Consider the following 144,179-nt stretch of genomic DNA (forward strand, 5'->3'; position numbering starts at 1 on the left):
ATTTACCATTCTCATTTGAACCCCCATAGGGATCAATGGGAATGGGGAAGGCACTAATAACGGGCCTGCAAATTGCGGGCCCGTTATTAGCTCCAAGGTCCCTTAACGGGACCCGCAGAGAACGGTTGGTCAGACCAGCCGTTCCTGCTGGGACCCGCTAAGGGACCTCGGAATAGGGCGGTAAGGGTTTACCGGCACCGGCATCATTACCGGTGACTGTTAGCCCTTACTGCCCAACTCGTAATGACCCCCTTAGTCTTGATCGCCTGCCATAGCTACCTTGATTGGTCTGGCTTGTACAGAGGTTACCCTGTTCCAAGAAACTAGGCTGGCCTTCTGAACCTCTGCCCACCAGGTCAGAGTTCAGAAATCCATCTTAACACATTGGTGTACAGCGGTGGGATAGGACTGAAGATATCCAGTGTTGCACACTAGTAAAGGCATTTCAAGTTATTTCTACCCAGGACACATAGTGAATTGTTGTAACATAACTGAAAAAAGGCCATAGACCTATCTAACAGTTTGGAAACAATTACCTTGTTAACCTTAAATGCTTCTAAATCTGAAACATTAAGAAAGATGTGTGCTGAGAGGGGTTTACCTGCTCAAGGCACAAAAATGGAAATGAGTCAAAGAATCATGGAATGGCAAGAGTCACAACTCAGTGCCATAGCCCCTGAGGAAAGAGTAGAAGGTGGTGGGGCTGCTCTCACTGGCAGAACTGACACGTCTGTTGCTGCACTTATCAATGGGACCCATGAGGATTTAGATGATATGATGTCCAATGTTTCCTCTGCCAGTGCTGATGCCGAGGCCATGCTTGAATTCAAGAAGCAAGAACTGCTGTTTAGGCAGAAGGAGCTTGAATTTAACATGGCCAAGCCGAAGATAGAGAAGGCAGAAAAACAGAAGGACAGGGATCACCCGTTGGAACTGGCCAAGCTTCAAGTTTCCAGTGTATCTAAGGGTCCTGGACATGGGTCTGGGTCCTTCTCTCATCCTCGGTTTCCTAAAGATCTGTTCAGTATGTATGATGAAAAGAATGATATTATGGACTGGCTGAATACTTTTGAGTATACATGTGAAGTTCAACAGGTTGACAATGCTGATAAAATTGCCTGGTTACTTAGCAGACTGCCCCTTTCTGGCTGCAGTACCATTATGGAAATGTCAAAAGCTGAGAGAGCAGATTTTTCAATGTTGAAGCAAATTCTCATCTTAAAGTTCGAAAAGACTCCTGCCCAATACCTAAAGAGATTCAGAGAGTACAAAAAGAAAGAAGGTGGTACTTGGGTGTCTTATGTAACTGAATCCTTAAAAACTTTACTGGCTGGGTTGAAGGTTATAAGGTCTCCACTTTTGAAGGTATGATATGTCTTGTCATGCTTGAACATATTTTTGCATCTTGTTCCCCTGAGCTTAAGCAGCATTTGGCAGATTCAAAGGAGATAGATCCTAAGAAGCTTGCCATAGCAGCATATTTGTGGATGTCACATAGAGTGTCCCATAAGGACAAGACTCATCCTGGTAAGCAGGAGGAGGGGAAAAAGTCCAAAGATAAGGAGGGCAGGGAATCTGATCAATCTTCCTCCCAGAAGGGCCACAAAAAGAAAAATAAGTGTCCGTCACAAGAGAACTCACAGGGTAGTGGAGGTCAACCTCCAAAACAGAACGTTGGTTATAGTAAGCCTCCCTATGTAAACTGACCCAGTGGATCTTGTTTTGCTTGTGGAGCAACTGACCATGTGAAGGCGGACCCCAGATGTAAGGGGTCACTCACTTTTTTGGGGGGAACCTGACATGCCCTTAAGACAGTCAGTACTGGGAGCCTTTGTTTCCCTTAGTCCTTTTCCCATGTTGCAACTTTTCTGCAACGTGTAACAAGTACATAATGTACCTTCCAGTACAGTGTACTTGGGTCTGTAGTCATTTTCCAAAGGCCCTAGATACTCCTGATGGACTTTTTGTGAGATGTGCAGATGTGTCATGGCACAAATAGGTGGCCTGGCTCCAAAATGGCCATTTTAGAAACACAGGGACACAGGCTATCCCACCTGTCTACCACTTGCCGGTAGTGGATACAACACACGTTTAACAAATCACAGCATATGATCTATACATAAGAGAGCACCCAATTTGCATGTAACACATTAACACATTTTATTTTTCATGTGATTTAAAAATGGCCTAACAGGGCCATTGTCATTACCTTTTTCATGCCCATAGTTGCCGGGAATATACACTACTTAAAGCATATTCCAAAAACTTATACAATCACTATTTGCATTTCGTTTTAGCACAGTGTGGGTTAGTACAATTAGTGACTTAGAATGTGGTTTTGATAACCAAACGTCTGTCTAGTCGACACTAAATGGTGTTTCTGGCACGTAGTGGGTTGTTGGTATTCTAGTGCCGTCTTCAGGACTGTTGAAGTGGACTGAGTAGTGTCAATGATGTATCCCCAGAATGGAACATCTAAAGGTAAAAAAGTTAAAATCAGAACTTGGATATCTCTCTACAGGAACAGTGGTGCCTGAAGTGTGTGCCGTAAACAAGCCTACCTGAGCCATTGCTTTCCAGTGTCACAGGTATGGAGAAGATCTCTCGGGTACTTCGCCTATGGGGGCCTTCTGTGCGCCTTGAATTATTGGATCCTGTATGACTGGGATCTGGTCTTCAGCTAGTTAGCTGTAGGGAAAGATAATGATTATCTAGTTATGATGTGAATTACTTCTATACACATCACTTAGACTTATTGATTTGTGAAAGGCCATTTCTGGCGGTGGTTGTGAGATTTTATTTTTAAATGTGATGCAACTCACTTATATGTACATCAAATAGACTTTTTTCCATGAAAACGCCATTTCTGGCGGTGGTGGTGAAAATTACTTTGAATCAGTGACTGGGATCAGGTTAACACCCTGCTTGTGCAATGCTAGATTGCTGCTTAACTATATTGTTGTGAAGTCCTCGGTTCACATCATGATCCCTATTATCGCGGCTTGGCGCCTATGTCATGCACCGAGGAGAACCGCTCTAGTGCGGTGCTGCAGACTTACCTGCGTCTGCTCGCTGCTGCTAATGGCCGTGTCTGAGATGGTGACTGGAGCTGCGCGCATGCGTATAGACTGCTTATGGGCGCGTTGTTCGTATCTATGCGACCGTGGATATTTCACGCATGCGCGAGAGATAAGTGTTGCTATCAGGAATGGTATTGTCTCAATCTACGCTCATCCTATGTTTTAGGATGTGGGCGCGAAACGTGTCTCATCCTCTCAAGTTGAGGGGGCTGGCTATACTGGCAAAAACTGACTGGTTACTTAATGCAGTTTTATGTACATGTGTACGGCACCAGTGTCTTGGTTGCAAAGGGGGAGACAGCATGTCATTACGATCAATTTAGTAATCACATCCAATTATAATGCATGCATGACTGGCAGTTAACATTCTTTAGCTATTGTATTCATTGTTACATTATATTTGACAAATTATAGACCCATCTTTCTCTGATTCTTATCATATTAGGGTCTTATTTCAGAAAAACAGGTTCCGCTCAATGGCAACATTTAAACCGTTTTTTACTGTATCTAAAAGGTGTATCCATTTTTGCTCTAATTTTCTCAGTTCTAAATCTCTGTCTCCCCCTCTGGCTTTGGCATTAATGGTTTGGATCACGCACCATCTCAATTCTGTGTGTTTGTGTTTCTTTTGGACGAAGTGAGCCACCATTGGTTTGTCTTCTATTGTGTTTTTGAGGCATGATCTGTGTTTGCAGATTCTTTGCCTAACTTCACGTTTACTTTTACCTATGTATAATAGGTTGCACGGGCATTTAATCATGTAAATGCTCCACTTGGTCAGGCAATTTGAGAATGTTCTGTACTTCCAAATGATGCAGTTGAGGGAAACTTCCTTCTGATCTTGTGTGAGGTGGCATACTGAACACTTACCACAGCGGTAATGTCCAACTACGGGTGGGAGATGCCAGAGTGTGGGTTGGAGTGTTGTTTTGGGTTTCTCTGTTGGGTACGTATGTACCAGGTGGTCTTTCAGATTTCTACTTCTTTTGAATGCAAACTGTGGTGTTTCTGGTGAAAAGGTGCCTGTAGCAAATGCCAGTTCGTCAGGATAGTCTTTCTGATCGCGTTGCTGACCGGTGAGAAAGTGGTGACGCATGTCATCTTTTCTTTGGTTCTACTCTAGCCCGTTTAGTTAGGCAGTATGTTCTGTTTGTGCTTCTCGCCGTTTTTCGTGCTTTTCTGATGATTGCTGCTGGGTATCCCCTAGTTTTCAGGCAGTTTTCTCGGTCTTTCCCGTGCCGGTCGTACTCCGGTAAAGTGGTGCAGTTCCTTCTTATTCTGAGGAACTGCCCGAATGGTAAATTTTCCTTCAGGGCTTGCGGGTGAAAGCTGGAGAAATTCAGTAATGTGTTTTTGATTGTGGGTTTTCGATATAGAGTTGTTGTAATCGTCCCATCACCTGTTCTGAGAATGTTAAGGTCCAGGAATGCTAGGTTGTTGGTGTCATAGTGCATCGTAAAATGAATGCATGTGTCCACACTGTTGAGCCATGTGTGAAAATCATGCAGTTCCGCGATGCTTCCTCTCCAGATGGTTAAAATGTCATCAATGTATCTCACCCATCCTGCCAAATGGTTCCTGTATTTGTTGTTGTCATTGTATATGAAAAGGTTTTCCAGGTTGTCCAAGTAGAGATTCACGATATCTGGTGCGAATGTCGATCCCATGCTGGTATCTCTAATTTGCTGATAGAATTGCCCCTGGTATATGAAGTAGTACTCTGTTAGAGCCAGGCAGATGCATTCTTGGATGAATGAGTTAGGTGTAGATCCATCTGACCGTTTATCCAGATATTTTTTCAGTATGTTTATGCATTTAGTTTGCGGTATACTTGTGTACAGCGCTTCGACATCAAACGTGACAAGTATGTTCTGTTGTGATGTCTGGATGTTAAGATGGTGAATCATGACTGTCCTGTCCTGGATGAAGGATTTCATTTTCCTGACGCATGGTCGGACGAAGACATCTGTATATATGGACAAAGGCTCCAGCATTGACCCTATGGCGGAAACTATTGGTCTTCCCAGTGGTTTTACTGAATTCTTGTGGATTTTGGGGATGCAGTAAAATGCTGGTATGACTGGGTGTTCTCTGGTGAGGAATGCTTTGTCGTCCTCATCGATCCATCCTTGTGTGTTGGCGTAGAGCATAAGGCTTTTGATTTCTTCTGCCAGGCGCATTGTGGGGTTATTGTCCAGTTTTTTTGTAGAAGCGCGTATCACTTAGTTGTTTAAGGGTTTCTTCATCATATAACTCTCTGCCCCAGAGGACTATACCGCCTCCCTTATCGGCTGGTTTTACTAGGAAGAGATCATTGGTTTCAAGGTTCTTCAAGGCTTTCCTTTCTGTCTAAGATTGTCTGTGTAATGGTTTTTGGTTTTGAAGACGCTTTCCGCTTCTCTCAAGATTCTATTCTCAAAGGTAAGCATCTCCGGGAAAACCATAGTTGCGATAGGCGTGACGTTTTGGTTTCAATCCTGTCGTGGTACGGTCTTTGTCTTTATCCCCTGTAGAGTTACGGAAGAAGTACCGTAACCGTATCAATCGAAAAAACTTTCTCATTTCGACCTCGGTGTTTAAGCGGTCTGCTTTGCTTTTGGGAACGAAACTCAGTCCTTTATTGAGAACTTCTGTGTCTTCTGGAGTCAGGCAGTAATTGCTTAAATTGAAAATTGGGATCAGCAAGTTTGCTGGGGTTGTGCCGTCCACAGCCGAGCCTGCATCCCGTGGTAGCCTTGTTGTCTCGGTCTGCCTCTTTTGCCTCGCCCCTGAAAAAACTGTTGTTGTCCTCTTGATTTTGTCGATGTGGAGGGGCCTCTTGGTGGGTACCCCGACCCGCTACTGTTGGACGAGTTTGAGAATGATACAAACTTCCTTGATGGTCTTTGTGGATTATTTTCGCCTGTCCTGTTGATGTTGCTGCTATTCTGTTGTTGGTAAAAGCCTGGGACTAGGTAGGGATATGTCCGCTCCTCTTTGTAGTTTTGGATATCCTTTTTGAGTTTCCATTTTTTTAAATCTAATGTGAACTCCTTAAATTTCTTGATTTCTTCCTCTATTTGTTCCAACTGTTTCTTGATGTCTGGGATGATAGAATCTGTTTTGATCTTGTCTTCCAATTGTTTGAGCTCTTCGGTCTGTTTCTTGCCTTCTTCTTCCACTGTTTCTATAATTAGGAGGACCCAGTCTCTAGAGCATTTATTGCTGACTCTGCTGAATTTGACTTGGAATTTGGGGTTATCAATGAACACATGCGGTATGTTTTTCACCTGAAGACCTTCTGGGATTACTCCTGCCTTCAGGTATTCCAACATGAGTAGCCCATGTGACTCTGTGCGTACTAATTTCTTCTTTTTTTGCAACAAGTGTCTCTAGTTCTAGTTATCTAAAAATAGACGATACTGATCGTCTGAAAATGACACTAAGTTGACATTCTCCATTGGTTGCTTGTGTAAGTTAGTGGAACCCACCAACCGTACGGTTGTCCTAAAACGTTTACAATATATAGGGGGTGTGAGCCCTCTTTTTTGATAAGGGGGGCCTATGTCACGAGGGAATATAACAGTTTAGAAACACAGGGACACGGGCTACCCCACCGGTCTACCACTTGTCGGTAGTGGATACAACACACGTTTAACAAATCACAGCATATGATCTGTACATAAGAGAGCACCCAATTTGCATGTAACACATTAACACGTTTTATTTTTCATGTGATTCAGGACTGTTAAAGTGGACTGAGTAGTGTCACTGATGTATCACCAGAATTCACATCATAACTAGATAATCATTATCTTTCCCTAAAGCTAACTAGCTGAAGACCAGATCTGTATATCGTGTACAGCGTGGCCGTACCAAAGAGCAGAAAAGCTGGCCAATCTCCTCTGTAATGCCAATAACTGAAATGTAAAACAAAAGGCTAACATTTTTTTTATTGGAGATCATAAGTTAAAAATATAAAATAACAATAATATATATATATATATTTATAATGCCCTCCTTAATAAATAATAAATAAACTGAAAAGGTTGGGGCCTTTAAAACTGCTTGGCCCACATAAATACTCCTTGAACACCTACCTACCACCTGTACAGTGTACAGAACAAACAGACAAATGGAGCCGTGTAACCGACACCGAAATGCCCAGTGAGCTAATTCACCTCGCACACGTATGTCCCCTTTAAGGGGATAGCACCGCCACCTACGGCCCCAACCTAGGCACCACAGTACTCCACTGGGCACCGTCCTCTGGTTTCATGCCGCGTTAACTACGCGCTCGGCCACAACATCCCTCACAGAAAAACTGCTTGGAAACCCGGAGCGGGCAGTGAAACCAGCACTCGCGGGCTGAAACCCGCTCGAGCAGCTGCACTCCCTACACCCACGCCCCCCCCCTCGCTAGCCCACGCAGCTAAAACCGCACCCCAATGGTAAGAGGAGGTGCCTTATGTACGGCACCTCCGACTAATTTTCCCTTTTTTTAAAAAAAAAAACTAAACTGTGATAAACCTATCCGCCCTCCTAATAAACTATCCTAACCTTGCCTCACCTACAACTCTTCAACTACGCGGCCCACAGCAGATAAGGCACGGGAGCAGGCGACTGGGTCACACTTGCGTCCCAACCGTCACCTGCCCCAGAACCTTCCCTGACCCCTTAAATACCCTGGAGGGCTCTCTATGCGCAGGCCAGCTCGCTGGCCTGTGCCGCGCCAAAAATCACCCCTGGGGAAACGCTTTGCGTTCCCCCCAGGGTCGCCCTTTAGACTCACACCTAAGAAAATACCTAGCAACAGAATGCGACAGGTCTGTTCGGTTGTTTAAACCATGATGCATGATAGTACCCAGTGTTGCAGGAAGTGCCCTTTGGCGCATCTTGCAACATCTCCTTCCAGTAAAGTGTCAGGCCGCCTAGAGATTAGATAGCCAGCGTTGACTTCCTTCTGTTTGATGTAACCTGGCCGTCAAAAAAAGAAAAGCAAATCGGTTTATTGGCCTTTTATGAGTTTATCATATTTACAACCCTTTTACAAGCCAACTCCTGCTGGACAGGCGGCCAATTCCTGAATGCAACTTTTCTTTTTCTGACTTCTGACATTCCATTAATACTGACAATATCTTTAATAAAGGGAGACAATCTGATTTCCATGCGCGTTGTAACAGAGGTTTGCACAGTTTGAAGGCGATAAGTGTCAGTTTCACGGTTTAAATCATTCCATGAAATATTATGATGCAAATTTTCAAGACCTATTCTCTCCTCCTTTCTCTCTCCATTTTCTAAGATTTAGGGACGTGAGAAACGACGTGAGAGTTGAAAAGCTTGAAAGAAAAGCGGTTATTTGTGGAAAGCAGCACACAGTGCAGCAAGCGGCGGGAATGCTAAAAATGTATGGACATTTCACACAAGGAAATTAGTTGTGTTCGAACTCCTCAAGAGTTTCCATTTTCACTGTAATAATGACATCGTTCTTCCTTATGACTGCTTCACGGAAGTGAACTCAGCTCTGACGCTTCATAAAAAGTAATTGACCAATGTCTATGTAGAGGCTTTGGAACCAAGAGACTTGGGTTTCAAATCTCGTTTCCCCACTTGACCACAAAGTGGGATCCCTGGCAAATCACTTTGGCTCTCATTCGTCAATTTTCACCAGTGATGAAAAATATACTGCTCCACCAACATTTATTCTGTCTCGGCATTCCAGTCCACATCTGGTGATACGAGTAAGATGTCTACACGCTGCAGGAAGTAAAGTGCCATTGTGGTGTGGCAAGGCGGCAGCCAAAATTCCACTGCGATTCCCTGTGGAATATTTCCTGAAAAAGGTAATACATAATTAAAGAGTGACTGGTAAAGTTGCAGCAGGCGTACATGAAAAACAAATTATTGGATGTGTAGATGTTAGAGAACACATACCTAAGAGAACAACCTTTACTTTGAATGACCAAGGAGAACCAGGAGAAATGTAGCAACAAGGTGTTGTGGGGACTGGGGGTGCCATGCTCCCTTCTGAGGGGGTCTGCACGGCAGGACCTCAGCCACAGGTCTGTAACAAAACACAAAGGCAGGAGTTCTATGGGAATAACTGCCGCGTGGGAAGCCGCTCGGCCCTTTATTGGGTGAGTCACATGGTGGCGTACCATGTGACATTGCACGAACCTTAGCAAAGGGCCTTGGTTACAACATCCCATGCCAGGGGTATAAAATCAAGCAATTACCTAATGCGAAGTGAATACATTGTCGAGATGTGCAACACAATTATTCTATTACTGACATACACTTATATACACGTTCTGGTCGGGCCTCTGTGTGAGGGCGTCCCACAGAAGGGGAACCTTTAATATACAGGGGAGAGGGAAACTCCAAAAAGGAACACTGTGCCCAGCCACTGGGTCCACTTTAAGCACATTCCCAACATGCGGGCTCCAAGCATCAAATGCACATTATTACTGAGTCCCCTTTAAGCAGTCAGGGCAATGCAGGACCACAATATAGAAATTGCACACACCACTGTCTGTGTGGATCAGGGGTTTGCGTGGCTGCAAGGATTGACACAGTCATGAGATTGAGGCCCACTGAATTGGGCTATTGCATGGTAGTAGTTCAATAAACCATTGACCTGCTGGCAAAGCTACACCCGGGAACATCAGGGGCCACATCGGCTGGAAGTGAAGCCAGCAGCAGGAGATACTGGTAGGAGGGTGACCGTTTAAACATACATCGTTGCTCACAGACACAAAGGATCATACATACATTGGGAATGGGTCACCTTGGGCCAGATGCGCCTAACGGCAATCTTTAGTAGTCCATAATTGGGGAGGCATGGTCAGCAGCAGGTTCGCTGAATTTTTGGTAGACCTAACCCACGTCTACAATTTACAGTGCCTCAGTCCATTGTTATCACGAAGTGAAGGGCGCAAACGTCCACGTACAGGCAAAGCAGCACCTGCGTACACCGGGAGCACATCTGATTTGTGGGGTGCTGACAGTGAGTGTTCATCGTGGGGCAGCTTGACTATGTCCTCCATCTGGTGGAGGATGGTGGTGGGAGCGTTCTGGGCCACGCCTCCCTGGCAGCTATACGAACCCTGTGGCAGCGGCGGAGTCGGCTGCTTCTTGTCTCCCCCAGTCGGGAGTTCATCATTGTGGGGCCAGGAGCAAGCGCGGGCAGGGTTTCTTACTGAAATACTGCAGCAGAGGCCACACTGCCAACTCACACAGCAAACTCACACCACCCAGGTGGGAGACTTCCCCCAGCAATGTGGCATTGGTGGCATGCCGATTCCTCTCACCCAGGTCGTAGGTTCTCTTCACTCATTGTGCCAGCGGCAGAGGCAGCTCTGCTTCCTCTCTCTCCTAGGATTGAGATCTAAACAGGGTGTGGGGGTGGAGGTATTACAATGTATTGAGTCCAAGCCTGCGGACTGGTCATTTCAAAGATCACCGCTCATTCCTACTTTTAACCTATCCCCTATTACGGAAAAGGAATTAGAAATCATCATTGATCAACTTAAGCCCACGAAATGTAAGAATGCTATCTACACCACCATGTTGATTAAAACCTGTGCCCCCTCTTTAATCACCTCTATCTGTAAATTTGTTAATGCCTCCATAATCTCTAGTACGGTTCCACAGCATCTTATGAAGGCCTGGTTTATGCCCATTTTGAAAAACCTGGCCTTTCAGTTGATGTCCCAAACAACTGTCGGCCTATTACTAATACAGCATTTCTTCTTAAAATTCTTGATCGCGTGGCCTATATACAAATTGCAGACCACCTAAAGAAATATCCGTTTAAAATGACCATCAGTCTGGTTTCCGGGTTGGCTTTGGAACTGAGACTGCGCTCTTAGAACTCAAGTCCAAGTTAATGTCCTGCATGGTTCATAATGAAGCCTCATTACTTATGCTACTTGATCTTTCGGCGGCCTTCGACCTGGTGGACCATGATATCATGGCCACCAGGTTGTACGAAGTCGCACATTTTTCCCTCCTTGCATGTAAATGGATCTCATCATTTCTTAACCGTGATAGCAGGGTCTTTTTCGGCACGGCAGAATCCAAATGCATCACGATCACCTGCAGCGTACCTCAGGGAGCCTGCACCTCCCCCTGTTTCTACAATATTTTTACAACTTCATTAGTCGCAATGCTCGACCATGAGAACATAATATTTACCAACTACGCGGATGACACTCAATGTGTCATCCCGCTCTCTGGCTCACATAGCGTAGATGAAACTGCCATCAATAGAGTCTTTGCCTTAATTGAAACTTGGATGGTCCATAACAAATTGGCCCTGAATAAATCAAAAACTGAGCTGCTTGTTATAGGATCCTCACACACACTAAACAAACTTGGACCACAGTATGATAGCTTTCATATAGGAGAAGAAACTATCATGCCACTGAAAAAGGTGCAAACATTGGGGGTGACCTTTCACCAACATCTGACTATGAAGCAACATGTGAGCAGTTTGGTTTCATCATGTGCTTATTACATCAAACCTTTAGCGCATTTAAGGCCCCTTATATCTCAAGACAATGCAGAGACCATCGCAAGAGCGCTAATAGGATCAAAAATAGACTATTGGTGAATTCTCCTAATGGTCAAGTCTCCTAATGGGAATTAATAAGTCTGATTGCAACAGATTGCAGGTATGCCAAAATGGGGCAATCAGAACTGTTATGAAACTTAAATATAGAGATCACATCACAATTGCAAGACGTGATTTCCATTGGCTGCCGGTAGAGTCCAGAATCCTATTCAGGTCTCTGACCTTAGTACAAAAATGTAGACTTGGCAACATGCCTGAGCACCTACAACAGCTCCTTATTACGAGAAACAATACCAGAACATTAAGATCTAATAATCAGCATCTACTATTTGTACCGAAATGTCGAACTATTAAAGTGGCCAACTCAGCTTTCTTCTCTATTGGACTGAAGGTCTGGAATGCTCTCCCTCTGGATATAAAATGCATTGAGTCATTGAAGACTTTCAAGAAAAGGCTGAAGACTCACCCTTTTAACTAACTTACGTATAGTTCTTATCTGATGAGTATAACTCCTTTTTTTAGCATTCACACATGTATTTTTTATGATATTTGTTGTCTGTGTTTTGTAGTGCCCTCAGGCCTTAGAGTCTATGGATGCGCTATATAAATGTAATAAGGTAAAAAGTAAAGTAAAGGTGGAGAATCAGTTTTGGCCACGCCATTAGCAGGCTCCACCAGGTAAAAGCTCCATTTCATGCGTCATGGCTGGGGGCCACTCCTCCTCTCTCCCAGGAGGCCTCTACTTAAAATCACAGCACAGCGGCCCATGCCGTAAGCTAGGGTGAGATGGGCTGTCAGGGCAGCAGTCCATAGGCTCCCATGGGAGGTTTAATGAAATACAGAGCTGCACCGCCACCGCATATGGCAGATATCTTCATCCATTTTGGCAACACAATGTGCCGCTGCTCTTGGTTTGGCAGTGGGTTGCTTATACCCACTTCCCAGGCAGGGGCTATTCCCCACTGCAGCGGCAGAGGCCGCATGACCACAGGGTTGCTAGCCACACCTTATTGCCTGCTCTGACAGCAGTGGTGGAAATCCGCTGCTCTCTCCCCCACCCGGCGGTGTGGGATGTTTTTACCCATGCATCCAAGCCCTACCACAAAACTGTGCATTACTGGCATTGAAAACATCATGATGGCCAGAACTCCCCAGAAAGTGCACAGGGAAACATGAAGAATAGGCTGCCACCCATTTTTGCCTATGTTTGTGAGCACAGGTGGGCACTGCCTAAAACCACCATTGGGCTACACACACAGTAGCCTGAAACCATTGGGAATGGCAATGCGGATTTCCAAAAGCACCCCAGAGCTGTTGGGAATTCATTTTCTTGATGTCAAAAATGTGCTAAAATCATGGCTCACAAGACCACTCTAAAGATTCAACCTTCTTGTGGGGTGTTCCACATCACCACTCTACTGTAAGGATTCCCATCAAAACAATGTTAAGCAAGGATCATATACTATCAAGTAAAATCCCCTTTTTGAAATGGAATTAATTCAAGACAACTCCTAAAAAAAATAGGTGCAGTACCGGCATTAGACACTAACCAGCGCTAGCGGTCTAAACTCTGACGGGAGAGCTGTCTTGCAGAACTGTGCATTGATCAGAAGGAGTCTTTATTTAATTAAAAGTTCAAAGGCGTGCTTTTCCTGGGAAGCCTAACACCCCAGAAACCCACACCAGGAGGCAGGATATCACATGCTGCGAACTCTCAAGTGGTTAATAACCACTGAACAGGTTATCATGTCTGTTCTTGCGAGAGAGGGGCGCCCGCTACCTTTGTAAAAGGATATCACATGGCCCTTTTGATTGAGAGGTAGGGGATGTCCCTGCAGCCTGCTGGACCCCACACAATAGACCCTTTCAATTGAATGGAGCATGCTGATTTGGGTGTGGACTGTAAACATAGCTCTGCCTGAAAGGAGAGACATGTGACCATCTGATTCCCCAAGCTTCTGGGGGCAGACCCAGACACTTTGTGAATTGAATTGAAGGCAAATATATGTTTTATAAAAATACTGATAACTAATTGTAACCAGATGACAGAAATGTACAACTTTGAGATTCTTAAAATGACAATTTTACTCACGGTTCAAGGCTCAGCTGGTCGCTCTGTGATGTTCTGGGGCAAAACCCTGCTAATTATTAATACTACAGACACTGTGTTTATGCTAGAGACACAGTAAATTACTGGAATATGTGTACATAGATGGTGTACATCTGTGTAATTTTTGGTAAAAATCCAATATTGGAAAACCAACCAAAAAGCGCAAAATGTTGTCATTTCTTGCGCCGAGCTCTTAGAAACATCAGAGTTGGAACAGAGACTACCTTATGTGATATGAGGTGTGTATGTAATTTCAACAAATTGTGTAACTGGGAAATATGTATTTGGATCAGAAATAGATTTGTGTGCAAATTGACAAGGGGAGTGTTCTTTCTGTAAGCCGTAAAGATGACACCTGATGACTCACTCTGACAAACAACTCAGTTCCCCAATCAAGGGGGAGAGGAAAACTTGGCCAATGATAAGTTGTGAGGGGTAGGCTTAGTTATGCCCACGCACACACCCATTTTCAAAACACATAAAAAGGACCACTGAAATCCAGGTAGGGACATTCATTTTCCAACCTTCAACTGAATTCCTGCGCAGCACGCTGACGGAGAACTCCAGACTCCAGAACTCCAGACTAACTCCAGAACAAAAGCTCCAAAGAGCTGAACTCTTCAGCAGTCCTCAAAATCTTTTGCAAACTATTCAACCTCCGGGCTGTGCGGTTTGCTGCTTGCTAAGAGTCCTGTGTATCCAGAACAGAACCAGTACCCAGAAAGCAGTGCGGTATCCAGAATCCACTTGATCCAGACCAGCAGAACCAGAGACCCAGACCAGACCGCTGTGAACAGAACCGGTGCCTGATTGACCCGCTGAGCAGAGAGAACCGCAGCTAAACTTGTTGACCAGATCCGCGACAAGGCCATTCCTTTCAAATTTATAGTGTGAGTACCCAGCTAGAACTGTGCAGAACCCATCTCTTAGCTTAAAGTAATCTGATTCAAAACATTTGAACCTGTTTAGAACTGCATCATAAGAAATTGTGTGTTCCTCCTGTTGATTCAAACCTTTCAAAGCGCATCTGTCATTCCGAAACTGTAATTTCATTTCTGAAAAACTACCTTTACAAAATCGTCTGTATCTTTGGAACCGTGCATCCTAGGCTACTCCTTATAGTGCCTCCGTAATTGTGCTCGACGCACTCAAAAAAAAGTGCAGCGATTTGACATTTTGCTTCATTTCAACCACGTGTAGAAAGATCTGTCCTTTGCTTCCATTACTGAAATATGTTTTAAACCTGATAATCCCTCATTAATCATTGTTAGTGTTGACCTGAACTGATTTAAAGTATCTCTCACTCACACTGAACCCCTAGAGGGAATTAAAATCAATTTTAGCATATTTCACTCCCTTGCAAATCACCTGAAAGTCTTTTGCCTGTGTTTCAAAATTATCCCTGGTGCTATAAGCTTGCTAGGGGGGAACTGAATTCGTATTGTATTGTGACTGTATTCCTGAAGACTGTGTGTGTTACTTCCATCTCCTTACATTGCATAGGGGGGGAGTGAATTGTCAGAGAAAAAGTGATCATATTATCTTTTGCTGAAATCATATCAAGTTTATTTCTGTACTGCCTTTTATTCATCTTTGCATCTCCTTGAAACCATAAAGCATTCTCAGCTACCTTATCCTCTATACTACTCCTAAGTAATTAAACCAGTGTGCTAGTATAACATCATCCATTGTTGATCACTGTCATATGTCTAACTGTGATATCAAATATTAATTTATTATAAAAGTGTGACATATATCTATTGTTTAATTTTTCAAATAAACATTTTTAATATGCAAAACAAACTTACTTCTTGGCTCAGTGGGGTCACGGGGATTCTAAGAGAGGGGCGTTATACAAGGGTTCATCATCCAGATTATAACTTGTCATAAAAATATATAAATAAGGGCTTCCCTTGAGGAATCCCAGACAAGGCACTGACTTAGTGGGAATGCTTGATTGGAGTCATTAACAGAGGGAAGTATTCCCATTGATGTCGTGGGGTGGCCGAGGCCGCACCTGCTCTCCCTCAGGTGGGAGGTGATCACTGTGATGTGGTGTCCTTTTGGAAATCAAAGGGGTTGGGGTAACCTGCTGGCAGCATGTCCGGGCCGTGCCATGTGGGTCCCCCCAAGTGGGAAATTCATCCCACGGAGCCCATCGACGCCAGAGGGTGTCCCATGGTGGTGGGCTGATGGCGGCCCTACGCCAGAGAGGCCGGCTGTGGGATCCATGCCGGGAAGGCCAGCAAATTCTTTTCGTGCTAGGGAGGCCAGCGGATCCTTGAAGGGCATCGGGGAAGCTGACGTCCTGGAGGGATCGATAGCCCTGAGTGCCGCACTGGCACCATGACGAACAGGAGCGAGCTTTGCTATGTGCCAGGGAGGCCAGCACCATGTCAGGGGGCAAAGCTGGGTCACCTTTTGGCCGAGTGTAAACACACGGGTCATGTGGTAGAACTGTTCGAGCCCCTTATGTTCAGGATTGGTGGGGTGCTGCATCCCTCTTTCAACGCCAGATGTTGTGGGGCCTGTGGATCTCAGGCCCCACCCAAAAAGGGCTCTGTAGAGCATGCCCTCTGCATCCCAGTGTGGTGCTGGCGCAGCTCTGTAACCGGTGGACCCAAATGAGGGCCATTGGAAACCAGACCTCCCCCCCATGTACCACACAAAACATTGGTTGAGTGTTGGCAATAAAAAGGCTGTGAATATTTTATTGAATATCATTATGTGAGTAATAAACAAAGCAATCGTAATCATAATAACCAAAACATACTGTGTACTTTTGGGCACAAGGTCCTGAGGTTAGCCCCAGAGGGCCCGTGCTGCCTTCTTGGTCCCACAACGGTGTTGGCACCGTACAGTGCCCTTCTCTCTCTCTCTCCTCCTTCTTCTCTCTCTCTTTTCTTTGGGTGAGGGGGTTTCGGGAAAAGAAAAAGTATGCTGTGTATGCAGGGTACTTTTTTGGTGCTTCGTGCGGAGTATCAAACAGATTTGTGATTTTTTTTGCTACCCTGCCACTCCTTATAGTGTCCCTGAGGCAAGCCCAGGGATTTGTCTGCCTGCGTGGGGGATGTGCCCAGCCCCCAGCCGGCTGGCACCAACAGCAATTCACACCCTGAGGTGCTTCCTTTGTTGTCACCTGATGTTCCTGCCTGCCTAAGGTACTTCGCACTTCCTCCCTGGCATAGCCAAAGTGTTTCTACCACCTTGCCCCTCATCCTTCCGGGCTTCAGGAGTCTGAGGGGAGATGGGAGGAGAAATGAGGGGGTGTGCTTTTGTTTCCTGACCTTGGCTGTGCAGCACAGGATACTGGCCCCACGCTTTTGAGCTGCGGGGTTCCCCCTCCGCAGCGCTGTCTATAACCAGTGGACCCAAATGAGGGCCATTGGAACCCACACCTCCCCATGTACCACACAAAACATTGGTTGATTGTTGGCAATAAAAAGGTTGTGGGTTTTGTATTATACATCATTATGTGAGTAATGAACAAAACAATTGTAATCCTAATAACCAAAAGATAATGTACTTTTGGGCATGAGGTCCTGAGAATAGCCCCTCAGGCCCGTGCCTCCACACCTGGATGGGCTGCCAGCCTTCCAGGTTCCCCCCAAAGGTTGCTGCTTACATCCCTTTGCTGCTCGGTTGTCAATTACTTCCCTCTATAAGTGTTCCATTCCTTTTTCTGACAGATGAGTTCAGTCGTTGTGAAAAAGGTCAGGGTTTGCTTATGAAATTGTGGTGTGCTTGATAAAGCAAAACCCCCTGATTGCGCATAATTTTTCTATCCCTTTGTTCAATTTCATCATGGTGATGTCCATGGCTTTGAAATAATTTGCCTCTACTCAGGTTTTCCTGGGAAGGATGGCTGAATAAAAAAATTCCATGTTTTTCCAATTGTAGGCTATGCCTGCTAGAGAAGCACACGTGTCTTCCAATAAATTCCTTCTCCCCATTGTGACTAGGTCATTCCCTCCCAGATGTATAACCAGGAAATCGGGCGGATCCCTATAGGCTACCAGGTCTGTCAATTTTTGATGAATGGCTGGCCATTGTAGCCCCCTGTAAGCCCACCATGATGCAATGGTGCCTTTGAATGCTGTTCTCTCCTTTGTCTCCTCAGCCCATCTCCGTGTTCAGAACACAAAAGAGTGCCCTACTATCCAGGCTGATATGAGGGGGGCGTCATCACCTGGTTGTGAGAAAATGTTTTAGATTAGTTCTGGTCTTATGTACCGCTTGAAACATTCAGACTCGCATCCCCCTATGTTTTCTACTTGTTGGGCCCCCAGACCTCCTTGCCATGCAGATGTCACCACGCCTATTCTAAAGGTTTGGGTCCCAAATTCTTTGGGTTCAACCCTGCTATAAAAATAGCTTTCATCAGTATTCCTTTGAACTGAAACTGACTCAAAGCAGATGTGTCCATGTGGATCAGAAACCAGCCTCCTACCAGCGGGCGCTGCATGTTCTATTTGTTGGTTGTGCATACTGGGCAGTTGTTGCAAACATCAATACAGTAGATATTTATTTCCCTCTTGCAGGCTGTCTTGGATTTCTGGACATCGGCGCCACAGGGTCCTTTTCTTTTCTTTATTTTTTAACGGAAGGCACAGCCCCCACTCACTATACTGCAAAGTATAGTGAGCGGTGCAATGCGGGGGACACCTCCGCAGGCCCCGTTTCTTTTTTTTAAAAACTTCTTTTTTAAACGGAAGGCTGCGGGGGTGTCCCCCGCAACCCCCGCTCACTATACCATGATGTGTAGTGAGCGGGGCAATGCAGCAGACACCCCCGCAGCCCCTGTTTCTTTTTTTTTTTCTTTTTTTTTAAACAGAAGGTGAGTACGGTTTGTTCAGAGAAATTACTTAAACCGTTTTGTTCTATGCTCCAGTTGGCAGGAAACAACACGGTGCTGCCCCGCTTGCTCCGTTTGGCTTCTATCATAGCAAGTACCTGTTTCTCTTCTTTTCCGAACCTTCTGCCAGTGCTTAGTTCAGTTCCGGATGAGTCCTTCTGCCCACGCTGTGTGCACAGCCCGGGTAATCCTCCCAACGAAGCTAGCGAAAACTCATGTTCCAACCTGCAGTTTAAGCGGGGAGGAGAAATAAAATGAGGAAAACTTCTGTTATTCATCTGTTGTTCACGTGTACACGTGGAGCAACATACTTAAAAACGGAGCCAGTTGAAGCTCAACGCTCCCACCCGCAGTTAAGCGAGGGGTAAGAACAGGACAATGTTCAAAAGAAAAAAAGTATGCTGCGTAAGCAGGGCACTTGTTTGGTGCTCCGTGTGCAGTACCAAACAGATGTGATTTTTTTGCTGCTCTCCAGCTCCTTATATTGTCCCAGGGGCAAGTCCTGGCCTTTGTCTGCCTGTGTGGGGGCTGGTGCCGACAGCAATTCACACCCTGAGGTGCTTCCTTTGTTGTCACCTGATGTTCCTGCCTGCCCTGTCCTAAGATACTTTGCACTTCCTCCCTGGCATAGCCAAGGTGTTGCTCCCACCTTGCCCCTCATCCTTCCTGGCTCCAGAAATCTGAGGGGAGGTGGGAGGAGAAATGAGACGGGGTGGGGGGTGCTTTGTTTTCCTGACCTTGACTGTGGTGCTGCCAGCCATTTTCCCCCACCCCTCTACTTGTCATGCCCTCCTTGGAGCACACGCTTTTGAGCTGCGGGGTCGCAATATGCAGCACTGTCTATAACAACACACAGAGGCAGGAGTCTGATGGGAATGACTGCTGAGCGGGAAGTCACTCAGCCCTTTCCCGGATGAGTCACATGGTGGTGTACCAGTTGACATGGCACAAGCCCTAGAACAGGGACATTGTTACAACACAAGGAGTCTCAGAGAAGAAGCAACAAGAACCGTTGACCCAGGCCATTGCCGCTCACCAAATCTGCATTTAGAAGACACAGACTACTTCCTATGGCTATTGTGCAAACCTGTCTACAGCTGCTGCACTCGGAAGCACTCCACAGACTCGGCTAAACCACAAAACTAGGGCTGACTTGCAGGATGAAAGCGAAAACAGCAGTTACCCTGCACACACGGTCAAGCAGAGCAACACACGTTCACCTATGAGCAACCGAGATCCATGGCTTCTGTAGTGGAAGCACATTCATGCAACCTGTATGGACCCAATGCTGTTAAGGTGTCATGTAGGCGAAGGGACATGATATTGGCCGATATCACCTTAAAGAGGAAAGTAGCAGCAATTGACATTCGGTTCAGGTGAGGTTCGGCAAGCAATAGGATGATGTATGGCGAGATGCCAAGAAGAAAGAGGCAAGCCATTAATTTTTATTATTATGATGAATATTAGGTTGTTTCATACTGCCCCAAGTCTACATTGCAGTAGTCTCAAAGCGTATAAACCTCAGTCTGCTGAGGATGCATTGACCAGACAATGGTGTAATACCAGAAGAGAAAGCTGCTGTGAAGCATCATGGTCACTGGTAGTCATGCTCTTTCTGCTGATGAGCTGGCTGAAAAGGGGTGGGTTGCGGATTCCAACGCACATTAGAGCAAATGGCTGGAATGGGGATGGTGGAAACAGTGTTTACAGTAAGGGATTCACAAATCACACACTACAGGGCAGCCATGCCAGCAAGAACTCCACATCATGAACTTGACCCTGGAGGAGGGTCGGAATGAGGACAAACCAACGCCAGTGACCCTCAAGGCCAGCGTTGTCTACCAGCTTACTTCTTGCTACCATTGCTAAGCCCTTCCCCAAATGCTGGTGAGTTTCTTTTCCACCAGCGTCATCAGAGACAAGCCTCTTCCTTTAAGGTCTGCCGGAACCCCAATGTTCTTCTCCCACTGCCCCTCCCAGTGGTAGAAGTGTGCCAAAAAAGGGGAGCAAAGTGCAACACGTTTTTCAAGGGTTGCAGCCATGCTGGTTGACAGCCAATTGAGTTCAAACAGATTTCAGTTTAACTGTAACTGCTATTAGGTGATAAAGTGGAGACTTGTGCTTTAACTTCATAAAGAACAGTTCTGAAATGGTTGAAATGGGTGCAAAAAGTAGTCTATCTGTTAACAGTACAAAATAAAAGTAGTGGACTGCTGCTCCCGACCGTTCCTGCTCACATCGACCACTGGCCCCTCCTCTTGAACATATGTCGGCATCTTTCCCTTACTGACGTCTGTTGTGTACGCCTTACATCCCGCTACGCGGTGACGCAAGGCGCGATCAAAAAATGCCCCGCCCCCGCTATGCGTGAGCAGTTCCAGGCGCACTGCCGCACCAGAGTGTCAGCGTCTCTCTTTGCTCCCGCTGGAGCTGCGCAGCGAGGCCCTGGCGCCCAGGGCCATAGAACTCGTACTGCCCACTGACGCATCGGCCGGGAAGTAGGATCCAACACTGGCGACGAGGAAACGGGATCAAACATTGCACGCGACGCCCAGTCAATTAAGCCCTTAGCACGGGCACAATTTTGGAAACACGGTGGGGGGCCCATCCCCCACCCAACAAAAGAAAAAAGGTTAAACAATGTGAGAAGAAGCTTCTAATCCTTTTCTACATGGACACCTCACCATCGCATGACACCAGGGTGCCCAACACAATCTCGCCAATATCCGGATAAACCAACAGCCTGCAACAGGATCTCTCACAGGAGTTTCGGCACCTCACGTATAACAAAAGAAAGCTTGGACATCCACTGGCCACAAAGGTGAGGGGGTTTCAGTGCACGTGGGCAGGAAGAGCCACCAGGTCCACGGCAAAATGTCAACAGGCCTCTCTACTCCTAGGCCCAGCACACCATTGAGAATGGCAGCCAACCTTTCGCCATCCACGCCACACACGTGCTCACAAGAAGGGACGTCATTGGCGCTCAGCCCATTCGACCCATACACTGGCCCCTCCTCAGTTGTTCCTCGATGGCAGCTGTGGATCCAAAAATTCGAGATGGCCATGGATTGCAAAGACGTCACCACATCTCGCAAAATGAGATCACACCTTCTACTTAATGTCGGGGATGAGGTTCTATGCATATTCAACTCGCTGGCAATAGCAGACAGCTCTGACGTCTACCAACAAACCAAAGATGCTCTCACAGCCCACTTTTTGCCCCAGCTAAATCCGGACTATGAAACATTCGTTTTCTGTACCACCATCCAGTTAGAGGACGAGACACTTGACGCCTATCATACCATGCTCCGGAAGCTTGCGATCTCCTGCGAATTTGCCGACGTTGAAAAAGAAATGCGACGCCAGATTATCAATGGGATACTCTTGGAGAAGCTACAGAGAATGGTGTTAAGTGAAAAAGGCATATCTCTGACCAGAATCTTAGAACTCAGGCGCCAGAGGGAGTTGTTGCAGGCCAGAGCAGCGCACATGGGCACGACCCTGCAGAAACTCCAACCAGCACTAACGATGGCGACGGTGGCCCAGATCACAAACCGCCAATACACGAGGGATGAGGCCAGCAGCAACAACACCCCCCCGGTGGCAACCAAGAACCCTGGGACCCACTGAATGTGGGTGGTGTGGAGTATCTCGCCATGGAAGATGAAATTGCCCGCCCCAAGGCACCACGTGCGGAGCATGTGACAGAAAAGATCACTATGGAAAAGTATGCAGATCGTCTGGGCCATCCCAACACCCCCAAACATCTCAAGACAAAAACACGCTGAAGGAGAAGAAACAAGCCAGTGCCCGCCGAGTTGAGACTGCCAACTTGTCAACCCATGAGGAAGGGGACAACGATGAACAATCTCAAAAAGATGCAGCAAACGAGCAATGGAGAAAAGGGAAAAAGGTGTACCTAGTCTCAGCACTGGACTACGGAGGCACAATGCCCACGAAAAGACTGAGAAGACGGAAATGCCAAGTGGCCATTCATGGCCAAGAAACGCAGATGACAATAGACACTGGTGTGACCGTTAACATCATGACAATGACCTCATTCAGAAAACTACGACCCCCACCTGTCCTGAAAACGACTGACATGCTGTTATTTGCCTATGGGTGCGAAATTCCACTGCCCATAATAGGACGATTTCGGACTACACTCAGCAGAGGTGACAAGACATTGCAATGTAAAATATATGTTGTAAATGTAGGAAATGAGTGTCTACTGAGTGGAGACGTGGTAGAGGACCTATGACTCATAATCTTCATCTGTGACGTGACGGATACACCGGACATCGACGGCATCCTCGGAAAATACACAAAACTCCTCAAGGGTATTGGATGCCTGAAAGGAAAGTCCATCAAACTTCATATTGATGAGTCCGTTCAACCGTGAGCAGTACGCCATCGAAGGACTCCGTTCCACATATGAAATCAGGTTGAGAAAGAACTCCATGCACTCGAGAAGGCGGGCATCATTGAAGAAGTGACCGGACCAACACTGTGGGTGTCGCCCATGGTCGTAATCAAGAAACCCAAACAACCTGGCAAAGTGAGATTATGCATTGACATGTGCCTCCCCAATGCAGTGATAAAGCGGGAGCGACACATCACCCCCACAAAATTATAGCAGACCTCACAGGATCGAAAATCTTCTCCAAAGTCGACCTCAATGCTGGATACCACCAACTGAAACTCCACCGAGACTCCAGGTACATCACAATATTCTCCACCCACCTAGGCTTACGCAGATACAAACGACTCAGCTTCGGAATCTCCTCTGCGGTCGAAGTGTTTCAGCAGACTATCCAGGTGGTGATACGTGGCATCCCGGGGGTACTAAATGTCAGCCATGACATTCTCATCCACGCAGGTGACAAGGAAGAGCACTTATGACAACTCAACATGCTACTCAGCAGGCTAGAGAGTGCAGGCCTAATAATCCACAAGGACAAGTGCAAATTCTTAAAGGAGGAGATCTCATTTTTTGAATATACATTCAACAGCGCAGGCATCTCTGCGGACCCTCAAAAAGTAGCGGATATCCGTGCTGCCTCGCCCCCAACCACACCCACAGAGGTACGCAGTTTTCTGGGGATGGCAACATACTGTGGAAGATTCATCCCCAACTTGGCGACATTGTCTGAACCTCTGAGGGAACTCACCAAATCCAGCAGAAAATGGGTCTGGAGTCCCACCGGCCAGGAAGCGTTCGAACAAATCAAGGCGTTACTCTCGGACGATACCACCATGGCATACTACGATTCCACATTGTTCACCAAACTATATGTCGATGCCAGCCCGGTGGGTCTAGGGGCAATTTTAATCCAAGTAACTTATACAGGAGAGTCGATGCCGATCGCCTACGCCTCCTGCACTTTGACACCGACGGAGCAACGGTACTCCCATATAGAAAAGGAAGCAATCGCGGTACTGTGGGGCTGTCGCCATTTTCATCTGTACCTGTATGGCCAAAAATTCAAGAAATACACAGACCACAAACCACCCCTCCCCATATTCACATGCTCGTCGGCCCACCCCGCAGCTAGAATAGGGAAGTGGCTACTACACCTACAACAGTATGACTTTGAGTTGGCATACCAACCTGGCAGTGGGAACCCAGCAGATTTCCTGTCCAGGCACCCAAGAGAGGCCATGCCAGGGGAGATACAAGTGGCTGAGGAAATGGAGGAACACATCTGCCAAGTTATTCACACGATGAAACCAAGAGCAATCGGCATTGAAGACATCGTGGAGGCCACGCAAGCCGACCCATGCTGTAATCTGGTAAAAGACACGGTCATCTCTGGTGAATGGAAATCCTTCCTACGGAATGTACATAATCGCACTGCCGAAGCCAAAGAGTTCCTCTCCGGCATGTTCGCAGTAAGGCAAGACCTGTCAATCACAGAAGAAGGGCTCATACTAAGAGGGACCCATATAGTCATTCCTGCAAGCCTGCAAGACAGAGTCGTAGTGCTAGCGCACAAAGGACACCAGGAAATGGTAAGGACCAAGGTCCGGATCAGACACTGCTTATGGTTCCCACACATCGACGAAAAAAGGTGGAGCAACTCATCACAACTGTCATGTATCGACGATATCGAACCTTCTGGTCTGCCTGGTCCCTCAGTCAATAAGGATTTGTTCCGTTCCCCTCAACATGGCTGACGCTATGTTCATGCACGGTCCAGTCTTTCTGTAGACTTCATGCTTCCTTGAAAAGGGACACACCCCGCGCCTCCACGCGTTTCAACGCTTGCTTGCCTGCGACTCGTCCGGCAAGTTGTGAGCTATCGTCTCCCTTTTTCCTCGCATCCTGGTATCCTTCTCCCATCCTCCTGGTTACCCCTTTTTTTTACCTTCCTAGGCCTTATTGTGACTTCTACTATCGTCTATTTTCCTGGCCCCTTCCTGGACCCCTCCTGGAACGACTGAACGTACCCGATTTGTGGCACTCCCGCGAACAGAAGCAGCAGATCAGCGCGTCTCACCCGAGCTGTGAAACCACCGCAAACGGGAATCACGGACCAGCGCTGTCTCCGAAGTTAAGCAGACTGGATTGTGAAGACTCCAGAGCCTACCTCTATAAGGCGCGTTCATCCAGGAGAAGGAAACCTGAGAACCCAAGGAAGAAAACCACCAGAAGCAAACAGGTGAGTCCAGAATCTGAGGATTCGGATTCTGACAGATTGAGACGCCAACAGACTACCACTGATTGCGCCATGGAGGCAGTTGTCCAAGACCTGATGAGAGGCATGCAGGAACTTACCACGGAAGTACAAAATCTGAAGGCAGAGAACGCTGCCCTGAAACAGCTTGTCTTATCCAGGGATTCAGAGCATTAGGAAAGTGCATCAGTAGGAGGAATTGTGGACAAATATGATGGGAATCCAAAAACGTTACGCTCCTTCCTGGACTCATGTTTGGTTCATTTTACCTTCAAACCATATTATTTCTCAACTCCCAGAGCGAAGGTGGTGTTTATGATCTCACATTTGTCTGGTAACGCGCTGGCCTGGGCTACTCCCTTGGTCTCTGCAGGGGATTCAGTAGTAGACAATTATGGTGACTTCGTTACTGCTCTTAAGACCATGTTTGACCGCCCTGATCAGGTGTATTCGGCCCAGGAAAGACTGTTAGAGTTCCGACAAGGAAACCAGGATATGCTGACTTATGTTACTCGCTTTAAACAATTGGCCAAGGATGCTAATTGGACCCCTGAAGCCTGTTTTACAATGTTCAGGCGCTTGTTAAGTGAAGAAGTCAAGAATGAATTGGCCAGAGTAGCCAGCCTGCTATCAGGCCCTCCTAAATGTGTCCTTACAGATTGATTTCAGAATACAGGAAAGAAAAGCTGAGAAGAAGAAAACACGGAACCTGCCACCCAAGCCTCAGCCTGATTTCAATACTCCTGGAGAACAAGAAGCCTCTTTTAAGGCTCAACCTGAACCAGAACCCATGCAGCTTCGGTTCTTGAGAGGTCCCATCTTTAACCAGGAAAGAACACGAAGGATCAACAGCGGCCTTTGTATGTACTGTGCATCGGATAAACACCTAGTCCGTAACTGCCCGATTGCCCCTCCTTGCCACTCGGGAAACGCCAGCTCCCGATCCTGAACGGAGCCCAGCTTTGGGAAAAAGAATCATGCTCCAACTCTTCACCCTCACAAGACCTACCTTCACACAATACCCTGGTGCTACTCCAGGTGAACCTGGCAACACATAACAAAGAAATACATTCTATACTAGCCCTGGTGGACTGTGGGGCCATGAGCCTTTTTCTGGATGATGAATGGGCACAGAAACCTCATATTCCTTGTGAGACCAAGGAGGTTTTCCAAGCAGTAGAAGGAATCGACGGGAAACCTTTATCCTCCGGTCCCATAACTCAACAAATGTCTGAACTCATGCTCTCTATCCACAATCATCAATAGATGCTGCGTTTTGATATCATTAAAGCAGCTCACTATCCTATAGTGCTTGGCATGCCATGGTTGCGGAAACATAATCCATATATTAATTGGGCAGCCGGATCCTTGCTTCTGGGTTCTGAATTTTGTCTCTCCCACTGTCTATCTGGAGAACCCAAACAGCCCACCAAAATGGACTCACCACAACACCTCATGGTCTCTGCCATTTCCCAGGTTCCCGAGGCGTACCGTCAGTTTTCAGACGTATTTTCTTCCGCCATAGTCCAATCACTCCATCCTCATCGTCCTGAAGATTGTGCAATTGACACGGAAGAGAATGCAGTCATACCATTCGGAAGGATGTTTATTCTACCAGAACCCGAGAAGGCAGCCTTACGAGAATATCTAGACACCAATCTCGCCAATGGTACTATTCGTCCATCCAAGTCCCCAGCCGGAGCGTCTCTGTTCTTCGTGCCAAAGAAGGACACTAAGGAGCTCCATCCATGCCTGGACTACCGGGGTTTGAATAAATGTACCTTGAAAGACAGATACCCTTTGCCACTCATTTCGGATATCTTGGAGGCCCTAAGGGGAGCTGTGATTTCACTAAGCTGGATTTAAGAGGGGCTTACCATATGATAAGCATAAAAGAAGGCGACGAATGGAAGACGGCCTTTCGGACCCCCTTTGGTCACTATGAATACCTGGTGATGCCATTCGGCCTAGCAAATGCTCCTGCCGTATTCCAGTGCTTCATGGACCGGGTCTTTTCAGAAATGTTGTTCCTTTTCATGATTGTCTACCTGGATGACATTTTGATTTATTCTTGAGAATTGAACCTGCACCAAAAACACGTTACCATGGTCCTAAAAAGACTGCACCATCACAATTTGTTGGCCAAACCTGAGAAGCGTATTTTCCATGTCTCCACAGTCAAATACTTAGGGTTTGTTTTGAGTCCCCAAGGAGTAGCCATGGAGCCATCTAAGGTGGAAGCAATCCTTTTGTGGCCTGCCCCAACCACAGTGAAACAGGTACAATCATTCCTAGGACTTGCTAAATTCTACCGGAAATTCATTCCTTCTTTTTCAGCTATCGTTCAACACATCGTCCGCCTGCTTCGGAAAGATACTCACTTCCAAAGGACTGCCTGCCAAGAGACGGCTTTTCAGCAACTTAAACATCTGTTTACAAGTGAACCCATCCTGGCCCAACCAGACACTACCAAACCCTTCCAGGTGGAAACTGATGCCTCTGAACATGCCATAGGGGCAGTCCTAAAACATGCAAAAGAAGACGGAATGGAACACCCAGTCGCTTATCTGTCACGAACATTACAGCCTTGCGAAACTCATTATTCAGTCCTAGAGAAAGAGCTACTCGCCATCAGACAGGCCTTCACGGATTGGCGCCACCTACTTTTTGGCACTAGACATCCGGTCGTGGTCAGGACCGACCATCGAAACCTCCAGGTTTTGCAGGCCATGGAATGTCGAAACAGTCACCAGGCACGATTGGCTTACTTTTTATGAAGGAGGATGTACCACACCTGCCCAAGATGTTTCCCAAAAAGGTATTCATAGCACAGGCTAATTCACTCTTAGAAATGATCCATGAAGAGACTGCAACATCAGACCTTTGGAAAGGATATCTTGCAGGTAATCCCTGGGCTCTTTCAGTCACGAATGGATACCTCTTTAAGGACAAGAGTTTAGTTGTTCCTACCCCGAGAATTCAATCCAAGATTATGAGTCTCTGCCATGACACATTCCATTCCAGGCATCGTGGGGTTGCAGCCACTTACCAGACAATCAGGAGAAACTTCTGGTGGCCTCAGATGCGCTCCAACGTACATGCCTATATTCAAGCATGTTCAATCTGCAACCAGAACAAGATTCATAACAGAAAACCAGTTGGTCTGCTTCAACAACCGGAAATGCCATCTCGACCCTGGGAGCACATCACCACGGATTTCATCGTAGATCTCCCTCCTTCTAGAGGATTTACCACCATCATGGTCACTATTGATCTCTTCTCCCACATGGCCCATTTTACCTCCTTAACCAAACATCCTTCAGCACCCGAGATGGCAGAAATCTTTGTCACCCATATATTCCGGTTGCATGGGCTACCCTCCAAAATCATTTCAGATCGTGGACCTCAATATGCTTCCAAGTTCTGGAAACAACTTTGTAGACAATTGGGTATCCAACGAGCATTGTCTTCCGGTTACCACCCACAAACAAATGGGATTACTGAAACAGTTTTTACGTTGTTTCTCATCTAAGGTACAAGATGACTGGTCACTCCTCATTCCTGTAGCTGAATTTGCCTATAACAATTCTGATAATACTACCACAAGGATTATTCAATTTTTGTGTAACAAGGGTTTCACCCATCGGTGTTGCCCACACTCCTGCCACCACCCACGTTGACTCCTTCTGTAAAACGCATGGATTGCTCAACTAACCTCCATTCACAAACAAGTAATGGAACATCTAGAAAAGGCCAGGAAGGACATAAAGAGATTTGCTGATACTAAAAGGCGTCCCGGGCCCTCTTACTCTGTTGGAGATAAAGTTTGGCTCTCATCACATATCTTCCTAGACACCTCAGACCCAACAAGTTGGCTCCTCGCTTTTATGAACCCTTCACCGTGATGGAAATAATCAACCCAGTTGCCTTCCGACTTCAATTATCGACCACATGGAAAAAGATCCACCCTGTTTTCTATACATCACTACTGAAACCCTTCCACCAGTCAACCAAACCAATTCTTTGACCTCCTCCACTCCTTGTTGACAATCAAGCCGAGTTCAAAGTGTCACGGACCTGTGATTCCAGGTACAGGCAAGGTCATCTTCAATATTTGGTGGAATGGAAAGGCTACCCACCTAGTGAATGCACTTGGGAACTTGTCTCCGATATGAATGCACCAGGCCTATTGCGACTTTTTCATCGGGCTCATCCGCACAAGCCGGGTGGACTAGAGTTTAGGAGGAGGCATGCTGTCATGCATCGATGATATCAACCCCTCTGGTCTGCCTGGTCCCTCAGTCAATAAGGATTTGTTCCGCTCCCTTCAACATGGCCGGCGCTATGTTCATGCACGGTCCAGTCTTTCTGTAGACTTCATGCTTCCTTGAAAAGGGACACACCCCGTGCCTCCACGCGTTTCAACGCTTGCTTGCATGCGACTCGTCCGGCAAGTTGTGAGTGTCATGATCTCTGCTTCCAAAAGGTCAGGGTTTTCCCAACTCCCTTGGAAGCAGATCCATAACCCAGGTTCCGAGTGCCAACCAGTCCCAATTGGGACCTTTTGGACCCAGTCCTGGCGCCAGTGGCACCAGGCTCATAAATATGCCCAGTCCCAGCGCTGGAAGCGCCGGGCTCATAATGCTTGGGTGGACTTACCTGCAGCAGACCATGCTGCTTACTTGCCTGCCAGTTGAGCCTCTGATCCTCTTCTGTTTGGAACTACTTTTCCTGTTGGGTGGGGCAGGAGCCACTCCCTAGATTCAGAACACTGGAACTCTTCTGGAAAGCAGGAACTCTTTTCTTACCTAGGCGTGGCTGTGGAAGGAGACACCTAAGCACTACAGGAGGCTATTTAAACCACACCCGATGGATGAATCTTGCTTTGCGTTATTCTGCATCCTCTGCAGCAGAACGCTCATCGTGTCTTCTGCATCTGATCCTGGGCCTAAGGAAAAAGGCTTACCATCCTGAATCCAGTCTTCAGCAACACCTATAAAGACAAGAAAGAACAGGTTAGCATTACGGTCTTCAGTGACAGCTCTTCACTTACCTGGTCCATCGGCTGTCACCAACGCCTCGCGCTGCATTCCGGCATCTGAAAGACAAAGGCTTACCTACCCTTCGTGCGCTCCGGAGGTCTTCACACTGCATTCCGGCATCTGAAAGACAAAAGCTTACCAACTCTTCGCACGCTCCGGAGGCCTTCGGCGCTGCATCCCGCATCTGAAAGACAAAACAAGGTGCGTTTAAAGACATTGGGGAACTTTAATACTCACGTGCCATTACTCCTTTCCACATCTAACCCAGTGGGTATTCCGGCACCCTGCAGCCGCTCCGAACTTGTGCCTGCAAAATAAAAAGACAGTTAGAGCGCATCGTGAAGCAGGCAACAAGCGCTTACTTACGTGCTTCCAGGCGCTTCTATTCATCACACAGGCTCCATCTTCAACTCACTTCAGCCCATCATCCGCCATCGCCGGAACCCTGCAAAACAAGAAACATCATTACTAAAGACTTTAAAGACATTAGAATTACTCGAAACTTACCGTTCGTGCAGTAAACGACGGACAGCAGTCCTCTGAAGTCAAGAGGCCTGCTCCCCTTATCCAGTGAAGAAACTGGTTACAGCACCCTGCCCCGAGGCAGATGGAGAGCACGGCGTTCACTTACCTAAGGTGAGAGCGTTAACCTTTGGGGTTCTACAGGAGAAGAGAAAGGGAAGAAGAGAGAGACATTCAATAATCCAGTTCCTTAATCCCATATTTTCTATCTGCAGACATCTTACCCTTCAAGTCAGACATACAGTGCACAGCGGTCCAGCCCAAAGAGCCAGCCGTGTGTTACACATCACCTTTGAAGATACGGTATACGCCCAGTCAAGACCGGCGCCTCTACGGGAATCAGGTGAGCGTTACAGTGAGCTATCGTCTCCCTTTTTCCTTGCATCCCGGTATCCTTCTTCCATCCTCCTGGTTACCCCCTTTTTTTTTTTACCTTCCTAGGCCTTATTGTGACTTCTACTATTGTCTATTTTCCTGGCCCCTTCCTGGACCCCTCCTGGAACGACTGAACATACCCGATTTGCGGCACTCCCGCGAATGGAAGCAGCAGACCAGCGCGTCTTGCCGAGCCGCGAAACCACTGCGAACGGGAATCGCGGACCAGCGCTGTCTATGAAGTTAAGCAGACTGGATTGTGAAGACTCCAGAGCCTACCTCCTATAAGGCGCGTTCATCCAGGAGAAGGAAACCTGAGAACCCAAGGAAGAAAACCACCAGAAGCAAACGGAGTTCAGAATCCGAGGTGACAACATGCCTCCCATGTCAAATCACGGGCGCCCTGCCGTATCCTGAGCCAATAATAACGGCAAGCGAGGGTCCTCCAGATGGGACGCCATCAGCGTCAATTTCTGCAAGATACAGGAGGGCACATACCTGTTAATGGCAATCGATGACTACTCTAGGTACCCAGAGGTCAAAATCGTATCATCCAGAGCAGCAGAGACGGTCATACTGGCTATGGAAAAAATGTTTGCCACTCATGGCCTCCCACGACAGATCCGGAGCGACAATGGACCACCGTTCCAAGGCGATGAATTCAAGAAATACCTGGCCGACCTCAACATTCACTACCATCACATAATGCCGAGATGGCCACAGGCCACGGGGACATGGAAAGGTTCATGCAAACCCTCAATAAAGTACTGCGCCTATCTCTTGTCAACTCAAGCCCCTGGAGGGTGTTCCTAAGGCATTACAGAGTGACACCCCACAGCACCACAGGGATACCACCGGCGGACATCATGTATGGGACCATCATCAACTCATCCATTCCACACCACCCGAGCAGGGGTACGGACACGTACAACAGGGCGCGAATTCACCATAGATGGACTATGGCAAACGAACGAATAAGCACCAAGAGATTATGCCAAGAGGTCCAATCACCGAGTCGGTGATTAGGTGGTAATGATGAGGAACCCATCCAAGTCAAAGCTTGACACCCAATACGACTCCGCCCCATGGACCATAACCCAAAAGTGGGTGACCATGATAACGGCCACAAGGGGACAAAGACAGGTCACAAGAAATGCATAATGGTTCAAGACGGTACCGAGAGACCTGTGGACGGATGGAGAGCAACAACCAGTGGAAGAGGAAGATCCGCAAATTGAGGAGGAGCACCACCATCAGGACGGGGAAGCGACCCTGGACGGTGGAATGGAAGAGCTGCCGAGCGAACCAGAGGAGGCAGAGCTCGTCAGTCCAGCTAAACCAAACACCCCTTGAGGGGTCTGGAAATGAATATTGGTTGGCCGAAGACCAACCGCCTCATTTACAGTGTAAGAATATATATTCATTAGTCATTAGTTATTACGTAGCTATTAGTTCAACTAGAGTGAAGCCATTTTAAGATGACCAGAATCGCCATTTTGTTTTCTCTCTCTGCTCTCTCTAACGTTTCCACTTTGCCTCATGTAAAACTGCTTTGCTGTAGATATTATTTCGCTTCAATGGTCCAAGGCTAAGAAACATGTTGAAACATTACACTGAAGAGCCAGACAGAAATGCCCAATTCCCTCCCTCACATATCCTTGAAGGCAGGGAGCAAGGCATTTAATCAGTACACGAATGCCAGCGAGTCTCCTGAAAGAATAGCAATGTACGAAACTAGCATTTAAGGAGTTGAATTATGATCTTCTTTATGGCCCCCCTTTCTGAGCCCAGTGAGGTCCCGGAGAGCGGGCTGACTTCTAGAGCGAGAATCGAAACTTAGAGATAGTGAGGCCTGGTATGTGCCAGTTCCTACGCGCAGCTTGCCCATGAAAAACAGAAATGCTGTGTTCTCGCAAACAAAGAATGGTGCCTGTAAAACTGGAGATTGCAAACTGTTACTAAATATGGTGGTCTAAGGTGTCATGTTTGTCACACTGGTCAATCATCGCCTCTAATTCAAAGGGAAATGAATTGGGGGTGGCATCAAATGTGTCATTGGTGATTGTAAGATGCTTTGTTTGTATATATGTAACTGATGTATGTTTCACGCTCTCTTGCATCCCCCGAGGTCTGTTAGACACACTTCGCGGGGCGTGGGACCACTTGGCCAACTGGGACTATTTTGTATTGCAATAAACCCTAGATTTTGGGAACAGAATCTCGTGTTTGGCGTATCTATTTGTGTGTGGTGACTGTGCCTTGTTTCCACATCCGAGGGTCCCTCAGGGGCCCCTTCAAGATGGCGCCCGAATAGGGACCCTCCCCCACTTGTTCCATCGTGTACATTGCAAAATAAGGAAGGCGGTAAGAACGGCGAGTACGGGAGCGATCGAGCCGGGATCGAAAGGTGTTCGGGACGCCCCTGCCTCAGTGATGAGATTCCTTGCTGCAGATCTGCACACCGCTGATCCCTGATCGATGACCCTGGCCAGTGAACAAGGAGGCGAGCGTCCCGAAACGGGGCAGAGCCGAGATACGCAGACACAACGTCATTGGTTGTGTCAGTATACGGATGAATTGTGTCTTGAAAAGATAAATTGATTGATCAGGTGTGTCGTGCCCTGATTCATAAGTAATCCTGATATTGGTTGAGAGTTGATTTTGCAAAATCAAACACCCAGAGTAAGTTTGATCAGCCAAGGGTAAGGTTAAAACATGCCTGGGGTATTGTCCACCTTAGCAGGATTTTCCCGCTGTGGTGAACAATCTTTGGAAACTGGACAGGGAGCACCTCCGGGAGGACGCAGACTTATGATATGTACATAAAGTATGGTATGGGAGTGATAATGTTTTGTGAAACTTGGCATAAGCAAACCAGAAAACAGGAAAATCTTCAGTGGCCGAGGGATGGGAGTTTTGAGATGGAACGTATAGATAACCTGGAAAAGGTGTTGATAAGTAAAAGAGCACGCCCTGTGGCACTTGATATCCTTAGGGACTGGAGGAGGGAATCAATGCTCCGATTTAGAAGTAGAGAGAAACATGCGCGCAGGCATAAGTCAAAGACGGAGAAAGCTGAGGAGTAGGAGGAGGAGGAGTGGAGTAATAGCTTGCGAAAGGCGAGACGGCGCGATGAATTAAACATAGAAAAAATATATCCACAAAAAGAGCTACACTCATTGGACAAATTAATAAACATAATCTTAACTGAAACAAAACAGGGCCTGAGGAGTGTAACTAAAAAGACTATGGCAGTAGCTGCCGCTCAACCCCCTCCCGTTGCTCAGCCCCTCCCAACACCAGCACAACTACAGACTGCATCAGACACTGCACTGCCCACTAGCCAGCCAGCCCCGAGTGTTTCGCAATTACCACAGCCCCAGCAGACTGATCCCACTCTCACTGCCCCCTCTTCACCTCCTGATCAAGAGGGTGCCACTGTCCTGACTGCCCTTCCCATGAGTGGAATTGAACAGAATGAATGTACGAGAGTAACTCGCAGCGCGATCAGTAAGGAGAGCGTGAGCTGCAAGAACAGGCGGAAATGTATGTAGACGATAATGATGAGGTATCCACGCTAGCGTCCCTATATGACTTCAGAAGAAACAACGAAAGACAGGTATTGTTGGAATGCATGGGGGAATATGTGTCAGGACAATGGAAAAAGTTAATTGGGAAGTTACCACCGCAACAGTTGTTGGATTTGAATGCATTAGCCCGTTGTAGAGGGAGAGATGAAGAAATAGAAGAGCATGTGAAGCGACTGTTTGAAATAAAGAATGAATTGGATGGAGAGTATTCTGAAGTACTTGCCACACCGGGGAATAGGAGAAGGAATATAGGGAGGGGCAGAAAGAGAGCGTCAAGACTGTATATGCAGAAATCCTTGCCGCCACCCGGACAGATAGGTTATGTGATATGATTGGTTATTTGTAACGCGCTTAATACCGTGAGGTTTCTAAGCGCGGACCGAGGGATCGAAACATGTGTTGCTCCATGTTGTCTTGCTTCCAAGGCGTGCACGTTGCCGCTGAGCTATCCCCCCGATAGACAAAGATTGCAGGGGTGTGTGCCGGAAACGATGAGATGGATGTCAAGCCCTAGGACTTCGGTAGGGGAGATAAATAAGATATGTAATGAGTATCCTTTGCAAATAAGAATAGAAGCTTTGCGGACGATAGTGGGGGTGTTACTCCAGCAGATAGCAGGACACCACAGGGGAAGGGGAAATGCACAGAGTAGGGGAAATTCGAATATGCATGGAGGGCCTTTGGGATTAAATCAATGTGCATACTGCAGAGAGGAAGGACACTGGCGGGCACAATGTCCGCATTTGCAAAATAGAGGCAGATATAGTCAGAGAAGGCCTCACAGAGGGCACATTGGAACAAATGGTCACAACAGAAATCATATGCAGCATCATCAGAATGATCAAGGGAATGGTGCACAGAATCAAGGCCAGGCTTCGATTCAAATTACGCAAAGTCAAAATCAGCAGGTTGTACAAACGGGAAACAGAGGGAGAGGGGGGAACATTTTTGATAACCAGACAGGTGCATATTATAATAACAATGGTGACTACACATCGGATGACGTGTTGTTACCCCAATAGGACAGCCCAGGACAGGGGTCGGAACCAGTGTCTATTCCCTTGAATCAGAAAGGACCCTCCGTAGAGATGAAGATCGGGAATGAAGAGCATAGATTCCTCGTAGATACGGGGGCACAAAAGTGCTCGATAGATCGTCACTTGGTTCCAGACATACCTCTGTTAGGGCAACAAAATATCTCAGTAGGGTTCGCAGGTACCCGAGTAATAAACCCCCAGTCCGAATAAGTGGCAGTGACAATAGGGCCTTTTACTGAACATTGTCCATTTCTTTTAACAGAGCATTGTGGAGAAAATCTTTTAAACCTATTGAAAAAGCTGAGTGCAGTTATCCATTGTACACCAGATGGGGTATTTTTGACTATTACTCCCCAGAGTATGCCGACTTCTGAAGTTATGGCGGAACCCTTAACAGGGGAATTGAGTACAGTGACAACTTGCACTTGGGCAGTGAATGACAATGATGTGGGATGTTTGAAAATAGAGGCAGTAAAAATTACATTGAAAGAAGGAATAACGCTACCGCGTATTACGCAGTATAAAATTTCAGCCGAAGGAGAAAAAGGATTGAAAAGTATTGTTTCTGATTTGGTGAAATTGGGAGTGGTTGAAGAGATTACAGGTAGTGTATATAACAGCCCCATTCTTCCCCCATACAAGAAAGGGGGTAACGAGGTACCTTACTGTCGGGGGGAAATTCTGCCGGGGTCGGCCGGGCCGTCCGCAGACCTCCAGGCAGGGAGGCCCCAACTCCTCCCGTGTATATCCCAGATGAGATGAGATAGAGTATGAGACGCACACAAGGAGCAAGGTGACTCTGCTGTTTATTAGACAAAACGGCAGGGATGGGTCAAGGAGCGTACGCGTTCGTCCTGACACACACACAATCGTGGGGCTCGCAGGCCCCTTTTACTGTATTATGACGCGCTACTTGCGTCACTTCAGAAAGTTAACAAAAAACCTATCGCCACTCTTAATTGGGTGTTCGAGTGGTAGGGTTAGTATAGCACACATATAGAGAAAGATATTAGTGGACAAGGTGTAATCAGGTGGTATATCTGGGTTGTCCCTACAATTAGATACATGAGAATTGTTACATGAAGACTCCTGAGGATTGGCTAAATTTGCTGGCGTCAGTGATAAGAGCCCCATGTTCTGATTGGTGCGCCCGTGAGCTTCCCAGCCTGGGACCACCGTCGTTCCCAGCTCTCGGTGTACCTGTAAGTTGCAACAATGTTTCACTATGGGTACATGCAGACAATGTGAGGACTTATTCATAGCTGGACGGGGTACCGCTCCCACTGTTGCAGATGTCCATTGAGCCTTTCAAGTGTATCTGCCAGTGTCTCGTAGCGAGGGATCCAGACGCCTCTGTTCTCCTGGGTTTGGCATCTCGTCAGGTTCGGCTTGGTCACGTGGGGAGGGACCGTGAAAGAGGCAGAATTCTGCACAATTAATATTGTTTTTCCACTGCGCGTCTGGTTTAATTTGTCGGTGTGACTTTAACGTTGGTGCGCGGAGTACGAGGTTGCAACATCGTGCCTTTGATGATTTGCTCTTGGAACGTGGGTTTGCAACATTGCGACCTTGGCTGGTTGCTTCGCCGAGCTCATTCTGCAGGATCAGCAACTGACTCTTGCCTTGTTGATGTCCACGGGAGCTCTTGTTTGAGGCCTACTTGGGCCTGGTGCATAAGTTGTCCGTTTGGTGCGCAGGTGCTTTAGGTTATAGGAGCATATAATTTCATGACCAGTATTGTCTTCATTATACTTCTCATGGCGGTAACTGGTTTCAAGAGAAGCGTGAGCAAGCTAGTAAAAGAGTTCATGACGCGTCTTGCGTTTCTGCATTCTGAAAGCCTATGTAAAAATAATAAAGATGCACGTCCGTGAATATGCCTGTCGCCTACGTCATAGCACTGAGTATATTCTTCGTGTAGGTTGGTGTGGGAATGTCCAGTGTGTAAATTTGTCCAGATGTGCTTCCCGTTGTCTAGGTCGTCATGGCATCTCTAACGACGTGTAGATTTTAGTCTAGTTGATCCGTGCCGCAGGTGTCGGCATGGCCAGTGCGGGCTGCTGGGCAAGCAGATGGACACATCTGTATGTTCCTGTACCAGGGTATCTGGTCGTCTGGTAAATGGACAAACTCTTCTCGTGGCGGGTGTTTGGGTCGTGACCCTCTAGGCCAAGCGCGAGAGGCGAAGGACGGGAGCCTGGTCTTCCATTCTCCCACTTCATTACCGTTTCATAATTGATCTCTGTGCACGGAACAAAGTGGTAGATCCCCAATTCCCGTTAGTGCTAGACGTCACTACGATCTTGACAATGATCCCTTCTTCGGCAGAATGCTTTAGTGTTATTGATTTGAAAAAACGCTTCCTTCAGCATTGCAGTACACAGAGAAAGCAGGTATTTATTTGCCTTCACTTTAGGAGGACGATCATTCACATTCACAGGCATTCCACAAGGCTATACTGAAAGTCTGAGCATATACAGTAGAGCGTTGAAAGAGCAGTTGGACGTGTTAGAATTACCAGCAGACTGTGTATTGTTAAAATACATTGACGATTTACTAATCGCTGCTGACACGGAGGAGATCTGTAAAAAAGGTACTGTTCTATTATTGACTCATCTAGCCATGCATGGCCATAAAGCAAACCTAAAGAAATTCCAATACTGTCAGAAAGAAGTAGCTTATTTGGCTTACCTACTCTCAAAGGAAGGGAGAAGATTAACACCATAGAGAATAAAGAGTATTTCTGGTATGCCTATTCCAACAACACAGAAAGGTGTGAGAGCGATAATAGGGATGGCTTCTTATTGCCGTCAATGGGTTATGAACTTTGCTTTAATTGTGAAACCAATGGTGGAATTAACAAAAAAGGATGCTGTGATGCCTTTGCAGTGGAATGAAGAATGTCAGAAAGCATTTGATTTGCTAAAAACCATTTTGAGTTCTGCTCCAGTTTTGGGCACACCAAACTATGAAAAGGTTTTTAGGCTATTTGTGCATGAGAACGAAGGATGCGCGTTGTATGTCAGGAACAAGGTGGAAGAAATAGGCTGTGCGGCTATTTTTCTTCTGCGCTGGAACCTGTAGCGCGCACACTACCACAATGTTTGCGAGCTGTTGCAGTGGCTGCTGCGTCACTGAAACAAACAGAAGGGATGGTTTTGGGGCACACCTTAATTTTGATGGTTCCACATGCCATAGATGTTTTACTCAATAGAACACAGACGCAACACCTCACCTCTGCTAGATTGACTAAATATGAAATTGTATTGTTCGCGCCCAATATCCAAATTATGAGGTGTAGCGCTTTGAATCCAGCAGAATTAATGCCAATGCCCGGGGAAAACAGTGGTGGGTCTGAATTGCCTCCCCATGATTGCCTAATGGTTACTGAGGAAGAAACAAAAGGGAGAATTGATTTGAGTGACACACCACTAAAAGAACCAGATGGGGAACTGTTTTGTGACGGCTCCTGTTTTAAACTACCTGACGGCACATCAACTGCCGCATATGCTGTTATGACATTAAAAAGTGTTGAGTAAAAGAATTCCTTATAACTCTGCCCAAGCAGCAGAGATCATTGCTTTAACAAGAGCTTGTGAAATTTCGGAGAACTTGTGCATAAATATCTATACTAATAGCCAGTACGCCTTTGGCGTAGTTCATAATTTTGGTCGATTATGGGCCGAGAGAGGTTTCTTAACATCCTATGGGGCTAGAATTCAACATGGCCCTCTGATTGTGCTATTACTGTCTGCACTTACGTGTCCAAAACACCTGGCAATAGTGAAATGCGAGGTGCATAAAAAAGTAACATGTAAAGTGGGAGAAGGAAACGCATTTGCAGACAAGATTGCGAAGCAGACTGCCACTGATTTGAGTACAAAAATGTTGACAGTACAATCGGAGGAAGTGCCCTGTATGATAGAAAATGGAATTGTGACTGTTAAAGAAATGCAGGCGGAAGCTACCGCAGATGAAATACAGGGATGGGCCAAGGGCTCTGCAGAACTGGGCTCTCCCCCTATGAGATCATAAGGGGGAGACCGGTGAATGTGTGGTGCGCACCTCAGCCTAAAAGAATGAGAGAGGTAGAATACCCTGTACTCAGCATTTACTGTAATTTGTTAATAAAAAAACTGCGTTTGATTCATCAGCAGGTGCAGGAGGCATTACCGGTGTGGTATACTGGCCCAGGACATGCATTAGAGCCCGGAACCTGGGTGCTCATCAGAAATTATGAGCGGAAAACATCGCTGGCACCGAGGTGGCGTGGGTCCTACCAGGTACTTTTAACCACGCAGACAGCATTACGCGTGGATGGACGCAAGGCGTGGATTCATGCCACGCACGCCAAGAAAGTCCCATCGCCATTCGACACGTCAATTGATCGGGACAAAGACCAGAAAGAGATAGCAGCGGTTCCAGAAACGGAAAATGCCATCGCCAGTCCCTTGCCACAGAAACTGCCTGATCCAGAAACAAAGCCTGATGAGATTGCCATAAAAACGGAAGAGCAAAGAGTGCCTCAACGTTGTCCAGCAGAATCTGCATCTCTGCTGGCCGACATCGAGCACATACCTCTGTGGCGCCCACCATCTTCTGTTGCGCCACAGTCTGCATTGTCGCCTGGGCACCCATCATCATCATCTGCCATTGAGCCCCAGGCTGACTCCAAGCTCGAGACCGGAAGTGCACCCGCACTATTTGTTGATCACACGGTACCAGGAGCAAATCGGTACAACCTGCGGAGCAGAAAGAAGGAGTGATCACATTTTTTTTTCTCTTGGTGAATTTCTTGCCTCTGTTTCCTATTTTCGGATGAAGTGGGAACTGGAGGCCTAGAGGAGCGTGGCTTAAGAGTTGTGCAAGTTAGACAGCTCAGGAAACGCAACTCCTCAGTGCTAAATCCATGTGTCAGGAACCCGAGTGAACAAGCAGGGCGCACGTGGTACAAAGGCAGCTGCTCTGAAATTCTAGAGCAATGTGCAAAATGCACGGAGGCCTTGCCAGATGAATAGGCAATCCAGGCAGACAGGCATAAAAAGATTGTAGACATTGATTGAACTTTTTCAACATCCTAAGCAGCGCATGAACAAGAGATATTCACGACGAGCACAGCAGAAGAAGGACGAGAGAAGAAATGTCGGAACCAGCAAATGCCCCCTCTTGCACCAATGCTGATGGAGAGTTAAACGTAGTACATAATAAGATGAAAAAAGGACATGGTAAAAAGAATTGTGTGCTGGGTCTAACCATAGTAATGTGCATAATGAGTATATTAGCCCCAGTGTTGACATATCAGTGTTATGGTACCTAGAGGAAATGCACCCTCTTGAAGTACTTTTGCCTATGATGAACATTTCCACAACGGAAATCCCAGTCCATGTGATTTCCTATACCTTGTCCCCAATGGAAGAGAGACATAGGGAAGGATATGGGAACAACACATTGCTGTTAATAATGAATATGACACATTCAATTCTAAAGAAAAAATAATTGTTGGGTTTGTGCCCACCTGCCGCAGCATGGTGGTCAGGACATAGGATGGTATGTACAGCCCCTGCCCTTAACTTCTGCATGTTATGCTTCTCTGAGTGGCCTATATTATGGGAAATGGAACGAAAGTGAAACTGGTCAACTAGATAAAACAAATATGAATGAATTCGAGGAAGTGATTATGAAAATGGTGGGTTGCTCCATGTTCCACAAAAGACGATTAATTACACCAGCAATAATGCCACAGGCTAGATTGTCTGTACCTTATAAAACTTCTGTGATCACCTTCCACATGAACCCACAGGGGAATAAGGATACGGAACCCCCTTCATATACAGTGAATTATAACCCTCATTCTGTCACATTCTTTTTAAAGAAAAAGGGTTCTTTCCAGGTAGGAACATTTACCAGATGCAGGAATATAGCATTCCTTGATAAAGAAGTGGAACCAATATATGTGGGAGATCCTGTGTATTTCATATGTGGAGAAAAAACATATCCTTGGTTACATAGGAACTGGGGAGGTATGTGTTATTTGGGATTTCTGTTTCCTGGGGTGTTTCTTTTAAAAACATCAGACATAACCAAATTGACCAGGCCACGACCTTGCCGTAATATTGACGACGGGTTGATTGTAGGGGAAATAGCAAAATTATTCATACCATTTTGGGGCCAGGCGATAAACTCTTATAACATAAGACGACTGTCTAGGATATTAGAAGAAACAATAAATGGAACCACTGATATATTATATAATATGACTCTTGAAGAAAAAGGAATTAGATTAATGTCACTACAAAATAGAATGGCCCCTGATATAATCTTAGTTGATCACGGCGGTGTTTGCAAAATCGTGGGATCAGCGTGTTGCGTATTTGTAAGTGACTCCTCCCCCACGATTTTTAAGGCGATAAGAAAATTGCATGTGTTAAGTTGTGATCTTCACCCCCCTGAAGGTGGTTGGGAATTGAACATAAGCTCCTGGTTCTGGGAAGTGTTGCGATCCTGGGGATGGAAACTATTTGCAATCCTAGTAGCAATCCTAGGAATATTCGTGACATGTTGTTGCTGCATACATTGTCTCCCCATAATATGTACTGAAAGTAGTGAAGAGTGTGTGCAAATGATGAAACAAAAAAACATTACTAAATAAAGCACTCGCCATAGTAACAAATCTGAAACCATTAAAGAATTCATGGCAATTGATATTGATAATAATAACGAGGAGACAGCAAGTGTACATGAGTCCGAATTTGAATCAGATTCCGAATCTAATCCAAATACTTGGTCGGAGGAGGATGCAATGTATGGATGAGACGTTTGGTTTACGGCCAAGAGGAGGGTTTGTCAGTCCAGAAAAACCAAACACCCCTTGAGGGTCTGGAAATGAATGATAATTGGTTGGCCAAAGACCAACCGCCTCATTTACAGTGTAAGAATATATATTCATTAGTCATTAGTTATTACGTAGCTATTAGTTCAACTAGAGTGAAGCCATTTTAAGATGACCAGAATCGCCATTTTGTTTTCTCTCTCTGCTCTCTCTAACGTTGCCACTTTGCCTCATGTAAAACTGCTTTGCTGTAGATATTATTTCGCTTCAATGGTCCAAGGCTAAGAAACATGTTGAAACATTACACTGAAGAGCCAGACAGAAATGCCTGATTCCCTCCCTCACGTATCCTTGAAGGCAGGAAGCAAGGCATTTAATCAGTATACAAATGCCAGCGAGTCTCCTGAAAGAATAGCAATGTACGAAACTAGCATTTAAAGAGTTGAATTATGATCTTCTTTATGGCCCCCCTTTCTGAGCCCAGTGAGGCCCCGGAGAGCGGGCTGACTTCTAGAGCGAGAATCGAAACTTGGAGATAGTGAGGCCTGGTATGTGCCAGTCTCCTACGCGCAGCTTGCCCATGAAAAACAGAAATGCTGTGTTCTCGCAAACAAAGAATGGTGTCTGTAAAACTGGAGATTGCAAACTGTTACTAAATATGGTGGTCTAAGGTGTCATATTTGTCACACTGGTCAATCATCACCTCTAATTCAAAGGGAAATGAATTGGGGGCGGCATCAAATGTGTCATTACTGATTGATGCTCCATTTGTATATGTGTAACTGATGTACGTTTCACGCTCTCTTGTGTCCCCCGAGGTCTGTTAGACACACGTCGCGGTGCGTGGGACCACTTGGCCAACTGGGACTATTTTGTATTGCAATAAACCCTAGGTTTTGGGAACAGAACCTCGTGTTTGGCGTATCTATTCGTGTGTGGTGACTGTGCCTTGTTTCCACATCCGAGGGTCCCTCAGGGCCCACTTCAAGCTGAACAATGAAAGTCAGCAACCCAATGGGAGTCAAGAGATAGCCCCCAGGAGTGGACATTATGCTCTAAGAACTGCTCCCAGACCCCCTGAAAGACTCAAAGACTATGAGTGGTAAAAGCCCAGCCTGCGAGGCATAAGAACTTACAGTTTGGAACATTTGTTTGAAATATACTGTTTGTTAATGTTCTTGTTGGAAAAAAGGAGGAATGTTGTGTACGCCTTACATCCTGTTATGTGTTGACATAAGGCGCGATCAATAAATGCGCCGCCTCTGCTATGCGTGGGCAGTTCCGGGCACACTGCAGCACCAGTGTGTCCGCGTCTCTTTTTGCTCCCGCCGGAGCTGCGCAGTGAGGCCCTGGCCCTGGCCCTAGGGCCATAGAACTCCTACTGCCCGCCGACGCATCGGCCGGGGAGTAGGATCCAACAACGTCCACCACCTGCTCTCTTTCACCTTACCACAACTTATCTGCATGGACTGGGAAATGCTTCCCCATGTGCAGCTCCTACTCCCTGGGTCTGGGTCACAGCGTGCTTCTATGCCAGCGGCAGGCTGTGCACCGGCATACCTCCACCGGTATTCTGGGTACGTGAGTTCTTCTGTCGGCATTCTGACCGGCAATGCATGACATTTCCCTGAAAATGCGTTGTTTGAAAAAAGATCACATCATAAGCTAATGGTATGTGACATACCCGCACTGGTTCTATCCTAAAAAAACAAAAAAATACAAAGTAAAAAATGTAGAGGTCAAAATAACACATTTTATATTCAAAATAATGTACACAGTAATAATGACAAACACATTAAAATAGTTTGAAACAATGAAATGATCTTGAGTGTTTGATATTAAAAATGGATATGCAATGCTTTGAAACGAGAGATGTTAAAATGGGGGGGAGACCCTCTAACTAACTGTACCCTAAAAATCTGCGTTAACTACTCATTATTAAATTGTGTAATTTAACTAGGAAAACGTGGGGAACACACTGCGCACAATACAAACTGGACATTTCCTCTGGTTTATCACTTATCAGAATTTGCAATCAGATGGCACAGTTATCGTAGCCTATAAGCTGTAACTATTAGCATGAAAATGGGAAATGGCTGGGATATGAGGCTGAACACAAAGCCTCTGTGTTTGCATTCTTATCAGCCAATTGATTGCCCATGGCAAAAGTAGTCCAAATCAACGTCTACTGGGATCTCTGTGAGCTAGCTCTATGGTTTCAAGGAGATGCCATTGCTATTCCTAAGCATTCTTATCAGTGGCGTAACACAAAAGTTGGGGGCCCTCCTGAGAGCCATGCTGAGGGCCCCCACCCCAAATCAGCAACAAATCATGGGTTGCACCACACTCTGGGCCAGCCTAGATTACCATGATATGATAGGTTATGTATAACACGCTTAATACCCAGAGGTTTCTAAGCACGGACCGAACCTATGTTGCTTCGTGTCATCTTGCTTCTAAAGCGAGCACATTGCGCCCCCGTGCTGCTGAAGGGGTATGCCACGCACTGCATTAGGAGAAAGATATAAATATGTGTTTTGATGCAATATACAGCACACTTTCTGAGAAAAGTTGGATAAAAAGCCACAGTGTTTGCAATTGTTTTGCAGGGGAACACCAATTCAATACATGCAGGTTACCAACAGTGCACAGGAACATTAATGCTTTGCTATTAGAAATGCCATGCCACAATGAAAAAATGTCCAACTGGCTGCACAATATAGACCAGTGTAGACACGTAACAACATTACAGTAAAGAAAGCCAGGCCACATTTAGACATACCTAGACTGGTTGCATCAAAATGCCAGTGGAAGCAATAACACTCATCAAGAAGAGAGCACACATTCAAGCCCACATCTCTGTGGCCTCTAACATGTCCGAACTTTTTAAAATCTGCAAGGAACTGGCCAATCCTGTAGCGGTCTCTACCTCTCCTGTTTACTGAACAGGCGCTCTGTATGGCTTTGGCCTCTCACTTCTCCACTAAAATTTAGGACATCCTGTCCTCTATCTCTTCATCCTTTATCTCTTCTTCCTCTCCCTCTTCTTCTCTCAGCCCCCCTTTGGCCATCTCGCCCTCTCCTCCTCCTTTCTCCTCTTTCTCTCTGATAACACCTGACGAGGTTCCTAGACAAGTCCCATCTATGAAAGTATCATCCGGACTGGTGCTCCCCTGCTCCTCCAGAAACATCAAAGACCATATTGACACCCTCGCTCCAGCCTTGGTCGATTTCTGTATTCTCTCTTTCGCCACTGGAACTTTCCTCTCTTCCCTTAAGCACACCCTTCTGCACACACTCCTCAAGAATCCGTCTTCCAATCTACCTGCCTGGCAAACTATCGACAAATCTCCATCACCCCTTTCCCAGGACATCTCCCAGCTTACTCTCCTCACTGAATCTGTTGGTTGTCTCCATGACCATCAGTCTGGCTTCAGAGCTGCCAGAGGCACGGAAACTGCTCCCCTGAACACCTGTGAAGATCTGATCTCTAACCTTGATTCCAGCATTCCTTTTGTCCTCATCCTCCTTGATCTTTCCTCTGCTTTTGAAACAGTCAACCACGCCATCCTGATCAATCGACTCTTTGAGAACCTGGGCATCACGGATCAGGCCCTGGAGTGACTGACCTCCTTCCTCCTGGACTGTCCGTCCAGGTCCAACTCGGACCCTTTCTCTCCACCCCCTCTCCCTCTACCTGTGGAGTTCCACAGGGACCTATCCTGTCACATTGGTATTTCAACCTCTACTTTGCCCCTTTGGCCCACCTGATCTCTACCTTCTCCTCTAAGTTTCAGTGCTATGCGGATGACACCCAACTTTCCTTCAGGCTCTCCTTAGCCTCCTCTCCTCTCTTGGTCATTTCGGACTGTCTATCCCTGATTCAGGATTGGTGCGCCTCCAACGATCTCTGCCTTAATGCCAGTAAGACGGAGATCCTTTCCTTTGGAACCCCTGCCCCTGCTTTCCCTCTCTCACTCCGGCCACCTGCCTTTGGCCCTCTTCCTTTGCTTTCCTGCCAGGCAAATCTTTGACCTTTCTCTCTCGCTCTCTCTCTCTCTCTCTCTCTCTCTCCTCGGACATCGCCAAGAAATCTCACTACTTGCTGCACCTTCCTTCTCGAGCCCTTCACTGGGCTACATCCAACTCTCTATGGATTAGATGCTTCTCCAGGCAGAGAGTGGGGAGTAGATCTCTCTCCTCTGCAGGTGCTTCCCTCTGGAATGGCCTCCCTGGCCCTCTCAAACTTGAGGCCGACCACCTGAAGTTCCAGAAGCAGCTCAAAACTTTCCTCTTCTCCTCTGCCTTCTCTCTCTCTCTCCCCTGCTGACCTTCCTGTCTGCTGTACTGACTGGTTGGTTGGCTACCCTCAGAGTCTCACTGAGTCGAGGCTCTTTCTTGATCATTCACCCTTGCACTGCCTCCAGGCCTACCATGCACTGAGGGGCTGTGACTGTAACCCTAAACTCCCTTGTTCTTCTTGCACTACCCAAAGCCGCCCTTCCCTGGCTGCACTTACTCAGAGCATTTCTACCCTGTTTTCCCCTCTCCCTTGCACTTCCCCCTCCCTTTCCCCTTGTACTCCTCGTTCTTGCGCTATCTGAGCGACACAAGGCCTAGTAAGATCGTTTGTCTTGTCCTCCCTTGCCTTGCCTAGAAACACTTGTGTACAGGTGCGTTATAAATGACTTATCATAGATCATATAATGTTATCATAGATGCCCATAAAAATATACAGTGCCGCATTAAGAAATGGCTAGATTGGCAGCACCCAAATGCCAGTCCAGCTACGTAATTACACTTAACAGGACTGCTTTATCAGAAATGCCCAGTTAAAAAAAGTCGTACCAAACTGAGGAATGACTAGACTGGCTGCACCAAAATGCCTCTCTAGCCACTAATACCACATATTATGCCTGCTTAGCCTGGACATGGATAACCATTATGACCATTATGATTTATCACACAATCCTGTTGCCTCACACATCCCCTCTCCCCATCCCCAACCACCAAAAATCAACTCCCTGGCCCAGAATTACCTCCACATCCCTCTTCCTTGTCCCAGTGCTTACGTATGAGGCTCCTTGCCTCATAGCTAAGTGCTAGGATGAGGAAGAGTGGAACTAGGAGTCATGAAGATTACAGGTAGGTAACTTAGGCATTACCTCCATTTACCTCTAATTACTGCCTCATACACAAGTACTGGGATGAGGAAGAATGGGACTAGGAGTAATGAAGATTACCACTATGTAATCAAGGCATTAAACACAAGTAGTGGCACAACACCATTGAGCTGACTGGGCTTCAGCACTCCCTTCCCCCACCCTGAAATGTTGGGCTATGTTGAATCAACCTGGCTGACCTACAGAGCCGTTGCTGGACAGAAAAGGACACAGATGTTAAACAACACCTGAGTTTCACTGTTAACAAGGGCCTGGCCCAGCAATTACTATCGTACAGCATTTCATTGTTAGTACCTGCATTCAAATGCCAAATGTTTTAGGCAATTGAAATTGTGATGTGGGTTTACTACTTGCATGCCAGCGGAGTGATTGGAAGCGTAGAGAGGGCACAGGAGACCGCTCATTCTCACAGCAGTTCATAAGTGGGTGTTTTCAGACTTAACGAAGAAAGTTAAATGCTTGTAACATTGAAGTTGCACTAGAAGAGTCTCATTAAAATGCATAAAGAAGTTAGATGCCCCCACACAAATAAGTTTGCCCCTCCCCCACTACCTGTGAAGTTAGCCCCTCTCCCAACATTTGAAGGGTTAGCCCCCGAAAATGTAGGTTTTGTTGTGCCCCTGAACACAAACACACACACCATTCACCATATAGGTAAAAGGCTGGGCAAGGGTAAACTGTGACCTCTTGTGCTGGGGTAATAAAATGTGTTGTGGCAGCTGTGTGGTGATGGGTGTGTGGTAAACACTTATGCCACTAAATATACAAGTTAAGTGAGATACCCCTCACACTTCATGCTTGGCTAATACAGTTATGCAGTATCTTTTGTAAAGATTGTCCATAAAATTGTGTCCCAGACTCTTGGGTCAAATATTAATCCAGTTTATTTCCTGGTAATAACTTGTGCTGAAAACAGCCAACACGTGTTTCGACAGATGTCTTTCTCAGGGCTGTGCACTCATATCAAAACAACAGATTAAATAATAAAAGGTGCCATATGATATTTATTACACATAGAGTATTTGGCATAATCAAAATACAAGATATACATGAACATAAATTAGAATTGACCATGTAACGAGATATGGCATAAAAACAAATATATTGGAATTATATATAAGGTTTTAGAATTTTTTAGAATTGTTTGGGTACTTAACCACAGGAAGCAGGATTCCAGATAGAGGAAAGAAAAGAAAAAAATGTGCGTATGCAAGCAGTTATTGGGCATATTTGTTGTGTACCAAATTAGGTGTGTGCACTGTATAGAGAATGGGGTGAGAGTTGCGGCTACACTCAAACCATTGAAAACCCATGCACTATGAATGACTATTGCCATTTCTCTTCGAGACTAACCATGTCTATGTATTGCTACTATTATAGCAAAAGTGAGCTGTGATGACACCACTCTCTTATAGGTATTATTTGGTTAACATCTGGTGATACTCACCCAAGGTACACTCCTCTATCAGAGGTGATGCCATACAAATGTCCAATAAATAAATAAATAGGTGGGGGGCACAGGTTCAGTCATCAGTGTTCCAACATACCCTCCTTGCAGAACTATTTTTCGTCTTGAGGAAAGCAGATGGCGGGAAAGATTATTCACTGCCTCACAAAGGGTATGATATGGCATTTATAACGCTCCTATACACAAGTGTTTCAAGGCGCGACGAGGCAAGGGAGGGGAAACAGGGGGAAGACAGACAACGATCTTACTAGGCCAGGTGTCATTCAGATCGCGCAAGTGCATGGGAAGGGGGAAATGGAGATGTTCATGGGGGAAGGGAGGGTGGAAAGTGCAGTACATGGGATAGTAGAATAATAAGATAATAAAACGGCCAGGTGGTGACAAGTGCAAGGTAAGAGCAGACATAAGTGCTGGTAGGGGGACTGTAGGGATACAGAATAACAGTCCCCAGGTGCAGGGGTTGCCTGGGATGCAGTGCAGGTGTGCACAGCAAAGAGGAAGGTTTTGAGGTGCCTCCGGAACCGGAGATGGTTCTCCTCAAGTTTCTGGGAGGCAGGAAGGCTGTTCCAGAGGGAGGCCCCTGCCGAAGAGAGAGATCTACCACCAACTTGTTGCTTGGAGAAGTGACTTGGGAAGATATTTGGGAAGAGAGAGTTGAAGGTATTGCGGCCCGAGGCCCCAGAAGGCCTTGTGGACAATGCAGAGGGTTTTGATCCTCACAACTACTGGGAGCCAGTGCAGAGATTTCAGTCCTGGAGAGATACGATCCCTGGGATTGAGGCCAAGGACAAGTCTCGCAGTCCTGTTCTGGATAAGTTGAAGAGGGCAGGGCGTAGAGGCAGGTAGATTTAGATAGAGGGTGTTACAATAGTCCAGCCTAGAGGGAACCAGGGCTCTGGAGACAGTGAGCTTCTGAGGGAAGGAGAGGAAAGGAAGAATACCTCTGAGGAGGTGTAGCTGGTAGTGTGACTTCTTAGACACGTCAGAGATGCGAGGAGGGAAGGAGAGTGTGGAGTCAAAGATGACCCCAAGGTTTTTAGCCTTGCAGGTGGGAGCAGGAAGAGGGCCAAGAGAGGCCAGCCAGCGAGCTGCAGGGAAGGAGGGAGTGGGTGTGCCAATGAGTAAAATCTCAGTATTACTGGCATTAAGGCAGAGGTCATTGGTGGCACACCACTCCTGGATAGTGGACAGACAGTCAGAGATGAGGGAAGGCGAGGAGGAGGTCAAGGGTAGCCTGAAAATTAGCTGGGTATCATCCGCATAGCACTGAAAATTGGGGCAGAGGGCGGCGATGCGGTGGGCAAGGAGTGCCAGGTATTGGTTGAACAGCCAGGGAGAGAGGTTAGATCCCTGGGGGACACCACAGGTAGAGAAAAAGATATCGCAGAGGAAGGACCCAAGTTGGACCGGGGAGTGTCAGTCAGAGAGGAAAGAGGTCCGCCATGCCAAAGCCTGACCAGTGATACCCAGGTTCTCACGGTACAGTGCTGAGTGTGACACACATGAAAGATGCGGAGGCATTAGTAAAATATTCAGTGCGTGTCATCTCAGGCACCCGAAGCAAACATGTTTGATTGACATCTGCATCGCCAGATGTACCACACAATCTCTGAAAACTGTGTCATTCTACTTGCAGGAGCTCATGCAGCTAGGAGTTCTAGACTTATTTCTCCTATGACTGACAACAATGGGGAAACCACACCCACACTATCAAGCTTGTCTAGTGTGCCCACTGCCACCAGCTAGGCAGAGCAGTTATTATTATTAGGATATTTATTTAGCGTAGACCTAGCTTCGCCAAGCAACGGAAGGCTTTACAATCATAGGGGGAAGAAGACAGTGAGTCAAGCTGAGAAAAAAGAGGGGGGGGACTAAGAGGGGAGGACAAGGGTAGGCAATTGGCAGCAAGGGATCTGCAAGCAATTGGGGGAGGAAGGAGACATTGGGGAGCAGATCAGTGACTCTCAGGTAGGGTGGGGAGTGCAGGGTGTGTGGAACTAGGTGTTAAGGAGGAGCCATTCCTTGAAGAGTAAGGTCTTGAGATTTTCTCTGAACTGTAGAAGTGATGGGCCAAGTCTGATGTTGAGGGGGAGGAGGTTCCAGAGTCTTGGAGCATAGACAGAGAAGACCTTTCTTCTGGTTCTTTCCTACCTTCACCGTCGTAATTCAAGTCTGTACATTGTCCTTACTTCTCGTGGATCGCAGGCCTCTGGAGATGCAGAGTTTAGAGACTTTAGGAAGACACCCTTGTAGATGATGCAACAGGATTTGAGGATTATAAGGGCTTGCAGTGGGAGCCAGTGATGTTCGGTGTGGGTCGGGTAATACGCATTAATACGTAATACTATTATCATTACGGATTGTAACACTCACCACATATACGGCAACCTCTTTGAGACAGAGGGATGAGGTCATTGAGTGGGTCATTGTGCAAGGCCATAGTAAGCAACATTGAGAATACTTCAAACACCTAACAGGTTTATGTGTTTGTTTGTTGTGGTGGTTGAATGCCAAATGGTCTAATTCTTTTTAACTACAATTTTGTCACCGTTTTTAAACTGCAAAATAGGTGATGCACTGTGGTTAGGTATATAGAAGGGGCGATGTAGGGAGGTTTTAAGGGGTCTTCCCCCACATTTGAAGTAAGTAGTTTTGTAAATAAATGCAGTAAAACTGAACTTGCCCATTTAAAATTGGTCCAAATCGCACAGCTCCGACCTAACCACTGCTACGACCAGGTTCATGCCTGGAGGAAACAGGTGGGCCACTGCGGGCACAAGCGCTCACGCTCAAAGAGCATCAAATGAAGGCAGTCAACAAGCTTACAGCCTTAATAATGGGTATGGCAGAACATTTAGCAGGCACTGTCAGCTATGTGGCATAGCAGTGCATTTGTGTTTGGCAGACTGGCATGGGTGCATTTCTATGCACCGTGTGGTTAAATAGCACAGACAATTGGAACAGAGCCAGGTGGGAATTATGGGACAATGCTCAGCAAGGTTTGTATGTGAAGAGTTAGGTGCTATGCAAGGCCAGCTGTCTAACATGGGGGTGTAAGTAAGGCGAGAAAGTCATAACTTTGTCCACAACTGTGATATTGAGTAGGCCGCTTATGTAACAGAGAACCACAACAGCAGTAGGAATATTGTCGGGAGTGGCACAAGGCATGAACGCTACCACACATGACTGTTTGACTGACAGGAGATTTTCCAGATAGAGGAATGAGACTGTATTGCATGCAGTGGAGGAGGGTCTAGTGTAATAGGAGTGGTCGGCAGAAGGAGTTTCATGCAGATAATAAATGTGTTGGGAAAGCAAGTGGGCAGGGGAAACTATAAGTATTTAGGATTGTGGAAGGGGCTGTGAGTATCATTTGATTGTGCCTTAATTAAGTATAGGTTTTTATCAGGCTATACGGCGCAGTCACTTTATTAGGCATTTAATCTATTTCATGCTAAACATCTTCATCAAGTTTGTCTGAATCATCACCCAAGATGATGATGTGGGTATCACAAGCAGCCCATTTCCTGAAAGTACCCTCCTTGTTTTGCTGCCTCTCCTGTACCTCTGCTCCCTTGCCCCCTGTTCTGGAATCAGACTACCCTGCTCCCGGAAAGTCACTTTATCACCTGAGTCCTTTTCCACAGACCTCCTGCAATTGTTTTGTTGCTGTGCTGCATTGACCTTGTTCATGTAATGTGCTGGCATCAGCTTTGCAATGAAAGGTTCTGAGTTCTATCGGCTCGTATTTCCATGTAAGCAGCACAACTACTGGTTGTCAGTAAGATATTGGCCCAAATGGTGATTTGGTTACTGTAGGATGTTTTAATCGGGTGACAATTAGTTTGGGGGAATTTCCACCCATCCCAAATCAGGCATGCACAATTTTCTTTTATTTAATTAAGTTATTTTTATGAACTTTGGGACACTCAACTTAACAATATTGATTATGTGCAGCATCTCTGACGTTTTGGGACAAGAAACACACAGGGTTGTAAGAAGGGAAATCAAAATATCTTGGGTAGTATGGTAGGATTGTATTGTGCACCTAGGCTTCCATAGGTCAAAATATTGTACTGAGATCTTGAGTATTTGTTTTGTTTAATGTTTTAATACCAGATCAATATTTGATTTATAGCAGTGCCGTCATTCTCCATTTGGTGGCACGTGCATTTGTTTCGCCCGTACCCAGGCTTCCTCAAGGCACAAAGTTGTATTTAGATGCCACAACTTACAAGTGTGACAAAATGAGTACATTCCTGCACATTATTTTCAAGCAATACATTGGTCATGCATGTTTTTTGGTTAGTTACGAATTAAATGCAATAACATTTTTGATAAACATAACTTTTCTTACTGTTGGTTCACAGTAATAAAGCATATACATTTTATACAGTATTGGTTCCTATATTCTTGAACAATTTATGGGTATACAGTGGTTAGTAGCTCTTCAGGGAGAAAGGGGAAGAATAAGAGCAGTGGAGTGTTTGTTAGAACCGGGTTAAGTCTAAGATTGCTGGTTCACTATGTCATGTCATACGGTCTGCGTTATCTGTTACCTATTAACCTAAATCGGTTTCAGCCCTCTGGCTGTGGATCCTTAATTTCGGTTTTAGCTTTCAGGATTCCTTATTCTCTATACTTTCCCTTTATTGCAAATAGCTACCTCCCCCTTTACTCAATGAACAAAGAACGTTCTGGAAAACTCAATTGAAATACTGGTTACCTGACTTTCCCATATTTTAAATCGATTGTAAAAAGGAAAATGTATGGTCAATGTGCACATTTGCTAAATTTCATTCAGTAGTGTTTCTATTGAATACATGTGTTAACCTGCATATTTGTCATTCTCCTGAAGAAGGCCTGGAACTTTAAATCCAGGTAGGCCTCTATTGCAGTGCTCTGTTGGTAATCCACAAATGGCTCCAGAGGAAAGTAATAAATGCCATTCTCATTTCGGTTGTCATTAATTATCCTTTCTCTCCATTAGCCGGTCAATGAGTAAGCGAATGAGTATGTATAGAGGTGAAACCACTCCATTTAGAGGCATGTGTAATGCCTCTAATCTAATCGGTCAATGTATGCGATAGGACAAGGTTCCAAAAGTGATATCACAGTAAACCAACCCCTCCTTACTTATTGGGCATATTAAAGAGGAGGGCAGTCAGACTGAAGTAACCTATAAACCCCGTTTCCCTCCCATTTAATGTGATGTCATCTTTGACATTTTGACATTACAAAAGTGTAACTTTCTATACATCATATTCCTCACATGTGGTCATGTTACTAATCAGTTCATCAGACTGCACTCACTCAGGGCAGTCAAATGATTAGATTTACACCTCATCATGACCTATGATGGATGATTTACAAATGTTTCCTTTTTGCACAGTGATATTTTTAGACAAAAATAACTTTTCCACAGGTTCGCTGAGGATATACGTGATTATTTTGATTACGAACAAATAAAAATCCGAAAATTACAAATTCAAAATGTCCCTAGAGGAAATAATCACACATTACCACTGCACGCCATCCCCGCTACCTCCAACTCCCTAACCTTAAAAGACCCATGCTTACCTCTGGCACTGACTTACCTGTACTCCTTCACTGCTACGTGAACCCTGCAAAAGAGATCCGCCTCCACATTGAGAGGTAGAACAGAACTTCTGCCGCAGGGTCTTTTTCTTCTTTTCCATTTCCTTCAAAACTCATTGTTCCCTGCTTTCCTTTGCCACCCCGCTTCCACAAATACCCATAATGTCACTCAAGTGGTGCAGGGGGCACCCCATAACCCCTGCTCCCCTTGATCAACATTATTGGTTTTCATTATTTTTGCACTGCCGAATTCGGCAATTTTGTGCATGCATTTTTTTCAATTTCTTTTCTGCGGTTACATATGCTAGTATATAAGAATTACTGCATGCGCCGTTTTTGCATTAATATTTTCACAGTCACCTAATTTACATAATGTCAAGGTTTTATATTCAGCTGATGGAGTGTGGGATGTTTTTACCCATGCATCCAAGCCCTACCATAAAACTGTACAGTACTGGCATGGAAAACATCATGATGGCCAGAACTCCCCAGAGAGTGCACAGGGAAAACATGAAGAATAGGCTGCCACCCATTTTTGCCTATGTTGTGAGCACAGGAGGGCAGTGCCTAAAACCACCATTGGGCTACACCACAGTAGCCTGAAACCATTGGGAATGGCAATGCTGATTGCCAAAAAGCAACTCAGACTGTGGGGAATTCATTTTCTTAATCCCAAAAATGGTTGCATTACCAGTACTCACCACTATCAGAATGCCAGTGTTTTAAAACCACCAGACTTTTGTGTAAAACTGAACAAATGAAACAAAACCAGACCAAGGAAAGACTTGCTAAGAGGTGGATACAATGTAAAACTATATTCTGAAATGACTTGAAGGAAGTAATTATTTAATGTATATGTAAAAATTGTAAGTGATTTAAACTGGGAACAAAAAGTGACATTTAGCTGAAACCTGGCTTAATGAAACTGGATTCTGCCTGACAACTACCCCCGACAGGAGTTGAAACCTGCTCAGCCACTCTTCCCCTTGCCAAAAGGAGTTGACACCTCTCTGATTAGATTAGGGGTGGAGCACCTGGGAACTGGAAGGGACAGAACAATGCAACTTCCTTGACTCAGGAAAATGTTATATTGGGGGCGTTGTAAAATAGCTTCCTCTTGGGAGAAACTGGGGGGCAGCTGTGCCTCTGTGAACAAGCTGGCTTGGGGGAAGTGGATAAACCAGTTATTCCACCATGTGATATGGGAAGCCACACCCCTTTTTGACCAGCGCAGAATTTAAAAAAAGATGGATAATTCATAGTACGGACTTGTCAGAATTATATAAGTAATACCATTATTCTTGTGATTTTTTGGTGCACATTTTAAGAGGCATTAGGACCCTGTGATGTATTCTGGGGGGTTGCTAGCAGAAAATAGGGTCTCACTCCAAATGTATGCATATTAAAAATCTGACACTTTATCATCTTTAACCAATATCCCTGGTGCACATTTGTGTAAAATCTGGAAAGGTTTAGAGGTCGTTATCTGGATGAAAAGGGGAGAATTCTGTCATCAGTGGACACAACATCGTACAAAGACAGGGATCGGATGGTTTGTGCTACAGAAAATATGTTAACTGGACCTATAATATTAGAAAAATGGTACATAGATAAATATGTATTTGGGTCAGAAATAGATTTGTGTGCAATCTGACAAGGGGAGGTTCCTCTGACCATAAAACCTACAGCATCACTCTGACTCACATTTCCTTGCCCCAATCAAGGGAGAGAGGAGGAATTGGCCAATGATAAGTGAGAGGGGCAGGTTTAGTTATGACCAACGCACACACCCATTTTCAAAACACAAAAAGAGACTGCTGGGACAGGTAGAGACATTCAATTCCATTTGCTGCGGAGCATGCTGACAGACGACTTCACATCCAGAGATCCAGACTTCAAATCCATCAATCTCCAGAACCTGTAGCAGAAATTAACTCCAGAATTTGTAGCAGAGAGGCCTGAATCCACCAGCTGAATCCTCTTCAGCAGGCCTCAAAACTAACCAAACTATTCAACAGCCGGGCAAGCTGTTTGAAGTTTTGCCGAGAATTTTTGCAAGAACCTGTATCAGTACCCAGAAAGCAGTGTTACATCCAGAATCCAGAGAGGCAAGACCAGCAGAGCAGAGCTGACCCAGATCGCTGTGAGCAGAACCGGTGCCTGATTGACCCGCCGAGCAGACAGAACCGCAGCCGGACGTGTTGACCAGATCCGTGACGAGGCCTAGTTCAAATTTATATTGTGAGTACCTAGCATAACTGTGCAGAACCAATCTCTTAGTTAAAATAATCTAATCCAAACTCATTTAACCTAAGTAGAACTGCCTCCTAGAAATCATGTCATCTGTCATTTTTAAAGCTGCACAACTGTCACCTGTCAATTCTGCAGCTGCAAGCTGTCACCTGTCATTTTGAGTTTACTTTAAATCTGAAAAACTACCTTTATTTAATCGTCCTTATCTCTGGAACCGTTTGGGCTAGGAACGAAATTTCATCTGAAAGCTTAGAATCTAGGCTTTCTGACTTCCTACTCCCTATACTTTTCCCGTAATCGCGAGACACGCACTCGCGAAATTTACTGCGATTTGTGATTTGGCCCGATTTCTTCATCTGTAGAAATCAGCAGCTTTTTGCTTCTCTTTGCTAAAATTCGTTTGCAATCTGCTAATCATTCATAGAGTATTGTTAAAGTGAGCCTGAACTAATATAAAGTAGCCATCACCTACCCTGAACCTCTAGAGGGAATTAAAAGCAATTGTAGCACCTTTTCACTTCCTTGCTAACCATATTAAAGTAATTCACCTGTGTTTAAAACTCATCCCTGTTTTCAATAAGCTTGCTGGGAGAACTGGAACTGTGTATTGCATTATAAAGTGTGATTTGTTGGGATTCTTGAAGACTCTTTCCATCTCCTTCCATTTCTTACATTGCATAGGGGAGAGGGGTGAATTGCCAGAGAAAAAGTGATTATCTTATCTTTTGCTAAAATCATATCAAGTATTTCTGTACTGCATTTTATTACTCATTGCTTTTCCCTTGAAATCATAAAAGTATTTTTGCTACTTTATCCATCCTATACTAACTCCTCATTGATTGTAAAGAAGTGTGCTAGTGCCAGATTACCCATTGTTGATCAACATCATATGTCTAAGTGTACTATCAGATATTAATTTATTATAAAGTGTGATAAATATATATTGTTTAAATTCTCAAATAAACCTTTTAATTTGCAAAACAAACCTACTTCTTGGCTCAGTGGGTTCAGGGGGATTCTAAGAGGGGGGTGTTATACAAGGGTGGTCATCCAGAGTACTGAACTAGACATAAAAATCCATTAATAAGGGTTTTCCTCAGCATCCCAGACTAGGCATTGACTTAGCTGTAGTGTTGATTGAATATCGCTTACAAAAGTGGGGGCTCGGAGCCGGGATATTCTGGGTTAGATGTACCACTTGTGCAGATTAATACAGTGTGCCAACTGACCACATACACATATCCGGTTAGATCATCATGCTGTTTTACACTGTGAAAGCATCCCTCAAAGGAACGCTCTAAGGAAACGGTCTGTTTTGCAAAATATAATACAAACTTCTGTAAGTCAGGAAGGAACTCAAATTCCAGAATGACGACCTTGGTAGATATGAAAATAGCCAGAGAGCACTTCTTACATAAGCTATTTGTGAGAGGTGAGTGGACTCATCAGGACCAAACGGTCTGGTTGCAGGCAATCGCGCAAAAGGGCACTGAAACAGGGTCAGATATATGGGGAGATCAGGGTCCCCTACATGTGGCCCTGAGTGAACTATATATGGCCCCTAAAGCCAAAGATGAACATAATAAGATTGCCAGGATAGCGGCATGTTCGTATCTATATATGGGAGCCATGCAGGACAAATGTGCTGAAGGCCAAGATCTGGCAAATAGGCAACAGATGGCGTTAGAGAAGGCCCAATCTGATCTGGACTCTTCTGAGCAGAGGCTGCTCAGGAGCCAGGAGTCAGAAAAGGATAGCAGACAGTACATCACTGAAATAAAGGAGGATATGGATGTGCTGCAACAGGAAAAGGCGGACCAAGATACCAGATTTCTGGCCTTGCAGAAGGAGTACCAAGAAGGTTTGGACTCCCTACTGCAGAGCCAGAAAAAGCTGGAGCAACAATTAGATTTCAATAGGGCATGTGGCGAGCAGGTAGTCACCCTGCAAAGCCACCTAGATAGGGAGAAGGCAGAGAGCAATAAACTGATTTTGAAAGACCTGGATACCCAGGCAGAGTTTGACCAGGAGCGCCAGAAAGCTGGTGCCTTCCAAAGGCAAAGGGACGACCTGTCGGCACAGATGCAGGCTCTTAGTCAGGAAAGGGATACCTTAGGCCAGGAAGTCTGCCACTTAAAAAGGAAAATGGAAGAAAATCACTGTTCCCTCCAGGGACTGGGTGACCTCCAAAAAGAACACCAGAACTTGTTAGAGCACACCAGGAGGGTGGAGGATGCTCTGGCAAGAAAGGAGCAGGCCAATAGGGACACAGCTCAGGAGGTAACCCTCCTGCAGCAGAGACTGGCCCAGTACTCCAGGACCAATCAGGAGGCACAGAGAGAAAATGAGGCTCTCTGTCAGCACAATGATAGGCTCCAGCAACAGGTAGCGATGCAGGAGAGACTGATAGAGTCTAGTAAGGCCCTAACTGAGGAACTGAAAGCGCAGGCTCTTGCATTGCAACAGGGAGCAGGGGCTGATAGAGACGAGGTGCGCTGGGAAAGGGAAACGCCTGAGCATAACCTCAGGAGCTCTGGTACCAGAGGCCTTCATCTCTCCCAGTCCCCGGACTCTGCCACCCCCATGTCCCCTCGCGCACATGAGCCCAGGGCCACAGAGATGGCAGATTACTATCCAGCTAGAAGTATGGGGCTCATAGGCCAGTACCTCCCAGGAATGGATGGGCGGGCATCCGGGTATGGGCACCCAAGCACAGTGCAATTTAGTGGGGAACCCCAGGTGAGTAGGCCCATTAAGGGCATCCTGAAAACCTCTGCCCAGTTAGGTCAGTGGGGTGGTACCCATCAAATCCTGGCAGCAAGGAGGGGTCTGAAGACTCCTCTGAGCATTACAGGACACAGGAGACCAGGTCCCCACATTCTGCCAGCCATTCCCAGGTTCGCAGAATCCGGGAAAACCTGGAAGATCAGACGGGCACCTCTGGGAGTCAGAGGATGAATGGACCAGGGTTACCCGAACCAAAAAGGCCAATAAGGCAAAAAGGGCCTTGCTTAAGGACCCATTGAAACAAATAAAGGCAATTAGGAGTGTCATCACGCCTTATCATAAGAACGCCAAGTATTCTGTTTGGGAACACTTGGAGCTCTATGAGCAAAGGATGGAGACTTTCCATTAGAAGGACAGCCAAAGCTGTATTCAATATGTAAAGTGGACCTTCTCACCAGAATACTCCAGTTTCTTTGCGGGGCTGGAGGATCAAAACCATTTAAGGTGGTCCATATACAGGGCGGCCATCTTGAAACATTTTTCTGTACACAGAAATCCTCAAGAGGCTCGCAAGGCAGCCTACAATTTGCAATGTGGGGAGGATCAGGCCCCACAAGAGTTTGTGCAAGAATTAAAGCGTGCTTTTGCGCAGACCACCAGAAGGGTGCGCACGGATAGCAGAGAATTTATCAATACGTTTTTCCATGCCTTACCCAAATACATAATGACCCAGCTCGTGAGAGATTTTCATGAGAAAAGATCTTTAGACTGGGTCATTGAACAGGCTACCCGGATCTAAGCCCATCGAAAATAAAAATAATGCGCCGAAAACCCCCAAAACCAACAGCACCCCTGCTGCTGCCAAGGTGGCAGAGGTAAAGGTTGCCCCCGTTTTAGATTTGGAGATGGGGGGGCCTAAAAACCTGCCTGCACCAAATAATTCACAGCCCAGAAGGCCCTCGGGCCAGTCACAGACAGGGAGTCGAGGAGGTAGTCCCACAAATGGGGTCCCCCGCCCCCCTGACTATGTAAGTCCGCTACAAGCGAAACCGACCCATCCTGGGTTATGTGTGGACTCCTCCAGCCCAAGGGGGGGGATCCAGCCAAGCACCTGGCCCAGGGAACTTCCCTCCTAACGTCCCCCAGGAGGGCAGAAATTCACCAAATCCTGGGCAGAACTTTTTCCCCAGGTATCCACCCAATTTCCAACCCCAAAATCATCCATCCTTCTTTCCCCAATTCACTGAGCCCAGACAACCTAATCCGGGAGAGGGGAGGCCAAGGGTGGAGGGGTACCAAAATCTTCCCAACCAGGGGTACTACCAGAGAAGGGATAGCTACCCTTCCCGGGATCTGCCCGGGGGAGAAAATAGAGCCCCGTATCAGCCTGAGCGGGTTTCACAACTTGAGCGCCAGGCCCAAAATATGGCACGAGATCTGGGTCACATACTGAGGGCTCAACATAACCCTCAGATGAGCACGCCACCGCAGAATGCCCCAAACTCTGGACCTGGTGCTCCAGAACAATGATGGGGGCAGCACCCCGATAACCCACCGGTTCCCAGGGAGGAGGCACAAGGGGAAGGGGTGTGTAAAGCCTTGGAGGAAGCTTCCTTCCCAACTTGTAAACAGCCCCTGGAAAACCAGGAACCGGAAACAAAATCTCCTGCCCCTGAAAGCCTGCCTCCCAAGGAGCAGAGGGGGGTAGGAGAAACAAAGGACCCAAACAGACCCACTTTGTGGAGGAGGTACAGGTCTTCCAATTTGAGGGAGAGGGATCCTCAGAAGATCCTGGGAAAAGGATCTTCTCCTTCAGAGATGGGGGAATTCCTCCCAAGGAAAATTGGGTCCCAAGGGATGCCAATTCAGACTGGGGAGATATGGAGACTGAGCTACCTCCGCCCATCATCTCATCCCAGAACCCACAATACTGAAATCCCCTGGTTCAAACCCATCCTGGTGACTGCCTCCAAAAAGCGGGGGTGGCCCAGAATCGGAACCAGGGGAACCCACAATGGCTCTGATCTCCAGTTGCCAACTTTTTCTTTCAGATTCCCAAGACGCTCCACAGAATTCTGCCCAAATTTCTTCTCTCGCCATGTCCAAAACCAGAAAGTTAGCCCACCAGTTGTCCAAAAATGTGCATTACCTGTGCCCCCTTGAGGAGAAGGAGGGGAGATACTATGCCCCGGTACAAGTACAGGGGCAGGGTACAATTTTGGCACTGGTGGACACTGGATCCCAAGCTACCCTTCTGTCCAAAAGGGCCTTTGATGAACTAAATGCAGGAAGGGGGGAGAATTACTGTATTCCTCCCACCTCTCTTTCTGGACAACTGCAGAACTTTGACGGGAAGGAAATTCCTGTCAAGGGGACTGCAGATTTGGACATCAAATTGGGCGACACAAGGTGAAACACCCGGTCATAGTAGTGACTCCAGAGGGCACCCCTTGTTTAATAGGGAATGACCTCCTGAGAAGGTTGTCACCCCTAATAGATTGCGTAAACAAGGTCCTCTGGACCCAGACTAGCCTAACAATAAAATTAAAACAGAGTGTCAACCATGTTAGTTTAAACGGCACATGCCACATGGTTGAACAAAAATCTGACCAAGTAGAATTTCACTTCCAGAACAACCAAATTCCAGACGTGACAGTAATAGCAGTAGGACAATAGACTGGTGATGGGGGGGGTCCTCTCTATTTCTGAAAATCAACCTTCCTTCCAGTTTAAGGTGGTATTCCACACTGGAAGGAAACACTCTGAAATTCTTTACCAATCCACAATCAGACACTCCCACTTCTATAGTCCAGAAAGATGTGAAATCAGCTCAGAGCCTGGCTGATATTCAGAAAATTGGAGAGCAGTTGTTCATCCCTGTTCAGTTAAATGATGGGAAGGACTCTGTTCTCGCTCGAGTGTGTGTGAACAACGGTAAGAGCTTCATCAGCGAAGCCATGTTCCGCCAACTCCCAAAAGATCCAGCCATTCCCACATTCAAACATTCAAACTGATAGACAAATGGGAAATGGACCTGGAAGCACCCAATTCCAAACATCTCCTGCCAAGCAGGTGTATGCTCAAAATCTCCATTGGCAACAAGAGCATAGTCCATAATTGTTGGGTCGTGCGAGACATCACTGCCGCCTTTTACTTAGACAGTGCCATTCTCAATCGCTTTGCCATTAGTTTGGACCTAATAAACTTCAAAGCTTGGTCCCGATTAGCAGATAATCCCATGGGCTTTGATGATTCAGAAAAAGCATTTAGGTCAGCTCAATTGCTACCTTATGCAGTTGAAATTCAGATTAAAGAGGAAGTCACCATCCCAGAAAGAACCCGACAATTCTCCCTGGGAGTGAAAGTTAAAAGAGGCCAAAAATTGAAAAACCCTGATGCTTATATCCATCTAAATGCTTCTCTCCAACAGCAAGGGTTAGGGGTAAACCCAACACCATTAGTCAACATAGAACATGACACCATTCCAATAGAGGTGGATAACAGCGACTTAAAGAGTATTACTCTAGCCGCAGGCACCATTATTGGAATGGCGATTGATGACCGACATTTCTCCATTGATTTTGGAAATTAACTGTTAGGACCGATCCCCAAGGACTGTTTTGACAGTGAGGACAATACAACACCAGACAGGATTTTCACCCGGCATGGGGGGAACTTCCTGGTGTACACTTGTTGCCCTTATGGTAAGGAAGATGTGACTTGTGACTTCAGGAGGGATGAGGTGATTTTCCAGGTCCATGAGGGCTGCCTTTCCCACCTGAAGCCTCCAGTCCAAATCAGCACTCTGACCAGGGACTTCTCCACCCAGCTGGAGGAGGCCGCTGAGATAGCCAAACCAGAAGTCTTTCCAGGCTTCAAGCAGATGGTGGAAGAGAGAGTCAACCTAGCTGATGCCTGTGTGACTCTGGAACAGAAGCAAAAGTTGAAACAAGTTTTCTTGGATTTCCAAGATCTCTTTGCGGTAGACTCATATGACTGTGGTCGCACCGACATCCACACAACAACAATTCCCACAGACCCTGGCATGACTCCAGTGTTTGTGAAGCAATATCGCTTGCCTCTCGCATCCATGAAGTCCCTTACTGAAATAATTAAGAACCTTGAGTCCCGGGGAATAATTTGTCCAGTACACAGCACCTTCAATAATCCGGTGCTGGGAATATTGAAGCCACACGGCCAGTGGAGACTCTGCGCCGACCTTAGGGAGCTTAACAAACGGGTCCATACTTCCTGATGGCCTCTGCCCTACATTGACCAAGGGCTGGCCCAGATTCAAGGGTCACAAGTATTCACTGCAATAGACCTGACCAATGGATACTGGACCATGCCTGTCAGTAGGGAGGACCAATACAAACTGGCTTTTACCTTTGGGGGCCAGCAGTACACATGGACCCGGACTCCCTTCGGATACCTCAACTCCGGCAATGAATTCAACATTTTCCTACATAAGGCCATGCCCGACATGGGTGCGAGGGGTAACCTGGCTTATGTAGATGATGTCCTCATCAAAAGTTCATCTGTGGAAGAACACATAGCGGAGATACGTTATGTTCTGGCACAGTTGAGGGCCGCCAGAGCAAAACTTTCCTTTCAGAAAGCACAGTGGTGTAGAACCTGTGTTAATTTCTTGGGGCATGAGATTACTCCTCAGGGTCTCTGTCCCCAAGAAAAGAAAGTGGAAGCACTTCAGAAACTGAAGGATCCCACAACTCTGCGGGAACTAAGGAGCCTCCTTGGACTGACTAATTACAGCAGAAAGTTCATTGAAGGCTACGCAGAGATCACTAGACCCCTGATTAATCTCTTGAAGGGGGGGTCAAGTGGGAATGGGGTCCAGAACAATCCGAGGTAGTAGGACAACTCAAGAGAAGCCTCTCACAAGCGCCTTGCCTAGCTTACCCTGTCAGAAACAAGGAGTTCTTCCTGGAGACAGGGTTCTCTAATACGTGCTTGACGGCAGTATCATATCAAAAGCATGACAAGGTCAATAAAGTAATCTCCTATGCGAGCAAAACTTTATCCTCTGTGGAGGAAAAATTCAACGATTGTGAGAAGGCACTCCTGGCAATGGTGTGGGCATTGAAGAATTACCGCCCGTTTATCCAGGGGGAACACATCATAGTGGAGACTCCACACCAGCCTCTGCAATATCTCCAAAGTGACAGAATCCGGGCCGGAAATGTGAGTAATTCCCGAATTACTTCCTGGATTCTGTCAATGCAAGGCTTTCCTGTGGAGGTCAGATATGGCCAAAACAAGAAGAGTCCCCTCGCGCAAGGTCTGGCTGACTTGCATGATTGTCCCAGAGAAAACTGTCTCAAGGACGAAAGTCTAAAAATCAAGGACAACATGGAGGCATACCTTAATTCCCCACACAAAGTCTTTGAAGAAGACAAGTGTGAGGGAATGCCCACTGTCTATGTGGATGGATGCTCGTACCATGTTGATAACAACGGGGAGAAAGAACTGGTGGCCGGCGTATGGAATGCCTGGGTGAAGGAGTTTCCAGAACCCTCCGCTGGATACAAAATTGGTCCCCGAAGTAGTCAGGTGGCAGAGTTGATGGCTGTGCATCAGGCCATCCTCACTGCTGTCCAACATCAACTCCACGAACTGGTCATAATCACCGATTCGGATTATGTACGGAACGGGTTCGTGGAGCACCTGGTTAATTGGAAAACCAGAGGCATGTTATGTGCTAATAACAAACCCCTGAAACATGGGAAGTTAATTCAAAACATTGATGATCTGGTCACATCGAATTGGAAGACCATCTACTGGAAAAAGATCAAGGGTCATTCCAAAGTAGAGGGACAAGACACAACTGGAAATGACTTAGTTGATCAGCTGGCCAAAACCGGGGCCATCCAAGGGGATCTAATAGAAATAGAGTCCCTGTTGGGGGAAATCCAGGTCACTGCTATCACTAGGTCCCAGACAAATGCTCACAATGATCTTTCAACTGCCCAATGGAGTAAGGAGACCCCTGATGCCGATTTAATTACAGTTCAGAAGGGGGATCCAATTATTGGTAAGTTTTACCAACACCCTGAGGACCCTGAGAACTTTCCCCTGACGGATACCGATTACATTGGGAAAGAGGACCTAAGAGTGTTGATGAAATGTCCAAAAATGTTCCGAATCCAAGACGGTTTGCTGGTAAGGAAATCCAAAGCTGGCCACGATCAGTGGGTGGTGCCTACCTCATTCCGAAGCCTGATGTTAAGTCACGCCCATGATGCGGCCACCGCCGGTCATAGGGGGTTTCACACAACACTGGAAATCTTGAGAGGTTGCATACTGGCCACACATGGGGCAGGACCTTGACCAATACTTGAAGGGGTGTCTTGTGGTTGCACAATTTGAGCCATCATCCCTCACACACAGTGCGCCTCTCCAAAAGAGGGGGATAACGCTGCCCTGGTCAGATTTGCAAATCGACTTTGTAGGCCCTGTAATCCGCTCGTCTAGAGGAAACAAGTACATGTTGACCGTTACATGCGTGTTTACCAAGTGGGTGGAATGTCGCCCAGCCCCAAACTGCAAGGCAGAAACAGCAGCTGCCCTGATGATTAACCACATCTATTCCCGTTTTGGTCTACCTCAAAGGATTGAGTCAGACAGGGGTAGCCACTTCACCAGTGAAGTAATGACAAGGATGTGGGAGATACTGGGGGTTAAAAGGAAGCTACACGTTGCTTACAGGCCAGCTTCTTCTGGAGCAGTAGAGAGATATAACCGAACCATTGTGAGCATCTTAAAAAAGTTTGTGGCAGATTCTGGGCCAAGTTGGGATATCCGATTACCTCTGGTCCTAATGGCCATCAGATCTACCCCTTCATCTGCAACCAAAATGTTACCATTTGAGTTGATGACTGGACGCAAGATGGTGCTTCCCCAGCATTTGCTCTACAGAACCCAAGAGCAAACGTTGATAAATGCCTCCACAACTCATGAGTATGTGGAGAATTTAAGGAAACACCTTCAGCATGCTTTTGCCTATGCTCAGCGGAATCTAGAAAGATCAGCCGAGAGCATGAAGACCCACTATCATTTAAAAACTACCCGAAAGGAATATAAGGTGGGTGATCAGGTCTATCTATACAATTTCCAAAGGAACCAGGCCAAACAGCGAAAATTCTTGCCTACATGGAAGGGACCGTTTGAAATTATAGACAAGATCTCCCCTGTTGCCTATAAGATCTGCATCCCCAAAGGCAGTCTGGCGGAAGGGGAAGACAAGTGGGTACATATAAATCAGCTAAAGTGTTGCCATCCCAGGCACAATCTGCAACAACTGGAGGAATCCACTGGAATCCCAGAGGGGGCCGCTCCAGAGTAATTCAGTTCCAACCCTAAAATATTCCACATATAGCATATAAAATTCTGTGATCCTTGTATATATATATGTTCTTGTCTCCTAATTTAAAAAATAAAATGCATATGTTCATATCTTCTGATTCATAAAATGTATATGTTCGTCACACCATTAATAGTGGTGAAGAAATGTCTACAAATAGGTATTACAGCTTTGCTTTATCATCCTGGGAGAGATGAAACCATGGAGACTGACCAATGAGGACGACCGGGAACTGGGAGCAGAGACCCAAGGGGCCCGGGGTACCGCCCAATCCTCCCGTCAGGACCAGCAAGGAGAACTGATTGATCGACTGGAGGGAGGAAAAGATGCTGAACTGTGCCATCCATGGAATTGGAAGAAGAGGAGGCGAACATCCCAGATCTTGCGAGTTCCATCAGCGAAAGGACAGAATGGCCATCGCAAGAGGGGGGGCTTGTGGGATGTTTTTACCCATGCATCCAAGCCCTACCATAAAACTGTGCAGTACTTGCATGGAAAACATCATGATGGCCAGAACTCCCCAGAGAGTGCAGAGGGAAAACATGAAGAATAGGCTGCCACCCATTTTTGCCTATGTTGTGAGCACAGGAGGGCACTGCCTAAAACCACCATTGGGCTACACACACAGTAGCCTGAAACCATTGGGAATGGCAATGCTGATTGCCAAAAAGCAACTCAGAACTGCGGGGAATTCATTTTCTTAATCCCAAAAATGGTTGCATTACCAGTACTCACCACTATCAGAAAGCCGGCGTTTTAAAACCACCAGACTTTTGTGTACAACTGAACAAATGAAACAAAACCAGACCAAGGAAAGACTTGCTAAGAGGTGGATCAAATGTAAAACTGTATTCTGAAATGACTTAAAGGAAGTAGTTATTTAATGTATATGTAAACATTGTAAGTGATTTAAACTGGGAACAAAAAGTGACATTTAGCTGAAACCTGGCTTAATGAAACTGGATTCTGCCTGACAACTACCCCCGACAGGAGTTGAAACCTGCTCAGCCACTCTTCCCCTTGCCAAAAGGAGTTGACACCTCTCTGATTAGATTAGGGATGGAGCACCTGGGAACTGGAAGGGACAGAACAATGCAACTTCCTTGACTCAGGCAAATGTTATATTGGGGGCGTCGTAAAATAGCTTCCACTTGGGAGAAACTGGGGGGCAGCTGTGCCTCTTTGAACAAGCTGGCTTGGGGGAAGTGGATAAACCAGTTATTCCACCATGTGATATGGGAAGCCACACCCCTTTTTGACCAGGGCATAATTTAAAAAAAGATGGATAATTCATAGTACGGACTTGTCAGAATTATATAAGTAATACCATTATTCGTGTGATTTTTCGGTGCACATTTTAAGAGGCGTTAGGACCCTGTGGTGTGTTCTGGGGGGTTGCTAGCGGAAAATAGGGTCTCACTCCAAATGTATGCATGTTAAAAATCTGACACTTTATCATCTGTAACCCATATCCCTGGTGCACATTTGTGTAAAATCTGGAAAGGTTTAGAGGTCGTTATCTGGATGAAAAGGGGAGAATTCTGTCATCAGTGGACACAACATCGTAAAAAGACAGGGATCGGATGGTTTGGTGCTACAGAAAATATGTTAACTGGACCTATAATATTAGAAAAATGGTACATAGATAAATATGTATTTGGGTCAGAAATAGATTTGTGTGCAATCTGACAAGGGGAGGTTCCTCTGACCATAAAACCTACAGCATCACTCTGACTCACATTTCCTTCCCCCAATCAAGGGAGAGAGGAGGAATTGGCCAATGATAAGTGAGAGGGGCAGGTTTAGTTATGACCAACGCACACACCCATTTTCAAAACACATAAAAAGAGACTGCTGGGACAGGTAGAGACATTTAATTCCATTTGCTGCGGAGCATGCTGACCGACGACTTCACATCCAGAGATCCAGACTTCAAATGCATCAATCTCCAGAACCTGTAGCAGAAATTAACTCCAGAATTTGTAGCAGAGAGGCCTGAATCCACCAGCTGAATCCTCTTCAGCAGGCCTCAAAACTAACCAAACTATTCAACAGCCAGGCGAGCTGTTTGAAGTTTTGCCGAGAATTTTTGCAAGAACCTGTAGCAGTACCCAGAAAGCAGTGTTACATCCAGAATCCAGAGAGGCTAGACCAGCAGAGCAGAGCTGACCCAGATCGCTGTGAGCAGAACCGGTGCCTGATTGACCCACCGAGCAGACAGAACCGCAGCCGTACGTGTTGACCAGATCTGTGACGAGGCCTAGTTCAAATTTATATTGTGAGTACCTAACAGAACTGTGCAGAACCAATCGCTTAGTTAAAATAATCTGATCCAAACTATTTTAACCTAAGTAGAACTGCCTCCTAGAAATTGTGTCATCTGTCATTTTTAACGCTGCACAACTGTCAACTGTCATTTCTGCAGCTGCAAGCTGACACCTGTCATTTTGAGTTTACTTTAAATCTGAAAAACTACCTTTATTTAATCGTCCGTATCTCTGGAACCGTTTGGGCTAGGAACGAAATTTCATCTGAAAGCTTAGAATCTAGGCTTTCCAACGAACCTAGAACCGACTTCCTACTCTCTATACTTTTCCCGTAATAGTGAGACATGCACTCGCGAAATTTACCGCGATTTGCGATTTGGCCCGATTTCTTCATCTGTGTATTGCATTATAAAGTGTGATTTGTTGGGATTCTTGAAGACTCTTTCCATCTCCTTCCATTTCTTACATTGCATAGGGGAGGGGTGTGAATTGCCAGAGAAAAAGTGATTATCTTATCTTTTGCTAAAATCATATCAAGTATTTCTGTACTGCATTTTATTCCTCATTGCTTTCCCCTTGAAATCATAAAATTATTTTTGCTACTTTATCCATCCTATACTAACTCCTCATTGATTGTAAAGAAGTGTGCTAGTGCCAGATTACCCATTGTTGATCAACATCATATGTCTAAGTGTACTATCAGATATTAATTTATTATAAAGTGTGATTATATATATTGTTTAAATTCTCAAATAAACCTTTTAATTTACAAAACAAACCTACTTCTTGGCTCAGTGGGGTCAGGGGGATTCTAAGAGGGGGGTGTTATACAAGGGTGGTCATCCAGAGTACTGAACTAGACATAAAAATCCATTAATAAGGGTTTTCCTCAGCATCCCAGACTAGGCATTGACTTAGCTGTAGTGTTGATTGAATATCGCTTACAAAAGTGGGGGCTCGGAGCCGGGATATTCTGGGTTAGATTTACCACTTGTGCAGATTAATACAGTGTGCCAACTGACCAGATACACATATCCGGTTAGATCACCACGCTGTTTTACACTGTGAAAGCATCCCTCAAAGGAACGCTCTAAGGAAACGGTCTGTTTTGCAAAATAAAATACAAACTTCTGTAAGTCAGGAAGGAACTCAAATTCCAGAATGACGACCTTAGTAGATATGAAAATAGCCAGAGAGCACTTCTTACATAAGCTATTTGTGAGAGGTGAGTGGACTCATCAGGACCAAACGGTCTGGTTGCAGGCAATCACGCAACAGGTCACTGAAACAGGGTCAGATATATGGGGAGATCAGAGTCCCCTACATGTGGCCCTGAGTGAACTATATATGGCCCCTAAAGCCGAAGATCAACATAATAAGATTGCCAGGAAAGCAGCATGTTTGTATCTATATATGGGAGCCATGCAGGACAAATGTGCTGAAGGCCAAGATCTGGCAAATAGGCAACAGATGGCGTTAGAGAAGGCCCAATCTGATCTGGACTCTTCTGAGCAGAGGCTGCTCAGGAGCCAGGAGTCAGAAAAGGACAGCAGACAGTACATCACTAAAATAAAGGAGGATATGGATGTGCTGCAACAGGAAAAGGCGGACCAGGATACCAGATTTCTAGCCTTGCAGAAGGAGTACCAAGAAGGTTTGGACTCCCTACTGCAGAGACAGAAAAAGCTGGAGCACCCTGCAAAGCCACCTAGATAGGGAGAAGGCAGAGAGCAATAAACTGATTTTGAAAGACCTGGATACCCAGGCAGAGTTTGACCAGGAGCGCCAGAAAGCTGGTGCCTTCCAAAGGCAAAGGGACGACCTGGCGGAACAGATGCAGGCTCTTAGTCAGGAAAGGGATACCTTAGGCCAGGAAGTCTGCCACTTAAAAAGGAAAAAATCTAAGAAAATCACCCGGCTCTCCAGGGACTGGGTGACCTCCAAAAAGAACACCAGAATTTGTTAGAGCACACCAGGAGGGTGGAGGATGCTCTGGCAAGAAAGGAGCAGGCCAATAGGGACACAGCTCAGGAGGTAACCCTCCTGCAGCAGAGACTGGCCCAGTACTCCAGGACCAATCAGGAGGCACAGAGAGAAAATGAGGCTCTCTGTCAGCACAATAATAGGCTCCAGTAACAGGTAGCGATGCAGGAGAGACTGATAGTCTAGTAAGGCCTTAACTGAGGAAATGAAAGCGCAGGCTCTTGCATTGCAACAGGGAGCAGGGGCTGATAGAGATGAGGTGCGCTGGGAAAGGGAAACGCCTGAGCATAACCTCAGGAGCCCTGGTACCAGAGGCCTTTATCTCTCCCAGTCACTGGACTCTGCCACCCCCATTTCCCCTCACGCACATGAGCCCAGGGCCACGGAGATGGCAGATTACTCTCCAGCTAGAATTATGGGGCTCATAGGCCAGTACCTCCCAGGAATGGATGGGCGGGCATCCGGGTATGGGCACCCAAGCACAGTGCAATTTAGTGGGGAACCCCAGGTGAGTAGGCCCATTAAGGGCATCCTGAAAACCTCTGCCCAGTTAGGTCAGTGGGGGAGTACCCATCAAATCCTGGCAGCAAGGAGGGATCTGAAGACTCCTCTGAGCATTACAGGACACAGGAGACCAGGTCCCCACATTCTGCCAGCCATTCCCAGGCTCGCAGAATCCAGGAAAACCTGGAAGATCAGACGGGCACCTCTGGGAGCAGCGCTTCTGAGTCGGAGGATGAATGGACCAGGGTTACCCGAACCAAAAAGGCCAATAAGGCAAAAAGGGCCTTGCTTAAGGACCCATTGAAACAAATAAAGGCAATAAGGAGTGTCATCACGCCTTATCATAAGAACGCCAAGTATTCTGTTTGGGAACACTTGGAGCTCTATGAGCAAATGATGGAGACTTTCCATTAGAAGGACAGCCAAAGCTGTATTCAATATGTAAAGTGGACCTTCTCACCAGAATACTCCAGTTTCTTTGCGGGGCTGGAGGATCAAAACCATTCAAGGTGGTCCATATACAGGGCGGCCATCTTGAAACATTTTTCTGTGCACAGAAATCCTCAAGAGGCTCGCAAGGCAGCCTACAATTTGCAATGTGAGGAGGATCAGGCCCCACAAGAGTTTGTGCAAGAATTAAAGCGTGCTTTTGCGCAGACCACCAGAAGGGTGCGCACGGATAGCAGAGAATTTATCAATACGTTTTTCCATGCCTTACCCAAATACATAATGACCCAGCTCGTGAGAGTTATGTGTGGACTCCTCCAGCCCAAGGGGGGGGATCCAGCCAAGCACCTGGCCCAGGGAACGTCCCTCCTAACGTCCCCCAGGAGGTCAGAAATTCACCAAATCCTGGGCAGAACTTTTTCCCCAGGTATCCACTCAATTTCCAACCCCAAAATCATCCACCCTTCTTTCCCCAATTCCCTGACCCCAGACAACCTAATCCGGGAGAGGAGAGGCCAAGGGTGGAGGGGTACCAAAATCTTCCCAACCAGGGGTACTACCAGAGAAGGGATAGCTACCCTTCCCGGGATCTGCCCAGGGGAGAAAATAGAGCCCCGTATCAGCCTGAGCGGGTTTCACAACTTGAGCGCCAGGTCCAAAATATGGCACGAGATCTGGGTCACATACTGAGGGCTCAACAGAACCCTCAGATGAGCATGCCACCGCAGAATGCCCCAAACTCTGGACCTGGTGCTCCAGAACAATGACAGGGGCAGCACCCCGATAACCCACCGGTTCCCAGGGAGGAGGCACAAGGGGAAAGGGGGTGTAAAGCCTTGGAGGAAGCTTCCTTCCCAACTTGTAAACAGCCCCTGGAAAACCAGGAACCGGAAACAAAATCTCCTGCCCCTGAAAGCCTGCCTCCCAAGGAGCAGAGGGGGGGTAGGAGAAACAAAGGACCCAAACAGACCCACTTTGTGGAGGAGGTACAGGTCTTCCAATTTGAGGGAGAGGGATCCTCAGAAGATCCTGGGAAAAGGATCTTCTCCTTCAGAGATGGGGGAACTCCTCCCAAGGAAAATTGGGTCCCAAGGGATGCCAATTCAGACTGGGGAGACATGGAGACTGCGCTACCTCCGCCCATCATCTCATCCCAGAACCCACAATACCGAAATCCCCTGGTTCAAACCCATCCTGGTGACTGCTTCCAAAAAGGGGGGGTGGCCCAGAACCGGAACCAGGGGAACCCACAATGGCTCTGATCTCCTGTTGCCAACTTTTTCTTTCAGATTCCCAAGACGCTCCACAGAATTCTGCCCAAATCTCTTCTCTCGCCATGTCCAAAACCAGAAAGTTAGCCCACCAGTTGTCCAAAAATGTGCATTACCTGTGCCCCCTTGAGGAGAAGGAGGGAAGATACTATGCCCCGGTACAAGTACAGGGGCAGGGTACAATTTTGGCACTGGTGGACACTGGATCCCAAGCTACCCTTCTGTCCAAAAGGGCCTTTGATGAACTAAATGCTGGAAGTGGGGAGAATTACCGTATTCCTCTCACCTCTCTTTCTGGACAACTGCAGAACTTTGACGGGAAGGAAATTCCTGTCGAGGGGACTACAGATTTGGACATCAAAATTGGGCGACAAAAGGTGAAACACCCGGTCATAGTAGTGACTCCAGAGGGCACCCCTTGTTTAATAGGGAATGACCTCCTGAGAAGGTTGTCACCCCTAATAGATTGCGTAAACAAGGTCCTCTGGACCCAGACTAGCCGACCAATAAAATTAAAATTAGTTTAAACGAAACATGCCACATGGTTGAACAAAAATCTGACCAATTAGAATTTCACTTCCAGAACAACCAAATTCCAGACGTGACAGTAATAGCAGTAGGACAACAGACTGGTGATGGGGGGTCCTCTCTATTTCTGAAAATCAACCTTCCTTCCAGTTTAAGGTGGTATTCCACACTGGAAGGAAACACTCTGAAATTCTTTACCAATCCACAATCAGACACTCCCACTTCTATAGTCCAGAAAGATGTGAAATCAACTCAGAGCTTGGCTGATATTCAGAAAATTGGAGAGCAGTTGTTCATCCCTGTTCAGTTAAATCATGGGAAGGACTCTGTTCTCGCTCGAGTGTGTGTGAACAACGGTAAGAGCTTCATCAGCGAAGCCATGTTCCGCCAACTCCCAAAAGATCCAGCCATTCCCACATTCAAACATTCAAACTGATAGACAAATGGGAAATGGACCTGGAAGCACCCAATTCCAAACATCTCCTGCCAAGCAGGTGTATGCTCAAAATCTCCATTGGCAACAAGAGCATAGTCCATAATTGTTGGGTCGTGCGAGACGTCACTGACGCCTTTTACTTAGGCAGTGACATTCTCAATCGCTTTGCCATTAGTTTGGACCTAATAAACTTCAAAGCTTGGTCCCGATTAGCGGATAATCCCATGGGCTTTGATGATTCAGAAAAAGCATTTAGGTCAGCTCAATTGCTACCTTATGCAGTTGAAATTCAGATTAAAGAGGAAGTCACCATCCCAGAAAGAACCCGACAATTCTCCCTGGGAGTGAAAGTTAAAAGAGGCCAAAAATTGAAAAACCCTGATGCTTATATCCATCTAAATGCTTCTCTCCAACAACAAGGGTTAGGGGTAAACCCAACGCCATTAGTCAACATAGAACATGACACTATTCCAATAGAGGTGGATAACAGCGACTTAAAGAGTATTACTCTAGCCGCAGGCACCATTATTGGAATGGCGATTGATGACCGACATTTCTCCATTGATTTTGGAAATGAACTGTTAGGACCGATCCCCAAGGACTGTTTTGACAGTGACAGTGAGGACAATACAACACCAGACAGGATTTTCACCCGGCATGGGGGTAACTTCCTGGTGTACACTTCTTGCCCTTATGGTAAGGAAGATGTGACTTGTGACTTCAGGAGGGATGAGGTGATTTTCCAGGTCCATGAGGGCTGCCTTTCCCACCTGAAGCCTCCAGTCCAAATCACTGACATCCACACAACAACAATTCCCATGGACCCTGGCATGACTCCAGTGTTTGTGAAGCAATATCGCTTGCCTCTCGCATCCATGGAGTCCCTTACTGAAATAATTAAGAACCTTGAGTCCCGGGGAATAATTTGTCCAGTACACAGCACCTTCAATAATCCGGTGCTGGGAATATTGAAGCCAAACGGCCAGTGGAGACTCTGCGCAGACCTTAGGGAGCTCAACAAACGGGTCCATACTTCCCGATGGCCTCTGCCCTACATTGACCAAGGGCTGGCCCAGATTCAAGGGTCACAAGTATTCACTGCAATAGACCTGACCAATGGATACTGGACTGTGCCTGTCAGTAGGGAGGACCAATACAAACTGGCTTTTACCTTTGGGGGCCAGCAGTACACATGGACCCGGACTCCCTTCGGATACCTCAACTCCGGCAATGAATTCAACATTTTCCTACATAAGGCCATGCCCGACCTGGGTGCGAGGGGTAACCTGGCTTATGTAGTTGATGTCCTCATCAAAAGTTCATCTGTGGAAGAACACATAGCTGAGATCCGTTATGTTCTGACGCAGTTGAGGGCCGCCGGACCAAAACTTTCCTTTCAGAAAGCACAGTGGTGTAGAACCTGTGCATGAGATTACTCCTCAGGGTCTCTGTCCCCAAGAAAAGAAAGTGGAAGCACTTCAGAAACTGAAGGATCCCACAACTCTGCGGGAACTAAGGAGGCTCCTTGGACTGACTAATTACAGCAGAAAGTTCATTGAAGGCTACGCAGAGATCACTAGACCCCTGATTAATCTCTTGAAGGGGGGTCAAGTGGGAATGGGGTCCAGAACAATCCGAGGCAGTACGACAACTCAAGAGAAGCCTCTCACAAGCGCCTTGCCTAGCTTACCCTGTCAGAAACAATGAGTTTTTACTGGAGACAGGGTTCTCTAATACGTGCTTGACGGCAGTATTATACCAAAAGCATGACAAGGTCAATAAAGTAATCTCCTATGCAAGCAAAACTTTATCCTCTGTGGAGGAAAAATTCAACGATTGTGAGAAGGCACTCCTAATTATGGTGTGGGCATTGAAGAATTACCGCCCGTTTATCCAGGGGGAACACATCATAGTGGAGACTCCACACCAGCCTCTGCAATATCTCCAAAGTGACAGAATCCGGGCTGGAAATGTGAGTAATTCCCGAATTACTTCCTGGATTCTGTCAATGCAAGGCTTTCCTGTGGAGGTCAGATATGGGAAAACAAGAAGAGTCCCCTTGCGCAAGGTCTGGCTGACGTGCATGATTGTGCCAGAGAAAACTGGCACAATCATGCACGTCAGACTCTCGAGGACGAAAGTCTAAAAATCAAGGACAACATGGAGGCATACCTTAATTCCCCATACAAAGTCTTTGAAGAAGACAAGTGTGAGGGAATGCCCACTGTCTATGTGGATGGATGCTCGTACCATGTTGACAACAACAGGGAGAAAGAACTGGTGGCTGGCGTAGGGAATGCCTGGGTGAAGGAGTTTCCAGAACCCTCCGCTGGATACAAAATTGGTCCCCGAAGTAGTCAGGTGGCAGAGTTGATGGCTGTGCATCAGGCCATCCTCACTGCTGTCCAACATCAACTCCACAAACTGGTCATAATCACCGATTCGGATTATGTACGGAACGGGTTCGTGGAGCACCTGGTTAATTGGAAAACCAGAGGCATGTTATGTGCTAATAACAAACCCCTGAAACACGGGAAGTTAATTCAAAACATTGATGATCTGGTCACATCGAATGGGATGACCATCTACTGGAAAAGATCAAGGGTCATTCCAAAGTAGAGGGACCAGACAAAACTGGAAATGACTTAGCTGATCAGCTGGCCAAAACCGGGGCCATCCAATGGGATCTAATAGAAATAGAGTCCCTGTTGGGGGAAATCCAGGTCACGGCTATCACTAGGTCCCAGACAAATGCTCACAATGATCTTTCAACTGCCCAATGGAGTAAGGAGACCCCTGATGCCGATTTAATTACAGCTCAGAAGGGGGATCCAATTATTGGTAAGTTTTACCAACACCTTGAGGACCCTGAGAAGATTCCCCTGACGGATACCGATTACATTGGGAAAGAGGACCTAAGAGTGTAGATGAAATGTCCAAAAATGTTCCGAATCCAAGACGGTTTGCTGGTAAGGAAATCCAAAGCTGGCCACTATCAGTGGGTGGTTCCTACCTCATTCCGAAGCCTGATGTTAAGTCACACCCATGATGCGGCCACCGCCGGTCATAGGGGGTTTCACACAGTAAGGAGACCCCTGATGCCAATTTAATTACAGCTCAGAAGGGGGATCCAATTATTGGTAAGTTTTACCAACACCTTGAGGACCCTGAGAAGTTTCCCCTGACAGATACCGATTACATTGGGAAAGAGGACCTAAGAGTGTGGATGAAATGTCCAAAAATGTTCCGAATCCAAGACGGTTTGCTGGTAAGGAAATCCAAAGCTGGCCACGATCAGTGGGTGGTTCCTACCTCATTCCGAAGCCTGATGTTAAGTCACACCCATGATGCGGCCACCGCCGGTCATAGGGGGTTTCACACAACACTGGAAATCTTAAGAGAGGTCGCATACTGGCCACACATGGGGCCGGACCTCAACCAATACTTGAAGGGGTGTCTTGTGTGTGCACAATTTCAGCCATCATCCCTCACACACCGTGCGCCTCTCCAAAAGAGGGGGATGACACTGCCATGGTCAGATTTGCAAATCGACTTTGTAGGCCCTGTAATCCGCTCATCTAGATGAAACAAGTACATGTTGACCGTTACATGCTTGTTTACCAAGTGGGTGGAATGTCTCCCAGCCCCAAACTGCAAGGCAGAAACAGCAGCTGCCCTGATGATTAACCACATCTTTTTCCGTTTTGGTCTACCTCAAAGGATTGAGTCAGACAGGGGTAGCCACTTCACCAGTGAAGTAATTACAAAGATGTGGGAGATACTGGGGGTTAAAAGGAAGCTACACATTGCTTACAGGCCAGCTTCTTCTGGAGCAGTAGAGAGATATAACCGAACCATTGTGAGCATCTTAAAAAAGTTTGTGGCAGATTCTGGGCCAAGTTGGGATATCCGATTACCTCTGGTCCTAATGGCCAGGAGATCTACCTCTGCATCTGCAACCAAAATGTCACCATTTGAGTTGATGACTGGACGCAAGATGGTGCTTCCCCAGCATTTGCTCTACAGAATCCAAGAGCAAACGTTGATAAATGCCTCCACAACTCATGAGTATGTGGAGAATTTAAGGAAACACCTTCAGCATGCTTTTGCCTATGCTCAGCGGAATCTAGAAAGATCAGCCGAGAGCATGAAGACCCACTATGATTTAAAAACTACCCGAAAGGAATATAAGGTGGGTGATCGGGTCGATCTATACAATTTCCAAAGGAACCAGGCCAAACAGCGAAAATTCGTGCCTACATGGAAGGGACCGTTTGAAATTATAGACAAGATCTCCCCTGTTGCCTATAAGATCTGCATACCCAAAGGCAGTCTGGCGGAAGGGGAAGACAAGTGGGTACATATAAATCAGCTAAAGTGTTGCCATCCCAGGCACACTCTGCAACAACTGGAGGAATCCACTGGAATCCCAGAGGGGGCCGCTCCAGAGTAATTCAGTTCCAACCCTAAAATATTCCACATATAGAATATAAAATTCTGTGATCCTTGTATATATATATATATATATGTTCTTGTCTCCTAATTTAAAAAAGAAAATGTATATGTTCGTCACACCATTAATAGTGGTGAAGAAATGTCTACGAATAGGTATTACCGCTTTGCTTTATCATCCTAGGAGAGATGAAACCATGGAGACTGACCAAGGAGGACGACCGGGATTTGGGAGCAGAGACCCAAGGGGCCCGGGGTACCGCCCAATCCTCCCGTCAGGACCAGCAAGGAGAACTGATTGATCGACTGGAGGGAGGAAAAGATGCTGAACTGTGCCATCCATGGAATTGGAAGAAGAGGAGGCGAACATCCCAGATCTTGCGAGTTCCATCAGCGAAAGGACAGAATGCTACCTTATGGGGGGCTTGTGGGATGTTTTTACCCATGCATCCAAGCCCTACCATAAAACTGTGCAGTACTGGCATGGAAAACATCATGATGGCCAGAACTCCCCAGAGAGTGCAAAGGGAAAACATGAAGAATAGGCTGCCACCCATTTTTGCCTATGTTGTGAGCACAGGAGGGCACTGCCTAAAACCACCATTGGGCTACACACACAGTAGCCTGAAACCATTGGGAATTGCAATGCTGATTGCCAAAAAGCAACTCAGAACTGTGGGGAATTCATTTTCTTAATCCCAAAAATGGTTGCATTACCAGTACTCACCACTATCAGAAAGCTGGCGTTTTAAAACCACCAGACTTTTGTGTAAAACTGAACAAATGAAACAAAATCAGACCAAGGAAAGACTTGCTAAGAGGTGGATAAAATGTAAAACTGTATTCTGAAATGACTTGAAGGAAGTAGTTATTTATTTGTATAATGTATATGTAAACATTGTAAGTGATTTAAACTAGGAACGAAAAGTGACATTTAGCTGAAGCCTGGCTTAATGAAACTGGATTCTGCCTGACAACTACCCCCGACAGGAGTTGAAACCTGCTCAGCCACTCTTCCCCTTGCCAAAAGGAGTTGACACCTCTCTGATTAGATTAGGGGTGGAGCACCTGGGAACTGGAAGGGACAGAACAATGCAACCTCCTTGACTCAGGCAAATGTTATATTGGGGGCGTCGTAAAATAGCTTCCTCTTGGGAGAAACTGGGGGGCAGCTGTGCCTCTGTGAACAAGCTGGCTTGGGGAAAGTGGATAAACCAGTTATTCCACCATGTGATGTGGGAAGCCACACCCCTTTTTGACCAGGGCATAATTTAAAAAAAAGATGGATAATTCATAGTATGGACTTGTCGGAATTATATAAGTAATACCATTATTCTTGTGATTTTTGGGTGCACATTTTAAGAGGCGTTAGGACCCTGTGGTGTATTCTGGGGGGTTGCTAGCGGAAAATAGGGTCTCACTGCAAATGTATGCATGTTAAAAATCTGACACTTTATCATCTGTAACCCATATCCCTGGTGCACATTTGTGTAAAATCTGGAAAGGTTTAGAGGTCGTTATCTGGATGAAAAGGGGAGCATTCTGTCATCAGTGGACACAACATCGTACAAAGACAGGGATCGGATGGTTTGGTGCTACAGAAAATATGTTCACTGGACCTATAATATTAGAAAAATGGTACATAGATAAATATTTATTTGGGCCAGAAATAGATTTGTGTGCAATCTGACAAGGGGAGGTTCCTCTGACCATAAAACCTACAGCATCACTCTGACTCACATTTCCTTCCCCCTATCAAGGAAGAGAGGAGGAATTAGCCAATGATAAGGGAGAGGGGCAGGTTTAGTTATGACCAACGCACACACCCATTTTCAAAACACATAAAAAGGGACTGCTGGGACAGGTAGAGACATTCAATTCCATTTTCTGCGGAGCATGCTGACCGACGACTTCACATCCAGAGATCCAGACTTCAAATCCATCAATCTCCAGAACCTGTAGCAGAAATGAACTCCAGAATTTGTAGCAGAGAGGCCTGAATCCACCAGCTGAATCTTCTTCAGCAGGCCTCAAAACTAACCAAACTATTCAACAGCCGGGCGAGCTGTTTGAAGTTTTGCTGAGAATTTTTGCAAGAACCTGTATCAGTACCCAGAAAGCAGCGTTACATCCAGAATCCAGAGAGGCTAGACCAGCAGAGCAGAGCTGACCCAGATCGCTGTGAGCAGAACCGGTGCCTGATTGACCCGCCGAGCAGACAGAACTGCAGCCGGACGTGTTGACCAGATCCGTGACGAGGCCTAGTCCAAATTTATATTGTGAGTACCTAGCAGAACTGTGCAGAACCAATCTCTTAATTAAAATAATCTAATCCAAACTATTTTAACCTAAGTAGAACTGCCTCCTAGAAATCGTGTCATCTGTCATTTTTAAAGCTGCACAAATGTCACCTGTCAATTCTGCAGCTGCAAGCTGTCACCTGTCATTTTGAGTTTACTTTAAATCTGAAAAACTACCTTTATTCAATCGTCCGTATCTCTGGAACCATTTGGGCTAGGAACGAAATTTCATCTGAAGGCTTAGAATCTAGGCTTTCCAACGAACCTAGAACCTACTCCCTATACTTTTCCTGTAATCGCGAGACACGCACTCGCGAAATTTACCGCGATTTGCGATTTGGCCCGATTTCTTCAACTGTGTATTGCATTATAAAGTGTGATTTGTTGGGATTCTTGAAAACTCTTTCCATCTCCTTCCATTTCTTACATTGCATAGGGGAGGGGGGTGATTTGCCAGAGAAAAAGTGATTATCTTATCTTTTGCTAAAATCATATCAAGTATTTCTGTACTGCATTTTATTCCTCATTGCTTTTCCCTTGAAATCATAAAAGTATTTTTGCTACTTTATCCATCCTATACGAACTCCTCATTGATTGTAAAGAAGTGTGCTAGTGCCAGATTACCCATTGTTGATCAACATCATATGTCTAAGTGTACTATCAGATATTAATTTATTATAAAGTGTGATATATATATATTGTTTAAATTCTCAAATAAACCTTTTAATTTGCAAAACAAACCTACTTCTTGGCTCAGTGGGGTCAGGGGGATTCTAAGAGGGGGGTGTTATACAAGGGTGGTCATCCAGAGTACTGAACTAGACATAAAATTCCATTAATAAGGGTTTTCCTCAGCATCCCAGACTAGGCATTGACTTAGCTGTAGTGTTGATTGAATATCGCTTACAGGAGGTTTTCATCCAAAATTGTTTTAAAGAAATATGTATGTATTTATTTATTGTGCAATATAGCTTCTCAACAAAACATTAATAGTAGTTAATAGCCAAGTGGATAACTTATCGTCATAATACAATACTATGATACATTTAAACTTACATTCACATTATAATAAAATCAATATTCTTATACAAATCATCGCAATATAGCAGCATAAAGTACATTTTTATTTTACAATTACAGTTCTAAAATCACATTAGGAAACTCCTGCACAGCAATTAATAAAGATACTTCAAAATACCCCAACTGAACTATGCCCAAATCTTTCACATTTTTCATAATGACTTATGGCCAAACTAGTGTATTCAGTACATACATGTTTTAGTGTCCTAATATTCACTAGACAAAAGCGACATAGTGTCCTACCTTTTGAAATTCTGAGTCTGTCTCATAAGGCATCATTTGTTGGATATAAACTCAATTTAAATCTCAAAACAGAGTTTCTAAACTCACGTGATGGGTGCTTCAATAAATAAGGTGCTAAAATATTGTGGCCTTTAATTGACCAATTAAAAAGATCATCAAAACAGCTATTCGTTAGTAAAACCTCTCTGTTTAAAATCCAATCCCTAGTGACCAGCTTTTGTTTTGTTTTTCTTGGGTTGGTAGCCAGTTCTTCAGCAGAGGAATTGATCTTCCCAAGAAGTTTTTCACAATTATCCCTCCAGGTTGTCAGGACCGGGCTTGATTCCTTTACCATTACTTCCTACAGTTTAGTGTATAAGGAGGCCCGGGGAGGGGAAAGTATGAATTTGTTAATCTGTAAAAACTTCCAGTTGACCGGTGCTTGGAGAGAAATCAAGCACATTTCATGTCTGAGACTGGCAATAGCAATGAGTTGGGCAGATAGAGTACTTTCCTCCAAACCACTGCTTCTACTTTGGACCAAGTTGTATTTTCTTGTTGTGTCTCAGCCCCAAAGCTTAAACGTGGGAGTAGTTTTCGCTTATAAATCTTTAAAACCAGCAAAATGGAGTAGTGACCAAATTTAAAATTAAATTTCCATAACTGCACGGCAGCAGCTAAAAATGGTGTGCTCATAGTCTTATACAAAATCGATTTTCCAATTCTTGCATAGATATAATTCCGAACATTCTCCTTCCAAATTCAGGCAAATTGTAATTAACTGGCTGACGACAGCTATTGCTAATTGAAATTATGATAATGCTCACGCCTGTTTTGCTACACAGCATCTATACCATATGATTGTAAACTTGTATTGTAAACCTGCATCTGTAACTTGTAATTATCTGTAACATGTAACTGTAACCTGTAATTTATGCTCTAAGCTGTACATCTTCTTACTTCCTGCGCCCTTATACCCCAGGGTCCGGTGCGCATAATAAATACCAAACAACAACAACAACAACAACTTAAAATGTTCAACCATTTCTAACGTCTACCATCTACCTTCCAATTGACATTTTTCTTCTTGGGTTTTTCAATGTTAAGTATTAAGATTTTCGATTTCACAATGTTCAGGTGAAGATCTAATTTAAAAAATACAAATTCCGACATTCCAAGGCCTATTGGTGTCAAATCACAGATGAACATATCATCTGTGTAATTTAGGTAATGTACCTTAATTTGGCCTATAGATGAGGGCTTTGTCCGGACCTTTCCCACAAAGGTTCATATCACAGACATACAGACTAAATAGAAAGGGCGCAAGGACACAGCCCTGACGTAATCCACAGGTAGTGCTGATCTACTTCATACAACCTCCCTGTCTATTTAGCCTGATCTTCATTCTGGTGTGTTGATGTAACACTATTAAAATATTAACCAGAGCAGGGGGGCACACATAAAACAGCATTTTATTCCATAACTTAGCCCGGTCGATAGAGTCAAAGGCTTTAGAAATATCAAGGAATGCCAGGTAGATCAATCTTCCCTGAGCCCTTGACTGTTTATCTCTTATTGTGACAATGAAGCTGATCAGGGTCGTCCCCACACATTTCTTAAATCTGGACTGGTGTAAATCAAGGCAGCCATAGTTGCTGCCCAAACTTGGTATTCCATCAAAATGATATTAGCAAAAATCTTATTTTTGGAATCCAATAATGAAATCGGCATGTAATTAGTTGGCAAAAAGGTTACCCCCCCACTTAAAAATCAAAATGAGCATGGCCACCTTACATGAAGACGGAATCATTTGAGTTGTTATAATGTTTGCAAATAAACACAACAGCACCTTGGACAAAAGATTCATGTCTGATTTGAGAGTGAGATTGGATGCCCATCTGCACCCGGGGCATTAGATTTCTTACATTGGTTAAATTAGAGATTTGCTATATATCCATATCGAGTGCGTCCACCCATCTAGAGAATCATATAGATCAACATCATACACATTCTCCTTTATGTATACATTTGTAATATTAAGTATCCATGTATCTTGACTAAAAGGCTGTGTATGGAGAGAAAGCTCTGACTCTCCCGATTTATTATGGTGCCACATTTTTTCCTCATCCCTAATCATCACCAAGAACCTATGACATTTTATCAAATTTTTTAAATTGGTTTCAACTTATGTATAGCCAGAATCGGCTGTGGATAGACAGGCTGATTCATGGAATTAATGCGCGCTGAAATTTTCTAAAAACGTGCAAATCGCTGTGCCAGTGCAAAAATCGCAGCGAAACCCGCACACAGCGATTCATGGAAGTCCGTGTGCATGTAAATCCCAGGATGCGCACCAAAATTCTGCGTGGCGCACGCTGGCGCACACGTCTCCAAACAGCGTGCGCTATGCGCACAGCAAAATCGCGCATAGCGCGGTGCACACAACATAAGTAGGAGGAACAGAGGGCGTGACACGCGGAATGGGGAACAACGCGTGAAAATGTGGGCGTCACGGGGGAAGTACAGGAGGCAAATGCGGTGAACGCCCACACGCACTTTCAAAACACGTATTCATGGATTCGAACGGGGCTAACGCATACGCCAAAAAAGACAAGCTAATCCGGAAACACGTACGCCAGCAGGAAGCAAGCGTACGTGGACCCGCGCAGCATAAAAGTGCGCGCAAACAACAAACAAGCTCAGACACCAGGATGAATATACCATTCCTAGCAGCAGTGGTCGTGGGATACCGCAGGAGGAGGAGGAGGATAGTCAGGCCCAGAATTTTCACACCCAGAACCTGCCTTTTTGGGATGCCTGATGACCAGGTGTATGGGAGGTACAGGTTTCCACCTCACATAATACTCGACCTGGTGAGTGAGTGGGAGGATGACCTCACATCACCCACCCTGTGCTCCCAAGCACTCAGCTCCCTGGAGAAGGTCCTCAATGTACTGCACTTCTTGGCCACTGGATCATTACAGCAGACAAGTGCTATAGTGGGGGGGATGTCACAGGCCACGCAGTCACGCTGCCTACACCAGGTCTTGGCCATCGTGACTGCACGCCCATCAGTCTGCAGGCACATATACCTGCCCAGTACACCTGCAGAAAGGCAGGCTGCCGCACAGGATTTTTACGGGGTGGCACAATTCCCCAAAGTCCTTGGTGCCATTGATTGCATCCATGTGGCTCTACGTCCCCCCAGGGCATCAGAGCAAATCTATAGAAACCGGAAGCACTGGCATTCCATCAACGTCCAGGTAGTATGTGATGCCAAGGGAATCATCACCGCAGTATATGCCAACTATCCAGGGTCCACCCACGACAGCTTTATTTACCGAATGTCAACCCTAAACCGGGACCTAGAAGCTGGGCGGCATGGCGATACATGGCTGCTCGGTGAGTATAAATGCCACAGCACATGCATGCATGTCAGATACTGAGTAATGTCACAACCCCACTAATGATACCCATCACCACCTCCCCAGACGACAGTGCCTACCCTCTGAGCACCCACATGATGACGCCAATTCGGAACCCCACCACGCCACCCGAGGTAAGATACAACACAGCCCACATTGCAACCCTGGGCATAGTGGAGCACACATTGGGAGTGCTCACGCTTTCGCTCCCTTGACCGTTCTGGCGGGCAGCTGTTATATGCTCCCCCAGTAGTGTGCAGGATCATAGTGGCAGCATGTGTCCTGCACAACGTTGCAACACGCCGAGGCCTGCCCATGGACATGGTGGTGCCCCCACATCCCCAACCACATGCACGGCCGCTGCGCATGGGAGGGGAAAGGGCACGGGGTGAGGCAGCCCGTACGCAGCTGGTGGCTAATTACTTCAACTAAAATCACACCCCTGTGGAATGCACACAGCCCTGGCACATACCATCTGACAATCAATGATGATGACATAAGGGACAGTCAACTGTCACAACCATACCAGCCTGAGATTGGTCACCTGGAAGTGTTACATTGTGTGCATCCCTACCTACAAACACCACCAATGCTGTGTCATCAAAAGACACACTTCTATGTTGCTAAATTCATTACCCCCTTGCAAAATACAACATGACAACAGTGCTCTCCCCAGCACCACCACCCAACACACCATGGCATGTCATGCTATGTGAGAGCAAACAAAGCAATCCCAAAAACATGACACACATGTCACAAAGTACAGTATCCCTAATGGAAACTGGCCAGACACAATATGCTCCCAGTAATGTAGAACTAACAACACACATGACCAAATACTTACCAACAATACAATGCAGCTACACAACCTCAAACATAGCATAAACATGACCGTACTAAGTTAAAGTAGTGGTAGTCTTACAACCTGATTATGGCAGCACATCAACCACTTCCAACTTTACAGTGCTGCTGCCACGCAAATGTGTAAGTGCACTGCTTACAACATGAACTCCATCTCCAAAGTAGACGGCCTTGTGAAGACATGAGGAATGAACCTGCAAATTAGGAGGAAGACATGGATGCACAAGCACATATCAATACACCATGCAGTGTACAATACAACAACAATATCCACTAGGAATGTATACACAGTATTGACTACAGACTGCCCACACAGCTCATGGGAGTCCAACGTCACTGTGTAAGTCACTGTCACTTGGGCACACCCTTTGCAAGCCCATGCAAACGGGAAGCAGGAGGGGTGTGTGTCTCACGAACCCAAGCATCTAACCCAAACTCAGAACGAGCCTGCATGTGCCTAGCCGGAATACTGTGGATGCCCACGGGAGCCACACAAGGCAACACACTGTAATAAAAAATCAAAAATCAAAAATGGCCATGTGGGGGGTGGGGAGGGACACCCAGGAGGTCCGAGGACAGTGTGCGCACCAACAGCCACCTGTGTGGATGTTGGGGAAAAAAAACACCTCCAAGGGCTCATGGCCTGCACGGCTATGCCAATGTGGGAGAACTGCTGCTGTCGCTCTCATCAGCCTCTGCTGCTGCCACAGGAGGTGGTGGTGCTATGGGAGGTAGCCTACGCAAAGCCCTGGTATGGCCGACCATGGCAACAAGCATGCGGGTGTGGAAGGTCTCGTTCTGGAGGATTATAGTGCGGAGATCCCCATGCACCACCTGAAGTGATGCCCGGATCTCCTCCCGAGTTGCCTGCATCTAAGCTGAGAGCGAACGTGTGAGCCGCTCCAGCTGCTGTTCTGTCCTCAAGTTAGTGGAAGCCTGAAGGTCAACAAGAGTCTCCCTGAGGTGATGGAGTTCTACCCTCAGGGCTTCCCTGTGGCCCTGGGACTCTATTGATATCGATTGGCGTAGAGTCTCCAGTGCCGCCCGTCTGTCCCTGTTGGACGCCAACATGTCCTCCCTGTGTGATTGGCAAATGGAGTCTGTTGCCTGCTGTAGTTGCTCCATCTGCGTTTCAGGGGGGACAATGGAAGTGGCCACCCTCTCCATTGCTTGAGCCATCATCTCAACTGATGCTGCCTGTTGGGTTGCCATACCGTACATGGATTGTTCCCATGCGGTATTGCCTGGTGGCGTATGACCACCACACCGCTGTCATGATGCCTACCCCCGGGCATCCGGATCAAGCCCATCAGCCCCGGGAGCAGGCATCCAGACATTTACAAAAACCCCAGCAGCCCCAGCTAGGGGCTGTCTGGGTTCAGTCCTGGCACCGTAGGCACAAGGCTCATAATAAAAATCAGTCCTGGCGCCATAGGCGCCAGGCTCATAGACATTACTTACCTCATGCAGACCATGCTGCAAATAAATCCAAGCCAACGTGAGGCCTGGATGGGACTATTTTACTACAGGGACTATTTTTTACTCGGGTGTGGTTCTGGGGAACTTCTTTCCTGGCACTACTTTGGAGGCTATTTAAACCACGCCCGAACAGCAGCAAATGCTTTGAGTTATTCTGCATCCAGCAGCTTGACTCTCATCGTGCCTGCATCCAGCTTCCAGTCTTCTGCAATGCCCGCCTCGAATCTGGAGCTCCTAGAATAAAGAGGAAGAAAAGGACAAGGTTAGAAAACAAACTTATTTCAAATTCCTCACCTGATTCCGGATCCATTTCATCTCCCGACCTGGAAGTACATCAGTCCTGCATGCGTCGCTTCACCAGCTCCAGCACGGCACCATACTCACCAGTTCTCACAGCATCTTTCGATCCGGCACTGTCTCCATCATTTCTTTGCCGTACTCTGGCACCTAGGGGCAAAAGAATAACAAGGTGAGCCAAGGGAATCAAAAAATACCTCTTACCACCATAGACTTACCTGATTTACCACCGGCGGTATTATTCTCCATATCTTCATATGCCGCATCTGTAAAGAGGGAGAAAAACAACACGTTAAAGCATGTAGACCTTCTTCTCACGAACTCAGTTGCCACTTAAGGAAGGAAGGGGACAAGAGTGAACATCGGGCACATTGAACTCTTTGTACTTGATACTTACCAATCCCGCCTGGGACTTCAGAGTCAATTCTTAAAGGAACTCTCCCAACACCTTCAAACCAGTGAAGTAACTGGTATATACGCGCCCCTGCAAGACACGCAGGATGGAGAGCTCATCTTTTACAAACATAAGGTGAGGTTACTAAGGGGATATCGGAGGTGATTAGTGGGGGAGAGCGAGAACAGTTGGGAGGCCATCACTAAAACCCACAGGTGGCTAATCCCTGTATCCACTTGCAGGAAAATACTTCTTCGGGTCCAGCAGACAAGACTAGGCGGGCCAGTCCAGACAGTTATCTCTGCACTACGCATCACGTTGACGGAGACCGCAGCTGTCCGGGTCCGATCGACACCCCTGTGAGGTCCAGGTGAGCGTAACAACCTGTTTGGGGCAAGGCGATCTGTGCCTTGCTGTGCCAGCACTGCCTGAGGCTGCAGGACTGCATTCCCCCTCTGATCTACTGGCCCAGGAACAGGATCAGATGTTGTGGAGTGTGACCCTGCATCCGTAACCGCTAAATGCGGACTTACCAACACTGACATCCCCATAGAGGGTTCTACCCCTGGTGCAGGTGGGTTGGACAGAACAGAATCCCTGCCAGAAACGCTTACCTGCGACGGCACATATGTCTCATCATCCGAATCAGCACCGGAATAGAGATCTGGGGAGGTGCACCCAGAGACACCCCTGGACAGAATGGTCTGCAGCAAGATTGGGTTCTCACCCACCACCACACCATGTCCCCCACTGGTGCCCGGTCGTGCCTTAGATCCCTCCTGGGTCTGCACCATCTCCTCAACAGCATCAAGTGCATCATCCCCTGCAAAAACATGAAAGACAAAAAATGGAAACAGGCATTAGCACCATAGCACACAAATAGGCCTGACAAGCTACAGAACCAGTACATGATTTACACATGTCCCACATGACTATAACCCTCCCATGCATGCACTGTCACTGAGTTGGAAGGGGAGGCAAAAGGCAGACACTGATGACACCAAGATGTAAGAGCAACACATTTGCTGCATGCTGGGTAGCACTGCCATCACACATTGGCCTGTGAGTGGCATGTCCAATGCACATACATGACACATGCCATCACACAGATGGCATGTACCGTAGCCATGGCACATTCCACATGTACATCCATATTTCAGTGAATGAATACTGTCAGCCATCCACGTGAGATGGACATGATGAGATGAAAAATGCTACATAGTGTGACAAAATAGGCATGTGCCACACACTGCAACACATGCAGTGTACAAAAATAAAGTGATTGTAGGCCCGATGTACACATCAATGGTTGTGCACTTCAACGTGACAGGAAACAACTATCATGTTCCACATTCAAACAGGCCCCAAAAATGTATGTGATCAGGCCAATACTCAATCAGCCTGAATGGTCAAATCATTCACCTAACAAGGTAACACATGTGGGCCAATGTGAGGTTCATCAATGACAGAAGCATGTCACAAATGTGACAATAGGGCTGAGGAATGCGTAGCAAAAGTGGGAGAATTGAAACAACCAGCCTGAACGAACACTGAAAAATACAAACAATGTTGTTGCAAGATGCCACTTCAAAGGCAACTGCCGTAATGTTGCGCTAAATTACTACTGTAGGCAGAAGGGATACTGTCACACCCAAATTCAAGGCCGCTGAATGTTTTGGATGAAGCACATGGGTGACCCATACCACTCGGGCACACACACCCTCACCTGGCACTCAATCAGAACCCGTCACCCAAACAACATACACATGCATTGCACACACATGCATGGGCACTCACCAGACAATGCATCATAATCAGGTAGTCCTCCCACACCTTGGATCTGTTACTCTGTGACGAACGCCCCAGCAACAGACTCATGTTCAGTGAGTTCGTTGTCCTCTTGTGGAGACCCACCGCCAGTCACCAAAGTAGCGGCATGATTTGAGGCCAACTTGTTCTTTGCTCTGCGTTTCAGGTCATTCCACCGCTTGTAGCAATCATCAGCTGTGCGCCTCACAAATCCAAGGGCACTTAGGCGGTCAGCGATGATCTGGCAGTGTGCCTTACGTTGACCAGCTGTGGTCTTGGACCCTGCAGTCACCAGCATTTCATGGCTATGTGCCGACACATAGGACACAAGTGCATCAAGTTCCGGGTCATTAAAGCAAGGCTTCCTTGAGGTACCGTGTCTGGGGTCTCGGCCTGTCGTGCTCGAGCACCCTTCTTCCTCTTCTTTAAAGGTGGAGCAGAGCCAGAGTGGCTTACGCCGCTCTGGTCAGTAGGGGCAGAATCACCGGTGGACTGGGTAGTAGGAGTGTGGGAATGCACAATGACCATAGGTCTTGATGCAGGCATTGGTTGCAGGGTAATGTTGGCAGGGGGAATGTCAGTTTGAGAGACCTGGACTGACACTGTCCTGGCTGGGAGAGTCAGAGCTGGGGCAGATGGAGCTGCAGCTGCCCCTGTAGCCTTCCCACCCTGCATACTTGGGGCAGTAGATGACATAGCTGCCCCAGATCCATGTGGCTTGGTGACAACAACTTGCACCGCCACACGTGGCCTAGACTTGCTGACCTGGAAGTCAGCCAGGGAGTCATCCTGTGCCAGGTCAGGTGCCACAATGGGCTGGTCCAACAGGGGCTGAGCTGGGATGGTGTCAGCCACGTTTCCCTCAATCATGGGGGGGCATGGGTGTCCCTGATTGTTCCTCCACACATGGGGGTATAGGGGCGCCCTGCAAATCCCGGCCACGTGCCGTGCCCATCACACCCACCTTTTGAAGGTTGGCCGCCTTTGCCTCCCTTACCGCTTGGTCGCCTCCCAACCATGGCACTGATGTTGTGCGTATGGGAGTTGCAGTAAAATATTGTCCTGGGCAATTGGGGGTTCAAAGGGGTAGGATACTAGATGGAATTCGTACCCTAGTGCTCTAACAAGGCTGTCTGTGTCCCCTGGTGGAAGATGATGGGTCACGCAATGCACAGGCAGCCCAAAATCAAAAATGTACATGCACGCAACCCCTCGTAGACCACATGCTTGAAAAAATGAACCCGCACTACACTGTGGCACCCATAAACACAAAAATAAGCATACGCGTAATACACGCAGCCTACAATGACCTCTGAAGGGGAACGCAACACACGGGGCAAGCACAGTTGCTAAGTACGTGCAAAACTCGCCGTCTGCCTGGAAAAAGAAAGTGAAAAATACGGGCGTGCGTGCGTTGGCAACACCCCCGCCAAAAGAAGAATTGTACACTGTCTGAGGAGACAGGACAAAAGGAGAAGTGAACTCTGTTTGAGGAAACAGGCCCAACAAAAATTCAGAAAAGAGCTGTCAGAGGGAACAGGGAGTACGAACTAGAAACGCTGTGAAGTAATCATGTGTGAACTGACAAGAAGTACAGATTTCACCCACTCTCTCTCCACGAAAAGCACGTACAAGGAAATGGCGTCCTACATGTAGCTTTTAAACCGGCCCACACGTACACGTCAGATACGCGTGTATGCGGGCGCTTTCCTTAAATTACACGCAATGACACTCGGAAGTGCGGTTTTTCCACGTGTGCTCTGTCATCACATGCTATGAGGGAAATGCCTGTGCGCGTAATGTAACTTACGTGCTAAGGGCCTTTGGTCCAATGCAATCGCGTGCGTGTGCTGACGCGCTTAAGCACTAAGGCCCTTTCCTCGAATTACATGCTTACGTGCAATTTTTTGACATGCCAAATCACTCTGTATCAAGCTGGCCACGCGAAAACACACGGAAGACCACGCTCCTGCCCAGAAGGCCGAATTACTGCCCCCAGAGCCCCGAGCACGCTCCCACCTGCCATCTGCTGCTGCCTGACTGCCTGCTGTCCACGTGCCCTGCCATTTGCTGCCTGCACGTCAGCCAGGGGTGTAGTTGCTGTGACCACCCCTGCTGGAACCGAAGACTCCCAACTGGGATTCCATCGCTCCACAGCCCAGCCCCAGGACCCAGTTGCCCACCCACTCCTGCCTCTAGGGTTGCCATGTCCAGCACAACACCATCTGGCAGCACTGGCAACCCCCAGCCAGAGAGGCAGAGGGCCACCAGCTTCACTGCCACTGAAGTTGGTGTCCTGGTGGAGCAAATCCTGGGGCAGTATGATGCCCTCTTTGGAAGTTTGCGCAGCGCCAATGAAGGACGGACCAGGATCTGGATGGACATCATGACTGCCATCAACGCGGAGGGGGTGGCAGTCCGTGACTTACATCATGTCAAGAAGCGCTGGGAGGACTTCAGGTCCAGGACTCTCAACAATGCCCGGCGCCTCGCTAAGGCAGCGGATGCCAATGGGTGCCGTGGCCAGCTGTCGAACCATCAAATGAGGGTCCTGGAACGCATATGCCCAGCGCTCTACGTCCAGATCCTTGAGAGGCAGACCCATCTGGAGTTGATCGGTAAGTGTACATGCATATTGATAGTACGCTGTGCGTGTCGTGGTGTGCCAGTAGTGTGCATGTTGCACATGTTTTTATGTAGGGCCATGTAGGAATGTGTATGAACATGGGTGTGAGGCTGCCACATGTGAGTCCTCTCAGTTGTGAGTCACATTGATGGTATATGTGTTGGTAAGCATGCTGGGCAAATGCAGGTGTGGGAGCACACATGTTTGAATTTCTGTGTATGTACATTGGCATGGTTGTGGCATGGATGGTGGTTCATAATGCATGTATCTGCACTGTGTACATGTGCATGTATGTGTATCTGACAAGTGTGCAACTGTGATGCAACATGGATGCATGTGACACTGACATGTTGAAGGATGAATGACAGATGTGACATGTATGGCGATCTCATCACTGCAACAGTTGGAGGAGATGTAGACATGCATGTAAGTGTGATGGCGTGTGTGCATGTCTAGTGCACTCCTTGTGTTTCATGTGATGTCAGGCTCACCTTTGGCTGTTCATGCTGTTGTATGTGTATGGATGGTGCTGCCTGGTGCAATATTGCTGTTGAAATGTTCATGTGTGTGAGTTAAAATGACATGTGTGTCATGGAGTGTGATGCCGTGTCTGAAGTTAAACATTGCCACTCATGTGAAACTGTCATGTGTGTATCAGTCCATTGTACAGTGCCTTGATGCCTGTGTTTTATTTCTCCCTGTCTGCAGCGTCAACTGAAGAAGAGGGCAGAGAGGGTGCTGTGGAGCACAGCGGCAGGGATTGTCCCGACAGCTGGAGACGCAAGGCCCGGCTCCCCTCCCAGATTGTTATCTCGTCGGGAGTGAAGAGTCTGGTGCCGCATCCCAGGCCGCAGCTGCTGAGGGTAGGTCCAAGAGACGGAGGTTGGAGGTGGACTCCTTGGCAGCAGAAGGGGCAGCTGAGACCCCACAGGGTCCGATGGAGGAAGATGGCATGGAGTCATCCAGGTTGGTGGGGGGGTTTGGTGGAGGAGGAGGCCATGGAAGGGACACACATGGGGTCTGGAGGTGGGGATTCCACTGGTGCTAGTGGTGCAGTGCAGGACCAGGGACAGGAGGCAGCACAGGCTACCGCGGAGGTGCCTGTGTGCAATCCTGTCCCTAATCCTGTCACTGCATCATCTGGCACCAGCAGGGATGCCTACGTCCAGACCCGTTTTCAGGGAGGGGATGAGCACACAACAACTGGCCTTCCTCTCCCTGCGGACGTGGCTATCCGGGACCGTGTCGAGCCTGTCCTGGCCGGGATAGCGTTGCGTCAACGGGGCATTCAAGGTGACGTGCAGTCTTTTCGTGAAGAGACTGCATGTCATCTCGGGTGCCTCTTTGACCACGTTGACCTGCTGGGACGGGTCACCAGTGCTGGATTCCTCCGTGTGCTGGACCTCCTTGCGACCCCCTCCTCACCTGAACCCCCTACGCGCCAGACGTCCTCCATGCCATCTTCCCACCCATGTATCACCTGGGTACCCTGTGGAGCTGCCTCTGACCCTGCGGCCAGACTGGTGGAGGACACATCCCTGCCACAGTCGGGAGTCAGACGTCCAGCAGGGGTGACCACCTCAACAACTGCGCCCCAGCCGGAGGAGGATGTGCAGGCAGCAAGAGCCAGGGCACAGGCAGAGGCACAGCAGCAGCAACAAGGTGGTAGGCATCATGGCTCGGGGCCTTCGACATCAGAGGGGCAGGCATCGGCCAGAGGGCAGGAGGACCCAGGACTGGAAGTGTCTTCCGTGTGGCAGCGGTTAGCCATGCCATAGATGCGGAGCGGCAGCGGGCAGAAGAGGCATGGCTCATGATGGTCAGGGCGGAGAACTCCATGCGGAGGGCCCTGAGGTGGGCCGATTGCCTCGAGGCAATTCGCAGGGAGGAGAACATGTCGTCCCTGCGAATCCTCGGGTCCATGGAAGAGGACCACCTCCAGGACATTGAGCAGGAGTTCGATGATGCACTGGCCCAGGACATCCAAAAGTGAGCCGTCGGACTAGCCCGCCGCCCTTGTAAATAGTTTTTAGAGTTAGGTTTCCGTTTTGTTTTCCTTTTATTTGTGATCAATGGACAATGCCACACAAATTTGTATATAGTTATATTTTTAGGTAGTTTGTTAGGTAGGTTTCATTTGTTTGGTTGGGATCATGGACCCTTTACATCCTTGGACAATGGATTGTATATAGTGTCATCATGTATTCATTTTTTTTTTGCATTATGGATATGGAGCAATGGATTAATTTTTCTGGACAATGGATTGTAAATAGTTGGACTATGGATTGATTTCTCTTTTTTTAATTATGAACATGAAGCAATGGAGATTTTTTTTCCCATTTCCTTTGGATTTGCGTTGTTGGAGGATGACTTTGGACTGTTTTTCGTGCTCATTTTTTTGGATTGGTTATCATTTTCATTCAATCATCTTTTTCACATGCTTTTCCTTTCATGTTTCATATTTTGGTATGCTTTCATTTCATTTTTGATTTTATGTACATAATACATTTTCATTTTTTAGTTCCTTGTGTGGGATTCGCTCATTGGGTTGATGCATGTGAACATGTGGGTTTACACAAGCAATGCCAACCAGTGTATGTGTGTGACGGACATGGGTTTATGTACATAGTTGACTTTTGGTTTGTGTCATGAGATCGGCATTTCACTGCTGGGGGTGCGGGTGCAGGGGGACATGAGTGGGGGCCTGCTGGCAGGTGCCCCTCCGTGCTGGGGGGTGGGGTTGCATGAGGATATGAGTGGGGGCCTGCTGGCAGGAGCCCCTCAGTGCTGGGGGGTGGGGGTGCAAGGGGACATGAGTGGGGGCCTGCTGGCAGGTGCCCCTCAGTGCTGGGGGGTGGGGGTGGGGGTGCAGGGGGACATGAGTGGGACATGAGTGGGGGCCTTCTGGCAGGTGCCCCTCAGTGCTGGGGGGTGAGGGTGCAGGGGGACATGAGTGGGGGCCTGCTGGCAGATGCCCCTCAGTGCTGGGGTGCGGGGGTGCAAGAGGACATGAGTGGGGGCCTGCTGGCAGGTGCCCCTCAGTGCTGGGGGTGGGGGTGCAGGGGGACATGAGTGGGGGCCTGCTGGCAGGTGCCCCTCAGTGCTGGGGGGGTGGGGGTGCAAGGGGACATGAGTGGGGGCCTGCTGGCAGGTGCCCCTCAGTGCTGGGGGGGTGGGGGTGCAAGGGGACATGAGTGGGGGCCTGCTGGCAGGTGCCCCTCAGTGCTGGGGGGTGGGGGTGCAGGGGGACATGAGTGGGGGCCTGCTGCAGGTGCCCCTCAGTGCTGGGGGGGTGGGGGTGCAAGGGGACATGAGTGGGACATGAATGGGGGCCTGCTGGCAGGTGCCCCTCAGTGCTGGGGGGTGGGGGTGCAAGGGGACATGGGTGGGGGCCTGCTGGCAGGTGCCCCTCAGTGCTGGGGGGTGGGGGTGCAGGGGGACATGAGTGGGACATGAGTGGGACATGAGTGGGGGGCTGCTGGCAGGTGCCCCTCAGTGCGGGGGGTGGGGGAGCAAGGGGACACAATTGGGGGCCTGCTGGCAGGTGCCCCTCAGTGCTGGGCGGTGGGGGTGTAGGGGGACATGAGTGGGGGCCTGCTGGCAGGTGCCCCTCAGTGCTGGGGAGTGGGGGTGCAGGGGGACATGAGTGGGGGCCTGCTGACAGGTGCCCCTCAGCGCTGGGGGGTAGGGGTGCAGGGGGACATGAGTGGGGGCCTTCTGGCAGGTGCCCCTCGGTGCTGGGGGGTGGGGATGCAGGGGGACATGAGTGGGACATGAGTGGGGGCCTGCTGGCAGGTGCCCCACAGTTCTGGGGGGTGGGGGTGCAGGGGGACATGAGTGGGGGCCTATCATGACATGCATGAAACCAATGAGATAATACCACACATCGAAGTATGAAGAAAAACATGTATTAAACACAACATGAATGTAATCTAAATCCAACACACAACAATGGGAATAATAAAAGAAAAGCTGCATGTCCGTAAAAGAATAAAAAACAAGAAATCATAATCCAAAGAAATCCAAAAGAAATGGTGTCTAAAGTCACAGTCCAACAAAGCAAATCCAAGGGAAAAAAGAAAGTGAAAAACCATTGCTCCATGGTGAAAATAAAAAAAAAGAGAACAATCCAATTGTGAACTATGTACAGATGAACAATCCAGGGTCCATGAGCCCAACTGATGCAATGAAACCTATCAAAAATACTACCTAATAAAAAACTATATACAAAAACGTGGTGCATTGTCCAAGCTCAACCAAAATAAAGAAAAAACGAAAGGAAACCTAACACTATCGAACTATATACAATGGTGGCGGACAGGTCCAGTGGCTCAGTCTGTGGTGTTCTGGCCTCGAGGTCTCGCAGAGAGGCGCTCATGGCCTGTTCCAACTCCCTGCGAGTTGCCTCGAGGCACTCTGCCTGCCTCAAAGCCCGGCGCATTGAGAACTCCGCCCTGACCATGGTCAGCCGCACCTCTTCTGCCCACCGCCGCTCTGCACCTATCTGCTGGCCCAACCGGTGCCACACAGAAGACACTCCCATTCCTGGGTCCTCCTGCCCTCTGGCCGATGCCTGCCCCTCCGATGTTGATGTCCCCGAGCCATCATTGCTCCCACCTACAGCCTGCTCCTGCTGCTGCTGTCCATGTGCCGTGTCTGATGGTGCCTGCACATCCTCCATCAGCTGGTCTCCAGTAGTGGTGTCCACCCCTGCTGGGCCGCCGACTCCCGACTGTGGCAGGGATGTGAGCTCCACCAAGCTGGCTGTGTTGGTCGGGCAAGGTCCGCAGGGGGCCCTGGTGGAATCTGGGCCGGAAGACGGTGTGGAGAATGACTGGCGCATAGTCTCCACAGAGGAGGAGAGGTCCGCCAGAGTGCGCGACACATGTAGGAACCCACCAAACAGGACGGAGCCCATACGTTCGTGGGACCCCTCCTCCACAGGTAGTGGAGAGGCAGATGACATGGCACTCTCCCCTACCTACGGACAGGCCTGGGACGGGGCCTCCCTGCTGGTGCATGTTGGTGCAATCACAAGGTCAGGGACAGCGACATGCACAGGCCCCTCCGTCGTGACCTGTGCTGCCTCCTGACCCTGGCCCTGGACTGCACCACTTGCGCCAGTGGTACTACCCCCACCAGGCCCCATGTGCGGCTCAGTAGCGGGCTCCTCCTCCTCTGTGGAGACCACAAACCTGGTTGTCTCCACACCGCCGTCTGCCATTGGAAGCCCCTGTGGGGGCTCACCCGGCCCTTCCGCCACAGCCGTTGTGGCAGACGCAGCACCAGCCCCCTCGCTCCCGGATTCCTGGGAGGGTGGCTGGGCCTTGCGTCGCCGCCCAATGGAGGCATCCCCGCCGCTTGGCTCCAGAGTGCCGTCTCTGCCCTCTTCTTCACTTGACGCTGCATAGAGGGAGACATAGAACACAAGCATCAGGGTACAGTACATAATACCCTAGACAGGAAGCAATAAGACATGAGTGGCACTGTCAAATGTCACTTCCATCCTGTCATTCCACAACACATGGGTGAATGGACACAACACACATGCAGAAACAGTCCTGGCACCTGCAATCAACATCCATGTAGAAGGGCCCCTGTAAACCACGATGTTGCCTTCAAAGTCACATGCATCCATGGCGTTTCAAAGTCACACACACACTTCTCAGGCACACACACACACACACATGTGCACCATACATGTACATGACATCAGCCCCCATTCCTCACCTCCCCCTTCATGTCCAGAAACAGAGACAGCCATGCTTTCATGTGTGCATTCCGCATAGAGCTCCCAATGTTGCATTAAAGCACATGCACCAACCATGTAGTTCACACATAACTGTTCTCACATGCATGACCATGATGTCCCTGCACACACACATCCATACATGGCTTATGTCACACATACAGACAAGCATCAGACTACCAGCACACTGCAACATGCCCTGTCTCACACAGCAATGCTTGCCCACTTACCGCTCAACTCCAGATGGGTCTGCCCCCGAAGGATCTGGGCGTGGAGCGCTGGGCCTATGCATTCCAGGACCCTCATCTGGATGCTCCACCAGGACACCAACTTCGGTGGCACTGAAGCTGGTGGCCCTCTGCCTCTCTGGCTGGGCGTTGCCAGTGGTGCCAGATGGAGATGTGCCCGACATGGCAACCCCAAAGGCAGGAGTGGGTGGGCAACTGGGTCCTGGGGCTGGGCTGTGGAGCGATGGTATCCCAGTCGGGAGTCTTCTGTTCCAGCAGGGGTGGACACAGCAACTGGATCCCTGCAGATGGCTGATGTGCAGGCACCAAATAGCAGGGCACGTGGGCAGCAGACAGTCAGGCAGCAGCAGATGGCAGGTGGGAGCATGCTCGGGGCTCTGGGGGGCAAGAAAATGGCCTTCAGGGCAGGAGCGCCGTCTTCCGTGTGTGTATGCGTGGCCAGCTTCATATGGAGTGATTTGGCACGTGAAAATAATTGCACGTCAGCGTGTAATTCGAGGAAAGGCCCTTAGTGCCTAAGCGTGTCTGTGACATATCGCACACGGCGTTGCCCTTTCGCGTGTAAAACTTCACGCGAACCCCAGGAATACATGTACCCCACTCGCACAGGGCCCTTTCTCGTGTAAAACTTCACGCGAACCCCAGGAATACACGTACCCCACTCGCACAGGCCCTTTCACGTGTGAAACTTCCCGCGCACCCTCGTAACACACGTACCCTGCTGAATCGCGTGTGAGACTTCCCGCGAACCCCAGTTGTACACGTACCCCACTCGCACAGGCCCTTTCGCGTGTGCAACTTCCTGCGAACCCCGTAATACATGTACCCTGCTCCAATCGCGTGTGAAACTTCCCGTGAACCCCCGTAATAAACGTACCCTGCTCCAATCGCGTTTGAAACTTCCCCCGAACCCCAGTTATACAGGTACCCCATTCGCACAGGCCCTTTCGCGTGTGAAACTTCCCGCAAAACCCAGTAATACACGTACCCCACTCGCACAGGGCCTATTGTGTGTGAAAATTCCCACGAACCCCAGTTATACACATACCCCACTCGCACAGGCCCTTTTGCGTGTGAAACTTCCCGTGCACCCCCGAAATACACGTATCTGGATCCAATCGCATGTGAGACTTCCCGCGAATCCCCGTAATAAACGTACCCTGCTCCAATCGCGTGTGAAACTTCCTGCGAACCCCAGTTATACACGTACCCCACTCACACAGGCCCTTTCACGTGTGAAACTTCCCGCGAACCCGGTAATACACGTACCCTGCTCCAATCGTGTGTGAAACTTCCCGCGAACCCCAGTAATACACGTACCGCGCTCACACAGGGCCTATCGCGTGTGAAACTTCCCGTGAACCCCAGTTATACACGTACCCGGATCCAATCGCTTGTGAGACTTCCCGCGAACCCCCGTAATACACGTACCCTGCTCCAATCACGTGTGAGACTTCCCGCGAACACCCGTAATACACGTACCCTGCTCCAATCGCGTGTGAAACTTCCCGCGAACACCAGTTATACACGTACCCCACTCGCACAGGCCCCTTTCACGTGTGAAACTTCCCGCGAACCCCAGTAATACACGTTCCCTGCTTGGTGTTTGTTGTTTGGCAGCCCTGTAAACTGGTCCAGGGTTAGTGCAGCCCTTTGCACTGGATTGGGGATTTTGATGGCTTTTCCTTGCGCAAGGGCGTTCTTGGGGGCGTAACTGGCGCTGCTGCAGGGTCGCTGCGCCACTCTGTGCGCCACAGCTGGTTTTTGAGGCTAAAATCCATGATGAATAAGCTGTGCGCGGAAATCGATTTTAGCGCATGTGGCTGGCGCAGACATTTGCACGTGCACACTGTGTGCCAGCCGCGTGCGCCACTTGTGCACGAAATTCTATGAATTACCCCCTTAGTTTTTGTGGTAAATTAAAATCCACTCATAGATCTCTCTTGCAAACTTGTATACAATGATCAAATGCATGTCTGTGGTGGTGATCACTCAACCCCATGTGCAAACCCCTTCGATGATTGATGATCAAAAGACACTCGAAGACCGACGGATGCACAATGAGAAGGAAAACGCAAGGCGCAGTTTGAAACCTGCTGACATTGAAGTAGGTGACACCGTCCTAGTGAGGAACCGACACCCGGAAGGGAAGCTATCCCTAAACTATGAGCGTACGCCCATGGGAGTAACCCGTGTCAACGGGTCCATGGTGACGGCCGCTGACCGATAGGGGACAGTCCCAAGAAACTCGTGCTTCTTTAAGAAGATTGCTGCAAGGGAACAATGGCAAGAGCCTGCTGTCGGAGTGTCTCCGGCTTGAGCAACATCAAGTGGGATGACTCTCGAAGAAGATACGGGAGACCCTGAACCGGAAGGACATAGCCCCGACACGAGAGAGAGGGGAAGAGAGATATCCCCGCCGAGAGGGTCGGAGATGTCCGGCCAAGTTCAAGGACTACATTATGGATCCGAGTTGAAGATGACCAGAAGTTGGGTTGTGACACTGTTATTGTTGCAACATGCACCTGTTTGTTTTAACATGCACCTGTTTATATGTAATGTTGACATCAAGTTACTGATTATATGTAGTAAATTGTTCTGTTATGAAAAATGAGGGATGTGACAGAGTCACTTGAGCACTGCGGCAACGTGGGCCATCGCGCATGCGCTATAATAAATGGACAGACGCGTGAAGCTCAGAGTTCGCCGGGAACCCGTACAGACCAGACCTGTGTCCCACATATGATTGCAGGTACAGGAGGGGAGGGCCTGGTCATGGGATGTCCCGCGGGCATATTAAATAATACAACAGTTACCAAGGAGGAGTTTTTTTTAATACAATTTGATGCGATTGTACATTTTAAAGAATATTTGTTCAGCAACACTGGTCAGCACTATTAGCCACATCGTCAAGTAACTCATCTACATTGACCAGAAAACTGGTCCACATTGACCCAAAAAACTGGCCCACACAAGCATTTTGTATTTTTCGTTCGGCCATTGGCCCATTGCCCTATAGGCCAGTCCGAGCCTGGTGGGGGAGAAAGAAAGAAAGAGCGCTACAGAGAGAGAAAGCTGAAAGTTATAAACAGATGCCTACAAAAAGCTTATTACCCCACTGAACTATTTATCTTACACAAGTTAATACCTCTAACTTGTTAAGTGCCGCATTTCTATATCCAAACACGTGACTATGTGAAGTTTCTGAAAATACATTAAAGTGAAAGAATCCGCATGAGTGAAGGTTGTTCAGTCTGTGAACAAATATGATGAAAAACAAAAGTGACATTTTTTTTTTTGCATTTGGGCTTGGCCATCTGACAAAAAACAGAATAAATGGGGAGATGGCGAGAGGCGAGCCCAAATAATATAAGTGATTCAGAAAAAAATAAATGTGCGCCTGCATTTTATTTCCGATTCACATTAGTTGTTTGTTTGGAGACATTACCATGTCACCGAGAAAGAAACCCAAAAGGTACCCGGATGAACTAGGGGAGGGGGTGGTTTAATGAGTATGCATCCTATCAATGGAAAGAACAGTGGATCCTAAGAGACAGCATGAATATCTGTAATAATTGTTTAAATACAGATCATTTTAACATTTGTGAAGCTCTGTAAATAATAAAAGATTCCAGTACTGAGTTTGCAATTCTGGTGTCAGCATCTAAAAATCAGTGATTTTTTCGTTCAGTACAGACATATGCCTCCCTTAGGCACTACTACCAGAGACTTTAGTGTCATCTGTGATCTAAATAACATTGGGGGCCCATGGCTGAGATATTTGTGACTGCTTGTAAATGCTAGCACATTGATCTGTAATATCAACAGGAAATGCACATATTTCTGTATACACATGCACAATGTGCGTGTGTATTTCATTTGTGTTCTGATTTGGTTGATTATGCTTGTTTGTCGTAGGCGACTCAGCAGGTCGACAGGCAGTACTCACTTCTAATGGCAGAGGTGTTTCTAACTCATCTAAGTGAGACACACACTCTCTCTCTCTCTCTCTCTCTCTCCCACTCTTCTCTCTCCCACCCCCCTACCCCTGCCCCCACTCCACCCCACCCTCTTCCTGAACGGTGGGGTGGAATATCTTTGGTAACCTTGCTGGAGGCCCACTAGGGACATCAGCAGAATGGGCATCACGGGCAGTCTCTTCACACCCATCTCAAAATCCCTACTTCCCAGCTGATGAAGATGCTCTTGGTGTAATCCGAGCAGTATCAGGATTTTATGGCTAAACTTTGCAGGAATTGACTTACTTATAGTAGACATTTCCTTTCTCTCACTTCCAGCACAATCTGGCTGGCCTGCATACTCGAAAGGGGAAGGGCTTGCTCCTGCAGTGCGCTGCCTGCAGCCACACTGCACTCTATGCATTGCAGCCCCGTGGCTGTACTTCCTTGAGAACTGATTTTTCTGGCACTGTTGGATTTAATTCAAAGTTAATACTAGTGCCAATGACTTGTACAGGGACACTCCCTCTCGCGGTCCAAGGAAAAAATCCCAAATGCTTAAAGAATGGAGTGTCACAGTGCAAGAAAAAGCACAGCTTTATTAAACCAAATGGCCTGGAGAAAGACAAACAGCCTGAACTGAAAACCATCTAAATTTGCCACTTCCGGTCTACAGTATAATGACATCACATTTTGCTGCCCGACATAAACTGCATGCCCTTGATTGGTTGGCACTTGTCTTAGTACATTTTGATGAAACCCCCGATACTGATTGGACAGTTGTTTTGGCGTCAGTGCAGGCAGTACCACCTCACCAAGCCTTACCAAAGAAAATGTGAGTGGGCATCAGCAAGGTCAAAGACATTGGGCCTCATTCCGAGTATGGCGGTAGGGGGGTTAACGGCACCAGTAAGGATGCCGGTGCCGTTAACCCCTACCGCCACATTCCGAGGTCCCTTAGCGGGTCCCACCAGGCACGACTGGTCTAACCAGCTGTTCTTAGCGGGACGCATTAAGGGACCCAGCTGTTCTTAGCGGGACGCATTAAGGGACCAGGGAGCAAATAACGGGCCCGCTGTTAGCGGGCCCGTTATTTGCTCCTTCCCCATTCCTATTGAGCCCTATGGGGGCTCGAATGGGAATGCGGAATGGTTTTCTGAATGGGGATTTACTGGCTCCTCCAAGGTTGGAATGACCCGGTAAGTCTCCATTCAGAGAACCCAGACCCAGACCCGGGTTTGGAGGCAGCCATGGTGCTACTAGCACCATGGCTGCCTCCAAACTCAGAATGACCCCCATTGTTGCATCTCCTGGAACACCCAGCCCCCTCCCTTGACTGGTTCCCAGGTCCCGTGCCCTTCTGCACCTGCTCAGCTACTGCCTCCCCAGCTCCCTTCTCACGCCATGCTGCCAGTTTGGTTTGAAAAAAACTTAAAATCTACTGCTGTTGAAAAGGAATTCCTGCTAATTATTTGTTCTGGTGTAGCACTTTTATTTCCAGACGAACTGGCCTGTGCTAATTGGGGATGCTGCTGCTCCCAAGCACGTTTCTTATTTGCGAAAATACTACTCAATGGCCTGCTCACCCCTGCAGCCTTGTCCTACTCAATCATTGTGTATTCATAACTTTATCTCCAGGGAACGCACCTGCCGTCTGGAGTGTATCTTAAAGCCCCTGAGAAAAGCTTCCCTTGCAACAAATAATTGGTTTGTTTGGCATCCCTTTCCCTCTTGACCTTTACTGTTTGTGCTCTTCTGCTCAGCAGCAGAAATAAACTCTAAAACATGAACCTGCCGTTGTCTGGAAAATGTGCAGCTTTTAGCCTGGGCCTGTTAAAACATGGCCGCTGTCTTGCTCACTACAATATGTAACAATTTATGTTTACTGAAGCTACATTATAACACTGCTCTCCCCACCTACCTACCCAGTACCTAACATTGCTCGTGTACTAGCCTAAATACCCCATGCAACTTATAGTTTTACGTGTGTGTTCATCAGCGCAGTGCCAACTCCCTAATGCGTGACACTGTTGCGTGCTTTCTAAATGCACGGTGACATCACCACTACGCATGGCCCATTCTCACTATCGATCATTCCCTGTCCCTCAGGTCTTCCCTCACTACTTCCTGTGCGCCCCCCCTTCAGCATGTTAGATCTGCATCTGCTGAGTCTATGAAGTGGTTAACAAAAACAACACAATTACGTTTGCCCCGGCCGCAAACTGCAAGCTCCTCTGTTAACTTGTATTAATTTACCCTGTATGTAAATACAGGTGTCTTATATATATGTGCTTTCGGTAAGAATCCACCCCCTGGCTGGTGGGTAACTGTGTGGAGTGAGTGGCACTCTCAGTCCTCTTGTTCTGTGCTATGGTGGACATGCCATTTACCGCCCCACTTAAATTAAAGCAAACTTTGTGTCGACATCTCAGGCATGGTCATGCTGACCCTTGCATATAAAAATACACTTATTTCAGTGAAAGGGGAAAAAAAAGTATCCTTTAATTGTTGCTTATCTTAGTTTCCCGAAATTCAGTCTTTCTTGCATGACTGTCAGTGGCAAGATTCAGGGAGCGTCAAGCAACGTCTATGACAGGAACAAGAGTGAAGCAGTGGCGCCCCCAGACATTTTTCATAGGGGTGGCCTGACAAGGCCACATGAAATTTTGGGGTGGCACACCAAAACAAACACATAACTGAATTTCAGGAAATCTATTATGGTGATGTAGTATATAGTCCAGTTGAAAACTATGTAAATATGAGAGTTAACGAACTACATATTGATATAATCCCGTGTATTATTTAACAGTTAACTGATTCATTTATCTGGTCCGCATAGACTAATACCCGTACCACATTTGAGCATGCACATAATCCAAAAATACAGCCCACGCAACACCAACCTGTGCAAATCCTTATGCTACAAGCAAAACACCACACACACACATACATCAAAAGAAAACTAAATTATAAGAACACTTGGTACCACTAATAGGGAATTTGCATAGTTTATCCTCTTGTATTCATGCACAGCCCATTCAAAGACCATAGTACAAAGATATATGATATGCCATATGTGCAACTAGTCATTGTGAATTCACTAAACATAACACAAAAAACATACAGAAGTTACATGTTGCTACCGCACCAGGAACAGCCCAGCCAAATCTGAGTGGCTACTCAGGCAGCTGTACTTAGTGCACACGGTAGGTGTGGAGCCACTAAAGATCCAGCCAGCAGAGAATGTTCCACGTGGAGTAAATATCGTGGAAGAGAACAGCTGAATTATCCTGTTTTGTGGAAAGGGAGAATTGCAGAAAAGGAACACAGAATGGCGAGTCTGGGAATAACACCTCCAGCCAAGTTGTTGGACAGTCCGGGAGAACCAGAGTGGGAAGACTAGTTCAAGTTTTATTTACTAGCAATGGGTGGCAACACATTTTCGGATGGACCCAAAGATACCATATTAATGAACTGCTCGTGCAAAGAGGCAGTAAGCATTATTAAGAATACCCCGGATCCACATACAGCAGCAGAAGGTATAAAAGCAGTGGTGACTAAGAAGAACAAAGCTCCAAGTGCTTGAGGATGTTCATCAGTAGGAACAAGCTTCAAATGTGCTCGTTTCCTGTATAAAATCATAGGTCACATGGTGTCGGACACAGATTGTTCAGTAATAAAAGGGGTGTGTTGGAAATATAGCAGGAGAGGACAGTTTGCTAAAGTGTCTCGATCATATTATTTACGGAGGAAGCAACCCGGCCAGAAAGCTCGAGTGAATATAGTGAACATGGACGAAGCAAGAGAATATTCTATGGTGGTGGTCAGGGGAGTATCCAGCATTGCAAGAGTGGGAGTGTGAGCCACTAAAATGGGCCTGCTTCTTTCCCCCCAAATGCAGTGTGCGCAATTCCATACGGTCTCATTCGCGCCCCCAATCCGCCCACACATGCCCAATCTACTTTTTTGGTAACATTAATGGCAGATGGCATTTTAACACATAACAAAAAAAAAGAAACTTGCAGAACCATTACAGATGAAGTTAACTCATCTATTAGAGGTCTGTCCAGGCGCTCTGGGGCAAAATACATGCAAACCTCCAAATATGCATATGAATTGCACCAACAGAAATGACTTCACAGAAAAGGAAATTTCGAGGAGTATCATCAGTCTTTGATACTTGGAGGCACCATGGACGTTGTGGGATGTTTTTATCCATGCATCCGAGCCCTACCTCAAAACTGTGCAGTACTGACATGGAAAACATCATGATGGCCAGAGCTTCCCAGAAAATAAATAGGAAAATGCATGAAGAATAGGCTGCCACTCATTTTTGCCGATGTTATGGGCACAGAAGGGCACTGCCTAAAACCACCATTGGACTACCCACATAGTAGTCTGAAACCATTGGGAATGGCAATGCTGATTGCCAAAAGCAACCTAGAATTGTGGGGAATTCATTTTCTTAAATCCCAAAAATGGGTGCATTACCAGTACTCACCACTATCAGAAAGCCGGCGTTTTAAAACAACACCAGACATTTGTGTAAAACTGAATAAATGAACCCAAATCAGGCCAAAGAAAGACTTACTGAGAGGTGGATACAATGTAAAGTTATATTCTGAAGTGACTTGAAGGTTTATAACAAGACTGGCTGAGCTGTGGATTTCAGCAGTTTAACTAAATTTGGACTGAAAGACACTAAAAATCTAAATGTTTAAAAGAAATGAGTGACCTACTTTTGAGTGTCACATAGGTTGCAATTGTTTAAATGTCATAGTTTGAAACTTAGAATCAGCATTCTAGCTGCATATGTAAAAATGGTTAGTTTTATTTGAATGCAGAAAACTGGGTAACTAAAAGTGACATTAGCTGGGGCCTGGCTTAAGGAACTGAATTCTGCCCACCAGCTACCCCCGACAGGAGATGAGACTTGCACAACAGCTGTGTTCCCAGGCCTAGCTGCCTTTTGCTGCTCCCACCAAAAGGGATATGACACTTCTCTGATTGAATTACCTGGGCTCTGCAGGAAATTGAACAAAGCCCTGTCCTGACTCAGGCAAATGTTTTATTATGGGGGCCGTAAAAGTGGCTTCCTCCTGGAAGGAAAGGGGAGGAGCACTGCCTGTGAGAGCAAGCTGGCTTGGCAGAACTGGAAAAACCAGAAATTCAACCTTGTGCTGGGGGGAAACCACACCCCTTTGGGGCCAGAACATAACTCTAAAAAGATGAATAACTCATAGTACGGACTTGTCATAATTATTTAAATGATACCATAATTCTTGTGATTTTTCTGCCCACATTTTAAGAGGTTTTTAGAACCGGTGGCATGATCTCGGGGCAAACTAGCAGTTAAGAGGGTATTACTTAAAATGTATGCATGTTAAAAATCTGACAATTCATCAAGTAATGTCCATACTCCTTGCGCACATGTGTATAAATTTGGGGTAATGTCCGATATTACAAAACCAGTTAAAAAGTGCCAATGTTGCCATTTCTGAATGCAAGCTCCCAAGAAGAGCAGATTTGGACAGGGTATACCTCCTGTGATATGTGATGGGTGCATGTAATTTTAAACAAATGTGTACCTGTGCAAATATGTCTTTTGGGTCAAAATATAGATTGTGTGCAATTTGACAGGGGTGGGTTCTCTGTACCATGAACAGACCTCATCATGATGACATGATGACACTTCATTTCATTCCCCCAATCAAGGGGAAGAGGATGAAGTGGCCAGTGACAAGTGGAGAGGGGTAGGGCCTAGGAAGCTAGCCTCTCCACCCACTTTCAAAACACATAAAAGCAGACAGTCAGGACAGATAGGGACATTCTATTCCATCTGCTGCGGGACGCTCTGCCGGGAAAATCCATACTTTACCTCCATCAACCTCCAGAGAGCCAACATAGAGGCTTCAATCTATCCACCTTCAGAGACCAAGACTTTACTTCAGAATTTGTAGCCGAGAGGTCAACTACAAGCTAAATCCCTCTTTAGCAGGCCTCAAATCATTGCCATTATCACAGCCAGGCGAGCTGTTTGAATTCTTTGCAAGAACTCTTGCCATTTGCCAGAGAGCAGTGTTGTATCCAGAGAGAGACCAGCTGAACCGGAGACCGCTGTATCCGGACCCACAGACCTGATCAGAACCAGAGACCCAGACCAGACCAGCAGAGTAGAGCTGACCCCGACGCTGTGCGCAGAGACCGTCCGTGGCGAGTGAAGAAAACCTGACCAGATCCGTGGCGAGGCCCATTCTATTTCTAAATATATTGTGAGTACCTAGCAGAACTGTGCAGAACCAATCTCTTAGTTAAAATAATATAATTCAATCTATTTTAATCTAACCAGAACTGCCTCCTAACTGTCACCTGTCATTTTGTAAAGCTGTCACCTGTCATTTCTAGCTGCTAGCTGTCACTTGTCACTTTGAACTTTAAAATTTCAAATCTGAAAAACGACCTTTACCATATCGCTCATACCTCCGTGACCGTTTGTCTTAGAGACTTGCAGTAACTTTCCTCTGAAAGCTGGGAATCTTGGCTTTTCAACGAACCTAGAACCGCATTCCTACCCCCTATACTTTTGCCGCCATCGCGAAAAACGCGCTCGTGAATTTTACTGCGATTTGCAATTTCTCCACGTGTGAAAACAGCAGCTTCCTTGCTAAAAATTCGTTTGCCTCTTAAGAACCATCCCTGAATCATTGCTAGAGTGAGCCTGGACTAATATTAACTTGATACCACTCACCCTGAACCTCTAGAGGGAATTAAAAGCATTTTAGCATATTTTTCACTCCATTGCCAGCACATATAAAAGCATTTTAGCATATTTTTCACTTCATTGCCAACACATATAAAAGCATTTTGGGTCTGTGTTTCAAACTTCTGTAGTCTAAGCTTGCTGGGGTGAACTGAATTACATTTGATTGCATTTCTGAGAACTGTGTGCTTTCCTTCCATTTCCTTGCATTGCATAAAAGGGGGGGTGAATTGCCAGAGAAAAGTGATTACATTGTTTTGTTGAAATCATATTGAGTATTTTCTGTATTGCATATTTCATTCAACATTACATCCATCTGAACTTATATAAAGTATTCTCTACCACCTTATTCTTCTGTTCCTATTCACAAGTGTGCTAGTGCCAGACTATTCATTATTGATTACTGCTCAGATTAAGTGTGATATCCAATTATTAATTATTATAAAGTGTGATATATATATCTATTGTTTAAATTATCAAATAAACCTTTTAAACTTGCAAAACAGAACTACTTCTTGGCTCAGTGGGCTCAGGGGGATTCCAAGAGAGGGGTGTTATATAGGGGTAGTCATCCAGAACGCATGAACTGGACATAAAGATATATCAATAAGGGTTTTCATTCAGTATTCTAGACGAGGTGTTGACTTAGCTGTAGTGTTGAATTGAATCCTCTTACAACGTGCATTTAGAATACGTTTCCATAAGCAAGCACTTGCAACCACACCAAAAGATATCCACATCATGACAGCTCTGCTGAAATGGAAAGAACTGTACACATGTTTGTATTAAGTAAAATTCATATCGTCGTTACAGAAACACTGTTTTCAATTCAACAACAACCTTTACCTTTGCCGATGGCAAACCGATGACGTAACCACTGGCCAGACCCTTCCCAATTGTTTCTAAAAGCCTTTTGCACACAACAACCTACATGCAGCCGAGCCGAGGATGCAAACCCGGAAATAAACACAGCCTGGCTGGAAGCGCGAGACAATCCAGAAATGCGCGCGTCCAGGCTCAGGCTGTGTTCATTCCCAGGTGCGTATGCCGCCATTTGACTTAGGCCTGTGGTCTGCTTGTCTGCGTTTCTGCAAGATGATTGCCCGTTCACATGTTCTTGCCTTTCGGCTTTGCTACATGTTTAGCAGCTGAGTGGCCTCTCATGTTCTGAGGATCTAGGTATGCACGGTGGGCTTATTCCATTACTTGTTGATTGTGGGAAGCATTGCAGGATAGTGGCTGTCATGGGTAGGCATTCCATGCAAAGCCATGTCTGCAGTGAAAGCAAGGCGTGTTTCCTGCAGCCATCTGTGGGTGGAAGTACACATTCCCAATTTTGAGACGTACTTTACAGATGTTCCAATTTTTAAATGGAATTTAATGGAATTGCTTTATCCCTCTTATATATCTTAACCTGTGTTTGGGTCAGTACTTGCTTATAATCATGCATCAACAAACATACATGCAATTTTCCTAGTACATGCAGACGTGGCGTGGTTATAAACATTGTTTTATAGTGCTCTCAGCATCACTGTTTGGTTCCAGTTCTGAATTGCTTTCACTTGGGTTCCCTACCCGAACCAGTTAAATAATTAAATATCCATTATCCTTCATGATGGACATCTGGTGCATATCTATATTGTTTGGGGGATAGGAAAAACTCTACAGTAAAAGGTACTTTTTAGTTTTCATGTAGTGCTTGATACAGGTTTTAAGTTATGTTGAATGCTCCCAATTGTGCCAAATTAAGGCATTTAGGACAAGCAATATAAGGTGATTTGCCAAGAATCACACACATTGCTTTAGTGGAGCTGGGATTAGAACTCTGGCCTCCATGTTCACACATCAATTTAGCAGCCCTTTGTTGAGTGAAGGTACACATAGGAGCAATCAATGCTGTCATTTACATAGGCCGGATGGATAGCTCAGGGGCATCTTGACAACACACATAGCAACACAGGTTCGAATCCTGGTCTTGCACTTAGAATACCTCTCTGGTGTAAAGCACTTCATAAAAGGATTATAAAGATACCCTGGTAACAAATGCTCCCCACAGTCACCCAGGGATCATTTTATTTTCCCACGGGTATCATGAATTCAGCTATGGTATACATTTTGTAGCTAGGTGTACAGGGACTTTCACTACATGTTGAGTTGTAGTATTCTTGCTGAAGAATCTTTATTGTCCCGTTTGGCAGGAGAGATGCAGTTTTCAGTGCTTGTGACTAATGGCGCATCCCCTGTTCAATGGGCTGAAAGTTTGCACAGCTGAAGCAATGACGACCTGCTTGATGCGTGTGCGTGAGTGATTGGGGGCAGAGGAGCATGGGGGTCTTCACTTTTAATCTTCCCTGCTATAGTCATTTCATAATATTTCCTGGTATGTTTTAAAATGATAGTTTAAAACCTGAGGGGGGAAGTAGTCCATGTGCCTGTGGTGCTTGTGGCATGCATGGGCCTATGTGTGGATGAGATGGCAAAATGGCCTTTCGCCCAGAGCAACAACAAAAACGTTCACTGCTACAGCTCCAGTGCTTATTCTCGTGTGCATTCTGTACTAACAATAATGCGTAGCGTGGAGTGAAGGGTTTCATGTTCATACATCTCTATGTAGTGGGCTGAGAGAAAGAGGGTGTTCTGGAAGGACAACGGCCTAAATTAAAATCTCAGCAAGTTTTTTGCTTGTTTTTTCAGAAGATAGAGGGACCCAACTCGAAAGAAAAATTTAACTAATTTAAGCCATGACTTGGAAGGAGTGGGGCCAGTCACTTTCCCTGCTCGTGCTTTCTCTCCCCCCCGCTCCCCTCTGTAGTCGCTGAATCCCCAGTCCACGTGCTCTTGCTTCCTCCCTTTCATTTGCGACCTCTCTCCCACATGTCTCTCTCGAATGATGCCTTTCTACTTCTCCACCTCACGCCCTCAATCAGGGTGCACTGACTGAGCATGTGAGATCAGTCATCAATGGGGGGCCACCATCATACGTGTCTCTCTGACCCCAGGCCGTGGCAAAAAAGCAAAAAAGAAAAATATTTTTTTTGCACCGAACTGTGCATGCTATTTGTCCATGCACAGTTCAGTGCGAAAACAAGTATTATTTGTTTTTGTTGCTTTATCGCAAGGTGGCCAATGGGGGGGGGGCAGCATTTTTATAAGGGTGGCTGTGGTCCCCTTGGCCACTCCCTGGTGGCGCCCCTGGAGTGAACGTCCGGAGATTTGCTTAAAACCCCTTATCTGCTGGGCTATTATGCTTGTCTATGCAGATAGGATGAGCATACTCACCCTCTGTACTTAAAGGTGTGTTGCTAGGCAACCATGGCTGGCTCAGCATGGGTGTAAATCTTACAACCTCTTTTCAATCTCATATTATAGAACAATACACACACAAGTGCAGGTTCAGCTCAGCAAGAAATGAACAAAAAGTACAAGTTTCAGGCGCTGGAGAAAAATAAACAACCCATGGCAGAATAGGCCCACACACATTAGGCTGCAAAATCAGTCTATAAAGGTACAACTTGATTCGGGAAATGGCCTAATTTCCAGGTGACCTATCTGACCCTGCTGATAGCCTCCTATTTACTCACGATCGTGTTGTCCAGATTCTGAAGACTCTGGTTCCCGATTGTGAGAGGAGATGTAATGTTTCCCCACCCCACCAGGGGAGGACTGGGAACAAAATGGGGCCCTGGAAATAATTTTAAAAAGTGACCCAATCTTACTCATTGTCAGCAAGGCCAACCCTTTCCTTATGAGAACATTTGGCAATAAAATAGGTTACCACACAAAAGAGGCCCAGGGTGCAGAGGCATGCTAGGAAACTTCCCTATAGAGCAGTCCACCCCTGCCTACACAGCAAGTTATTGGTTGTAGGACCGGGCAACGCCCCATCATATGATAAATCGGGGGACTTCGGGAAGCTTCACGATGACAAAATCAGCCTGAGGGGGTTCACTGTAGGTCAGGTGGGGACTTAGTTACTAGCGGAATTCCCAGGTGATTAACTGCACGTGATCTCTGCTCACTCCAGTGCAGCCCGGTAATGCTCATGGTCAAAGCTACACTACAAGGCCCATTAACTGCTGTACTTGGTGTGTTGCTGATGCTCCCTTCCTGACTCAGCAACTTCCCAAAGTGGGCTACATATGTACTCCCTTCTTCTAAATAACTGCATTAACATGGGTGACTTGTACTCTGACTCCTGTCTTATCAATTTTACAGATGGGGTTACCCGCGCATGCCATGTGTAGCACCTATATCCGTCGGCAGGCAGTTTGGTGAGCATGGTAGAAAGCCTTATTGCACTCGCTGACCGTCTCCAGTGCTGGTCAGTGTACAGGATCTTGCTGGGTCGGAGAGCCAGCATCAGATGTCTCACCAGACCTCGGATCCTGCCTGCCTCAACCCTGACAAGGCCTTACTGAGCCCCCAGCTCCGCTGAGGGACGCGGACTTCCACGTGGAGCAAGGCGTCTTTGTCCCTCAGTGAAGCTGGGGGCTCTGTGATCTAATCTGCTGTGTGCACACCAGCACACAGAGCAGATTACATCCAAACAAAATGAGCCATGATTTATAAAACACCCCTACTTTAAAAGCTCTGCAAGGCTTTTAAAGTAGGAGTGGTTTATAAATCGTGGCTCATTGCTTTGGACAAGAAGTTCGCAATGCTTCTGTGTTAAGAAATGCAGATGGATATTTTCATTCCGAAAGCACACAGAAAGCACCAGTTAGTTGCCTTAATCTATGCCCTCCTCCAGGCCAGTTCAGTTACATCACACAAAACAGTTTTACAACTAACTACATTATTTTCAGATGTTTATATTTAACACACCAAAAGGTGTTTTATTTTTGGTATAATGTTATATTGTCCTCATATATGAACCCTGCATTTGTGAAACATTGAAATTTAAACAGCTAACCTTTTCACACATTACATTTTGGAAGTACATTTTCAAACCCCAAAGGCAATATTCTTTCCTTTTGCTGAATTGGATTCTGGTATTTGTAGTCTCCCAATTAAATGGGGCAATTATGTCACAATTGTTCATATTTTGCCTAACATATTTCTGTAAGGATTTGTATATGGGTGTGAGTACCTTACTATGGTTGGTGTCGTTTTCAAGCTATCTTTATAAAGCAGAGTATTGTTTAAAGCCAAACAGGGGGCTGAGGAAGTGAGATGATGAGAGTGCAAGTGAGTCGTGAATATTTGCCCAGGTTGTGGCAAGAGAGTTTGTAATCCTGGAGACTGGAGCAGATATGTTTCCCTGATTGTGGCCATGTGCTGTTTTTTTGTGATTGAACAGTGTGTTTTTTTTCGGAGGGCAGAGACCACACAGCTTGGGTGTTTTGGAGACCGGCAAGCTTGCTCAAGTGTTTCACCCAGCTTGTCACATTCCCAGTGTTGTTGCTTACCCACAAGACCACATTAAAATTATATTCAGAACACATGTGGATTTTGTTTTCCTGGGGAATATTGCACTATAGATTGCTGGGTTTAAAAGGTGAGTACCTTCTACACTTTGCCAGAGTAGTTAATAAATCTCATCTCTCAGGTTATTTTACTGGTGATGGGATCCCAGAGCGATTTTAAAGTGGCAATGATACCATATTTTGGGTGCACCACTGCCATGGAAGTGATTTAAAGTGGAATTGATGTACAGTGTGGTGTTTGGAAAGAAGCAGTAAGAAAGAAACTATTATTTTTGACATTTCCTTTGAGCAGAGAACAAACTGCCAGCTCCGTGCCTTTGGAACTCAGCCTCATCGGAACTCCGCCCCTCCTCAAAACTCTGCCCCAACCCAGGCCCTTGTGGCATCCCCCTTAAAATTTTGTCCATTTCATTTCCACTAATGACCATCTCAGCAACTTTAACAAGAGCGGAGACCTGCCGCCCACATGTTTAATCTGTCTCAGCAACTTAACAAACAGGGGTGAACTATACACATGCTGTTCATGTCTCTACGTGCCCCTACTTTCTTAACATGGGTGGCCAGCACACGTGTAGCCCCCGTTTAGAAACTAGCAAACCTCTCTACACAGCTTTTGAGGTGAAAGAAATGCCCCTTCCCCCGTCTATGCATCCTTCCTGTAACATATCTTTTCAAGGAGCCAAATTTATCCCGTGTCTGGAACTAGCAGAAAGGAACCCCTGACTCTCCTCTCCATCAGAACAGACGTTACCAACACCCAGCGTGTCCAGAAATGTGTTGACATTAACGTGTTACATGGGTGTACTACAGCCACCTCGTTTTACTGTTTGTCAACTAAAGACGGCGTGGGGGGCAGAAAACCCTCCCATGCATCAGATCATATAAAATAATCCTCACAGAATTGGGAGAAGGTAAAACAAGATCTGATGAGTACCAGTCACGCAGCTGCTCTTTCCTTTCTCTTTCCTTTCTCTTTCCTTTCGATATTCTACATCACCCAGCACCCCTAATCCGTGCCGAGTTGTAATGATGACTTAGGCCGTAGCATGCAGGGACGTCATTTCACCAAAATACCAGGGGCACTGGAAGTGACATCACAAGACCCTTGGCCTCCTGATGACATCACAGGAAGTGATGTAATTTGACCCCAACCCGAAGTGATATCGCGGGAAGCGATGGAACACGACATTTCACTCGTTGACAATACAGCAAGTGGCATCACATAGCATTGTACACTACGAAAAATATGGTTACGAAATTACTATAATGTGATGTACATTTCATACAAGAATGGATCGCCATATGTATCGTTAAGATCAGTGTGTATAGGCCCATATTAGCAAATTACTGTGAATGCAAGCAGACAACTATGACCAAATGATAATGATGTGTTATTATATAGCACTTAGGGTTAAGCGCTTTATATAGAAAAAATATACAAGCAATATCACCCAACCTGTGTTGGTAATCATTTATCGACCTCAGAAGGATGAAAGGCTGAGTTGAGGCGTTTCAGAACAGACTAAATCAGTGACTCACCCCCTGAAGTGCACCTGAAATAAACCTTTAATGAGTCTAGCAATTATTGTATAGAATTCCAGAAAGACACATTATTTGGTATTCCTATTCTTTCTTATTTAGGGTCAATGCTGATAGTGTTAGACTTGTGGCACTCCTGTTCTTATTTTTTTTCTTTTTTTTTAAGGGGCCTAAACAAGAAAGCCAGCCCCTCCAGAAGTAAAGAGCCACCTGGTGCTGGCCACACCCCAGGAGCTTGCATTACGAATAGAAAAAAAAATTCAAAACCCTTTTTTTCCTTTTTTTTTAGAGGTCGCAAGGGAGATCTCAGAGGTCGCAGTTGTGACCTCTGGAGACCCCTAAATGGCGTCCCTGGTAGCATGTATGGCGGCTGGTCCAGCTTGCCCTTCTCTTTGACACATATTGGCCTGGAGGGTAACGGAAGGACAATTGGCAAGTTTAACTTGGGGATGTCTCTTAGGGTAATGGGATATATGCCGTGTGTAATGCCCATTGTGCTTCATGTTACCCAACAAGGACACGTCCCTGTTGCCAACAAGAACATACAATCTGCAAAACACTGGAGAGGGCTATTCATATGATCGTATCTGCCTTATTAATGGTAACTTAAAGCACAAACATCACTAGCATGTGTCTAAAGCGCATCAAAGCCATGGAAATGTGGGCGAGGAGCAGATAGGAAGCTGTGAGTGGAGACTGCAGAGAGAAGGTGAAGCGAAGGTGGCAGAAGCGGAGAAACAAACGAGACAGAATGGAATGCAGAAATATGGAGACCTTTCAGAGGGAGCGAAGAGAGAGACAGCCAGGGTGGAAGGGAGGGAGTGCAGAGAGGAGTGGGCCCAGGGAGACAAAATGAGAGAGAGGCAGCGGAACGTGAAGACGCAGAATGGGAGTGGGGGGGGAGAGTGAAACACCAAAAGAAACAAAAAGAAAAAAAAAAAGCATTCCAATACTTACCTTTCCATGCCTGCTGCCCTCAGCCAGGCAGCCTCGAGTTGCAGCAGCTCGCTAAGATCAACGGGCTGTTGCGGAATTAATGGAGGCACATCGTTGTCGCTGGGGCACTGCACAGCCCGGCCGTATTACAGGGGACTGCTCCTTTAAGGCAGTCCTCCTGAAGGGGATCCTCATGACAGGAAGTGACATAGGGGAAAGGGTTAAGTGGGGAGGAGCAGCGGGCACACTAGGTTTCGATGCCGGAGGTGCCCTCCCCCCGATAATGCACAGGCACAATCCCAAATCCATAGGCATAATCATGCGTGAACCACACCCAGGCTGGCTATCCGGATGTCATGTTCCCACATGATTTGATTATGTATCCTTCCCCCAAGAAAAGAGGGGCTATGTTCCCGAAGCCTACCGCGGAGACCCCCAGTATCCCAGTGGACCAGTCCATGCCTGCACCCCACATGGAATCAGTCATTCACAGCTATGTGGATAGAACAACACTGGTTCAAGAAAACCATAAAGATCCTATCATATTGTACTTATTTCTTGCATCTTAACTTTGTGTTGTAATGGAACCCTGGAGTGTTGTTCCCTGGCCAGGGTTCCACATTCCTATACAATTGGTGGAGCTCGGAACCTCAGAACTTTTCCCACTCCAAAAATGCTTCAAAGCCACAAGGTCATTGAAAATCAGGACTCTAAAAATCACATCTGCAAACAAGCAATTTGAGGAATTGCCATCTGGCAAGGGTGCAGGACACCAACCTTTGAGATTTTTAGTATACAAATTGAAGCAGGTGATTCCTTTTCCAAAAGGGTAATCTGCTAATCAGGTCCCCACTTTGTCGCAGCTCCATGCCAAAAGCATAGCACACTTGTGCCCAGATACAGTCAGTAGCATGAGCTGCACCACCTGCTCTGCTCATGGCACAAAGCAGTTTTAAAGTTTACAAGATGTCCAATCGAACACCGCTGTGACAGCAAAGTCACTGCAACACATGGGCGACATATAAGATATGTTCCCTGTACCCAAACTTTGACGATCATGAGTACCCCATAATGGTAGCAGGGTAATCTCTAAGAATAAGGCAATGATGTAGGAGCCCCTTTACTGAGAATACTATGTTCCATGGAATGTCTTCCACTCAGAAGGGTCTACAACCACGTTTTAGCTCACTGCACTCTTCACAGAGGAGAAATATATTCATTAGCATATCAGTCTGGTCCCACCCACAAGGGCAGTCCAGTACCGAAATTCTACACAACTCTGATCTAGAGAAGAATACCATCAGCAACTCCTAGCATGTGTTTTGGCCTTGTTGGGCCTCCTCAGTGAGGTGAAGCTGAGCCTCTCTAAGGCACAGTGAGTAAGGGGTCCATGTCTGGATAACCCTGGGTTACTTAGGGCGAACCCTCAAGTTTTACAAATTAGTCAGGAATGTGGGAATACCTCTACTGAGAATGAAAATGGGTCAAAAGCCCTGTTCTATGGAATTTCTTCACGCTCAGTAGGGTCTATGACCACATTTGTAAGATAGGCCCCATGTACCTGTAAAGACTGGAGGGGGGTTGTCTGTACTCCTGCCCTCTATATGGTACAGTCAAAGCACAGAGCACCCCAGCCAAGATTCTCTATTGTTGGTAGCAATGGACGAGCAATCAAGGATTAGCTCTCAGGAGGTGATGCAAGCTGGTTCTTTAGTACAGCGTAGTCCCCAAGCACCCACAAAGGAATGTCCAACACTATGTTAGTGAAAACACATTTCTTTATATAAATAAGGCTCAAGTAATGTACACAATCATAATAACACACTTTCTGCTCAAAGTAATCTAAAATGGTAAATATACACAGTTTCTACGTGGTACCACAATTACTCTTTGATTCCGTTAAAATGCATCAACTGTACTCCGTTCAAATGTCATACAAATCAATATAGCAAAATGAATCGACCATAGACTTAGGAGGAAAGCAAGTGTTTAGACAATTGGAAGAATACTGGGCCCCTACCGTCAGGCACAGTTCTGTGTGTGGATCCCCACACCTGGGCAACCTGTAAAAAAGATATAACACAAGCCCAGTCCATGTATTGTCTATTAGAGTCTTATTTCCCTCTAGAAAGGTTCTACCACCCCAATGTACCTGGTATAGCAGAGTTCGACGTCGGGTCGTCGACTGATCCTTCTTGAGCGGCTCCCGTTAAAGCCGGAGCCACGGATCATCGAGATCCCACAAGTAAATGGTGAACAAAGGTGTCGAGGCAGCAGCTTCGTTCCTGGTGGTGCTCGTCGACGATCGGTCATGGACGTCCTGCAGAGATGAGGCGTGCGGGCAACCTCGATGACGCTAGTTCATTGCTGCAAAGAGTTACTGAAGAACTTTGGCCCAGCAAGGGCGTCTTCTCCTTGGTCGTCGACGACCTTGACTTTCTCCGGCAGTACATGAGCGGTCAGCAGAGATGAGCAAGGGAGTCCTTGAATCAAATGTCTTAGGCAAAGGAGCACGGTGGCTCTGGTCGGCTGTAGCGGTCATCGACGGTGATGGACTTCAATGTCCGCGCGCTTCGCTTCGTGATTCCGCAGCGGTTCCTTTCTCTGGTCGACAGCCTTTTGAGGGTCTGATGTCCAGGGAGCTTTGACAAAGATCAGCTGGTGCACAATGGTCTCTCATAGCTCAGGAAGAGGTCTCCAAGCCAGGTCCTCTCTTGGATCAGTTCCTTGAAGGCACCACAGCTTTCAGATTGGCGAAGGACAGCAGCAGCAATTCTTCTTCTTCCAGTGGGCTTCAAGGTTAAGCATCAAGCATCAACTTCAGCTTCTGAATGATATCTAGCAGTTAGAGGCCCCCAGATAAACTGTTTGGTCTCTCATTCACTCTGCCGGGTCACACTCTGGCAACCAATCACTGAAAAGGGCATTCATGCAGGCAGGCAGCCAATCAGGCTCACAGTACATTCAGGCCATTCTGCTCCCTCCGGACACTCAAAACAAGAAATGTGTATTGGGACAAGTACCCAGCCATCCAGCACTCCACACTGCATTCATAACAGTTTCAGGCAGGGCTGTCTCAGTCTTTGTGTCACATACCAGAAACCAGACAGCCATAACAAGAAGTGCATATTGGTCACACACTCCATTCACCCAGGTCCCACCCCAATGGTGTACCCACAACCTACAGTCACTGGGAAGCTCCCAGCCAGTCTGGCCTGGACTTCCCCACAATACCATATATGGACATTCCACTCAACAGCCTGTCAGGGGGAAGGGACATAGTCAGGGCTTCCCGGGACTTTGGGAAAATAAGGTAAGAGGTAATAGAAAGCAAGAGGCCACAGGGGCCATCTTGTTTCCTATCAGGAATCAACTGATTCCAGTGGTAGGGCCTGGGTATCCCCAAAATGGAGGATACTCAGCGCACATATCAAATTCAGCACAGAGCTGCCACCAGCCCATACCCTGCTCTGTGGGCCACACACAGGTGTCCAAAAACATACACTAGGAGTACAGGGTCGTACTCCCACCATGGGTGCCATAAGGTTATCCCAAGGGTCTGTTCACCAAAGCAAAAAGAGGAAGAGCCGCACCGCTAGGAGTCCCACATGAACTCCTGCACGGAAAACAAGACAGAACACACATGGTAAAGCAATAAAGGACAAGGATACGGAGGCCCTGTCCCTCCAATGCATTTCCAGAATCACAGTACCTAAACTACTACAACAATCATGAGTACCCCATGCTGATGGCAGTGTAATCCCGTAGAATAAACTATGCCTGAGTTTAGGCAAAGTGCATGGTGATACTTATGATCGTGGCTGCCAAATGATATTGCACATAACATGTGCAATATCAATTGCACATGTCACATGCACAGTTGCAAAAGAACAACTGTGAGTTGTTCTGCTGTTGAAGGGAATGTATGTTAGGGTTAGACAGGCTGATTTTGCCCCTTGGAAGGACAGAAACCCAGGGGGCCCAGCCTGTCTTTGATTCTTTTTGGGTGGGCCGGTATAGCCCTCTCCCAGAGACTGCTACAAAGCAGCCAACGGTCCTGGGCCGAGGTATCAAAGGAGCACACCCATTCAGGAGGAGTAGCTTCAAACCAGGGTGCTGCATGTCTAAAGGTCTTTTGTTGTCCGTAGGAGGTAACTGGGGTGGGACTAGTATGGGCAGCAGTGCTCTGGACAGTGGAAGAAGCCTTCCACCATCTTGTTTCTCACGGTCTCTCTTTTTCTTTGTTGTCTCCTCCACTTCTACTGGAGAAAAGCACTTTGGGTGCAAGATCGAGAGGACAAAATCCACTTCAGCCAGGAGCCGGGATTGGTCCCATAAATCAAGCTAGCTTTAGACCAATCACCTAAGGACTTGTGATCTTAAAAAAAGGAGTCTTGCACCCCTCCAATAGAATACACTCCATTCCTTGAGGATCCTTTAAGGCTGACGAGACGTTCTGGGAACTCTCACCTGGACTTCCTATGGGACTGTTGCACTGTCCAAAGCACTCAGCTAGAGTTGAAGAAGGGGCCGTCCAAGACAGAAGGAAGATCTGTCCCCTAACCACTCCCAGGGACTATCTGAAGTGACCAGCGCTGTGGACCAGGACCAACCAATATGCAACAAATCTTCTGTGCCATAAGTATTCAGTCCTCAAACCCTTTGCGAAGGCCTCATAGCAACCTGGCGGGCCCGACAAGGCAAAGCTCCCTGTTCATCCGCACTGAACATCCTGAATGAGAGGGAAGGCGCTGGTGCTGGTATCTGCGTTCCTCTAACCAGCCAGACGATTGCAATACATCTCCATCAGCAAGATATGGAAACATGTCCTAGCAGAGCCTGTCAACTGCCAGGCCTGAAGCGTCTGCTCAATGCCGAAAACCAAACCGAATATCTGGAGAGTCACTCACTAAAGCCTACCCGGAGGTTACCACACGACTAGGCCCAGATAGCCTGAGAACCGACACCTCACTGCTAGCACCTCAATGTCCCCTTGATCACCACTTCACGACTGCTGGCCACTGACTCGACCCTGTTAGGGAGAATCCTCATAAATATGCTAATTCCCTTCACCTTAGGAACTTTGCTGGATTTTTGAGGGCTTGATTTTCTTACCTCGAAAGAGTGTGAGCCTTTATTCCCACTCTTTCATGTATTTTGATGTGAGTTTTACATTTCTGTTATTTGATTATGGAGTATTAGATAACTCCATAGGCATCATCTTTTCATGTGTGTCACGCAGCACCCTCAGTGCAGTGACACAGGGATGTCTTTTAGACTTCCCAAAGGTTTAAATACCTTCTCTGGGATAAACTACTGTTTCCCAGAGAATGTAAAGTGAAATTGACTTTACTAGTCTTTCCAAAATCCTAGACCCAGCACACACCATCTTACAATGGAGTGCTGGAGGGGTTACATAGTATCCCCTTTGTCTAAATGCTCATTTAGCAGTCAAATGCTACCCTTTCCTATTGAAAAGGCTGGTGGCAGTGGTTTTACAACAAACTACCATGATTTTTCCTGACCGGGAACACCGGTAGCTAAAAATCACGGAAGCCATGTTTGTCAAGATGGCTCCTTAAGCGCCTTTGTTTAAACTGGTCCCAGTCTTCTTTTTTTGCCATTTCTTTTTGGAAAGGTCCTTCTAGTGTTTGCCTCTGCGTGCCATACCATGTTTGGTCCCTTTGTTTGTATGCCTTTGGCGGGCTTCAGGACTGAAGACCGCCTCAGGCTTTTGAGTGTATGGGGTGGGCAGGAAGTGAGGGAGGTGCCAGAAATGCCCTGAGCTTAGTCACCTAGGAGACCCAAATGCACTCTGGCGTGATTGCCTGGCTAACTGTCCGGCAAGGACAGCCACCCTGCTGGGTGAATGACAGCTAGGCTTGAATAAAAGGGAGAGAACTGTTTAAAAGGCGAGTCTCCAGGACTGGAAAGCAGAGTCGACCACTGGAATGAAAGAACCGAAGACGAGCTGGAAGAGGACAACTGCTGCAAATCCTGGACCGTTGGTTTGCCCGGTGAAGCCCTGCTGCAGGTCCGAATTGCCAAGTTCATCTCGGCAGAGAAGCTCCTTCAAGGATAACTTCCTCCTTTGAGTTGGTGGGACCAATCAACTCGTAAGCGACCTGGATACCATTCTCAAGGCTGGTTAGGATTAACCAGGGAGAGGGACACCAGCTTGTGCACTTTAATCTATAGCTACTGGAACTGAAGTAACTCCATCTTGTTTGCTTTTTCGATGATCCCGATGTCCTCCTTCTTGTCCCCATGACTGAGGCTCAGGAACAGTGAGATCTGCAGGAACTGCCAGGAACCAACGACTTCATCAGCATTTGTTTCGTCATACTAAGGTACTGTACCAACCTGATTGACAGAATGCCACTCTTGCGGTGAAAGTTTGTGAAACTTTCCCAACTTGCAGGCCTAATCAACTTGTGACCCGACATATGATTCTTTTTTGCCTAAACTACTTCTAAGAACTTTCACAAAGACTTTACCGTTTGATACCAGAACTGCTCTTTCCTATCCAGAACAATAGCCCATTGACTTTGGCCTGGCCTATTGACTTGAATTGAACTCTTCTGGTGAACTGAAACTATTTGCACTGTCTAATAAGTATATGTGATCTATTTTACTTCCCTTGTGTCTTTTGCTCCCTTCTAAGTAACTGAACTGCCATTTGGCTCCTATTTCAGGGGAGCTCACACTGTCTTAAAACCTTAGAACTTTGTATTGAAGTGTATTGGTTTATGCTATTAAGTAGCCTCCTTCTAGTGAACTGTTTTCTAAATGATTGTGTAATAAATTAATAAGCGTTTTTACCAAGAAACCTTAAGTATAAGTGTCTACTTGAAGCACTGTGATTGAAAGTCCCCTGTGCAACTACTTGTACTGCTCGTATTCACTATTGAGATAAGCCTGGCTGCTCAGATCGCTACCAATAACTGTCTGGTACAGACTTATACCAAAGCTTGGTTTGGCTAACACCTGTAGTTCTCATTGTGTCTAGTGGTCCCAAAGGGTACTGCCTGCAATTCTGCCTAACACTGGTGGCAGCGGTGGGATAAAGTATTGTTGGTATTTTGAGAGTGTTGCTCTTACTTTTGTTCAAGTAACTGTCACAAGGATAAGCACCACTAGAAAAGCAATTGTTTTATAATGCCAGATATGGATAACTTCAAACAGGAAGACTTGATCATTCTAACTGTAGATCAACTGAAAGATATGTGTAAAGTCAGGTCTCTCTCTGTTAAGGGCAAGAAAAATGAATTGATTGAGAAATTGTTAAATCATCAAAGACTGGGAGGTACAGCTATAAGCCCTACCCAACCCTCACCCCCAGCAAATGTGGATAATGTTGATGAGGATGATAATGATTCAGAGTCAGGCTCCAATGTTATTGATGAGTTAGAAGAGTCTGAGGAGTCTCAGGATGTGAGCCCCACTGCACCTCTACTTGCTTTAAGTCCTCAAGCTATACCCACAGGGACCCTACCAGGTCTAATACTGAGTCCAAAATATGTCTCTTTTGAAAAGGTGAGTTGAAAAGAATTCAAATGCAAACTGAAAGTAAACCTCAAGAACTCAGGCTCAGAGAAATGGAATTGAACCATGAACTTGAAATGAAGAAATTGTCTCTTGAAAATCGTTCTCTCTCAGAGTCTTCTAGGTCTTCCAGTCCTAAGAGGCCTCGCATGCCTAAAGAAGCTGTGAGTATGTATGAGGTGAGACTTGATATTTTAGATTAGTTGGCTGCTTTTGAATATAACTATGGGATTCAGGGTTTCACAGGGAATCAGTTGATTCATTGGCTTTTGTCTAGCCCCCCCCCCCGGGTTGCAACTGATGCTGTAATGGAGGTGGGGGAACTTGAAAGATCGGAGTATGAAAATGTGACGCTAGCTTTGATAGCTAGATTTGGGAAAACTCCTTCCCAGTACCTTAAGAGGTTTAGGATCCTCAAAAAGCATGATGGCACCCCTTGGGCTACCTGGGTGTGTGAATGTTTGAAAATCCTAGATGGTTGGGAAAAGGGTTACAGAGTTAACAGGAGAAGGAATGAGACATCTATTTTTGTTAGAATCTATTTTTGATGCCTGCTCTCCTGAGCTGAGACAGCACTTGGCTGACTCAAAGGTAATTGATCCAAAGAAGTTAGCAAAGGCTGCTGACTTGGGTATGCCAACAGAACTACTCTGGGGCAACTCAGAAGAAAGATGATAGGAAACAGCACAAGAAAGATGGCAAAGACAATTATAATACCTCCAATCCAAAAGAGGGCCACAAACATAAGAAGGGTAAGCCACCAGGAAAACCGAATCAGGCTAGTGAAACCTCTGGTGCCAAACCAGAGGGAGGTCAGCAGAGAGCCCCATTTGTCAAAACATTTGGAAAATGTTATGCTTGTGGGCCTACTGACCATGTGAAAGGGGATCCCAGATGCAGGGGTAAACCTTCAAGGGTCCACACTGTCTCCTTAGCCTTTTCCTCAGAGGAAGAAGTACATGTGACAAGTGGTCACTTTCAAGTACTGGCTGAAGACCCCATTGGAGTCTCTGCCAGTATTTCTTTAGTGTCCCTGTGTCTGTAGGAACAGCAGAATTGAGATGTATATAATTCAATTTCAGATAACACCAAAGAATATTACAAGGACAGTGTACTTGTTGTACTTGTAAATGGTCAGGAGACCCCTGCCATTAAAGACACTAGGGCCAGCATTACTGTAGTGGATGAATCTTTTTTCAAGGATGAGGATGTTGCTAAGGTACCCAAAAGCCTCACTAAGCTTGCTGGACTGCCAGCCCTCTTCCAGTGCAACTACATGACTGTCAAGATACCTGTTAGTGTGCAGACTGAGGTGCCTGGGAGAGTCCTATTGGGGAATTACTTAAAAACTCTTGGAGTTGTATCAAGCACCCCCAGGCCTATCATCAAAAGGAAACAGGAGCAGACAAGGAGGGCCAGGGAGAGGACCTTAGGTGGCACTCCAGAGGATGTTACAGAAGAATCTATAACACCTAACCCACAGCAGTTACTAACTGCTATTTCAAGGAAGAATGAGACAAAGGGGGAACCCAAGCTCTCAAGTAAAAAGTCAGAAAGCACTCCAAGCACTCCTGTGCTACCCACCAGGACATCCCCGAGAGGACAGTCCAATGTCACACCTGTGACTGCTCCACCAGCTGAGTTTGAGGCTGAGTGTGTGGAACAAACAGGAAAGGTTGAATCAGCTGCTGAAGATTCAGAGCTGGAAGAAGACCTGATCCCTGTTGGAGATCTGGATCCTAAAGACCATCCTGAGCTTCAGTCTTTACTGGCAGAAAGTGGACCCTGTAGGGCAGACATCAGCAGAGGCAAGAGAGAGTGTCCTACTCTTGAAGGTCTTTGCCAACAGGCAGTTTCCCAGCTGGACGGGCAAGAGCCAGGGAAGCATAGGTTATACTGAGAATATGGCCTCTTCTACAGTGAACCAACTGAGTCTATCCCAGAGGACTACAGAAGACTTGTAGTGCCTCTAAAGACAAGACCCCAGTTCCTACAGTTAGTCCACAAGATCCCTTTGGCTGGTCACTTGAGCTTCAAGAAGACCAATGAAACACTTTCTCTATATTTCTTCTGGCCTAAGTTAGGGTCTGATGTAGATAAATTATGTAGGAGCTGTCACACTTGTCAGATCTCTGGCAAGAGTGGAGCCAAGGATGTGGCACCTTTGGTGCCCCTCCCAGTGGTGGGAGTCCCTTTTGAAAGCGTGGGAATCGGCATTGTTGGTCTGTTAGACCCTCCAACCTCTTCAGGCAAGCGATTTATATTGGTTGTAGTAGACCATGCTACTAGGTATCCTGAAGCCATACCTATGAGGACGTTTACAGCTCAGGCTGTTGCTAAGGCCTACTTGGTATTTTACCAGGGTAGGTTTTCCTAAGGAAGTCATCTCTGACAGGGGATCAAACTCTATGTCCCACTACATGCAGGCCATGTGGAAAAACTGTGGAGTGACTTACAAGTTCTCAACTGCCTACCATCCACAGACAAATGGATTGGTAGAGAGGTTTAACCGTACTATGAAGAGCATGATCGGTGTTGTAGATGAACCCCTACTGCCATGCCTTCTATTTGCTTATAGAGAAGTCCCGCAGGAGGGAGTTGGATTTAGTCCCTTTGAGCTTCTCTATGGTAATCCCGTTAGAGATCCATTGGCCCTAATTAAGGAGGGGTTGGAGAGTGTTCCTTCTCCCAAGCCATTGAGAGTTACTGACTATGTGTTAGGTCTCCGGAGGAGAATGACACAAATGACGACAGAAGCATCTGATAACTTAAAAGCAGGTCAGGCTTTGGTGAAACATTGGCATGGCCAGAAGGCTAACATGGTTGAGTTTACTCAAGACCAGCAAGTTTTAGTTATGGTTCCTACAAGGCAGAGGGGCTTACAGCACAAATGGATAGGACCCTTCAAGGTAGTGGGAAAACTTGGAGAGGCCGACTATCTTGTGGATTTAGGCAATCCTAAGGAAGCCCCCAGGGTCTTTCATACCAACCGTCTAAAAGCTTATGTCACCAGACCAGAAGTGGGAGCTTTGCTTCTAGCTTCAGCTCAAGAGGGGGAAGAGAGTAAACCTCTACCTGATCTCGGCAGGGGACAACCTTTAGATGAGAAAATAGAAGGAGTTAATCTCTCTTCTAATCTGACACTGGAACAACAGGAGGTGTGAAAGTTTCTGTTAAATCAGTTTGCCTCCCTGTATTCACTATCACCAGGCTTGGTCCCTTGGGGAAAGCATGATATTCTCATTGGTGACTGTTTACCTGTCAAAAGCAGAGGTTACAGGATGTCAGATAATGTCAGAGCCCACATAAATGAAGAGGTCAACAAGATGCTTTATCTCGGGGTAATAGAACCTATTAAGTACCTCAGTACATTTGACCTAACGTCAGGCTATTGGCAAATAGTCCTGACAGACCATGCCAAGGAGAAAACTGCATTTCAATGCCAGCAGGCCTCTATCAGTTTAAGGTAATGCCTTTTGGATTAAATAATGCACCTGCAACATTCCAAAGGATTGTTAATCAAGTTCTGAATGGGATGGAGGACTTCTGCATGGCATACTTAGATGACATTGCAGTGTTCAGCCCTACTTGGAAAGAACATGTTGACCACCTAGGATATGTTTTGCAGGCTCTTGAGTAGGCCAATCTGAACATAAAGGCAAGTAAATGTCAAATTGGTCAGAGCAAAGTGGTCTACAGTGTACATGAGGTAGGGGAAGGTGAAATAAGGCCATTGCCTAGCAAAGTACATGCTGTACAAGAATGGGTCATCCCTACTACTCAAACCCAAGTAAGAGCCTTCTTAGGTCTCACTGGTTATTGTAGGAACTTCTTGAGAACGATGGGTCCATGGCTTCTCCCTTGAATGTGGTCTCCTCATCCAGATTTCCTAAAAAGGTCAGATGGAATGAGGAGTGCAACAAGGAATTTGAAGGACTTAAGAAAGCCATTTGTCAAGCTCCAGTCCTAAGGGCTCCTGACTACAGCCAATCCTTCATTGTGCAAACAACTGCTTCCAATACAGGTATTAGATGAAACCAAAAAGCACATTCTGTCCACCCATTCAGAATCCTGTGTTAGAAGCTTTCCAAAAATTGGTTTTGAAGGATTTACAAAAAATCAAATTTCAAAATAGAACAAGAGGGAATCTGATGCACAGAGAAAAGCAAACACTTGAATGACTGTGGCAGAATCCAGAGATAATTCTGAAGCCTGCAGACAAAGGGGGTGCCCTGGTGATAATCGACACTGTGAAATACAAGGAGGAGATAACTAGGAAATTGAGCGATCAAGATACATATTTGGAAATGTTTCCAAGATCCCACAGAACAAGTATGAATGGTTATCATACATATACTAGACGAAGCAGAAGACAACATCATCACGCAAACAACAAAAGCATTCTTGAGGAATCAGCATCCATTGATACCGGTCATTTATGTATTACCGAAGATACATAACAATTTGATGGAACCCCCTTGCAGGTCCGTAATTGCGGCCAACAACAGCCTATTGGAACCACTAGCACAATACGTAGATAAAATTATCCTACCATTAACACGCAAATGTACAACATATATACAAGACACAAATGATTTTTTGAGAAGATTGGAGAACATAACTTACGACCCTGAAACTGACTTCCTGTTTACCATGGATGTCACAAGCATGTATACTAACATAACCCATGAAGGGGGTTTAGAGGCTATGGAATGGATGCTGTTGAATACCGAGGAAAATGTCAAGAGTGATCATCTCTTTTTTAAAAAAAAATGTAAATTAATTTTATTCAAAAAATAACAACTCAAACCAAACTTACAGTTGATGCATAATGTAAATCACAAATAAACATAAATTGCTGTATTCCAGCCCACTGTACCTCCCCTCTGCCCTCCCCAGCCTACTCCCCCTCATTACCTGTCTCTACCTCTTGCGGTGGGGATTCCTCTTCGACAGAACCTATTGGGTCCCCCTCATTTGATCCATCATACAAAGGCCCAAATAATTCAGCAATCAGTTGCCTCCAACCCAATAGGGTTTCGGCTTCTTCTTCTATCTCCCCTTTACACGCTTCCTGCCATAACACTGATTCCGCCTCCTCCCACTTCTGCAGATCCTTCCACCACGTTTCCATTTTGGGTCTATGACATGCCTTCCAACCCATCGCAATCCTTCTCTTCGCTAGGACATACGCTAGATCTTTCATTTTGCTTAAATGTTTAAGCTTACGTGATCTGGGAAACCCTCCTATCAAACAAGCCCATGCAGTATCCACCTTCATGTGGATCCCTTTGTCTTCCATTTTCTGTGCTATTTCTCCCCAATGTCTCTATATCAATGGGCATGCCCAAAAAAACATATGCACCATTTCCGCATTTTCTTCATTACATTTAGGGCACACTTGACGTCCGGCGTTTTTAAATGTAGCTATCTTTTGAGGCGTCAGGTATGCCCTGTGAGTTATATACAACTGTATCTGCTGTAACCTAGCATTTCTCGATACTTTTTTATGATATCCTTGTGCTCTCTCCCACATCCCATCACTCATCGGGGCCCCTACTTCTTCTTCCCAGTCCAGTCTAAATTGAACCACCTCCTTGCCCGCTTGGGACATTATCATTTCATACAATCTAGATGTTTCGTGTACCCCTTCTGCTATGTCATATATCGCATCTATAGTGGCGTCCGGTTCCTCCGCAAGCGCCACTTCAGACCAGGTATCTTTAATTCGTTGCATCACACCATGATACATAATATATTGCCCCACACTCAACCCCATTAGTTCCACCAGCTCCCTAAATTCCAATATCTTCCCCTCCTGCCACACATCCCCCATCGTTGCTATACCCACTGGTTCCCAGTGCTTCCTAATCATTACCTCAGTTGCTTTTCTCTTCCCACCACTGTGACCAATGGGATCTGTGGGGAGCACGGGGTTGGCTTTTCCATTAACCAGCACGCTCTTTGCCACATCCCCCATCCAAGGCCCATCATCTCCGGGCGGCCTTCCAACACCGATTTAGGCAACCATATCATCTCTTGTAGAAAGTATGGGGCGCAATCCCTCTGAAACAGCCTGTGTTCTAAGGTAGTTTCATCAGAGAGCCATTTGGCTACGTATTGTAATTGGCTCGCTACATAATAAATTTCCCAGTTTGGTAATTTAATGCCTCCTTTCTCGTATGGATTTTGTAATTCCAGAGGGCTACCCTGTTCCTCATCCCATGCCATAGGAATTCCCTGCATATGCCGTCCAGCCTAGCAAAACATTTCCTAGGTATTGAGTATGGGATGTTTGCGAAGCAGTGCAACAATCTGGGCAGCGCTACCATCTTGAGCATCGCCCCTCGTGCAATCATTGTCAAGGGGAGCTTCACCCAAAACTTCATACACAGTTTCTTAACTGATCTTTCCGTGTTATGCCTATGTTCAGCTTCTACCGTGTGATATATGTCTACCCCAAGATATCTGAATGTGGTAACCTCCCACAGTATTTGTAGGACCGGCAAATGCTCTAACGGGAGCCCTCTATATCTACCCAACGGGAACATACAGGACTTACTGGGGTTCACAGCTATGCCTGATAGTTCTGCAAACCTCTTCATCACTTCCAATATATATTGGAGGTTCTCTTCTGGGTAGCGTAAATACAGTAACATGTCATCTGCATACAATGAAATTAAATGTGGTGTCTCCCCAACGACAATACCTATTGCATCATATTGCTGCCTTAAATAAATCGCAGGGGTTCCAAGGCTAAAATATACAACATGGGGGACCATGGGCATCCCTGTCTGGTACCTCTACTGAGTTGCCATCTTTCAGAAACTACAGCTCCTGTTTTCACTCTAGCTAGTGGCGAGCTGTATAACAGTTTGACCCATTTGAGATATCCTGGTCCCATGCCATAATTGGCTAAGGCCGCCGTTAACCAGGGCCATTTGACCGAGTCAAATGCCTTGATCGCATCTAATGATACTATCGCCATCTCACCTGCATCTCCATTAGCATGTTCAATGACTCGGTGGAGTCGCCTAAGGTTATTTGAGATGTTCCTATTTGGGACATATCCTGTCTGATCGGGATGTATTAACTTATTGATGACCTTCTTCAGTCTATTTGCCAAGACCGCTGTTAGAATCTTGCTGTCTTGGTTTAACATTGACAAGGGCCTGTAAGAGCCACAGTCACTACCAGGATTATTGGGTTTGGGAAGCAGTATAATGACCGCTTCACGTAAGGATTCTGGTAATTTCCCAGCTTCATGTGCTTCGTTGAGCATCTCCAGCAGTGCTTTATATGCTTTATAGAATTCGCTTGGGAGTCCATCAGTTCCCGGGGTTTTGCATGTGGGCAGCTGCCTCACTACCTCTTCTAGTTTCTCCAGGGTAATTGGGGCATCTAACTCCTTCCTCTCCTCTGCACTGATCTGGGGTAGTCCAATATCTTCCAATGTATCCCCTATTTCCTCACTGTTGCTTAATGTCCCATCCTCATACAAGTTTTTATAATACTCTGGAAATTCCTGATTAACCCCCTCTTGTGTGTGTGCTATGCTCCCATCTTCTTTCACTATCGTTCTAATTGGGGGCCTAGGGGTCTCATTTTTATATAGCCAGGCCAGGACTCTCCCTGGTTTGTCTCCTTCTGCATGTTGTCTCGCTATATACTTTTTATAACTGAGGTTGCATAATCTATCTCAGTATACTGCACATTTCTGTTGCAGACCGAGTACCATTCCCGTGTCTTCCTTAATATTACTACCACTTTCCGACACCATTTCTAGCTCCTTTTCGGCTTCCTGCAACTCGGTCAGGAACCCATCCTGCAGTCCCCCAGACTTGGCTATGGCAAACTCCCTCACCACCACCTTGAAAGCTTCCCAGAGTGTGCCCGCTGTCTTAACACTGCCAGTGTTTATCTCAAAATAACTTATTACTTCCTCTCGCATATCCTCCCTGAATACGTTGTCTTTCAGCGGCTCTGCACGCATGCGCCATGTGGGTATCCTTCCCCTCGGGGGTCGGTATTGCCACACTAACATCAATGGCGAGTGGTCTGAGAGGACCCTTGCTTTGTATTCTGCATGCGTTATTTCAGTCATTAGTTCATGCGTGACAAACATAGTCTAGTCTAGTATATAGGCCCTGAGGGGCCGCATAGTGCGAATATTGTCTATCCTGCAGATGGCGTGACCACCATGCATCGTCCAGCCCAAAATCTGCCAATAATGACTGCAATGCCTTTGCAGCCGGAGTGGGTCTGTCTACCTTAGCGTCTGATCTATCTATGTTTGGGTTTAACACACAATTAAAATCACCCCCCACACCACCGCCCCCCCCCAACACTACACTACAGCTGAGTTTACCATACAGGGTTCTAAAGCCCTTTTATAACCACCATCCTGCCGTCTGATACCGCTGCAGAATGCAACAACTGGAACGGGACATGTGGGGCCACCCATGTAATCACCCCTCTTGCGTAGGCTGAGTATGCTGCCCCTACTACCGTCCCTTTCCACTTCTTCCGTATCACTTCCAATTTTTCCTGCGTTAAATGAATTTCTTGTAAGAAGGCTATGTCCAATTTCTGTCTGCGCAGGTACATCATAACCTTGTTTCTTTTCAAATAACTGTTGAGCCCCCTGACATTCCAAGTAACTATCTAAAGGTCTCCCATGGTTCATATCTTTTATCCCAGGATTTAGGCTCATACCCCAACTGTACACCCTCCCCAACTACAACAAACCACTGCACACAACCCCTTCCCTCCCCCTACACACCCTACATGAACCCCAACAGGTGCCCAGCTCCATCCCTGGATCTCAGGCTCCCCTACGTTTGGTCCTACCTTGGAACACCCAGGCCAGGATCCCAGCAGGGTGTCACCGCAGTGACCTAACTAAACTCTAAATGGGGGTATAAGGACTAGCTCTGCGAGGCTCCCTAACTAAGCAATAGTCACAGTGCTCATGGATCATGTTCCTCTCCAACCCGTTCATGCCAGCCCATACACTGCATCAGTTACTATAATCAAGTCCCATAGTCTTAAGCCACAACACTTTCAGGTGCCCCCCCCTGTGTATTACTTATCTCTTCCTTCTCCTTCTCCCATATGGATGCCCGACTCCTGGGGGCAGCTTTGCATGCTGAGCCACCCCATAGCTTCTTCCGGAGTTTCGAAAAACAAGGTTCTGTTTTTATGGAAAACTTTTAGCGTCGCCTGGTAGAGCAACATGTACTTGTGGCCCGCTTCTCGCAGTCTTCTCTTGACAGTCCCAAAGTTCATGCGGCTCTGTTGCACCATCAGGGTATAATCCGGGTAGTCAGTTATGTTTGCTGTCCCTCTTTTTATTGTTCCACCCTTACGGAAGTGTTCAAGGATTCTTTCTCGATCCCAATAGTTGAGGATCTTAGCGATCACCGGCCTATGTGGGTTGCCCGGTGGCGGCTTCCTCGTTAGAGCCCTATGCGCCCTTTCCACCGTGAACCCCTGGGACAAGACTCCTCCGGTTATCTCCTGCAGCAGCATAGATTCAATAAACTCCATGGGGTTGGGACCCTCCGCTTCCTCTGGCAAGCCAACGATGCGGATATTATTCCTCCGGGCACATCCTTCCGCCGCCTCTGCCCTGTTCTCTAGGTTGCCCACGCGCTGCACCAGAGCGTGAAATTCCAATTTGTGTGAAGCACTGTCTGCTGTGTTCGGGCCCGCCTCTTTCTCAAGGTTCTCATTGCGCTCCGCCAGTGACCGAACATCTTGCCGGAGAAGATTCAATTCCTCTTGCAACGCCCCAACTTTGAGCTCCAGCGCTGTTTTCAATTCGGTCACGGCCAGTTCAGGCTTGGTCTCTCAAGCCACCTTCAGGTCAAGGACCTCCTGGTTCATGCCCATGGCGGCCACGCTCCCAGCTAGGGCCCTGTCCTTGCTCCTGGCCCCTTCTGGGCCGGGCGGTGTCCTGGCGTATTCGTCTAGCGTAGGCTGCTTGCCTTGGAGGTATGTTGGACATGGCGCTGCGGCTAGAATTCATAGGCGAGCCCCACCACTTGTAGTTTTCAGGCTTCCGTTATCGCCTGAGCCCAGGTGGGCCGCCCCAGGAGCATCCCAAAACTACCTCTTAGCTGCAGGAACGGATTGTGCCCTCCCACGTAACCATGTGGATCCCCTCTCCGACTTGGCTAGCGACCTCAGGGCAGCGGGTGCGTTGGCCGTATCTCTATGTGATCTATGCCGCTCAGTGCCCAAAATGTCCGGGCCCAGCCCGAACATGTCAGGGGTGTCCTCCGGCAAACTATCTTATTTCCAGAATGGACTGTGTCCTCCCACGTGACCATGTGGGTTCATTCCTTCCTACCTCGGCTTCTGTGGTGTTCAAGTTTTGCTGGGGACCGTTCAAAGTCCCAGGGAGGGTTAGTGTGTGCACTTCCGTGTTGTGGGCGTTTCGATGTCAATTCTGCTCAATGTGACGCCCTATCGTGTATCCGCTGGTCAGGTGGGCCAGGTCATGTTCAATCTCGCACAGTATATAATTAGCCCAGGGTGCCATGATTTCTTGGTCTCGGGTGTCAGGCCATGCCTATGGTCCCCACAGCATCCATCTTCATCCAGGGCCTACCGCCCACCGGGCACATTAGCTGGACAGTGTTCTCTCCCCCCTAGCATGGAGTGGGGGAGAGCGCACTTTGTTGCAATGCCGCCAGCGCTGCCTGAGCGAGGGGGCACTGTGCTGCGGCGTCTTCCCCTCTGATCTGTCCCACGGTGTGTCTACCGCAATGCTTGTTTCTTGCAGGTCCCACACCATGCGGTGTGCTGCTTCAGGCCCTTGTGGACCTGCCCTGCTCAGTTCGCCTGGATGCACCCTTTTATATTCTGGTGTACAGTTCTAGCGGGCAGGGCAGATAGCTGCGTCCTTATAGCTGCAGCATGTATAGTGCTGTGAGCTTCAGTGGTATTCTATCGTTCTCTGTCCTGCCTCTGTAGCCTACACCTGCTTGGGTGTCCCAGGTGCCCACACTGCAGTGTGCACATGGCCGTGGGCACCTCCTTTCCACCGCTGTGTTAATGTCATCGCACTCCGCCTGCAGCTGCCGTCCGCTCCTCGCACGTTATATCTTTCCAGCAGGCAGCCTTATATCCAATTATTCCCTGTGCCACCCGTGTTGTGTTAGTGACCATGCCGTGCTTCTTTAGTGCGAGCCGTGTTGGTTGATTCTTCCTCGCCCCTCCGCACCTCTCCGACCGAAGCTTCCCTCACTGCTTATTTCGGAGCATTGTCTCCTGTTGGTGCCCCATTCTAGCCCTCGATCCATCGTGATACGACGCGGGTGGACGCCACTCCTCGTTGGTCTCAATGTATCCGTTTTCTTTTCCGATTCTATCTTCCCGTTTGCCTCAGGCCAGGGTCATGCGAAAAGAGAGTCTCTGGCTTCTGTCACCGGCATTCATAGTTCGGAGCCTTTGTGTTGGTCCCAGACGGCCGCCATCTGCATTCCTTTGTCCCTGGTGCCACGCCTGCATGTGAGGCTGCAAAGTGTATTTTCCCTGTCCTTGTTGTGATATTCTTCCTACTGTCGCCACATTGCTAGCTTTACAATGCCTCCTCCGCCGTACCTTCTTCAACCCTGCCGCGTGCGAAGAGAGAGGCTCTGACCCTTGTCCCCAGCCTTCATTGCTTGAAGCCTCTGCGTAGGTTTCGGGTGTCCGCCATCTTCATTACATGGTTCGCATTATTCTGGCGGCGTGCAGCGCTGTAAAAGTCCACTTTCCTGAGTCCGTTTCACTCGCGCTTAGTGCCGGAGAATGCACATATGGTTCCCACGTCTATTTCTTCAGGTCTTTTCCATGTATCTGGAGTTTATAGCCCATATTGAGCCGGATCACCGTCAGATCTGCAGGAGCGACCAGAAAGCACGTCCTAGCGCATGGCCATTTAGCCACGCCCCCCCAAGAGTGATCATCTCTTCATCATGAAACTACTGAGCTTTGTCTTGAAAAACTATTTCTTTGCCTTCGAAGACCGATATTTTGTTCAAATATCGGGTACATCAATGGGAGTAGCCATGGCTCCTAGCTACGCCCATATATACATGGCGTACCTGGAAGAAACCAAAGTCATCCAAAATCCAAGATGGAATAACAAATTGAAGTGTTTTACCAGATTTATAGATGATCTGTTTGGAGTCTGGGAAGGGACTGAGGAAGAGCTGAAAGAATTCTTTGAGTATATGAACAACCTGGCCCCACATATTAAATTCACACACAAATACAGCAAAACCAGCATTTAATTTTTGGACATTCAGATATATTGGAAGTTAAACAAAATAGCAACCATGATTTTCACGAAAGACACGGATAGGAACAGCTTGTTACTCGCCACAAGTTTCCATCCAAGAAAAACCATCACGAGTATCCCTCTCAGTCAATTCTTAAGATACAGACGGATCATTTCAGAGGAAGAAGAATATGAGGTGAAGGCAACAGAACTCAACCAGAAATTCCTCAAGAGGGGATACAGTGAAGAAATACTGTCCCAACACGGTGCCACAGTAAGAAACATCTCTAGAACTGAAGTTTTGAAACCTAAAGAAAAAACAGCAGATACAGATCTGGTTTATGTTACCTCTTTCTCGCAGCAGAGTTGCAAAATTAAGAAAATCATGAAGAAAAACTGGGGAATCTTAGCCCTAGATCCAACATTAGCTAACTTATTCCCTACACCACCTTTATGTGCTTACAGCAAAAGCAGATCATTGAAAGATCATTTGATAAAATCAGACTACCTCAAACAGAGAAGCAATATCAAAAAACAACATAGGTGCACCGTACCGTGTAATAACTGTAACAATGTGCTGAAGGGGAACTATATCCATCATCCCTACAATGGTCAAAAGATCTTACTGATGCACACTACCACATGCGACACAATGAATATGATATACGGAATAAAGTGCCCATGTGGCATTTACTACGTAGGCTTACGAGCAGAAAAGCCAAAGTGAGATGGGGGGAGCACAAGTCAAATATATGGAATCTTTCAACGAAATCCCCAGTTGCACAGCATTTTTTCTCTGAAAGACACACAATAGCCCAAATCCAATTTGTGATATTTGAAGCAGTGATATTACTTAGGAGAGGGGGTAATTTAGCAGAACTATTACAACAGAGAGAAATATACTGGATAGAAAAATTGGACTTGATGTATCCCTGTGGGATGAATATTGACTGGGAACTGAGTTGTTATCTGTGATGACTTTGACTTTGTATTTATGGACTAAGTTGCTAATTCTGCAGGGGTGTCTAGGAGATCTGAGAAAAGTACGCATTGGGTCATGCTAGCATTTTAGTAACTGCATGATTGAACGTAAAAAAAAACTGGGGGTTCCCTGAGAAGGATTCCGTCTAACATCACGGGAAGATGCAAAAATGGAAAATGGAAATGGCAGATTATCATGTTACCAATATCATTTCAAAATGTATCAGAGTACAACTGTTAACAGTGAATATGTGAGGGGGAAAAATCATAGTGATTTATGCCTTCATTGTGCTAAGAGGAAATAATGGCAATTTAATATTATACATTTATGTTACAAGGGTTATGTTAATGCAAATCCAATAAGATAGGTGAGAGGCAGGGATGGCTTGTGTGAAGCATGTTTACCGGTAATCTGGGAGACGATGCAATAGTCACAAGCAGTCAGAAAAATTAGAGCTAACTTCGCTCCAAAATGGCGCCGAAATGGCACATAACCAAAATAGATAAGGGACACAAAACAGGAAGTGTCGAGCGGTTGCCTAGCAACTTATTGACAGTCCAGAGAATGCCAGAGAACGCCGCGAGGAACTAAGTCGGAGTCTCAGTACGATCTGGCCACCTAGGCAAGAAGATACACACTTTCTGAGTGCACTTCATAAGGTTGACACTCTGTTCTCTGGAAGATTGTGTTGCACGCACTTGACTCACAAGGTCTGCAGTGCGTCGAGAGTGACAGCCACGTAATAGCCTCCAGTAATGCGGCGCTGAACAGGCACCATACTACATCGGAATATCTCCGTAGATGAAGGAATTCAACACAGTTGGCCAGCACACAGGTAGGCACAACTACCTTAGCACATAGTAGCGAATCATACAGACTTTCCTGACAAATTCACAGGTATGAAACTCTCATATCCATTTATGCCTAGGAGTACAGAAACTGGCGATATCCCAATGAATTTGAAGACACCATATATTCTTCCCTAACAACAGAAATAGAATACCCAGCACTAACGGGGTAAGAGTCACCTTTAATGGCATCTATTATGTGGTTACTTTTCAGAATTAGGATGGCGGACAGGGGGTCCCAGCACTGTTTTAGGAGCTTAGTCAATCTGTACGTCATTACAATATTGAGCACAGCATTAAAGCCATGTTTACATATGTTTTACAGCACCTGTTATGTGTTTATCAAATAGAGGCTGTCTGTATTGGACTTTGGACCATTCTGAAGGTTAGTAGCAGTGAGCACCAAGTACTTAAAAGTATTATTTTCAACAAGGGAGATTGTAGACTAATTTAGAATATTTATTTTATTTTTTACAGAATACCAGACATTAATAAACCCAATACACAAACCTGAAGAAGGGCGACAAGCACCCGAAACATGTAGTTAAGGATAGGCGACAATAACCACCAACAGTCACAAGTGAATTGTGACAGTTACCTATCAAGTGATTGGGACATTTATCAAAGAAAGATTGGAAAATGATGCTTTATGAAAGAAATGTTGTTGTTGTAATTTATTACATGAATATTTCAATTGGGTATCCACAAAGGAAACATTATTTTGTTATGTGGTTATGAAGAATATGTTTTCATTACTTTTTGAAAAAATTATATTGATGCTAAGTAAGAAAGAGATTGGTACATTATTTCCTATTAACATGAAGGCTAATGTTTGAAATGATTTGGGTTAAGAGTTTGTGAAAAACGTGAGACAATTATTGATTGCTCAAGAGTTGTGCCCCAGTTTGTTCCCTGTTTTTTGGACGGCGAAAGCATTTATAGGTACAGTTATGAGTCAGCTGGATGAGAAAGGTAGGGAGCACCCCATCTGCTTCATCAGCAGAAAGCTGAAGGAACTAGAAACAAGTCAACCATTGAAAGAGAATGTTTTGCTATTGTGTGGTCGCTGAAGAAGTTAAGACCATACTTGTATGGGTCTACTTTTGTGATTCAGACTGACCACCAACCCTTGAGATGGTTAATGCAGATGAAGGAGGAACATCCTAAATTGGTAAAATTGTCAATCAGCCTAGAGGGGTTTGATTTTACCATTGAACACAGGTCAGGGTGTAATCACCAAAATGCTGATGGTCTCTCCAGAATGTTTGACCGACTGGAGTAAGTAGATTCATCCAGGGGTGGATTAAATCCTCCTGTCCCTTAGTCTGGGGGGACGAGTATTAGGGAGAATTCTCATAAATGTGCTAATTCCCTTCACCTTATAGTCCCCCAGCAACTTTGCTGGATATTTGAGGACTTGATTTTCTTACCTGGAAAGAGTGTACGCCTTTATTCCCACTCTTTCATGTATTTTGATGTGTGTTTTACATTTGTGTTCTTTGATTATGGAGTTTTGTATAACTCCATAGGTATCATCTTGTCCTGTGTGTCACACAGCACCCTCCGTGCAGTGACACAGGGATGTCTTTTAAACTTCCCAAAGGTTTAAATACCTTCTCTGGGATAAACTACTCTTTCCCAGAGAATTTAAAGTGAAATTGACTTTACTAGTCTTCTCCAAATTCCTAGACCCAGCACACATTATCTTACAATGGAGTGCTGGAGGGGTTACATAGTATCCCCTGTGTCTAAATACTCATGTAGCAGTCAAATGCTACCCTTTCCTATTGAAAAGGCTGATGGCAGTGCTTTTACAACGAACTACCATGATTTTTCCCGACCGCGAACAATGGTAGCTAAAAATCATGGGAACCATGTTTTTCAAGATGGCGCCTTATGCCCCTTTGTTTAAACAGGTCCCGGTCTTCTTTTTTGCTGTTTCTTTTTGGAAAGGTCCTTCTAGTGTGTGTCTCCGCGTGCCAAACCAGGTTTGGTCCCTTTGTTCGTATGCCTTTGGAGGGCTTCAGGACTGAAGACTGCCTCTAGCGTCTGAGTGTCAGGGGTGGGCACGAAGTGAGGGAGGTGCCCAAAACTCCCTGTGCTTAGTCTCCTAGAAGACCCAAATGTACTCTGGTGTGATTGGCTGTCTGACTATCCAGCAAGGACAGCCACCCTGCTTGGTGAGTGACAGCTGGTGAGTGACAGCTAGGCAGGAATGAAAGGGAGAGAACTGTTTAAAAGGTGAGTCTCCAGGACTGGAAAGCAGAGTCGACCACTGGAATGAAAGAACCGAAGACGAGCTGGAAGAGGGCGACTGCTGCAACTCCTGGACTGTTGGTTTGCCCGGTGAAGCCCTGCTGCAGGTCCGAATTGCCAAGTTCATCTCGACAGACAAGCCCCTTCAAGGACGACTTCTTCCTTTGAGTTGGTGGGACCTATCAACTCGTAAGCGACCTGGATACCATTCTCAAGGCTGGTTAGAATTAACCAGGGAGAGGGACACCAGCTTGTGAGCTTTAATCTACAGCTACTGGAACTGAAGTGACTCCATCTTGTTTGCTTTTTCGACAATCCCGTGCAGTGCAGGAGTCCCCCTCTTGTCCCTGTTACATGAGTCTGCCCCTTTAAGGCAGACTCAGTGAAGGAGAACGTCACAAGGGAAGTGACGTTTGGGAGAGGACATTGTGGGGAAGAGCAAGGGAAGAGGGGATGAGGTTACGTTGAGAGAGAAATAAGGCAGAAATTGTTTCCAACCGCTAGTGTCCATATGATTATTGCAGCGGCTAAGTCCGCTAACAGTCCCCGCGACTGAGGCTCAGGAACATTGAAATCTCCAGGACCTGCCAGGAACAAACGTCTTCAGCTGCATTTTGTTCTTCATACTAAGGTACTGGGCCAACCCAATTGAGAGAACGCCACTCTCGTTGTGAAAGTTTGTGAAACTTTCCCAATTTGCAGGCCTAATCAGCTTGTGACCCGACATGTGATTCTTTTTCACCTAAACTACTTCTAAGAACTTTCACAAAGACTTTACCATTTGATACCAGAACTGCTCTTTCCTATCCAGAACACTAGCCCATTGACATTGGCCTGGCCTATTGACTTCAATTGAACTCTTCTGGTGAACTGAAACTATTTGCACTGTCTAATAAGTATATGTGATCTATTTTACTTACCTTGTGCCTTTTGCTCCCTTCTAAGTAACTGAACTGCCATTTGGCTCCTATTTCAGGGGAGCCCAAACTGTCTTAAAACCTTAGAATCTTGTATTGAAGTGTATTAGTTTATGATATTAAGTTGCCTCCTGACCTGCAGCACTACTGCCACCGTTTGACCACACAGAGAAGCCACATTCGACCCTGCTTAACTCCCTCTTGTTGCCAGGGCTTCTGCGATCCTACGTGCCTAACTGAACTTGATCAGCTCACATCAACGTTTAACCCGGGTTTGATGCATCAGCCCACGAAGAACCAAATTCAGGTACTGTAACACTGAACTGCACCCCAACCCCTGTCCACTTTGGCCCTAAACACTGGTTAGGTCACCATTGTCGCTGTCTTCACCAAGATATCCTTTTTGGTAGTACCTTACCTACACCCTTGGAACTAAACTGGAAGTGCTACGTTCATCAAAACAAAAGAGATGATGACTGCAAGGTTTAGAATTAATGTTAACCTTGTGCATTGTCCTAGACAACCCTCCATACCACTGTTTTTCACCTGCCGAGCCGTTGCTACAGCCTTGGCTGATTCTGCATTCACCCCTTTGCCATTGGCTCCTTCCCGCTACTCCTCATGCACTCCCTTGTGCAGCCTCTCCTCACATGTGTAAGTGAACCTGTTCACTCTTACTTCATTTACCCTTTTCCTCCCTACCGCCTGAGCATTACCCTTCTTCCCCATCCTGCACTTCTCCTCTCCATTCCCTCTTTTCTGTTACTGCACTTGCAAGCACTATATTGTCTCATGACCTAGTAGGACCGTTTTTGACTTCTTCCCTATTCATTCCAACCTCACTTCCCCTCCTACCACTCTCCACCAATTTCTGTTACTGCACTTGCATGCTCCGAATTGTCTCATGACCTTGTAGGAACGTTAATGTTTGTCTACTTCCCTGTTCATCCCAACCTCTCTTCCCCTCCTCCTCGTCTCCTCTCATTTCTGTTACTGCACTTGCATGCTGTGAATTGTCTTAAGACCTAGTAGAAACGTTATTGTTCGTCTTCTTCCCTGTTCACCCCCATCCTCACCTCCC

The 144,179-nt window shown here is 46.7% G+C and overlaps 1 protein-coding gene across 2 annotated transcripts; it reads right to left on the reverse strand.

The window, feature by feature from the left end:
* Window positions 1-2,143: 2,143 nt before the first annotated feature.
* On the reverse strand, window positions 2,144-118,454 carry LOC138511375 (uncharacterized). 2 transcript variants are annotated; one of them, XR_011280611.1, is made up of 3 exons: window positions 118,301-118,454; window positions 2,562-8,893; window positions 2,144-2,475 (listed from the first exon to the last, which is right to left on the reverse strand). XR_011280611.1 is itself a non-coding variant. In XM_069626998.1 (2 exons), the coding sequence occupies exon 2, from the start codon at window positions 5,258-5,260 to the stop codon at window positions 4,178-4,180; it is 1,083 nt and encodes a 360-aa protein (XP_069483099.1). In that variant the 5' UTR covers window positions 5,261-8,893; window positions 118,301-118,454; the 3' UTR covers window positions 2,144-4,177. The 2 variants fall into 2 exon arrangements, 1 of the variants encoding a protein (XP_069483099.1); XM_069626998.1 differs by having other exon boundaries at window positions 2,144-8,893.
* Between the last annotated feature and the right edge of the window lie 25,725 nt (window positions 118,455-144,179).

Source organism: Ambystoma mexicanum, chromosome 6p (assembly GCF_040938575.1).
Source record: "Ambystoma mexicanum isolate Mex_15411 chromosome 6p, UKY_AmexF1_1, whole genome shotgun sequence".
NCBI classification, from domain to species: domain Eukaryota; kingdom Metazoa; phylum Chordata; class Amphibia; order Caudata; family Ambystomatidae; genus Ambystoma; species Ambystoma mexicanum.

Bases quoted from the DNA above. Each gene is read 5' to 3' on its own strand.
- LOC138511375 (XM_069626998.1), bottom strand. From the start codon at position 5,260: ATGCGCCTGGCAGAAGAAATCAAAAGCCTTATGCTCTACGCCAACACA.